This window comes from Corvus cornix, chromosome 11, assembly GCF_000738735.6.
Source record: "Corvus cornix cornix isolate S_Up_H32 chromosome 11, ASM73873v5, whole genome shotgun sequence".
NCBI classification, from domain to species: Eukaryota; Metazoa; Chordata; class Aves; order Passeriformes; family Corvidae; genus Corvus; species Corvus cornix.
Genome location: NC_046341.1, coordinates 13,452,927 through 13,560,985, shown reverse-complemented (window position 1 = coordinate 13,560,985; position 108,059 = coordinate 13,452,927). Strand labels below are relative to the sequence as shown.

At 39.2% G+C, this 108,059-nt stretch overlaps 2 protein-coding genes and 1 long non-coding RNA gene across 7 annotated transcripts; 1 reads left to right on the top strand and 2 right to left on the bottom strand.

Moving 5' to 3' along the window:
- Positions 1-538: 538 nt before the first annotated feature.
- Positions 539-21,995, bottom strand: SIAH1 (siah E3 ubiquitin protein ligase 1). Of its 4 annotated transcripts, none has more exons than XM_039558062.1 (2): positions 21,890-21,995; positions 539-4,209 (listed from the first exon to the last, which is right to left on the bottom strand). In XM_039558062.1, exon 2 carries the CDS (start codon positions 4,205-4,207, stop codon positions 3,359-3,361), a length of 849 nt encoding a protein of 282 aa, XP_039413996.1. In that variant the 5' UTR covers positions 4,208-4,209; positions 21,890-21,995; the 3' UTR covers positions 539-3,358. The 4 variants fall into 4 exon arrangements, with proteins under 4 accessions (XP_039413996.1, XP_039413998.1, XP_019139729.1 ...); XM_039558064.1 differs by lacking the exon at positions 21,890-21,995 and adding an exon at positions 21,495-21,691; XM_019284184.3 differs by lacking the exon at positions 21,890-21,995 and adding an exon at positions 8,902-8,987.
- On the top strand, positions 20,625-32,370 carry LOC109144231. The gene is made up of 4 exons (XR_002044843.3): positions 20,625-20,989; positions 24,426-24,508; positions 25,672-25,827; positions 31,520-32,370. It is a non-coding gene; the product is annotated as an uncharacterized LOC109144231 (long non-coding RNA).
- A 36,315-nt stretch (positions 32,371-68,685) lies between these two features.
- Positions 68,686-87,200, bottom strand: N4BP1 (NEDD4 binding protein 1). 2 transcript variants are annotated; one of them, XM_039558231.1, is made up of 7 exons: positions 86,790-87,198; positions 82,608-84,367; positions 78,021-78,151; positions 77,535-77,631; positions 76,185-76,292; positions 74,592-74,699; positions 68,686-72,518 (listed from the first exon to the last, which is right to left on the bottom strand). In XM_039558231.1, the coding sequence occupies exons 1-7, from the start codon at positions 87,030-87,032 to the stop codon at positions 72,218-72,220; spliced, it is 2,748 nt and encodes a 915-aa protein (XP_039414165.1). In that variant the 5' UTR covers positions 87,033-87,198; the 3' UTR covers positions 68,686-72,217. The 2 variants fall into 2 exon arrangements, with proteins under 2 accessions (XP_039414165.1, XP_039414166.1); XM_039558232.1 differs by lacking the exon at positions 68,686-72,518 and adding an exon at positions 72,525-74,434 and having other exon boundaries at positions 86,790-87,200.
- Between the last annotated feature and the right edge of the window lie 20,859 nt (positions 87,201-108,059).

The following is a 108,059-nucleotide window of genomic DNA, read 5'->3' as shown; positions in this document are numbered from 1 at the left end:
TGTCTGACACATCACTCCAATTCCTAAGCCTTGTCTCCATGGTCTCCACCTGAAAGTGAGGGGGTGTAATGCCATTCTGAAGATAATACCAGGCATTTACTGCCAGCCTTTCCTGTCCCTGCTGCCAGAGCTGAAGATGTTCTGTTACTGTGTTGAGATTTTTTTTGAAGAAAACATAAGCATTATCCATTACAGCAGACACTACAGCCACATGTTGGTGCCTTTTGTTTTGCTTTCACTGAGCAGACTAATCCTGTGCAGCAGTGAGCCAGAGCAGTACAGAACTTCTGAAGGGATGGCAATACACTGGGGATCATCTGCTTAGGAACATTCGAACAGTTACATGGACCTGAGGTTAAATTGTGTCCCTCAGAAAAATAACCCAAGATAGCCAAAGCTTATCAAAGGTAAAGCAGTGGTAGCTCCTTTCCATCAACACTCTAAACTGCTACAGAGAGTAACTATCCCACGTGTGCAATTCCTGCTTTAATCACAGCAGCTTGGAAAAGACTGGATAAAACAACAGGACAGGCAGCAATACAAAACCATTCACCTGCTTTAATTTTAAAGCACTACTGCAAACAAGAGCTAGCAGGAACTGTCACAACAGAACCAAAATATTTACATCCGCGTTTGTCAAACATTTTAAGGCTTTTTTTTTTTTTTTTTAAAGGGCAATGAAAAACCACAGAGGTAGTGCTAGCAGACAAATGCAAAATCTACTGCTTTTCATCTTTTCGAGACAAATTGAATACTCCTTTCCCAATACAGCAAAGTAAAACAACACTTTCTAAAATAAATAGCTAATGTTAAGACAATACCAGGCTTTAATACAGCGTTTATTTTAGATAAGGTAGTAAACTGTACAGATTTCTAGCATGGTTTCTTTTTTCACATATAACAGTGTAGTTGACTTACCAGATCCTCACACTCTTTAGAGGAGATCCACTGAATTAGGCTTCTAATACTTTTGAGGATCTGGGCCGAAGGGTAATTTCATCATTCCATCTGATGATGGATAGCAAAGGTTTTATACAATTATTTAACACCAAATGGAGCAATACTAATTTACATTACAGTAAGTCAGCATACAGTAGTTATGCTACAGATCTTGTCCTCTGTGAAACATGAACCAACCTGTCTGAGCACACCAGGCAACTTTCTACAGCTCACTGCAAAGGCCCTTCCTGAAGGCCCCTTCCAGAGCACAGCCCTGACCTTCAGCCCACTGTACCTCAGTCGAATCACTGCGGCTCAGCACAAGGGTTCAAGGGAGACGGTGCTCCTGGGGACATGGCCCAAGCTGAACCCTCCCAAACAGAAGCAGCAGCAGTGACCAGCCCCACACAGCCCCAGCCTCTCAGGGCAGGGTCAGAGGCTCCACACAGCTTCTCCACTATGTTCCCTAAACAAAACCAGAGCTGGAATAGCCCAGCCAGCCAGGCACCAGCGAGCAAGGGAGATGTGGGCTCCTCTAAAAAGGGTATTTAGCCAACTTTCTGTTAAAGACAAACTAGAGGTAAATGCAGACAAGCTTAATTAGGTGAGAATAATTACTGAATTTAGAAAACTGCAAACAGTTGGCTGTATATTCAAAAGGAAAAAAATGCTAGATTGCAACGAGTTTCGGAAGCATTTATCTACTGCCACAAGGTACCAGTACATCTTTTAAATTACATCTGTGCACAGTTCAAACAGCCTAAGTATCAAATTTTAAGAGTGAAACTTTTATTACATGAAGCTATTTCTGTAGTATAATAATCCAGCCCAATGGATTTTATGTTCCTTACCTGTAGAACTACTTACCTCATCATGCATCAAAAATAAGAACTAGAGTTGTCTTAACAGATCAACTTCTGATAAGAAGGTTAAGACAGTGCACAGGAAATAAACTGTATTTTAATGTGTTACAAAAGTAGTTAATTGCCAGACCAACTCCCCAGCACATCTGCTACCACTCGGTTTGACAAAGATTTCCTTCCAACAGCTCAGGATGGAACAGCTTTGCCCCTGCTCGTCTGTGTCTGTTTTGTAACACAAATCCCGTTTACATTCGTGGTTCAGGTTTGCACATACAGCCCAGTATCCTTCCAAAGCCTTTAGGGCTGGTCAGTCACACCTGGAAGAGATTTATTTATCTGCATTGTCATGTGGATCATGTCACCAAAATGATATACAAAAGTCAGTTCCAGACAGTTACTTTAGTAACAACCAAAAGACATGAAGACAAGAAACTGAGCAAGAGCATCAATGTGTCAAACTTTGAGCTAAAGCAAAAAGCAGAAGTTGGCTGTTTTTTTTCATTTGCCAGGTAATCTTTTAATGACAAATATAAAAAGACTGAAAACATCTCACTCTGACTGCCTTTTTTTTTTTAAACAAATGGTCTGCTTTTATAATTACAAATACTGTGTAATACAAGACTTTCTTTGTACTGCAAACCAACAAATACAAGGATGCAATCAAATTTCTAAGCATCTCTAAATTTGAAATGTGAATTTTTTTTTAATTCGGAAAGTTCTTAATAATTGTTCACTTTTGTTAGAAGATAACTCAAAGTACAACAACATCTAGACCTGTTTTTAAAGGAGCTGTCTTTCCTGACATCTTTGAACATAAGCACTCCTTTCGAGTTCAGTACATTCACAAATAGCTCAATTAAGAACAGTATCACCAATGAATTGACTACTGGAAAGAGACAAAATTTACCAAACATACAGAAATATAAGTTTTACCATAGCAATTATGCATATCAAAAGATGACACCTGTAATTAATTTTAAAAAGATACAAAAAAGAGAAAAACCTGAATTACAGAAAAGAAAGTCATATTTATTTAATGAAAAACTAGAAGTTAATAAAAATTAGCAAATACACAAAAAATATACACAAACAGCAGCAATACTATGTAGTGACTTACAAAGGGGGCGTGGGGAGGAAGAAGGGAAGCAGCGGCCAGAGACCAGACCGCTCAACATGGCTTGTCAGTCAAAAGGGGAGGGAAAAAAACACAAACAAAAACACGAAACAGTATCCTTTTCAACAGTACAATCAATCTACAAACAAGTTTTTAGAATTATTTTACAACATTTCCTGTAGAATCAATTCTTAATACAAAAGATGCCCATTTTGGGTGTATATATATATTCAGTGGTTTACTGTTGACTTATTTTAAATATATTAGTTACTACATGCAACTGCTTCCTGTAATTTAACAGCCTTTCCTTTTATTTACCTTCATTTATGTCTACCCTCCATCTACCAAATAATTTGTCTGACAGTCAAAGATGGTTACCCTATTTCTGCTAAATTAAATGCAACGGTTTTAAACACTGGCCTGAAGAGGTTTGATTGCCATTTCAACACATGGATATAGTTACGTTGATGCCTAAATTGCCATTTTCTGCAAAGAGCTGTGCAATGCTGGTGTCAAAGACTAGACAGTCACTATTCATAATGGCTGTTGCAATTCCCTCATGAATGGATCGAGGAGTTGCTTCCCAAGTCAATCGCCGCCTATGCCCATTTAGCTCGAGTCGATAAGCAAAGTTTTCTGCTTGCTTGCGTGTTCCTATCAGCTGTACAATTGCAAAGAACTGCTGGTGACCATCATATTTTTCCTGTTTCTCCAACACTAGCATGAAATGAAAGCCAAAACAAGACTGCATCATAACCCAGTCAACAGCACCAGGAAGATTAATGTCCGTGGCCAGGAACACTATATCTTCTCCCTGCAGCGTTGTAATTGACTTATGCTGATGCATCAGGTGTGGCATTACAGCATCCAGAGAGCCTTGCCATTTACATGAAGCACCGGGACAGGGACAGGAGTAAGGCCTAAACTCACACAGCTCCTCATGGTCTGCTTTTTCTGTGTGTGGCAAAGTTATCTCGCAGCCAGAAGAGGCATATTTACATGGGAAGAGTACGGAATTGGCAACTTTCTCCATAGCCAGGTTACGGATGGAGCCCAGCGGGCCTCGGCAAGTGGGGCAGCACGTGAGTTTGGGGCGACAGTTGCTACAGACCAGATGGCCACTCTGACATTGCAGAATCGGTGGCAGCACATAGTCAAAGCACACAGGACACTCAAAGAGACTGGCCAAGTCATTGTTGGAAGCTGTGGTGCCCGTCAGCGCAGGCACCCTCTGTGATGGCGTGCACTTGGAAGTACCCGTGGGTAGTGCTGTAGCGGTCTGACGGCTCATTTCTGCAACAGAACAGAGGAAAAACAATTCAGATCTAACCATGTTTCATTGCCTCTGCACACAGGATTTCTTGACTTACAAAGAAGCTTCAAGAGAAAATAAGATACAAATGAAAGCAAAAAAAACCCCCATGTAATACAAACTGCATATATCTTATGAGTAGATCAGCTGTATGCATATGTACACTTGCACGACATGGAAACTGAACAAGTGAAGAAGTTCTACTCATTGTTCTGAAGTGGAATTTACCTACTGGAAGCTGCAAGGGAGAGGAGTAAAGAAAGACTAAAAATAGTAAGTTTTTTATTGCTGGTTTGTTTTTTTGAAATTGCAGTTATGAAATGCTTCATGCAGATCACTTCTGTGTATCAACTCTGTGTATAGAACAATTCTAAGCTGCTGTGTATGAGAAACGAGGCATTTTTGATGAAAAAAACTATCTTCTGGATAATGACCTTCTCAGTAATCATGTTTACAGTATAATTTTTTTTTTAAAAGCTGAAAAACACAGACAATTACTATACCCTGCTTTTTTCCCAGGATAGGACAGTGACTCTTCATTTTCATTACTCTGCTACTGAGGCCCACAGCTCGTAAAGCACATCCACTACTTCAGCTTTCTGAACCAAAACCGTTTGTGAGGTTACCAGAAAAAAACCCCAAAGCAATTATTTTATTTAATTTCCCAAATAAGACTAAAAATTCAAACTTCACTTGTTGAATTTGAGAATTCATTTTACCACGGAAATACTGAGGCATTTACAGTCTCTTGGAAAGGCTCTCTTGATGAAGTTCTATGTTCAGTGGAGCTCCCACTGAAGTTCTGTCCTTTCCAATGTCCCCAGACAAAGGTGACAGCTGTCCGACCAAACAGCTTACTCAAAGCATTCCACAGATGTGGTACAAGTACCATATTTCTTAACATGTTATGTTTTCCTGCACTCCTAACTGTCCTCCTTCTTGTGCAGAAGGAATTACGAGCACTATCTGAAAAAATAAACACAGTTTTGAAAAAATAAACCATACCTTTGTAGGTAAAGGGCAGTTAAATAAAATGCTATCCAAAATTGGCTTCTGTTACACAGTACAATTCTCAGCCACCCTAAGTGCCTCTCTGCAAGTACAACCAGCTCTGGAACTGTCACGTACGTATAAAGCTCTCAAAATAAACCTCATCTTTAATCTCCTTGCTATTTGACATGGGAATATTAGGCAATAGGCAAGCTTCCCATATTTAGCATCATTTCACCCACAAACTTACTCATACTTGGACCAGACAGCTCAGAGCAGCATACTGTGCATGCTTTTGCAAGACATGCACTGTTCAGGGCACAAAGCAGAGGAACTACGAGATTCCAACTTCCAAAATGACTTAGTCCTTGACATTCAAAAAGTAATGACAGACACGTCCAAATTCCTCTACAGAGGTACCTCTCCCCAGAGCTAGAAAAGCATGAGTGTCTAAGATTCGATATTCAGTCACTGATTTTATGAATCTCACAAGCCCACTGACAGCATTTTCTCAGCCCACCAAACGGTCTTACTCCATCACAGGCTTGGTGGTCTAGAAATACCCAATTCCCATCCTTGGGAAAAAGCCCCACGCAGCGGTTTTCAGTGCTGGGCCATAACTGATACCGTAGAGATATGACAAGAATGTTTGTGTCTTTTGGCTGCATCTTCCCACTGTGAGGCATTCCAGCTTAGATGAGAAGTTTAGGGTGTCTGTGACAAATCAAGCATGTGTCCTGGGGAAGTGATGCTGCACCACTGAGGGGATTCGAGCAGCAAGGCCTCTGCCAACTGCACTGCTCTGTGTCTCCAGCACCTGCACATGGGGGGGCACCCTCCAGTTCTGTGCTCCAGAACAAACCATCGGACAGGAGAACCAATGCTGATCACACTGTTCACTTGGGAAAAGCTTGGCAATCACAAGTATATTCATATGTAAAATTCTGAAAGTGTTTCCCTTTAAATATTGCAAACACACACGTTTCAAAAAAGTCTGTGTGTGCTTCCTCTTGCCTGACCCTATGCATCCTGATCCAGGGATCCCCCGTAACCTGCAGATAACGCTGGTGAAAACCACTGCGTCAGACCAGTTCCCTGGGCAGCCTGACGAGCTGGGTGAGCTCTGCTGTCTTTAATTACACCTCACTGAGCCCGTGCAACAGTTAAATGAAGCAACCTACAAACTCTGTGAAAGACCTTGCACACAGATGCCACTTCCCACTTGAGCTTTCTAAGCTATGGAAGCACTGGAGAACAGAACTGTGTTACCAGCACTCCTGTGTGCGCAGCCTTCACACACACCTTCCACAACACTCACAGGAGCAGGGAATGAAAACGAGCAGGAATCTCTGAACCAGACCACTGAGATCAGCATGCAAGAAAGAAACTGGATAAGGCTACAAACTGTAATTTACCAAGCCTAAACTTGCCCAAAGCCTACATTTTCATCACTCTTGTTAACACAAAGATGAATAATACATCTTTCGTGGCTATCACAAAAGTTACAAGTTAATCACAAGTAAAGGTTTTAACAGTGGAATACATGTAAACCACCAAACTATAAAAACTATACAATTACAAACCCAGGAAAACCAACTACAGAACTGGAAATAAAGTTTAAAGATATTTTTAGTTACAAACCCCTTACTACAGGTAAAACCCCCTATATGCAATATTTGCTATTACATTGTCTTTATTTGCACACACTAGGAACAAGTCTCTAAGCAACAGCGACAAACTAAGGAACACTAAGGTGTCATTTTCAAGTTCCTTTAACTCCAATTATCAAAAAGACGGTACGTATTTGAAAAAATTTAACCAACAGGAACAGTGAAAAGAGGAAAACGCATCTTAAGACTTCCTAGTTCTAAATCAAGGAAAACTGTTCTTGGTAACATCAGAACGCAGCGACCTGTTGCTAAAAGCATTCTCGACACTGTTCTGGGGAAGGTGACACGCACAGGCTACCGAGACCTCTCGCGGGACACGACTTAACAGCTCCTACAAGCCCAGCTTTAACTACTGTGCATAAAGCAATTTAAACGGCGCTACCTTTCCCCTTGCAGGTTTTACTCCCCGGCAAGCACGCAGACCAGACGCCCTTCCAGGAATACGGCCCGCTGGAGGCAGATCTGCCCGTCATGGGGCGCGGAGGAGCTCATGGCGTGTCCGCGCAGCACAGACGAGCTCTGGGTGCGAGGGGCGCAGGCCGGGCAGTGACCGCGCTGGAAGCCCCCGCGACCCACGGCGGGCCCCGCGCCGCGCCCGGATGTCACCGCCTCGGGCGGGGCCCACCGCCCCCATGTGCGGCCGCGCTCCGGCCCCGCGCCCCAAAATGGTACCCCGAGCTTCCCCCGCCACTGTCGGTCCGGGACGGCCCCGCCCCGCCCGCCTCCGGGGAGGGGCCGGCGCGGCCCCGCCCGTGGAACCGGGAACCGGCCCTGCCCTTCCCGCGGAACCGGGGATGCGGCCCCGCCCCACCATGGAACCGGGATCCGGCCCCTCCCGCCCGGCAGCGCCCCGGCCCGGCACGGCCGGCCCCCGCACACGCAGCTCCCGCCGCATGCCCGCAATCCGGAGGAGCAGCCGGCCGTGCCTCACACGTGCGCACGGGGAAAGCGCCCCGCTTCCCCCGAAATAACTGCTTTTAAAAAGCTATAGATTCCATTCAAAACTCTCCTGATACATGAAAATCACTTCCTCCTATTTCAAGGATATTCCTCAGATGAGCATTTTTCACTGTGGATCTATAAAGTCCTATTCAACGGGAATTTTCTCCATTTGTATAAAGATTATTCAATTAAGCAAAAGCATAATCTCAAGGAAAAGAAATGAACAACAGAACTAGAACAATGTGGCATATTTGATTACCTACTTGGACTATTAAAAAAGAATTAGGACAGTTAAAAGATAAAGCAGTTGGAAGCCAAGTCAACACATTTAGCTCAGAAAAGCTTAGACATTAAGGAAAGCTGATGTAATGACGATCATGGAAGTAAGTACAAGTTTCAGTGGAGGCAAAAGAACACCACACTGAGATAAACTGTTGTGGTAACATAAAAAGTAAGGCTACAGCATCTGTAAAGAAAATTATTTTAAAAAAATGCTTTCCTACTATTTGAAACCCAAGTCCTTTTCAAGGAAGACTTGTATCAGCACTGTAACACGTGCAAATAATGCCCGATCACTATGAACAAAAACTGCCCATTCGATACAAGCCTTCCTTCAGTCTCACCCCCAAACGTGCAAATATACAGCATCCCACCAGGTAAGAGTCAAGAAAACTTTCAAGCAGAACAGAAAAGCTGAAGAAAAACTGCACAGAAACAGCTTCTGAGAAACTAAGAGTGTGTTCTGAGGTGTGTGAAACATGCCCTAGGCTGCCCCTCCCGTGGCAGTGTCCCCAAAGCACACCCACGGGCCCTTGGACAGGTTACCGCTACTACTGCACGTGTGCTTTGCTGCGCTGAGGAGACCTCAGGGACAAAGCCTTTGGGACCCGGACACAGAACCAAAATACTGTGAGAATGGGAAGGCACAACCAATCCACTGTTTAAAAAGCTCTGCTGAGGCACGGGCATATGGAAAGCAGTTTCCAGAAGTTGAAAAAGATGGTGTACCTCATGTGCCAGAGAATTAACAACAGTAAGTAGGACTAGACTGATACTGTTTCAGATTCTCACCTTACCGAGGTGTTAGCTCCAGACACATTCTAGAAATCACATTTGCGCTTCACTGGAATACAGGGAACCTTTGACAAATTCAACCTAGCACCATCCACTTTTCTCGTATCAAATATCACATCTTCTCTCACATCTTCACCTATATCAAATAGATTAGACTTGAGTTTAACATTTTAGTTAGCTTTTGAAAGGGTAACTGAATATTAGTTTGGGGGAAAAAACCCACATAAAAGTTCTGTACAGTCATCTTAATGGCTGGAAGGGAAAAAGTCTCATAAGAGAGCAAGAAAAGGACAGAAAAAAATTTATTTATCCCCATTGTCTGTATGTGATGCAATAAAGTGTTTTTTCTATAACATTTCAAAACTAACTGAGTTCAGGGACTTCCATTCAAAATGCACTCTTGATGTATAACAGACACCAACAAAGAATAGAAAATCTTTCAATTTTTTTCAACTGTACAATCGTATTTGAGAATAAGGCTTTTTTACACACAGGACTGTTAGAGAACACTGGAAATGAGAACAGGATGAAGTTGTGAAAAACACTGACAAGTTAACTTTTTTCAAGGTGTGATGCAAGCCAAAGAATGTCAAAACCCAAAAGCTAAATGAAAGGTTGAAAATACTCATTAAACATAAAATATATCAGAAAAAATTACCCATATTTTTAAAGAAACTAGTATTTTTTATTTCTATTTCATTTAAAAGGCATTTTAGGGCCCAAGGTTTTGCCTTTTGCAGTCTTTCAGTTCCTCTTTCCCAGTTCTTGGGCGATGTTGCATCCCAAGGGCCTGGCATGGTTAGGATCAAATGCAGGCCTGGACAGACATGAGCACCCCTGCTCAGACACAGCCTCTGGACCTGTTGGCCTACTTCAGAAGTTTCAGAAAATAGTTCATGACATAAATTATTAATCAACTATATAATACAACTTAGTCTCTATACACTCTGTTTTTGACTAATGAATTACGATTTTTTCCAACCCTTCCAGACACTGTTTTCTTTGGTGCCCTTAACTATGCTATGTTATTTCAGACACCTCAAGGCTTCTCTTTTCCTGCATAACAAGCAAAAGCTAGATCAATCCAATGTAATAAAATATTATAAAATGAGACCAAAATAAATACACAAAATTGAGGCAAGACACATGATGATTTCCTTTGCAAAAATGTGATCTGTCCAGTTCATCTCTTTTTCATACACAATTAGAGCATTTCCCACTACCTTGCAGTGACCCACTCTTTCTGAAACTGCAGGTAACTTTTTTCTTGCACCTCAAGACATTCCCTACCAACCCCACTTCCCAATCATGAGTGAAATCTCAATGTACTTATATAACCAACCACAGAACTGTCTTTGTGGCCACCACTGCAGTGAGACCCCAGTCCTTGATGCCCCATGTTTCTGATGCGTCTCACATGTGGTTCCCTCATACCCCACACAATCACCAATGGAGCCATGGCAGTGCCCATCCAGACCTTCTCCGAGTTCAGCACACAATGTGTGGCACATGCACGCACAAACACAACCATGTAAACACCATCAATACTGTTACACCCACCAAACTAGAGTGACCTATTTCTAACTGATCGCAAAACTTTGAGTCTGGCCAGTGCTGTTTGACTTCTGCCTCATCACTACCACTCACCATTTCTCCTGTCAAGATATGCTGGAATACTCAACATCAACCCAGGAGAGGTTTGTTTCCTAGCTATTCAAGATTTTCTTTCCAACAACTTTATGATATAAAATTAAGAAGACTAAAACTATAGAAGACATACAATGACCACATCAAAATCACATTAGTAACCAACTACTGTGACTGAAGCGTTCAATTTTAAATGCAACAAAGAACTTCATCAATTCCAACAAGTGAATAACCTGTACTCCAGTCAGTGATTCAACATCCAACTTTGCACAGAATACTGGAGACCATGTGCTATGGTACGCCAACCTTGCGAAGAAAGACACACTGAGGAGCAAAGCTCTAAGAAAATACCTGATAAACCCCCAAATTCTGTTCCAAAGGAAAACTAAAAATGTCTGATCAATAGCCAAAACATGAGTTTGGACCACTTACTCTGTACTCTATAGTTGGAGAACATGCCAGCTTTCACATCTTATATGCAGAATTAAATTAGAAAGCAGGTTTCCTTGTAAATTTAGACCACGTACAAATTATAAACCAAAACAGGACATTTATCTCTCCCTGTCTTTTGAGCTTGGAAGGAAAAGGAAGGAGGACAGAAAGCAAAAGCTACAGGAACTATCAAGGAAATTCCTGAAAATGTAAGCTATATTAAAACCAACTAATCAAATGCCACTGTGAAAAAAGAAAATGTAGTAATACATTAAATAAATTGGTATAAGCAACAAAATAAAAATTATTGGTATTTGGTAATCTAATGTAATAAAAGGGAATAAAGCCACAAACTAGCTAGTGAAACTATACACAGCTAAACAAAAATACAGAGAAAAATCACTCTTTAAATACAAATCAAAACCAAACACTTGCATTAAAAAGATCATGGACCACTTCCAAATTGGACGTGACCATTTTTTTCCTTTTTAAAAACAAGCAAGTAACTTATCTTGCTGTGACACTGCCAAATCCCACCTAGCAGAAAGGTGTGAAGATGGTGACAGAGAAACACTGCTCCAGGTTGTATCCTTCACACTCCTGCACTGCACCTGGTGGTGCTGTCTGACAAGAGCCTTCTCTTCCCTTCGTTCCCCAGCTCTGTATCCCCAGTGGCAGGATCAGCAGGCAGCCAATTGCCAGAGCCCTCCTTACCACAGGACACCCAGACCTGCCCTCACCCTGCAGCACCATAAACCATGGGATGGACCCAAACCAGCACCTATACCCCAGGAGCCTTCTGAGGTACCAAATGGAGCGTGCCTGTCTGCAGCCTGCTGTGGTCTGGGCACAAGTCTCGAAATTACAATGGCAGAAACCACAGAATCTAAGAAAATAAAAAAAACCTTCATATGAAAATACAGATAACTCTATGCAAACTAAGTAACAGGGAAAATATTTTTATTTTTAGTAATAGCTAGTTTCTGTACACTGCGCACAGTGCACACTGAATTGAGCTGCATCAGAATCATCCTCCAACAATTCAACCCAGTAATATCTACAGACACAGGGAGACAACTACGTTTTTTAAAGTTCTAGACATACAAAACTGCAACAAAAAGTAAAGCAGGCATACAGAAGGATCAGCTACAGAGTGAATTAGTAACAGCAGCAGCAGAAAAGAGAAAAGCAAGTTATTTTTCATGTTCTAACACATACTGCCATTCAGAAGTATCTAAACAGGAAACACTCAATTGTTCTGCAAGGCATCATAGATGGGCTCTGTATACAGTTACACTCCATTAGTATTTAAAAAAAAAAAAGAAAAAGGAAAAAAAATAACCAATCCCCTCTGTAAACATTAACAGCAAATCCTACCACGTGAGACAATTTGGGGGCTGTGTCTTTCCTCAGTCTGATTTTGCAAACCCTATACTCTTCAGTGCATGCTGTAATTGCCACGCAATATTGCATCACCATTCCTGTGTCTGTGGCAGACACAGGGAGGAGGGTGTGGCATGGAAGCACCTACCTTAATTCAGTCAGGCTTAACCAAAAGAAGTACCTGTACTTTGATGTGTCTTCACTTACAAAGTCTTTCTGTGATACCTATTCCAATTCAAATTCAAGACCTATTTTATGTTAAATATTTTCCTGCATAACTTAACAGTAGTAGGGAGCAGACCATCAAAATAACCAGACCTAATCAAGGAGACCTACAAATAAAGACTGCCCTACAGGAGACGACTGTGACACAGAAAGCCCCTCTGTAGGAAGTCAGGACAGGATGACATCCATTGACTACTTTTATAAAGATATTTGCATCTTGTTCATTGCTTAGGTTCATATGTATTTCCATTTTAAATAATCATTTGTTCTTGGGATTCTTCATTTGTTCTGTATTCCTGTACACAGTCTTGATGACAGTAGAGCCTCTGTAAAGTATGGCAATCTAAACTCAGGAGAGCAAATATGTAGGGGAGGGCTTGGAGAATCAAGATACTTATTCCAGAGTACAGACCTTGGTGCCACAAAGTATGTCAGGTATGGATCCTACACATAAATACCTCCAGCATCACATAACACATGTTAGTGGCACTGGAAGCCTAACTCTTAACTCCTCAGAAATTATTAATTTTTCAGAACTTCTAGTACTAAACTACACAGAATCTCTAATCAATCTGAGTGAGTTTTTACAAATCCGGAGGTTTTTTAAAAATTATTTTAATCTTCAAAAACAAGAACATTTAGAAGAATGTCTGGTAAAGAGAATGTCTTTATCACAGACACACACCACAAGGAGAATAAAACACACAACATTTAAAAGTAAAAGATCGAGTCTGCATTTTTAAAATGGAAATTTCTGCATTTTGGAAGTAAATTTTTCCTACTATGCATACTAATTCAAAAGGAAAGCTGTGGAAATCTAAGGTGGGCCACAGGTTTTTGTATTTTGTTGATATACCACAGATAGAAATCAGAAAGCACTAAACTTAGACTCTAAGCAGTGTAAGACCTTAGTAAAAGAAGTACAAAATTACAATGGGATTTGCATTTCTGATGGTTTCACACTTTTCAGTACTTCAATTCTTTAAACTCACATTTTCTGCATACCTTTTGTTTCTAGAACCTATTCTTTGAAGCCCGTGTGCCTTCATTAAAACCTATTCTGTTTTATTTCAGTGACTTAACTTTTCCCCACTCATCAATTCTGAATCAACTACTTCTGTAATACTGTTGCCTGAGGATTCAATTGCCACAATAATAAATATTTTTAAATCATTATTAAAATGTTAATCAAATTCTCAAATGCCTCTGCTGAAAACTCTGCTGCCAAGCCTGGTTACACTGCTGCAGAGAGCAACAGCTCCACAGCTTCTCATCAAACCCTCAGGTTTAAAATGTAGCTTTAGCTCACAAACAAGAGCAGTCTCCAAGAAAGTGTTCAACCTGAGCAGACACCAGAAATGGGTGGAGCTGCTGACATCACAGACCACCATGTTGCATGAAAAGACTGAGCATTCCTTGAAACCTTAAAAAAAAAAAAACACCCAAACCCACGATTAGTGGTGCTAGAGCAAAAGTCTGGGGCAGGGGAGACCTGGGGTTAGTTCCTGTTTTGTCATGAGCTTCTGAGTCATAAAAGGCAAGTACTTCCCTGCCTTTTACAGGTTTTAAACTACCACAAGTAGCTGTGAGTCTCACACATTAATGCAAAATGGAATGAAATGACTTGATAAGGATACGAAGTTAACCCTGTTAGGCCCTATTCAAATTTACTTCAGGTTAGTAATAACTAAGTATCATTAAACACTAAAAGACACTGTTAAATTATTTAACATCTCAGTTTTTATAGTCAGCAATCATCAGACTTCAATCACAGTTTACATTAAAACTCCTGCTCACATATGGATAACTGCCCTTTACTCGTCCCAGTATTTTGTACACAGGAGACAAATTATGGAGACATTGGCAACAACCTTCTCACTACTTCTATTGTATCTAATCTGAAGGTCCTCCCAACTTTATGAAAAGTCAAGTCACCTTTCTTTAGAGGGATCCTTGTATTACCAAAAAAAAATCCCTCAGCCTTCTTTGTGAAGCTCCAAGTACCCAGATTTTCAAGCAAGTGATTTAAGTTCAGCAGAAAAAGAAAGCTCTTGGGCAAGAGGACTACATGTTCTTTTATTGCCATTAAATTCTGATCAGGTACATCTCAAATGCCAAGTAAAATGCACGCACTATTTCACTTATTTGTATTGCTTGGGAATTGCTTCATGGCATACAAAATTAAAATTCTACCATAATCACTCTGAAGACAGACCTGAGTCTGCAGCAGAAATTAAAACACAAGATACTATAAATGGTTTGGAAATGACAGGAGTAGACATATCTTTCTGCTACTTCATGTTCTCTTTATCTGCACTTTCTAAATTCAAGACCTATCACTTTCTCTGCAAAATATTGTCCTCTCTTCTGTTATGTATTCAAAATCAAAACTTGAGTCTCTTGCAGTGCTGAATCTCAAACATCAAATCTTAGCCATGAATCACTGTCTAAAGCACAGTTGTAAAATTCAGTACTTTTTAACCTTTTTCTTTTACATGAGTATTACAAAAATAGAATAGGTTGGAGAATCAAGCATTCAAAAAACAGGAAATAAAAAATTTAATGTTTCATAGGCAACCTTAAGCCTACTTCTTCATATGCACATTAAAGAACAGCCTCCAATGACATCATCTTTTTCCCTACACTCAACTCCATTAGTAGATGAGCACGTGTACGTCCATGGAAGAACTATTATTGTAGAAGGAAGAACAACTTTTGCTTAAACAGAACACCTTATTTTAAAACAAAACTGTTATAGGTTAGCAGCTGGTTTTAATAGACACAAAAGCGCTCTTAAAATTACTGCTTTACAGGTGCTGTTTTGGAAGAATGTCCATCTCAGCTTCTATTATGGAATGCTTATTTTTTATCTGTAAAATTTCCTTTCTAATAATTAGACGTGACCCCGCACAAAGCCACACTAAAATTCCACAGTACACCATCAACATCTGCCAGCCAAATGATTCCCCAGTCACACCTGTGCAACTAGTCTCCAAATTACATCCTTAATGCACTTGTGCAATCACACAGATATCAGCCACAGAGAGATGAACCCTACACTGACTCCCAACTGTGTTGATGCCTCCATGACAAAAAGGGGGAAAATTCCTGTGAATGAAAGTCATTTTGTGACTCTAAAGACTTTTATATAAATACATGTGCATATACATTTAAAAATAAACATTCAGAAACAAAAATATTCGTTGAGCAGAGCATTTTCACAACTTTTACAAGACAACTGCACATGCACCTTGTGAAACAGAAAGGAGCAACACTTAAGGCTCAAATATAGGCCAAGATCCACTTTAGAGGAATTTATAAACTAGCTTTAGTTAAACACGAGAAGTTTCTGTTTTATACCTTAAAGTGGAGTCATATATGTATCAACACAAAAATGCATATCAAAGCATGTTTAACACATGATTCCCAAAACAACATTAGGTAATTTAGGAAGATTAAAATATAAAACTGTAGCAGACCCATGCTGATTTAAAAAAAAAAAAAAAAGACAGAAGGTAATGAGGTTTCAAAAAAAAAAAAAAATCAGAGTCCATTTTTACAGAAACGAGTTAAGGTCATTACCTTTAAAAGTACTAACATGCCATGTTTTAAAGGTTCTTAAATATTTTAATAGCATTTCTAAGAAAACTGCTCAGTTACAGTATTTCTTAAGAGCTTTCACATACCACTACAAGAAAATGGTTTATCTATAGCACGAAGAATGACCCACCAGATACAGGCTCCATGACACCAGGCATACACACAGAGGATGCTGGAGTGTGATTCCACCATTTCTGCAACAAACAAAAGCAGGCTGCCACCAAAATGAGTGGTTGTGCTGTCTGCTTTTTACCCACTGGTTTTCTCTTTCAGGTAATGTATTCAACAAGACCAGTCTTGCACAAGTACCTAGCACTTCCCCTGGCACCCCAGGAAGCCACCAAACCCAAGAGGCAATGGAGGGCCTTGGCCATCCTTTTTTAGCTCTAAGCCTGCCCTAACATCACCCACAGTGATGGAGGTGACACCTCCTGCAGCAGTGCTGAACCTCCCGGTTCCATGCTGCAAGCTGCCCTGGGAAGGGAACCGGGGAAGTTACCCTCTCCTCACAGGTGGGGAGTTTTCAACTGAACGTGGGACTGAAACTGCTCCGTTTCACATTCACGCTGGTGGCAACAACACTGCAACACTGGCAGCCCAACAGACACTGTACCTTGGATGTGCCACAGCCTGTGCAGTGCTACATCTTCTATTATTTCTCCTTTCCTAACACTGACGTGTTAACAACAACTAACCACATATTTTCAGAATAACGCTGACTTTTAAAAGAATCATAGGAAAAAAATAACTTTTAAACCCCACTTCAAATTAATACCTACATCACATTTCAGCATGAAGCAACTTGTACTAAGATTTACAAAATAACTTAGGAACCTTGTATTGCAGTTGTCCCCCCCTTGTAAAATATAGAAGACATGTAACTTTCCCTTATGAAAGATCTGTAACACAGAGCAAACAGAAACAACAAGGATAAACCTTTCAACTCATGTACATTTCTAAGCTAGACACCACATCTAGACATTTTTAAGCAATTTATTTTCAAGCTTTCCTTCCTGCTGTTTAACACCAAATTGTTTTAAAATACTCCTACTCCAGTTAAAACCTTTGGACAATCCACATATCAGCCAACTTTAACAAACAATTTTACTTTGACATACTTCATCTGAACATGTATTTGAAAGTAACTCTTAAAAGTGTGGCATTTTAAATGCTCCTCCTTGACTAAAAAAAAAAACCTTGAAAAGTGACTGTGGTCTTTCATTAAAGACTAAATTACTTTTTGCTCTGTTCAGTACCCTGTGCAAGAATTCTAGAAAAGAACCTTAAAATACTTAAAGACTTCATGCCACTGTGCTGGTTTTGCTTTGGGTAGAGTTCATTTTCTTTGCAGTGGCTGGGACAGGGCTGTGTTTTGGGCTTGTGCTGGAAGCAGTGTTGATAAATACAGATGGTTTTGCTATTGCTGAGCAGCACTTGCACAGAGTCATGGCCTTTCCTGCTTCTCACACCACGCCAGCAGTGGGGAGGCTGGGGGTAAATAACACACTGGGAGGGGACACAGCCGGGACAGGTGCCCCCAGCTGACCAAAGGGATATTCTAGACCATCTGGCATCATGCTCAGCATGTAAAGCTGGGGGGATGTTTGGAGTGATGGCATTTGTCTCCCCAAGTAACCACCAAGCAGGATGGAGGCCTGCTTTGCTGGGGATGGCTGAACACCCATGGGAAGTGGTGAAAGAATTCCTTGGTTTGCTTTGCTTGTGCGTCCAGCTCCTCGTTTACCTATTACACTGTCTTTATCTCAATCCACAAGTTTTTTTCACTTTTACTCTTGCAATTCTATCCTTGATCCCGCAGGTGGGGAAGTGAGAGAGATGCTGCATGGTACTGAGCTGCCAGCTGGGCTTAAACCGCCCCAGCCACACAAACCACACTTCAAAGAACTTCTCTTTCACTTTTAAGGAGTGGATGAGTAATTTTTTAAGCAGCCAAAGTTATCATTACGCTCTCCTTGTTTTTCTTCATGTCCAGCAAAGTCATCAATTGTTACAAAAAAAGATCAAAATGTGTTTCTGGATAAGGCAAACCAAAAAGGAAAAGGTCAGCAACTGTCTGTAGAGCAATTTACTGCTCTTCTTATATCAACTGCCCTAGAATATATCCATTGTAATTTTATAATTCGTTTCCAGGTGCAAGAGAACAAATACAGATTTTATCATTTAGGTAACATTTTACTTCCTCCCTGAAAACACAGCCAACCTCACTTTTCATATTCAGCTTCTATAAAGAAAAACAAGTCAAAATCAGAAATGGACCATTTGGTTAGCTGTAATTATCTAGCACTTTATCTGATTAAAGTACTGTGGAATTAGTAACCAAATCTCTCATTATTCCTATGATAACACAAAGAATCACCATTTTATACAGTCACTCAGGCATATATTTTTAATAGTTGTCCTGGGCATTACAGAAACATGGAATGCAGTTTGGATCAGAATTAGAATCTCTCTCTCTAGTGCCATAAAACTTAAAGACTATTAAATGGGGCATTAATGCTGGGGTTTGTCTTCCTTTACTCCCTTGTACAATTAACAGCTGAACGTACCCTGGCATGATATCAAACAACCCCAAGTCACTAACTTAGGAAGATCTTTGCTTACATGCATTTAAGTGCTAACAGCGAAATCTCAGGTAAACCTGAAGTAACAGCTCATGGTAACAACACAGTATCTACGTGTATCTCCCAATTTCTAGTCCACAATGTGATACTGTACACAGAAAACACACATCAAAATTGCATTTTTATCATGACATGGAACGTTTAGGAAGGGAACAGTACGTACACTTTGAAAAAGAGTAATCCACTTACAACAAATTTTTCTTATTAATGAAACGTTCTTGTTACTGAAAACATTTTATTAAGGCAACAATACGTCTCTGTTGTGTATTTTGTCAAAGTAAAAAAAAAACCAACCAAACAAAAACCTCTTACTATTTTTTCAATCACAATTAGTTTTCACTTTTAAAGCTGATTTCCCTTCAAAAATCAAAGCAACAGAAAAGCAAAAAAATCCAGAAAAAAAAAATCTGCATCTACAATGTTCATGACGTTTAAGACTGTAAACTTTGGAGCTGAGATCCTAAGCTTCAGACACCACGTGATGGTGGAGATGAACTAGAGCCTGGCAGCATCCTCATTTCACTGCTGCTGCTTTCTGCAGTAGGTAGCACCAACAGCACTGACCAGGACTTCAGGTAACCAGTCAGCAGCTGCAAACACAGTGCACACTTTGGCTTTCTGCAGACTGGCTACATGCGCTACAACTGCAGAACTGAGTTCTTGATATGTCAAGAGTTCAAAATATAATTGATTTACCTTGACTACTCTGCTTTAGTTTAGCTCCTAAAAATAAGATAATCGCTAAAGCAAAAAAGACACTAATAATCCATTTGGCAAAACTCAGTCCAGCTTTTAAAGATGACAATTGCAAGACTACAAGCACTATTACAGAAGAAAAATAAAGCAAAGTGATTCTAACTTAAAGTTAAGAACATCATATTTCTAATAGCACTTGCACACACAGTCTTCCAGAAAGTTTCCTCTGAAGACCATCGTTCATAAACCTGTCCTACTTGATTTCTTTGAATTTTCAGACCAAAGAGTTGCTTTTCACATGAACATGCTCATGCTCCCCTTTTTCACATTAGAGGCAGGTGTCTGACACTTAAGTAGGATTTCTTTCTCAATTCACACTAAGCAAAGAGCAGCAACTCTACTCAAACCTAACTATGAAAAGTACTCATGTTATTTAAAGTATTTACTTTCCTTAGTTCACACCTACTTAGCTGGAGCCACTGAATTTCTGAGCTAGCTCCTCTACTACAGTCTAATTAGACGACAGCATTAAAACCTTATCAATAGAAATGACATAGTAACAGTTAAGCTACTTCATCTGGACATGCATTTTCAGGTCAAAAATGCCCTTTGTTCCATCAGGTTCAGAATTCTTGGGTCACAACAGATTTCTAAAACTGTATCACTGATGGAGAGGTCTTATCATTGTGCTTTTCTCTATGATTTTTCACTGCAGTGAAAAGGGCTAAGGCTATTTAAGAACATCAGTTTCCACCGAAATTACCATAATTTTTAGCACTCAATTTTTACTTTAGTTATATTCCCCAAAGTTATTTTCTGCAACTAATTACTAGTCCAGAGAGCCATGCTTTATCCTAAAACCCTCTGTATTAGTGTACCTATACTCCAATACCTCAAGTCATCATGCAGACCAGCTTGATTAAATGAGGGTTGAGAAGAGTCCCTTCCATTTTCCCTCCCCCTCTGGAATGCACCGTGTTAGTCTCAGTTTAGAAAGGAGATAAACAGACAACTGAAACTATGTCCCGAGCGTGGAATATCCCACGTCCTTCATGACCTAGTCCAATTAGCTATGAGCTTCCTAAAAGACACTCGTCTGCCACGTTAAACAAATTAAATCACTTTATCTATTTATTTGCACTATGAGTAGACTGCTCATTACAGAGACAAGGCAATATTCACCCACGCTGGTTGAAAAAGAGGGTGCAAAGAGAATATTGGAGAAATATTGTATTAATATGAGCATAAAAGTGCCACCAGCTCGCCACCGGAAAAGAAACTTGGTTCTTCTCCTGAAGAAATACTTAGGATGCTTTGCCTTTCACTACAAACGCTGTTGTCTCCCGTCCTTTTAAACCGTGGAGAAGGGGAAAGCATGATGGTCTTCAGCCTTTCAATTTTTACGGGGAAGCCGTAGCAGGAGCAAGAATCTCCCTCCCTCTTTGCTCTCACGGGATTAGGTAAGAGACAGCAGCCCTCCCGGGAACGTCAGCGAGGGGCACCCAGCGGCCCATTTACCCCGGCAGCCCGTTCCTGCAGCGGCCGGGCCCACCGGGAGCTCGCAGGGGCCAGGCCGCCTCCTCGGGCCGCGCCGAGCCCGCGGCGCTCCCCGAGCACAAAGCGCGGCGGGGCCGAGGCCGAGGCCGAGACCACAAAGGGGCAGCCCCGGGCCGGGCGGCGCAGACCCGGGCCGGGCCACCGCCTCCGCCTGCACACAATAGCCCGGCGGAAGGGCTCGGGGCCGCCGCTCCCCGCAGGCCCCGCCGCGCCCCGCTCCCCCGAGCCGCGGCCGCCACACAACACCGCCTGCCCGGGCCGCGCTTAGGCCGCGTAGGGGCCTTGTCCCGAGGCCGCCCCGCGGCCGCGCCGGGGCCTCCCGCGGGCGGCGGCGGGGCCCGGGCGGGGGCTGAGGGCCGCGCCGGACGAGCCGCTCCCGCTGCCCCTCGCGCTCCCCACAGCACTCACCTGTGGGCGCCGGGCAGGGCGGGACCCGCTGAGGCGGCCTTGGCTCCCCCGATGGCGGCTCCGTGCGGGCCGACTGCGCTGCACCGCTCCGGCCGAGACGCTCCGTGCGCGGCCCGAGCCCACCGCGCGCTCCCTCCCTCGCTCGCTCGCTCGCTCCCTGAGCCGCGGGCACGCGCCGGCTGCTCCCGAGCGATCCTGCCGCCGCCTCCGCGCGCGCGCGCTCCACGGGCGCGCTCCCGCCAGCGCCCCCTCCCGCGCACGCGTACCCGCGGGCCGCGCTCTGCCCCGCGCCCGGCCGGGAACAAAGGCCGCGCTTCCCTTCCGCGGCTCCCCCGGGATCGCTCCCGTGCCCCGGCCCCGCTCCCGTGCCCCGGCCCGGCAGAGCCGCCTCTCACCTGAGCCGCCGCAGGGCCGCACGGGCCCCTCTAAGCTGGAGAGCCCCGGGCGCTGCCGCGGCCCCGCGGTCGTGGCGGCCCCTCCGTGCCCGGGCAGCGGGAGCGCCCCTGCGCTGGCAGCGAGGATCGGGCACCGCGGCATCCGCAGGCTCCGCGCCGGCGGGGCCACGCGGGGGCTGTCACAAGGGCTCGGAATTGTGTTTTAAAAAATGAAGGAGCCCGCAAAGTGGCCTCTCGCAGAGAGGCCGGGAACGTCCAGCACGGGGGCATTCTGGTGGTTTTAATGGACTGCTAAAAACAAACCCCTCCTCCAGTCTCTGCTCAAAGACTTTGCATAATTCAGGTTAGGTCCCCATCCAGCAATGCCCTAAATACAAATGTAACTTTCAGCACATAAACTGGATGAAATAAATGTAATTACCATTGTGCTTACATATGCTTTGTTGGATTAGGACCATGCTCATCTACTGAAGTTATTCAGAGGTTTGCCAGAGGAGAGATACTGTTTATTTTATTTCCAGTAAAATATTTAAAAATATGTATTTGTGATCTTATTTCCATTTTTTGAATGACTGAAGCATTTTCTTGGCCAGTTTAATTGATTATCCAGATGGTTCTCAATATCCTCCTCATTCTTTTTGATGACCAGTAAAGCACTTCTTTTTGTATAACATTCCTACGTTCAATCTGCCAAGTCTGCTCCTATTCAGAGAACTTTGTGATTAATTTTAAGGCAGATTCTCAGAAATACATCACTGTAGTGATACAGTGCAATATGTACAAAATGCACTCTTTAAGAATCCTCCCAAGTATAGATAATATCAATTATTTGTTGTCAAAGGATGACCAGCTACAGGAGTTTAACTTCTTTGCACATAATTTCTCCCTGCACCGTGTAGCTATGCAGTGGTTATTAAGCCTTTTGCTTTAAGTATTCATGAGGAGTGATACACATGGCAGCGACTGCCAACTCATAGTTGGGCTGACTTACTGCATACTTAAAGAGATATGATAAAGTATTATTTTTATCCTGGATAGAAATGACACGATCCTGAAACAACATATTTCCAATAATACATTTTTTTCCCTACCTTCGATTTTAGTTCAGAGTAGGGCTAATCATTTGATGTATTTTTAAACATGTGGAGGTCTATTCAGCAGTGGTAACTTCTGAAAAAGGTGCTATCCTATAGAGAACAAGGAAAAAAGCAGCTGTAATAGTAGTAGCAGTTAGTATTTTTAGAGATGAGAACCACAGTGCTTATCAGTTCCGGTAATCTGTGTGGTTTTGTACAAAGTATCTCTGTGGTTAACACTTTGATCCTGGAAACACACACTTTTGCTAAAAAAAGACAAGTTGACAGTCTCACAGTCCTGTACCAGATCGATGCATTGCTGGGTAGTCAGTATCAAACAACTGAGTGTAAACAAGCCCTTGCTTTTCCCTGAGTGAAACTAGTTTTTTGAGTAGTGAAAGTAATTAACCTACGGGCTTTTCTTCTCTGACCTTGGCACAGGAACCTCCCAATTCATTCCCATGGTCCTGCTACCGTAGCCCTGCAATGCCTCCAGCTTGCCCACCTGCCTTAACCCCAGTGGCATCACAGCTCACTCATGCCTGTGACTGGAGGTGCTCCAGGTGGAACATCCCATGCAGCTGCTGTGCTTATACCACTGCTCCCTCACGCAGCTCCCACCTTCCTGCTCTTCCAACACGCCAGTCACCATCAGCACCACCACTTAGCTCAGTTTTCCTCCACTGTTCATCAGTACAATTTGCAAGGAGTCACAGGAACTTCAGAGTCTTTGAGTCTTGTTCCTACCTCAAACTGGGGTGTCACTAGCCCACAGGGTGAAGAGTTAGTAGTGAGGGCTGGCTGGAACAGACCCCATGGCAGTGTGGCACAGGCTTCATCACTGTAGGAAAAGAGGGCTAAAAGGGCTCAAAGATGCATCATCTACTCCATGCTCCTGCTCCAAGGTAGGATCAGCTATGCCTTTGTTGTTCCTACCAGATGTTTGTTTAAACAGCTCATAAAAGTCCTCCTACGGCAGAAATGTTTAAACCTCTTTTGATGTTTGCCTGTCCTTACCATTACATTGGTTCTCCACATGATATTTATTTAATCTAAATCTCCCATTATAATTTCAGCTCATTCTTAAAACACTTCTGTGAACACTGAAATATTTTTTTTTCACTCTCCTGGTTTTGAATGCTTTCCTCTTCAGTACGTTGCATAAATTCCTTTCCATCTATAGATCAACACTGCAAGGCCTCTGATTATTCTTGGTTTTGCTGTCTGCATACTCTGTAACTGCTTCTTTCATTGTTTTTGACTATAGCTCTGGCAACTGGGCACAACACTCCATCTGAGGCCCTTTTAAATGTTGAGTAATAAAGGCTGATTCTATGGAAAACCATTAATTTAGCAGTATCTGTTAATATAATAATTTCAAACTGAATTCAGTAGTTTTAACATCAAGTTTTACTAATTATTTATTAATTGACATTACTTTTGTATGCATTTTTTACTAGAAAAAGTACCTACTGTCAGTGTGGAAATGTGTGATACCTCCTGTCCTTGAAGTTATATGGGTATGAAGGCCTTTAGTTTAATGGTATGTTTCCTTGCTTGACAATAACATCTGTAAGCCTTTAGTTTCATTTTATGTAATAAAATTCTATTTTTCTCCTTTAAATTTTAGACAGTATCCTCATTCTTAAAAGTCCTATTATTTCACATTCATTTAGTAAAAGGGATAAACTGGTTCACACTACTTATACAAGTTACTGTAGCATTTTACTAAGTTCATACATTATTATAGTATACATTAATTTTTATGTGAAAAGTCATTGGTGATTATTTTATGCTTCTGTAAAACCCATTTTTGTTTCATGAATGAAGAAAGTATGAGCAACACATAGCAGCATTCTCTTGAGATGAAAAATGATTATCAGTGAATAAATTGGCTGCTCAAATTTTGTATCTGGATTTGATTTCTTAGACAGAAACACTGCTTCTGATCAGTCAGAGTAACACTCAATCCTGGGAGCTAAATGCCTATGCCCTAAGCAAAGCACCCAAACAAACTCATTTCTAAGCTTGTCTGTAACACTGAAGTGAGGAAAAATACACATGCTTAAGTGATTTTTCTACTACAGCTTTTCAAAGTCTCTTAGAGTAATGAACTCATTTTTACCCAGTATCCTATTCTAACTATTTTTTTATTATATATCAAAATGAGAACATTGAAGCCATTAAGAAAACTGAGTACAGTGTGTCCAACAAAACACACTTATTTTTGAGACTTGCCTAATTGAAGTACCCAAAGGTAACAGTACACTAATTAAAAATTAGTTATTACACATATTACAAAAGGACATCTAAGATCTCTACTGATCTCTTCATTCTGCGGTGGGATGACTTTGGGGTTTTTAATTTATATTATTCACTGCCCTGGCTGCAAAGCATCACTATTCCCAAACAGTTTATTTAGGGACCTTCTGACAGCAAGAAAGTGAAAGAATAGCATGACTACTTAAAGGAATTCATTAAAAAAGAAACTTATTTTTTCAGAAAAACATTGATAGCTCTTTCATATGTGTGCTTGAACTGCATATTTTGCATAGTAATAAAATTCTGAGCTAACAAGAACTCCACAAAAAAGCAATTTTGGATATTCTGAATACATTCTTGTATAAACTGTTGAACTAAACCTAGTTTGTAAGAAGGTAATGTAATGAACTTCTATGAAACATGTGCGGTATCCCACTCTCACAGGATTGTTGTCTCCATTGATTTTATTGATAAATACTTCACGTGACAAAAGTCTTGAGGATTTTTTCCTGCAATGCTGCCTCTAACATCTGCAGTATTCAAGCAATTCCCTCAAATTTGGTTTCCACTAAAATCAGTGAACAAGCAAAACTTTCAAAGGTAAGAGCTAAAGTTTCAGAAGGCAAATAGAATCCCAGTCTTAGTATTTTAAATAATAAATGTTTCATTTTGAAGCTCATGTTTTGTTAGACTGGTTGGGTTTGATGGTCCTGATGTATCAGCTGAGGTTATTGAGCTCCACCGAAATATTTGTGATCAACTTATTTCTAGGCAATTATTACCTTGGAGTTTTAGGAGGGAAGCAAGTGACTGTGTGCCAGTATGGGTGACATAATTAATATAAATTCTGTTTTAAAACACGCTCTGATTTTTCAAGGCAGCAGGAGTACGCTCTTAGCCACAGAAAGAGCCAGCCACAGTATTGTCCTCCTGAGGATCAGTATGAATCCAAGGAGAGGCTTAGGACCATCAAGTTATTTTGCAAAAAATCTATAACTAGTCACTAGACAAAATAAAATTTCAATCAGCCCTGATCTATTTTTTAGATTCCAGATAACTAAGTTTAAAAGCCTTTAAAACCAATTGAAATCTCCCAAATCATCTGGGTCTTACTATGTAAATATGCAGTCTTCATGTAAATTCTTCTGAGTGAAAAATGAGATGTGTAATTACATAGCATTATATAGTGTTGGAGAAATTCTGTGGTCACGTAGCACATGATAATGTGTAGAAATTGGTTCATAACTACATGTCAATTCATTAAGCCAACTACGGGATGGAAAACTGATTTTAAAATAGTGTGAAACATGTATAATAACTTTTCCAGTTTTGAAATTTTAATGTCTGTAAGGTTGAACAAGGGTTTTTGAGGATTTTCTTTTGGTAAGCTTCTTGGGAGGTTATGGCTGGGTGGAAGAAATTAGTCTTGCACCATGCCATGAAGAACAATACTGGCAAGTCATATGTAATTAGAAACAATAGAAAGTAGTAAGTCATCCATTAAACAGGTTGGTTTTTTGGTGGATTTTTTTTGTTGTTGTTTTAAGTCTGGGACTGTTACCAGATGTGAATTACTTTGACAGATGATATCTATATACAAATAATCAGGTGCCAGCTAAAGCCTAAACATTATATAAAAAGTCCTGTACCAGACTCAGTACATCTTTCATTTAATACAGAAACAAACAGCAAACAGTGTATGGAAACACCTGTAGCTGGCACAAATAAGTTAGTTTGCTGAGGTATAGTCCTATACCAAGCACATTGAAGGTAGTTTTTCTCTAAATTCTTACACGTTGTTTCATTATACTGTTACTCATTGTTCAGGCAAAGAGCCAACATTTTGAGCCTTCCTAAAATGAGAGACCCATATAGGATTTAGGTATGTCTTTGTCATAAGCCTATTTATGAAATATGCCATGAACATACTGGAGAGAAAAAGGAAGTGTCATGGCTTTCCTTGCTTACAAATCCCATTTTTGCTTTTGTGAAATACCTCTGACAGAGGCCAATGGCTCCTCTTCAAGTTTTCTGATGAGAAAACATGCACTAATCCCCCTTTTCTGTACTTGCAACGAATCTCCCAAGGCACATGATTAACACCTTGCTCAGATCCTGCCACGTCTACCAGCTCCTACTGGTTCTAGTTCTCTCAGTACACATAAATGTTTCATTGTTCTCCTGTTCAGCCTTTACTTACTGACTGTACTCAGGCCCGTGACTGAGCACAGGCACAAACATTTGCCAGAAAAGGAGCATTTTGAGAACACCTCCAAAGAAAATGGTCATGCTTCCACTCTTTCTCCTCTTTTCTTCCTCTCTCCCTACAAACAGGGACAAAAAGTCTCCTGGTTTTCATTTTCTGTATGAATCAGTAAGAATGGGAGCACTACCATGGGGAGGCCTGGACAAAGAAGAAAGGTTTGCATTCAGCTTTCATTGAAGGGTGATTGGAGAGTTTTGAATTTTCCTGTTAGTAATTTTTCAGCAAAGTTCTCATGGTCACCAAGATACAAATGCAGCAAGATCATACAGTACAGTAAGGGTCAACTTTATTCCCATTCCTATTTCTGTTTAAAATAGGTCTTAAAAGCATTATCAATGTCAAAGACTTGTCACCAGAAATATATCAGCAAATTATGTACTGGATAAATATAACACCTTACATTAGGTGTTTTGGGAACAGTGCAAAATAAGGATATTTATTGTCAGGTATCCTTTGCCATTCAACATTCCTGTTAATTTTACTGGGAGATAGTCCCAGCAGACACCACAGAGCATAATGAGGATTATAAAATCAGAGTGGGTGAAGCACTGAAGAAGCTGTCAGCCTCAAAGAAATCTGATTACATGCATTATCCCTGACACTTCTGATTTACCAGAGAAGGGGGAAAATTACAAGAGATAACATTCTGGTTTTCACACCTGAGTACAGAGAAAGCTCGAGGCATTATAATGTTCTTTGATATAAATGCCTAATTCATTCTGCACGCATATTTTTTCCTTCCTACTGTCATATCATTTACCATTGTGGCACCTCTGTTTCCAGCCTCCCTATAGATTGCTGGTGCTACACAGGAAAGCTTTTGAGGTACAGGCTTCTTTTTATTCAGTAAGGATGTTTTAACAGTGTTGTAAGAAAAAGGGAAAAAATAATTAAAACAGTCTGGTTTGCAACAGCATGATTAAAAAAAATGTAATATGACAAGAAAAGGTTCACCATCCTAATTAGAATGGTGACACTAACCATCAATAATGTCACCATAGTTTTCCCTACTGAAAATACTGGGGTTTTAACTCCTGTTATTTCTTGTTGGTTTGGGTTTTGGGGATGGGTTTTTTTTCTCTCAGTTGTCTGGAGAGGACAGCTCCCTGGCCAAGGTGAAAGGCTTTTGTAACATTATTAGACTTGATTCATTAAAGATTAGTCATTTACACCAAAGTAAGCCCAAAACTGAATGTAAAATCTCTGAGGTAGTTATAAATAAATCCATACTTCTTTTGATTATTTTGCACATTTGCTTAAAATGAAAAGCTCTTGGGAAGATCACACATTTGCAGAGCTGCCTGAGAGAAAATTTATAGCTTGTCAGCTGCATAAAGATATCATCTTCCAAAGTATTTTTGGGTGACATGGTAACAACATTCAATAAGATATTAAACAGAAATCCTTTGCAAGCTGTGCCTGTGTTCACTGTGATACTGCTAAAAAGTTTATTTCTCTCTAAATGGAAGAAAGCAAGTACATCATTTGAACATCTGCACAGTGAAACACACGTCCTTTTTCATAATTATGGAGCAGATTCTGTCCTGGCTGGCCCAGCAGGGATAAGGTGAAGCACTGCACAGTGCGTTTGTTACCACAGGGATCCTGCAGACAGGATTGGATTCCAACAGGCACACCCCAGGGAGGCACTTTAAGACATGATAAAATACTACAGCCCTGTCTGCCTGTTTGGCCTTATATACAGTGCCAGGGAAACCTGCAGTAATGCCATCTTCTTTCTTTGACTAATGTGCCACTGAAGCTATCATATCAAGTGGAGATCTGCAGTCTCAATCTTCCTATTTCTTAATATATTGTTTTAACACATGCTTCCTTAAAAATTCTGAAAAGAGTGCTAATGCAAAAATCCCTGGTTTGTTTAGACGAGCTTAAGCTCCAGGACATGGGAATTTCTTGCTGCAGAGCTATTCTTGCTGTTGGCCATCCTACACATTCAGAAAGTTTGAATGGGTGGCAGGGAAATCTACTGCCATGGCAATAAAATCAATCCTCTCCGTATGTATTCTAAACTACACTATTCAGGGACAATTCTCAAACAAAGTGACTCCAATAGTTTCAACAAACACGTCCCTTTAGTCATCACATCATAGATAATAATTTTCACAATCAATAAATTTCATCCATGAGCTTCCAATAAATGGTCCTTAGAAGAGTATTACAATGGGGAGGTCTGGAATGTGACTATCCTGGTAACTAACCAAAGCAGAATCTTCCCCAGCTGCACATCGAAGCAGCTGTAAAACTGCTTTTAGCAAGGAATTAGAGTTAATTCAGAAAATACAACTATGACCCTATCAATTTTCTCCTCATTGTTGACTGTACAGTTCCTACAGGGCTGCATCCAAAATTTTGGGGTTTTGTTGTGGAGGGTTTTTTTTTGAGGCAGAGATAAATTTTAGCATATTCCTGGAAAACAGGAATTAACTTCTTGATTCCTATTACTAAATCTGCCACCTCTCCTCCTTTCCAATTTCATTTTGACAACAATGGCTGCTCTCTTTTCAACTGTTTTATTCCACTATTCAGGTTCAGATTTTTGAATTGGGCATTGTGCTTTTCACAGTTGCAAATCTTCCTTTTTCTTTTTAGTTGTGAAGTCCATTAAGAAACTACTTTAAGCCATGTCCACTCTTCACCTTTTTCCTCCTTTTTTAACCGGTGTTTACCATAAGCTCTCAGTTTTATTGTCACCTTCCTGATTGCCGTCTACCAATTAGACATTGAAAAGCAAAAGGGTGTCTGGAGTTTCCATCAAGGAGAAGGTACCCCCTGGGAATGAAAAACAACCCCTGGCTGCTGCATCTGCTGAATTCTAATGGAAATGAATTTAATCTGGTTAGAGGATAGACACTGGGGCTTATTAGTGCCAGAGGCCCTCTGAACTGTGTATATGCTTATCATAAATCCTCACGAACTATTTTAAATTTCATTTATCTTTGGAGCTTTCTAGTTCTATAACTTTGTTATAACGTGGTGCTTAATGAAACCATAACCCTTCTTACTATGCAAAACCTCTTTCAACATGATTTTATTAGAGTATAAACTAAAACCAACACAAGTAGGAACAGGGTGGTGGGGAGGTACCTGTTTATGTCAGTACCACTAAATACATGGTCCCAGCAGCCTAAGCTTGTATCTGACAAGCCCATAACCATGTTTAAAATACTGTTCCCAAAACCCACTTATCCCAAAGAGGGTGGTGACAGGACTGTATCCTAGGAAGGAGATAAATCTCTACACATTAACAATACAAATTAAGCAGGGAGGTTATCAATCACATCTCTTGTGCTGATGGAGGAAAAAGCAACCAATTCTTGGTGTGAGACCCTTTTCTAAGCCATTCCCAATTTTTCACATTTTTACTTTGAGTTTTGAACTGCAGTTGCAGTGATGTCAAGATGTAAAGATGTGATCTGACTTAACACACTTAAAACACTAAGCAACTAACTAATTTCAGCCAGTAGGCAAAGAAATTCTGGTTTCTCTGTCTTTCAAATTAGTTGCTGTATGATGGGGTTTTTTTGGTTCACCCGCAGACACTAGCTTAGACCAAGTGCTGTAATACATATTATTACTTGTATAGACAAGTTACAAGGCTAATCTAAAAAAAATATCATTTGCTGTTTTGGAGATCTGACATGTTATTTCCTAGATCAAAAAGATTATGTTATCTACAACAAACTATGAGTTATGTATGCATTACACTCTTTTAGCAGTCTACCAAGTTTCAACTAGACAAGTGTAACCTGGGAATGCTCTGATACATCTCCTTTTGCACATATTTAATAAAACATTACCTGTCTTCCATATTCTAGGATACCCCAAATTCAGACAATTAACAAGAAAAGCAAAATAGGGCCTGAGATCCTATGTCTCTATTTCCATTAGCAGATTCCGTGTGGCCTGGAGGAAGTTGGAATAGCCACTGCAGTTCCCAATTGTAATTTTTGTCTCCGTGTGTGTGTTAAAATAAAGACTGATATGTTTGATTTGCTCTCCTTGCAGTACCTACAAAAGGACTATGAAAAATCTAACTCTTCATGACCATAATTCATGGAATAACCCTTCTGAACAGCCAGGACATTAGAATATTGATGGACACTTATCCTTCTGATGTCACAGAAGTTACCTGCAAAAAAACCCCCTGACTAAGATGTACATACTCAGCCCACACAGCCCTCAGCTTTTGTGATGGAAGACTGAATTTAGTTCTTTCTACTATACAGACTGCTACTGGCTACTTCTTCAAATTACAAAACCCTAAAATGTATTAGGTAAAAATATGTGGTTGGATTTTCAGATGCCTTTGATCATAGACACCTTTAGGTAGCATTAACAGTATCAATTCCAGTTTTGCACCAGCCTAAATTAGATAGGCAATGCTTTGTTTATTAAATGCACCACGCCTATGGATCCTAATCACGTGCCTGGGCTTCAGTGTGCCAGTTGTTCAATGAATATAAAGTTAGGAGGACACTTCATGTCCTACATATACTTTCATATAAGATGGGAGAGTGAAAAGAGAATACAGAAGAAAGTGGCAGGACCAAAAAAGCAAGCAATATAGGAAGTAGTACAGTATATGACATCCTGATATTTATCTTTTGTTTTCTAGGCATGACAAAAAAAAAAACAAACCAAACAAAAAAGGACAAAAGGTTTGCTGGGATGTGAATGAAACCAACAGTTTTGCAGGTTTGCAAACCCTCATTCGAAGCATGAGGAGGTGCATAAGAAAAACATAAACATTTGAATTGAGTAACTAAAAAGGCATCGATCCTACTGTGTTGAGGTTATTGGAAAAAGGATTTAACCATTCAGTACCACTGAGAGTTGACAGACATTAACGGAGGGGCTGTGAATGGATCTAAGAAGGAGCATGGTTTGTTTGCTTGGTGCAATATGCAGAACAGAAGCATATGATCTCAGAAAGGGACTATGTTCTCAAAGTCACTGTCTGGGAAGAAAATCCCAACTTTAGCAAGACAGGCGTCAGCAGAGAGAAGTATCAGAATGTTCATATATAAACATTTACTATGTTCATTCATGTTAATTTACTATGAAGCACAGATATAGAATCTTAGAAATACAGCGGGTTTTTTTTTCTTCCTGACCTACCGTATTTGTTGAGAAGTCCTGAATTACAGTACTAAGAATCAATCCTCAGTGCAGTTTTGGAAAACATTTCACATTTGACAGCTACAAGTTCAAACAGAGGAATCCCCTGGCATCACCACTGGCTTACACACTCTCCATTTTTCATGAGGTACCCACATCAGCCACATAACATCAGTTACAGAGAAACCTTACTGGGTCTTCTCCACTGTTTTTCACTAAGATAAGGCTTCTGTTTCCTCTGGGTTCTACCATTTCCTCTTCGTTACTTTCTATTCAGAGACACACAAGAATATCTGCTGCCTTCATTGCATTCCTGGGCTGGCTGGAAGGAGTAATTTTCATGCTTGGTGTATGAAAGACCTTCCTTAAGAGAGACCCATTTTAGCAGGAAGATCTCTCTCTGTTTTGGGAAAAGATTAGGATATTTCTTCTGGTGTATCTCTGGCCTCATGAAGAAACTGTGAGACCTTGCCCATTTCCTGAAAGTCTTAGCCCGAGTTTTGTCTTTTAGGAAGCAGACCTTCATATGCCTCATGCTTCTGTATAAACAGAATTACATACATGAAGAATGTATGTAACTTATAAAAGCTTGTAAAACTTGTAATAGGCCCCCAAATTCCCATGCTATTAGAATTATGTGAATGGCAGGAAAGATTTGCACTGTTTGTGCTGTGGGAGCACAAGACAGCCCTTTACTGTCTACACACCAGACAAGCAGAAAGATTTGGGGATTGAACATGAAGAGCTGAGCTATAGCCAGCTGGATCTCCCAGGCTAATTCATTCAATGCATTTAAAATTAATGGTTATGTCCCTCTGATAGGAGTGCCTTGGTAGAGAAAAAGCTGCATGGATACTCTGCATGAATTTACAATTTCATGGAGGGAGTGGAAACTATTGCCATAATTCTTTTGTACATATCTTCCAGCATTCTGAGCTATAATTCATGAAAAATCTCCCATAGGTTTCAATAGTTGGTAGAGGAGGGCTGAAAGTGTTAAGCTATTTTACAATTTTTCTCAGTAGTTTTGGGCATTGACCCTGTTTGTCCTCCATCAACACAGGTGCAATTTGTCAGGCATCAGATCTTCAAGGAACTCCCCTGGTACTTGTTGACAGTTCTCAGGAAAAACTGTATTGTATTATATTCCTTTAGTGAAACATGGGCAAGGTGACTGCTTCAAACCTTTTCCATTTTCTGAAAAATTTCTAACAAAGCCTGTGTTAGAATCTCCACAGCTTTAGTGATTTGAGCCTAACTGGCAGACTAATTGCTCAAGCCTTTGAATTTCTCAACTGGAAAGAGATTGCTACCTGTAATTTAATTGATTAACTGTGCACATACCCTTAATTCTCTACAGGAATGAAATAAATGATAAGAAATGGAATAATATAATTTAAAGCCATACATTTAAGTGGCTATGAATTAATTTGCTCAGTTACTGCATAATCCATCATATTTTTCTTCTCTTCCTCAGCATTTTACTGATGAGCCTGACTAAATAAAAGTGAAACAAGGAGAACTTGTGAAGAAATAGAAAGGACAATTGACACATATAGCTGGATATCACAGCAGGAACTGAACATCATCAAGAACATCCAGGCATTCACTTTATCTGACTAATCTTATATGGCAAGTTCCAGTTTGGAGACTTGTGAATGAGAATCTACACAGTCAGAAGGGACTTTCTAAACTGAAGCAGGACATGCTACAGGACAGAATGGAGAGAGTGCCTGGTCTAAGACCTCTGTTCAAGGTGATGCAAATCTGCATTAGGTTCATCTCTTGAGGAACGGAGAGCAGTGAGAGCATCTGCACCTCTTGCCTAGAGCATAACTTAAATGGGAAAGTAATACCTTTAAAAACACAATTGAAGAACTTACAAATGATTAAATAATAAGGTTTTGGACTTCATATAACCTGAATGTGGTCTCCTTTCCAGTGACCCCAATCTAATTTCATCCACAATAAGATCTGAAATAATGTCATTATTAGAGATGTAAATTACATTGCACATCTGCAAATTAATCATGGGGGACGGAGGGAATGTTTTATATAGCTCACACAGGAAGATGAGATTATGGTAAATGTAATCACTTCCCACTCTAGTGAACAGATTCGCCATTTTAACTGATCCAGGGCTTTCTGATTCCACTGTGGAACAATGGGACAGCTCACAATACAAACAAGTAACTTCTTGGATAACAACTCAGTGATGTTTCAAAGAACATGTCTGTCATACCAACAAATTCATCCTGTACACTACAGCCATAACATAAATCTTCAAATATAAGTCAGAGATTTCCCATACAGGAACAAAAGACATCCTCTCTTAAGCCTTCAAGGGAGCATGGGGGCAGCATCTATCCTGACAAAGACTTTGTGAGCATTATATTCCTTGCTATCCTCTTTGTCCGCATCGATTTGTTATAATCAACATCCTTCTCTCTCCCTCAGTAGTCAAGTGATATGTGAACATCTCATATCCTGTGATTAATATATCGCTCTATAGTAGAAATTTGTAAGATTGCCAACGTTTTTATTACAATCCAGAGTACAAAAAATGCCTACAAGTCAACTTGCTCTGCCCACTTCTCATCAAAATCTCTGAATCACTTCTCATAGTTCTGATTTTCCCCCAAAATACAACTTGTACGTCTCCTGTATTTTTCCAGCATTCTTTTCTCAAGGGGCAGGGAGTGTCAAGGGTTCAAACTGTAAGCCAGGATAGATCCAAGTCTGCCATGCAGGAACACCTAATCTCACATCATCGTACAAAGCAGAAATATTCAGCTGTGTTATGATACAGATAACCTTTCCCATTGTTTCCCACAGAAAGTAAAAGTGTTTGTTTAACCCAAATATTAAAATATCAGAAGCTTTTTTCTATGCTTTACATGTTAGACTGAAGAATATCAAAATAATAACAATAAAAATGTTCAAGGTAAAAGGTAATTGAATTTTAAAATGTATTTCATGTACTTTGACATGATCTAGGAAATTAACCATAATAAAAGAACTAAATAGGTTTATTTACACAGCGATACGCTGCCAACAAGTATTGGATATGAAGGCCAGAAGTCAAGTTCCAATCTTCTGAGTCAAATCCACAATGGAAAACAATGTCACCACTTCACATTTTCTGGAAACATTGTCTGTCATTTTTGCAACCCATTTGTCAGCACTCCATCAAGCTCCTGCCACACCATAATGAACTACTAGCTACCTTGGATTATTCGCTATTATTTTTGTAAGATCTTGCACTATTCAGCTAGGTATTTTTGAAGCCTCATTAGCAAAGATTACATCATTAGTGAAGATTTAGCCCTGGAAAGGCTAGGTCCATTAAGAAAGAAGGGCTGAGCTGTTACACTGTGTAGTAACTTGCAAGTTATATTAGCTATACTTCTACACTTAGTACAAATAAGATTGGATATTTCAGTGGTATGACAAGAAAATTGATTACCAACAAACATGCACTCTATGAGCAGTGAAACCAATCAAGTCCAGCCTCTGGACTGGATTGGAATTTAAGCATTTGTGCCATCTGATCACTTACTGCCACAAATACAATAAGAAAAAATCCTACCTTCACCACTTCACTAGAAACTGGACAGTGTGAGAAAGCTGACAACTTGAGCAGCAGGTGAAAGAGGGCAGGATCTTATAAAACTCATTTAACTGGAAAGAGAAGCAGAGTAAATACCAAGTCCTAATGTAGGTTATTACACCATCAGGATATTGTATTGTGAATCAGGATTTAAGAAGAGCAATGATATTTATCAACCTGGATATTAAATACTTTCTAGCAAGTATGAAAACAATAGAAGCTAAAAGTTGATGAGATTGAACATGTTAACATAAAATGCTTCATAAGTAAATATATTCAATACATTCTGCTTGTATCACCAACTGCAGACAGCTGTATAATGTGATACACACAGGATAAAAATGAGAACGATGAGAATGCCTGCTATCTTTAACACCCTCTGCTTCTACAGACTACTGCAGAGGAAGCTTAAAACCTAGAGTTTAATTAGATTTATTTTTCAGAGATTTTAGGATTTCCAGATGTTGCCAGAGCACCTTTAATTTCTCTTGAAATATGTATGCCAACTGTGCGTCCGTTGCTGCGTTATGGTTTCCACCATTCTTCCCCTGCTGGCATTGCACTCCCCCCTCAGAGAACCTGAGCTTAGCATGCTGCAGCCATTAAACTTATTTTGACCCATGGCATGGGCCAGAAAAACTGAATACACAGGCTACTTTAATTTCTTTATGCTCAGCTTGTGTAAAAGGTCAGTATGCAGAGTATGGGTGGGTCAAAGCCCACTGGCATGGACAGAAATGTTATGCAGGTGCACAGGGATGGGAGTTTGCACAGGAAGTTGCAATTCCAGTTTATGTATCAGGGAAAGGTCACACACAGCAGAAGTCCCTACCATTGATTTGGTTGACCCTAAGGGATAGATTGGTTAAAAGATGGTAGAACCACACCTACTTTCTTCCTCCACTTTGCTTTCAAGAGCAACATGGTGTAGGAACAGAGACAACCTGGGCATTGGGATCACCTGTCAGCATGGCCACACACACCATGCTGCATTTTGCTTTAAGCTAAATTCCATCCCAAATCACAGCAAAGCTCTGTCCATCCCACTCACCATCTTGTCTGAGTAGATCCTACTCTATATGTACATCCTACTCTATACATTTTACCTTCAGAAGTTTAAAATTTATTTCAGCCACATTCCTTCTCCTCGGCATTTGGTCCAGGGAACATCAGTACTGTTTGCTTAAAAGAAGGGTTATTTATATGGTGCCTAATAAATGGTATATAACATTAGGGTTCTTCCCAATACATTCCTTCTCAGGAACTGATAGATCTCCCTTTATTTCTCATTTTGAAGAACTGCAGAATAGGTCCTGCCCTCTCTAGTATATGCATTTATTAATATTTCCTTTTGAACTCACATACTCAGGAGGGAGTTTCCCAAAAGAAGGCCTTTCAAATAGTGTTCCATGTCAACTTATGACCCTGAAGCAAACCAGTTGACATGACAGTATCTTCCAAGGGTGACATATCTATTCCCCTGATATATGAGCACCTTGAACTCAATGTCATGTAGTCCAAATTGCAGAGGTAACTAGATCATGATGCAGTTCTGCTGATTTACTGGGATTGCATAGAAGGGTATTTGGTTTATGGAACTCAGTGATGTTTTAATCTCTATTTTGAAAGTGGATTGAAGAAAGACAACACCCCAAAGACTGTCTGATTAGTTCCATGTCTTTTTTCCCCACTGCCAGTACTCTGAGAGATGTTAGATTTAAAAACAAAAACATGCAGCATGTCATGTAGATACTACCCCTTCAAAGGGATATGTTTCTTAAACTCTCGTTTGTAATACTACTGCTATCTTCTAAATACCTGCTTTACTCTGAAATGATAACCCTTTCCTCCTCCTCCTGATTTTACCTCAAACTGACTTCCTAAGTTACATAGATAAGGACAGAATACAATTACAGTACAGGTGTTACAATCTAGCCTTTTATATATACAGCACTAATGGATAACATCAATATTCAGTAATATCATCTCCTGAGGAATTCAGTAGCACACTTGCAGACCCACCAAAGTCAGTGAACATGTAGGAAAACAGCATTTGTCCCATAGCAGAAATGTCCCCACTATGCATAATCATTCTTCCAAGAGCCACTCAGCTTTCTTCAAATAAACTTTAGTAGGATTTACTGGTTCTCCAGAAGACTTACAGGTACTGTACAAAACTTTCCCTACTGCCAAGTGGTAGAAAAGGTAAAGAAAATTCTTATATCAGAGAAGAATTAAAAGGAGTGCTTTATAGGAAGGAAGGAGGAGCCATTAATGTTTCATTTCAGAAAGCAAAAGATATAATGGTATAGACTTGCAAAAATTTTTCCCCACTAGCATGAATTGTAAACATAAAGCAGTCAGTGGGGAAGGACCATCAGTATCCCAGCTTTGCTGTCACAGCAGTAGAGGAAATAACTGATTTTGACTGGTGAGTGATAAAACTAAGAGCACGAGGATCAGAATGTAGAATTTAATTTCCTCTGTATTCACTTGAATTTTTTGAATTAAGTCTCTGCTGCAGCAACAGTTAAAAACTTGGTTGAGATTAAATTTAGGAAGAGAAGTGTGTATGTGCATATTTATATTTCTGAGCAATTTTCATGGGGTAATATAAAACAGCTGAAAGTGGGAATTTCTGTGTGAGGCACACATTCCTATCATTGGTGGTTAAAAACCCAAATCTCATTGGGGCTTTCCTCTGCTGAATTCAAAACACTGTCACTGATGACCCCACTGTTCCTCACCATGGACCAAAAGTCACACACAAATAGGGTTTTAACACGCTCTGCTGGCCAGGTCAAACCCTTTGCAAAAGCATTATGGTATTAGTCTGTCAATTGTTCCTGTATTATTTGTCCAATTTCTGTTAATGCTGCATGAGTACAGAGAAGGGAGAGGACAAGGAAGTGTGACCAGAGCTGGTGCATCTGGAGCCCCCCATTTTCACAGAAACTCTGAAAATATTTAAGCTTTTGTATGAAAGACATGCTGCCTTATTCTTGTGATAAAACCAGCACCAAATGCAGCAGCTTTGCTGAGTCACAGAAACAGAAGAACTTGGGTCCAATCCCCTGCTCAGTTTGATCTGGTGGAACTGGTCTTTACCCGGTCCAGTTTTCCAAGGACAAAGACCCCATGACTTCTCAAGTAATCTGTTCCAGTGTTTGAGCACCCTCACAGTGAAAACATTTCCTATGTAACTATACTTTCCTATTAAACAGATGAAGAGAGCAATAAGACTTCCCCTTTCCCAGGCTCAAATAACCAAGTTCTCTCAGCCTCTCCTTGTGTACGGTGTACTTCAATCCCCTGGTTATCTTAGTGGTCTTTTGCTGAATTAACTCCAATATGAAAATGTCTTTCTGGTGCTAGAGAGCCACTAAGAACTGCTCATGAACCAGACAGATGCATCCCAGTTAAACGATTGTAAAGGTTTGAAACTCTTTCAAAAGTAACCATAAAATGTTTTACAAGTGGATCATAAACTGTCATTCTTTTGCATTTCATCTCCTCCATACTGCACAAAGCTTTTACACGCTACAATATACATGATTTAATATATATCAATACCAGAAGCTGTCAAACTTCTGTTTTCTAAAGTTTTTCTGCTGGAATTAGGAATTGGAAACTAGGACACTTCCTGCGTAAGCTTTACCTTCACTCGGAGCACAAAGAAATATTAACAAGGACATTGGGACTTTGAAGAGTGTCACAGCTTCACTGTCCTAGATTTGAAAAGGAAATAGCAATGCAGTGTCTGCTACATCGAGACTGACTCCTGGGAGCCAGAGGGAAAGCAGATGAAAAGCAACTTTTTTTTTTTTTTTTTTTTTTTAATGACAGCACAGGTTTCTAAATTTAAACCTCCAAACAGCGAGATCTTGCAAAGATCTTAAAGTGATACCTTAACCCACTTTTAGAAACGATTTTTTTCAAAGTGCTGCTCTTATATAGAAAAACAACAGCATTAGGGATTACATCACCTCAAAAATACTTAAGAGGATAGAGGATAATCAAGGATTCTGTGCTTCAAAAAGAAAGTTGGTGCAAAGATGGGCCTTCTCTGGGTTAATATTGACAAAAGCCAAATGAACGAACTTTCTCCTGCTCCCAGCAAACCTGGCAAAGCACAATTCCAAAGGGGCACCTGCCAAAAGAGGGAGAGAGGCTTCACCAGCCTCACGTGAGCCAGTGGCTGGAGCAAACACTGCTTCATCCCAAGAAAACACTGCACAGATCCCTGTGTAGTCCTGCATCTGCCTGAAACTAGCAGAATGCCTGACATTTTCTCCAGCTGATTTCCTGCAGCACTCAGAGTATCTCCATAGCTCCAGCAGCCAGCCAGGTCACACACAGTAAGTAAATCAGGAGTCTGCTAAAATGTGCACTCAGCCAGAAATAGAGCTTTCAAACAGTTTTGTGGGTTTCTTTGTTTTGGTTTTTTTTAAAACCAATGGATACCTGGAGGCAACTTGGGGACTGAAGACCTCTCCTAAATCCCTTATCAAATTGATGACTAGATTCCTCAGATGTATTAGCCTGCATTGTACACAAGCCACATAGTCTTTGACCTCATTTAAGCTACTGAAAAAGCAGACACACAAAAATGGCAGTGAAAAACGTATTTAAAATTAGACACTGAGCTACTCAGACATCATGTACTAAATACTGTTTTATTCACTGTCAGGGAGGGAGTGCTGGAATCAGGAAGTTCCATAAGACCTGAAAATGACAGTGGCTTGTGTAGTGAGAAGGAAGCGAGAACTAATCCAGTGAGCTCCTCAGTTTGTCTATGGGCAACAAAATTCTTTATGTTTGGTTTTTTGCAAGATTCTGCTCAGAGTTTGAGCTCACATGTAAGATTCCCAGCCCCTGGCAGAGCACCAAGGCTACAAGTTTACAGTGACAAGACTCACAGAACTCCAGCAAACTCCTTGTATGAAAAAGCTACAGCTTGGGTAGAAGCATCTGACCTTTGTTGAAAGTCAAAGCAATGTAAACAGAAGTGTTGTCTTTCCATAACAAGTACTTGCATGACTCGGGCAATCCCCTGAACTGAGGAATTCAAGTACCTTTGCAAAATACAGGGAAGCAAGACTATAGCTGGAAATGACTTGACTTGCAAAGAATCTCTGGCCGTTGGTTCTTTTTCCATTTGTACTTAAGGAAACAATCAGAAAGGCTGTAATTTACACCATTTTGTGCAGTGGTTCAAAAACAACCAGCTCTCCTGATTTTCTTTGTTACCAATAATGTTGTAGAGTTTTCTGCCGTGGTATTGCCAGGCAGCTGTCACATTCAAATCTCACTATTGTAGCAGTTGGTGTTGGTTTTTTTAGCTTATATTTAGTTCTTGTTTGCATTTTCTTTTTCTACCCTTAACTTTTGGGAAATAATATGTTAGTAGCATATGTAGTATTCCAGACTTTTGCTATGCTGATCAATATGATTGGTGGAGCTTCTATACCATATAATGGGAAAATTAGTGAAAAAAGGGGTACACTACTTTGGAAACTTAGCCCATTATACCTCTGAATAACCTGAAAAAGGCTTAGAAATAAAAATACTGAAATGAATTCATAGGAGGAAATGGGCAGGGAAGAATCTGTTCCTTTTCAATACAACATTTAGGAAGAGACAAAATAAATACAGCACAATCTCAGTCATTTAGATGCCAAGAAAAAGGACCAACTATGTTTAAAATAAGTGATTTATTATGGTTTATATAGGGCATGTATGCACCCACATGCCCCCCCAGGACCGGGATACCAAAGTTTCATGGACCTTCACCTACTACAAACTGGGAAGCAGGCCAAGAACAACCTTTCTTGCTTGCTTTGATGGCTGTTTTTTCTATCAAGCCATGGAAAATTGCAGAGGAAAAGTCAAAAAGTGAATGTATTTCTATGCTTCAAAAATCTGGACTGATTATTTTTGTAAACAAAATCTCAAGGAAAACCCCTCATAAGATCCATGGCAAGGGATATTCATACAGTTGGTGCACATGGAATGGGTATCGTATCCATGTTCTGCACACCCATATTGCTGTACCATAAAATCTTTAAAGATATTGTAAAAAAACCCAATATGAAGCTCTTTGGATTAATATTTAGTGTTTGATTTCTGAGCATTTTTATATTTTCTCTTTCTTGCCAGTTAGAAAATGTTCTACAATTCCCCCTAATGCTGGAACTTTTGAAGTGAAAGTGAGACAGCACACCTGAGCAAGAGTGTTAGAGGTTGGCCTGATCTACCAGCTGGCTCTGAAGGATCCCTCTGGCCTTCTGAGATAGTTCAGGCATAGGGTCTTAGGACCACACCTATAGCATTTAGTATTTAGAAAGATTTTGAAACATATACTGCTTCAGATTATTATAAATTTTATGTAGATTTAACAGAGAACACGGAGTATCTGTGCCTGATGAATGGGAAGCCAGAGTAGAAGTGAAATATCTTAAATCATCACAATGACAACGGGCATTTATGTTTTGACAACTGACTAATGCCAAATATGCAGTTCCAAACCCCAGGGGAAGTAGGTGAGAGCATGCAGGATTTGAGCCCCAAGCCTAAGCAGCTGCACTGTACGAACTGCACACCTTCCAAGGATGTAACTGTGCTTAATCAAACCTGCAGTAACCCTTTCTGCAACTGGAAAATTTACAGAGTTAATCTTTATAACCTGTAAGATATTGGCATGTGGTAATTTTACAAATTGAAATGCAAAATTGCAAGGAATCAGGATAGAAAATTTATGCTCAAAGCCAGAGAAGGTGAATGCAGGCTGGAGTGCATGTGCTCAGTTAGAGCTCTCCCCACCCACCTCCTTGCTCCCCCAAAGGCTTTTATTACACATGGGAACAGTTTCCCATGTTGTTTATAAATTGCAAAATAAATCTGACTTGACCATGTAACTTAAATTCAATCAAGAAGGCCCATCACTTTGAAGTTACACCTATATCTCAGGAATTAAATTTGTTCACTAACTTATCAACAATATTGATGTCCTTCAGGGTTACTAATGCTTATAGACAGAACCATAAATATTTTAATTATCAAGGGATTTTTTTTTTCATGGATTCATGACTGTGTTGCTGTTTGATGTAGAATTTGGTACCTCAAAAGGAGATGCTTGGTACTTCTTTGGTTTGGTTGTAAAGGTCCAAATTAATTTACTCTTGAAGAAAATAAATCAGACATTTTTGAAAGGCTAGCAAAGCAGCTTAACGTATTTCTGTTATTATATCAAATGGCAAAACCCAAAAATCAATTCAGAGTGAAAACTTCCACTACTCTGAATTAAAAATTATTTTACTGCCATATCTTTGCAAAGTGATTCCTGAAAAGGTTTTGTACACCTCTCTTGCAAATCCTATGATTATTACACTGCAGCAGCATTCTGCACGTGAACTTGAATTTAATTTTCGATTTTTTTAATGATTCTTAGCATTAAAGGGCACTTACTGGGTCTCAATTAGTTGGATTGATGCTAATTTTTATCTCATAAGAGTAATGCAAACGAAGTATTCAAACCTCCAGACACCTATTGCAGTGCATTGGAGAGAGGCCAGCTTTCACTCACAGGGTTCTTTGACTAAATTGAATCCATATGTTTACGTGGAATAAAATATTACAAATGTCTCCCAGGGGCAGCCAATCATTATTGAGTGCTTTAATAACCTAAACCAAAAATTCTTTAAGGTGACAACTAACCTTTAGCCAGAAAGATACTTTTGTTTATTTTACTTTTTAAAATTTTTTTTTAAATAATGCAGGGTGTATTATCCTAATTTAATTCCAACTTGTCATCAACAAAATACTTATCTGGGATAATTCTGAGAAAGCTGTACAACAAACCATTTGTGAAAGCAGTAATAATTTAGTTCTAAACATATGGTTCCAATTTTGTTTTTCCTTTCCCCCCCCCATAAATGTAACTTGGTTGTTGTAGTTTTACTTTTGCAACACATAAATCTAATATCTTTGAGAGAGAGATCTAGACATAAAAGAAAAGCTATGTTTACATTTTAAAACAGCTTTAGTTGCCCACCATTTTGTCCCCATAACAATATAGCCCTATTCAACAGGGTACCAGCTCTTGAAGTTTAAATTCATAGAGAGGCTACTATTTAACAGGAAATTCCTGGAAAGACATTTCATCTTTACATTTCTTGGGAAAATTACTTGACACTGTCTAAACAGAGTTTGCTTGTGTCTGCAGCTCGTACACATACAAATCTAAATTCTAGATTTCATAGAAGTCAGTGTGAAGTTCACCTGTGAGAACTCAACAGCGGGTCAAGAAACTAATATTAATTTTCAATATATTCAAACATACAGCAATGTAGTGTGAGATTCCCACTTGGATTTCAGCTTCCTTCTTGATTTACTTTCTTAGGAACTTGCAGCATGCAGGAAGTAAACATTGTTCATTTTGGTACTAGAAAGTATTTTGATGATTAAAAATGTATGTTAAATATTCTTACAGATTTTATTTTTATTTCCATTTCTTAAATGCACTTACCAACTTGTATCTACCCTGGTCCAAATACAGGCCAGGTTCCTGTCCTTGAAGGCTGAGAATGCCCATTCCTCTCCTATGCAGAAGTCTATCCTGAAGTGCCACTGGGTGTTTAGTCAGGAAAACTCCTTTATTACTAAGATTCTATGCACGAATTTCTTTCTTCCTCAAAACTTCTCTCTGACAAAGCTCATCCCCCTTCTCCGTCTCAGCCTTTGCAACCATTTTGCATGCAAGGAATCTCCTGCCTCCCAGTTTACCAGGCATATTTACCACATAAAAGTGATGAAATGTGGCTTTATCTTAGAGTAGAAGCATATCCCAGAGACTTCAAGAGAAAGTAGTTTTGTAACCAGGAAAACTGTTTACATTACATGTCTGTTAAAATGCAACATATAGATAGAAAAGCTGAAATTCTACGTAAGGCACAGACATTTCTGGAGCATCTTTGTCCAAAAATGCTGTGAGGAGCTATGTTCAAAGAATGCTCAATGACATCAGATAGACTGGAGAGTTTTACCATCCTGTTTTATACTTCCCTAAAACAAGAGATGGAAATATCTGGGACTTGTTAAAGGCTTTCAGTGCAGTTGTTATGTGAAGAGACAATGGAACATACAAAAATGCCCCAGCTAAGGCTCTTAAAAACTATCCAGAGAGAAATACTTGTGAGACTAACCCACCAGACATGCGACGAGCAAGCCAACACAAACACAGATGGTGAAGCCCTTTTCAGACCCTATCTGGTGTCAAAGGCAGGAGAAGGTATCAAATTAATTTTGCAACCTAAAAGTACGTGAGGAATCCAAATTCCCCGATCTCCTCTGCAGCAGCATTTAAGCACACTAAAACAGACAATGATGAAAGAGGCAGACTTTCTAGTCTCACTTTTGGGTTTGCTAGCAAGGACTTCCCTCAGAACCCTCCCAGGGTAAGAGGCTGACAAACCTGCTGGCCCACAGTCACACACATGGCTGTGCTCCCTCCTCTTCTACTTGAATTTCATATCAGTTACTGAAATGAGATACTGAGCATGTCAACACAAAAATGTCCAGTGTTATACTAACATATGGAAGAGATGTCGCAGAGAGGATTCTTCCCTCCTCTACGCTGACGGGTGGTGTCACCCAAAGTATTCCACGTTTATACCATTTGGAGACAAGATGTAGGCCTACATTTTATTTTGAAGCCAGACTTGTGACTCTTACTGGCTGACGGAAAAGCAGCAGGAAGGTATTCTGGCACTACAGAGAGACCTGCAGTACACAAATCTATAAAAACTGGATTACAGTTCACTCCTTCCAGGCCCCTCGCCTCCCTTGAGGATCCTAGCCCATTAGTTTAAGGGGGTTATGCACTCAGGTTCCCAATGTATTTCCACGGAAGCTTCTAGTTATTTTAGACCTGTTGCAAAACTGTAGTCAGAGAGAGATAGTACCACTCCTTTTAAATTGCAGCTATTGCTTGCTTCCAAATTATCTAATCTGGTTTCAAATGCCATATCTTTTAAATAAAGTAACTGTCCTATCATTTTTTTCCCCAATAGTTTCACATTGTAAAGCAATCACAGGAAGGGTGCTTAAAGCATGAGGCATCCATGCCAAACCTTGGTGTTTAATTAATTTTCATTCATATTTAGTTCCAGAGACTAGTTTATAGCATCTTTGAAGTATTTCACTTTGGGACTTAGATAATGGACAGTTGCAAAGGAATAAGGTACTGACTATACTTAGGGTCTGCAAGTGCTACAGAATAAAAGTAACAGGATTGTAGCACACACATACCTGCACTTCTACACGTGAAAAATTTTTACAGCTACTCACAACTGAACTGAAAATATGTAATAAATTGTAAAAAGGGAAAAGCAGACAATTTCTGACTTTGCTAGTAATGACATTCCTCTATATGACAGACAAAAAGTAGTTGGAATTAAAATATTCACCTACGATCTGACATCTGTGCTTTTGCTGATTCACATCATATAACACTTATATTTTCTGTTTATTCTGGATTTGTCTATATCTATGCAGGTGCTTTAGTAGGAAAAAGAGCTTAATCTTTTTAGACCAAAATATCTTATCCTGACCATTAATTCTTGATACCTTTAATCCTGAGGGAGACAAGAAAAGAGAGCTTAGTTTAGCTTTTCAATATAGATAAGCACTTGCAGCCTGTAAAAAAAACAAGAACAGTAAATGACCCAATAATTTAAAAGTAATCTTTAAGGAACAGACATTAAACAAAATTCCTGATAACTTCAGAGGTTCTTGGTCTGTCCAAGTAGGAAAAGAGGAATTCCCAGCCATCCCTTCACTGTGGGCTCAGGCCACAACAATTAACCAGCAAGGATGACCAAGGGCCAGTCCCTGAATCTGTGGCCTGGTCTGCCTTAGTTTGCTTGGACGGACCAAAACCCAGTCTATTTTCTTTCCCCCTATAGCCTATATTTTCTTTTACATATTTTAGGACATTTTCAGTCAGCTCAGACATCCTCCTCCTGCCATGGAAATTTACTTCACAAAAAAAGCAACAGTTGGTAGCCTCCTCCTTAGATTTTACTTGAAAACATTCTTGTAGCTGTAAACTTCTGCATTCCTTTTAGCTGGAGCTCTTTTGGGGTTATTGTTATGCCTAGTACTTCTTGGAGAGCATATTTTCCAGCTGTCACTAAGGAAAAAATATCTAGAGGTTAGACCAGCTAGCAGTGTTTTCATTACCACACTGAAACTAGGGGGAAAAAGCAAAGAATTTATTTAAAAAAAAAAAAAGAAGATGGCAGATTTGGGCACACACTTGCATGCAAATTAAATATGAAAATGCTGATACCACCAGAAAATCAGCTTTACCACTAGGACCCTTAGGCTTAGATAAAATTTAAGAATATCAGATTGATTTGGCTGTAAAACCCAAAGTTCTGATTTCCAGAATGGTTTGCAATCTTTGCAGGGTCAGATCCTGAAACAGCCGAACAGCTGTGATTTTCTTAGGACCTCTGAGCATATTTGCTCTGCGTTTATCTACCATGAAAGTGTCTGAATCTTTTCTATGTTAGAATTAGTAAAGACCAAAGCATATCCCATACAAATCTTTGCCATGTCTCTGTCTTGAGAAACCAAATGTTTGAGACACCTTTACTTTAAAAATATAATTTTTTTCCCCTCAAAATAATTATTTGGTGCTGTCTGGGTTTTCTTGGGCTGAAGCTGGTATCCAGAAGTAATTACAAGAGTAAGAGGAGTTTTTCCATGAAGATAATTTGCAGAAGTTCCCAAAGATGTTCAGTGCCTGGGTTTAATCTGCCCTGGAAGCATGTTTCTAAGCCAGAACCAGTTAAATGAAAACATTTTATCCAGGACTTTGTGATCTACATTGTCCCATGGGATTGCAGCTGTTGTCTTAGCATTTCAGAGACTGAAATTCCATCCTCAGTGTAGCTGTGGTTTGATCTATTAACTACTGTGCCTTGTCACCAAATTAATGAAAAAACCTTGGAAGACAGTATGTTATGTAAATTTAATCCATGTGAGAGCAACACTATTTAGCCAAGCATTACCACTGGAGAAATCCATATTTCACTAAGTGTGGCTGCCACAATATATGGAGTTCTGAACTTGGCTCAGAAACAATCCGAGCAGCCCCATCAGTTATATAAGACACGATAAAGAACAATTCAAGCACAGGACTGATGACAGAAAACACATCTAGAGAATATGTTTAGTGTGTACAGTCCTCTTGAGAAGGAACTCATGCTGGTGAATAACAACCACACAAGAGGCAAACTTCCTGTTGGTAAAGAGCAGAGATGCCACAAGGGAGGAATCAATGTCACAGTCAGTTTGAACTTAAAATAACAAAGTGTGTTAAAAAGAAGAGGAAACAAGTTCAGATGCAAATACTCCTACTCAGTGAGTGCTTCACGGCCTTAACAAAGAACACGGCTTTAAGGTCCCTACAAGTCTCTAATCAAATCACTGGAACTTATCTTCAAAGTTCTCCCAGATGGGAGATGGGCTTGGCAGCCCAGTAGCTGCCTCAGTGACAGGAGCGATAAGGCTCAGTCACTGTTAAGATAACTGGGCAGCTAAGGGAGCATGTCACCGGTTGGGAATTCCCTGCAGGATTTCCGTGAGCCAGTTAAACGTCAGATACTATCAGTGTACAAAAGGGGCCAGATGTGCTGGGATGGGCGTAGGGGCTTCCTGGGAGACACAGGAAATGGAAGTCCTCCCAGAACCCCAAACAAAGGAGAAGCAGGTAGTTACAGAAAAAGAATTTTCAGAATATGCATATTTATTAGTGGTCCTTTATATAAAGCCTCATGAACAGAAACAGAGACTCATTCAGTGTGAGAATAGCTCAAGGAAAATACACTCTACATCCACTCCGTTCAGAGAGGAAGCAAAAAATCCCCCTAAACTCAGGCCAATAATTTACACCCTATTTCCCTAAGCTAAGCACTTGAAATGGCTATTAAAAGTTTCTATGCACCATTTTTTAGTGAGGAAAGACCTCTGACTTTCCTCAAAACCTCCTCTTCTGCCTGTTACCACTTCTCACAGCATTGATTTTGTGTTAACTCACAGGCTCCTTTAAGGCATGTTCTGTTCCTATCACACACTGTTTAGCTCCCAGTAGGCTGCTATGGATAAACGTTGGCACACTCCTGAAACACCCCAAAATCTGATTCCCATAGTGATCACATGAGGATTTCCTGAGCATGAACAGACTGTTATAAACTTTATCCAACCATTTGATAAGAATCTGAGAGTAAAATTCAAATGAATATTGGCTTTTACAGAATTTCATGGAGACGGAATTATGCAATTTTAAAGTTTCATTCTAATGAGGTAGTGATTACTCAAATGAGGAAATGGTGTAAACGCATATTGAGGGAAAAGTAGTTTCTAATACCAAGATTGTGTGGTAGAAAGAAAATCTCCAGAACTTTCATCTATCAAAATCAAAATATTTAGAAATACCATAATTAACATCTTGTATTTCCTACTACCACATCATTTAATATGTTGTATTTTGAATTTCAAAATTTAGAGCTAAACTGAAGCTACTCCATCATTAAAACCAAAACTGAATTTACCCAAGTCAAAGTTTTAGAATTTAACCCACGAAGAATCATCTTTATGTATGAAAATTCTGTGAAGACTTACTTGCTTGGTAGCATAAGGGGAAAAAAATTCCCAGTAAATTTAATACATTTTGGAAAATTTCTTTCGAAGGCTTCCTAATTGAATTTGCTTTGGCTCACAAGTATTTTTTTTAATGGCATGCAAACATTTGAAAGCCAATAGGAACAAGGTGTCTCTGTACATTTTACTTCTTCAGCATCAGCAACAATACCTATTGAAAAGACAGTTTTGTTTCTGATTTAGAAGTAGCGCCTTTTAAAATAGTACTCTTACAAAAGCAAACCAAAACACAACTTGATTTCTTGTTCAACCACTTTCAGAAAGCCTGCAGAGCCCACATAGAAAAGGTTCTAAGTCTTAGAGAAGGTGTTTTTAATCCTTTTAATGAGGCAGCAGTAATTGCCTTCGGGGTTCTCTTCAAATCAGCAATATGCTAACACGCTTGCTGCTCTGCTGGGAAGCTGTGAAGTGTATCCTTCCTTCTTCCAGGGCCTTAATTATTGCTTCCTCTGGTGGCCACAGCCCATTCTGATTTTCATTAGAGAGCGTTACAGGGTGGGATCCTCTTCCACACACAGTGCCCTGTGCAGCTGAAGTGCCAACACTGTGTTGGGAGAGGTCTTTGGAGCCTACAGTGGGCGCTTGAAACGGCGAGATAGCGACTGCTGCTGCCCACAAAAGCTTAATCACCTGTAAATTCAGCAACGGTTTTACACATCCAAAGCTAAACAATGAGTAACTATTCAGAGAACACAAAGGCTGTAAATCCATGCTAGAACTGTAAATTCCCTGATGTCTTCCCTGCCCTGGCTCCACAAGCCCAGAATTAGAAAGACAGGAGGTCAGTTTTGAGTGAGTCAACGCAGCTTTTTCTCACTCAAAACTAGGCCATCTACTTGCGCTGGATGAAAATTTTTTAAATAAGCCCACTCCTGTGCAACTTACTCTAGACACTTCTGTTAAGTCCCAGACGTTTCTAAGCAGTAAGAACTGCATACCAAATCCTGTTTCAAAATAAATCAGATCAGCCCTGTACTGACAATGCTGTGCACAGTGTTAACTAGATCTGAACTTTCCTAGAACAGAGAGATCTTTGAAATCACTTTTGGCATTTGTCTCAGAAATGAGAATATTTGCACGAACAATCATTTTGGAGCTGCCACTGCAATGTATTAACTGGAGAAACTACTCTTACCATATCCAACTCTGCAACCCTACACACTGACCTTTCCAGCAAAGAAATAATACAGAAAGTATAAAACCAGACTGAGCTGGCCAAGAATTGCACAGAAGTGTTTTCAGAAACTCACAGCTTTTGTCATCTCTGACAACCAAGTACTGTGCAAGTTAGCTGAGCAGATTCAAAACCTAGTGGACTTGTGCAGTCCAGCCCTCTCAGGGAGTTTTCTCCTTCCTCAGGCTAGGAATGTGACTTTAAACAAAACTACATAGCTGAGTTGTGCTCCCGCATCACCATTTAAAAATAAACTTATAACTGACTTCTGGTAAACTGGTTTTCAAAACTTTTCTGTTGATTTGTATGTATTAATCCCTCAGATAAATACTGTTCTCAGATTATAACCATTTACATAATTATTCATAATTAGCAGGGCTATCTGTGTACTACTTGTTATCTAGGACTTTCTGTTGATTACATGTACGCTACAAAGTGGATCTCAAAAATAGAAGCTTCCATTTAATCTCCTCTGCATTACACAGAAATATTTGGCACTTGTTCATAATACATTAGCTTCTAAGTAACATAATAATAGAGCTAGCTGTCTGACTCAGGGCTATTTCTGAAGCTGCTAATTTGATTTTTTTCCAATAAACAGAAAATTTTCCCCATTATGTTGCTTTTCTGCTTGCAATGAATTATCCCAGATTGCTACATAAGTAGATAACCTGATCAGACAAATTTTGTTTGTTTCACATAATCTTCATTCAAAGCATCCAATACATACCACGATGAATGTAAAGTGATTTTTTAATAAACATACTTTATACTTTTGACTGATTTATACAGCAGTAATACATCTTAGGTAGCAAAGGAGGAGGTGTGTATGTGCAGGGGGCTGCACTAACACAAATCTACAGCCAGGGCATGCTGGCAGCTGGGCAGCTGAACGCTCAGGGACATGTTCATGTGAGCTCATTGTACGGCTGTAGCTGTTCTAGATTAATATTACTTTTACAGATATATTTACTCAGTCTACAGAAAGACTTTTACCCCATAGCTAAGGAAAAAAAATTCCAATTTCGTAGTCATCAATATTGGTGTCCATAAAAAAATGCTGGTACAGCATATAAATATTCTAATATAAATTATGTGTTTCTAGCTTAATTCACAGCTGTAAGATAATTCTAGAGCTACACACATTCTGTTCCCTTCTGGCCTTGCTCCTGAGCTCAATGGAACAGTTTCATGGAGAGATGAACGGAAATTTTTTTGGTTTATGCTTAAAGAGCCAGACAAACAGAAATGAAGGCTTTTAAAGGAGTAAAACTGAAAGTTCTCTTGTTCAGTAAGTCTTGTCCATGGAAACTTATTTGACATTTCACAATTTCAAATATAGGTTTTGGTTTCATCATTAGCCTTTCCAGAGTCTTTCAGAACATGAAAGGCTGATTTTAGAATTGAATTCATATAACTTTACTTATTTTTACTGTAAGAACTGGACTAGCAATCATACACAATTTAGTGAATGTGTTGCTATACAACAGACTTGACCCCACACTTCTCTCAGTTAAAAACTCTGAAATTAATGTGGATTTTGCCAGTAAGAATGCAACTTTACCTCCCATCCCCACCCCTAAACTGTCAAAGATCAAATAACTCTAGAGTCAGTAGTTCATTAAATAACATAGATTGCATAAACAGAATGTTTGATTGGTTCCAGTTTCTCACAGATGAAACTCCAGGGCTGCTTAGTGGAGACCAGCCAGATTGTGTGCAGAGACTCATATTTTGCCTTTTAGGTGGCCCCAAATTATAAATGTGCAGTTCCTCATAAAATATTTAATTGTTATTAATAATCTCGAAACATACTTCCTGATTTATATTCAGCTGATATTATGAATGCATTTCAATAATAAAATCAAAAATAATCTGAGAATTTACTTCAATTTGCCTATCCCACATCTCAGGGGTTTTTTTGCTACAATGAAACTGACTTTCAAAATATGAACGTGAACAATTCCTGCTGGAGGTTTAATGTTATTTTTGTCAGCCCCTTAGGGAGTTGAGAGAAGAGGATTCTGAAGATAGTTTTCCTGCCATTCACATCCAAACTGAACATACTTAGTGAATCCAAGAGACGTAAATTAAAATATTCTAGTACTGTGACTGATCCAATAATCATCTCTTTGGGTGTCAGAGAATCCACTAGGCAAAAACAGCAGCCTGTCTGATTACCACCTCATTGGGCACAATCCAGATATTGGGAAAGGAGTAAAAAAATGTTCCGTGGTTTGTGTAATAAAACAGCAGAATAATTGTGACAACGGTAGTGGCAGCAGAGAAACAATGGAGAGAATAGGACTTGAAAAAGAGTTTTCCTGCCATGAACACTTTCCAATAAAAGCCTCTCCCTGTTAATATTGCTGGCAGAGTCCAGTTCCTGAGGACAGTGGGTTAAAAATGCATAAATATATGGCAGCTCATATTTGTGAAACAGTTACAAAGCTTTCAGTTCTGCTGTCCATACTGCTCCTTTTGTGAATGAACTTCAGCAATCAGATTTAGAATTCTTAGTAATTTACTCCAAAAACTTAAACTAGCAGTATTTAAATAAACACCTTTCTTAGTTTTACCTTTCATATCTGATTTCTTAGAAGGAAAGCAAGTAATGACTGCTACAGACGTCTTAGCAGCAGATTTCATGTGATTTTACGTAAGTCATTCTGATTGCTGTTGTCTGAAATAGTAGTATCACATCTTCATCCCCAAAGTTATTTTCAGAAAGACCAATCATCTGCAATTACAACTGACAATGATGTGAGATGCATATGTAACTTCAGCTCTTTCCAAGTCACCAGTTCATAACTGATGAGTACCCAGAGAACCTCCACGTTTGTAACAAGCTGAGAACATTTTTCTTGCTGGGCATGAGGATTCAGTGGGGCACTTCAGTGACAGGAGGGAAAGAGTATTAGATTGCCCACTTCCAGTTCCCAAAGACTTCATTTACACATTTTTTTCCTAAATTTCTGATTTTTGTCCTAGAAATCGCAAGATAAGGTAGTAATATAGACATTTATGTCAGCTTATGCTGCATGAGTCCTCATCCTGACCCTGAGGACCCTACATATAAATTTCCCCAGACAGGCCACAAAGCAGGGGAGGACCCAGATTGCAACACACAAATACCACCCATCAGCTGCCCCGGAATTCTCACCAGGCTGACAGGGAGATCCATACATTTCTGTGAGGACAGAAACATGCACACAGCAATCAAGCATCTGGATACTGGTAGCATATGTAATGAAGGGAGGAGAAGAATAATAGATGGAAGTTTCTTGTTAGAGCAAGAAGAATGTGTGCCCCTAGGCTGCAATAAAGGACAAGACATCCCAATTCCCATTGTCCTTAAGTAACCACTGCAGCCATCTCCACAGACAACATCTTTGTGGCATTAATGTCATGCTACGCAGACCTCCCTCTCCCAGCTACACAGGCTAAACCTTCTAGCTGCAGGTTTGGTCACCTATGATTTCATATATAGGTCATGTAAGAAAAATGAAGCTCTCAGAAACCAGCCTATTTGTGCTCAGACCTCCAAGAAATGCTTAGTTGGCATAATTAAATTTCTTCAGTGTTGTATCAACAAGAATTCTGCTAATAAAATACAAAGTAGCCTTCATGGTATTAAAAAAAGGGAACTTATAAGTGATTCATTATTTTTCTCAAAGTGCCTATATACAGAAAGGTCAGGTCCAAAAAAATCTCTTGTAGAATGTTGGGGTTTTGTTTTTTTTTTGTTTTTTTTTTTTTTTTAAGAGTCAGGGTACCATTATTTCAGCAGTTGTGTAGAAATCTGGAAGCAGTTTTTTGTTGTAGAAAATGCCTTATAAAAAAAGTCTTTTCAGGCTGGGAAGGGAGTGCTGGATTACAAGCCATGTTATGCAAGCCTGCTGCTCCAGAAGCCAAAACCCTGCCCCATTAATTGCATAACCAGCTCCAAGGGAGATCTTTACGGAGGAGCTTCGATGGAAATTCAGCAAGTTACCAGCCTTCCACAGGCAATAAACAAGGCATCTACTGTCTCTTGGCATTTACTGGAACCAGTTGTGCACAATTTGATTTTTTTCCCCCTTCTCATTTCACAGCGTAAACAAAGAAACAACTCACAAAAAACCTGACACTGGGCAGACTGTCTCCTGTTGACACCATTCTGATCTGGGAATCATATTGCCCCTTTGAAATGCTGAACAAGCCTGTAGGCTGCTGGTACAATTCTGAAAGGAAGTGGGAGAGGCAAAAGCAAAACAAGATGCTCTGCAATGGAATGCACTAAAGAAAACCAAATATTCCAACCAATATTTAAATTCCTCAAATGTGGGATAAAACCAACTGATCTCACTCTTAGCAACTGAAGCCACTACAAAAAAACCCCCACTAGGGCTGATCTATGTAGACATGAAAAAAATGTCGTGCTCCCCTACAGATCAAGGGACACCTCACACATTCAGTTACCATGTTTCTGCTGTACTATGGTATTCTCCTTAGATTGTAGCTCTCAGCCCTGTTACCAGGCATGCCATGCTTTTGCCAGGTTTATACAGAGTAATAGAGCTGAAAAAACAGCACAACTTCCATTTCCCACATAAACCTGCTCTGTCTTGGGTATTTTATTTTTCTTCCTCATTTGTCAGTACTGCACTCCCAGAGCCTTCTGCACATGTACTGTTCTCATCTTTACTGGTCTGTGCACTGCTTTAACATGCAGGATGCTTCACTGTTGCTTTTCCTTATAGTAAAAGGCAAAAGGAGAAAGAAAGATCCAAAGTCTAAGTCTTGAGAGCCCATTGGGCAAGTCTGGTCAAGGGATTGCATTTCCCATAGCCAAAACCACAAAAAGGACACGTATGAATATTGTAGTTTCTAAACACTTCCCCTTCTTCCTTATTTCTTTTGCATTTGTCCTTTTAGTATCATTCAGCTTGGAAGGATGACTGGAGGTTTCACTCAGACCTCAGGCTGTGGTTATTCTTAAGAAATACAGTTTTGTCAATAATTTTCCTGCAAATCGTTCAGCAGAGCCGAAACACCTGAAAAAAGACACGAGTTACACTTCCTTTACAAAAACACTAAGGTATAGGAAAACTCATACCCATGTCTGAAGAAAGCAGCTGCAGTCATCCAAAAGAAAGATTTACTCACCATTCTCACACCATTACGTGTCACATTTGATATGACAAAATCAGCCACCATGCAAAAGACCCTACCCAAATACTTCCAAGTCTCTGTAAGCAATTAACTGCGAAATGCAAAGCAATGTTGCAGTTTGTAGTACAGAACTCAGAAATCAAAGACCTTTGCTCTAACAGGAAAAGCTCAAAAAAGGGCCTTTATGTTTTTGGTTTCTAGGATTCCCTATATTCATAACATTAAAACTGATGAAGTTCACAATCAGCACAAATTCCCCTTTCTCCCTTCAATCGGATTGCACAACACAAATTATCGAGCAACCTGTCCTAGACACCTTTAAGATTCCTTCAATTATCCTGGTCATGGCTCAATGTATACTTTATTATAAACAACAAGATAACCAAATACAAATATAAAAAATATGAGATTAATGATGAATTAAAAGAAGCAGTATTACACGTGGTACACAAGGCACAAGCCAACTACAAGAACTGTCATGTCTGAGTATCTACGATGCAAATAAACTCAGAACTTTTTCCCCTTCACAATTAATTTTCCTATTAAATTAATAAACATTAGTCAGAGCATCATGATCTTACCTTGGGCACACATAGACCTCCCTTTACTTCGCAATTTTGTTGACTACTCTCATTTCTTCCCAGTTGCTTAAAATCCAGCTGCTTTGTTTTGAGATGTTAAAATTCCCCCTGAAAGACCATTTTGACCATACATGTTCCCATAGCATTCACAAAGCCTGTTTAAACACTAACAAAATTAAGTAATGCATGGTGGACCTTAGCAAAGTAAGGCCAATTTAGCCATCACCTTGGCCCTCACATTGTTTTCTAATTAGTGACTGTTTGAACCTGTGCCAAACAACACACCCTTAGCTAAGCATCCGTTAAAGCAGTAAATTAGTCAAGTTGTGCAATCCCTTTTAACTCTGTCAAGCCAAATAAATACTGCCTTGACATTAAGGAGACACTTCGGGTAACCACACTGAAATGTGCTCATAATATACAACATGAACTGTTTTCAATTAATAACAAAAGCTTCTGGCAGAGGGGTGGTGGTCCACAAGCACTTGTTTTCCTTTGACATCAATAGGAAGGAGCCAATTAGGTACTTCTGAAAATTCCATTAGGTATGTATCTGAATATTCAGTTACCAGAAATGTATTTATAGCCAGAATTTTCAATGAACTTGAGTGGTCTGGATAAATTGCATATTTACAATCCACTGTGGTAGCTAATGCTGTGGATTACACTTTTAGGAAGAGACATGCATCTTCTGAAGCAAAGGATACCCAGATGTATTCTCTGTATGACTTTTAAAAAAGTCAGTAGAGATTGTCTTAGTGTAACATATAAATTACTCATGTTTTTGATAAAAAATATTGCATTCCCAGGAAAAAGAAGACATCAGGGCACATATATATACAGATAGAGCACAGTCAGGCTACACCATAAATAAGGAACCTGTGGATCTTATTTTTAATCTGAGATATGACTTTCCACCTAATTATCTCCACAAGCTCAACTACATCAGATGAGTTTATTTTCCATCCAGGAACTTCCAGTGAAACAAAATAAGTTACAGCTGCATCTACTTACAGACAGGATTTGCTTAATGGTTACAGCCCAAGTCAACTTCTCAAGATTTAGTTATTTATTATTAAATAGATATTAATGAATGATTGCAAATATAGGGTTTTTTTAAGCTTAAATATGTTTTTAATGAACTCTGGCAGTGATTAAGGAGCTGTTTGAATTAGATAGATTAATCATAGTTACAAGCTCCTAAGAGCAGATAGCAGGGAAAATTTGTGAGAGAACATTGTGTGCTTGTCACCAGCTACTACTTATTTTGATGCCAGTGCTGCTAGTCTTCACAAAACCCTGACAGTGTCAGTTTTCCATTCAGGTATAAAGATTAGACCATGAGAAATAAGTTTGTGTAATTTATAGGGGACAATAGCAGTGGTTAAGGCAACTGTATTTTACCCCACGTGTACAAGAGCATTTCATTTATTATATATACAAATACATATGTCATATATACAGTCTATATATATAACATACTCTGTTTGGAATAAGGGCACTACTGTTAAATACTAATAAAAGGACTGAAAGCAGGCCAACAATAGATTTTTAAACATAACTCCCAACACCTGCAGGTTACCAGGTGATCCATTCTTGGATCATGCCATTTATACTTGTGTAGGCAATCAAAACGGTTGTGCAAAATCTGTACTGTCAGTGACTTCGTGGGATGGCAAGTTACAATAATGATGTTAAACACAAGGTTCCATGATCATATTGAATATTCATAACACTGACTGCATTACAAGATATATAGGAAAGAAGAAGGAAGGACACAAAAATGTATGGTTAAAATGGAAGCCATCCTGAAAAGGAGCAATTCACAGGAAGACCTGAGGGTCATTGCAATTAACACAGTTCAGCTCTTTGTGCAGCCTTGTAATACAAAGGGTCTGCAGTACCCACATTAATAATTTTATTACTTCAGCAGTTCTTTACAATGGATTTTTGCATATTTGTAAACAAGAATATCAAGTAGAAACATAACACTCGATATCTGCAAATGTTTGGAAAGACAGCTACTCTCAACTACAAAAATATTTTGGAAAGCTTACGGCACAACAGTGACACGGCAGGAAGAAGGTTAACAAACCTCAGTTTCGTCAAAGAAAATGTTGATAGGTGACAATTTCTAGGCATAGGTATTTACACATTAGAAAAAGTGCTTTTCAGTTCTGCTGAAAAACAGAAACAGATGCAAGAAGAAATCAGTATTTCCTGCCAGTGAGGTTCCACTGGTTTTGATAACATTTTTATCAGCATGGTGGCAGAAGGGTCCCTCACCTAGCCACTTACTCATCATTAGATGGGTCACCATGGCATTCTCTCTCCTAATTCTCTATCTGTAGCATTTAATCTCCCAGCACGCAAAAAGCTGAACCCCAGGACAACCAACCACATCATTAGGTGAACTACAATTGCCTGCCATCCACATGTCAGGCTGTACGATCTACTGGCTGCTTGGCTATAAACTCTATGAAAGTGCAATATAATTCTATTTATTCACTACACAACAGCATGAGAACTAATTATGAACACAGCAGAATGCTCGTGGCTTCTGCAGAAGCAGACGCAGAGGTTCCTTGAATAGCAAACATTAAGTATTTAAAAAGGTATTACTTATTTACAATTAAGTGCACATAATGAAGAAGCCAGAGTCAAAAAAAGAAGTCAGAAATTTGCTTGGTATTCAGTAATAACAATTAACTTGTTATATCAAGGCATTATTTTGCCTCAGGATATATATGAAATAATAGTACTTATACACACAATAGCAATATACATCCTAAACCAACTTACAACATATGGACCCAATGAATATAAATATTACATCCTTTCCTTCTCCATATTCATTAGGCATGTAGTACTATGTCCATGACTTTGCCAAGAAAATCTTCTGTATTTAATGGTAAAGAATACACACTGAATAAGGTCTAACAAATGAATACCAATATCTCTACCAGGTTCAGACAGAATTGACCAAGAAGTTATGAAACTACTTATTTGCAGTTCTTGTTTCACTTGCAGTTTCAAAGCTGCAAAATTCAAGCCCATTCATGCTTTCAGTGGGTTTATTTACATTTCTTAACATGATCTACATAGAAAGGCTAGTGTGATCAAGATTGATCTGTTAAATTTAATATTTTGCATAAGGAAATGCATGGCATACCATTTCCTATAAATCCCAAATGTGGAGAACTATAGATATAATAGGTTAAGATTTGTTGACATCACCTGCAAAATAAGGATATTTCCAAGATGTATTTGTCTTAAATTCTCTTTGTTTAGACCAACAGTAGCACATTCAAGCACAATTTTTTAATAAAGCAACACATTATATTATTAAACTGCCAGACCAGACTTTCAGCAGATGGAGTTAATTAACAAATGTAGTGCACTTCGACAGGCAAAGAATGTCTAAAAAAGTCAGAGTTAAAAGCAAAATGGTAATACATGGAACATTGATCAATTCCACACCATTTGCTAATTCTGTTAGTGTTAAGCAGATCTTGTCTTCCCCAGATTTACCTTGATGACTAAACAAGCGTATAATCTGTGAAATTTATACTCACTGTGCTAAGAAACCCCAATGGCTTTCTGTTGGAAGCCTTTTCATGGGCTATTTCCTGTTGACTTGTTCTGCTTAGGTATCTAGCTAGTTTTCCTTGGCAGGATTTTCTGTTGCCAAAAGACTGGAATGCTGAGGCTTTTACACTGACATTCAGGTTTTCTATGTGTGTGATCTCCCCGTTTTACACATCCTGGCTGTTCTGAAAATGCCAAATGAAATTGAAATGCTGCAGAGGAAGATTATTTCCTTTCCACAAAATGTATGAGAGACGCTTTGTGTCTGCAACTGTGTGTACCAACTAATGTACCCACAGAAAAACAACATGCAAAGACGATCCTACCAAAACCTGCTGTGGTTTAATTGTTCCTTCACAGAAACATGTCACACTTCTCAACCCAAGTTTTGCTCCACTAACTTTAACTTCCTTAAAGAGTTTCAGAAAGCATTTCCACGATCACATCCAAACATGCAGTTCCATAGACTAAAATCATAATGAGAAAGCTCTTCAGTATTTTCAAATTTATTAGAAGCTTAGCTTAAAAAATTTTAACTTGACTTCCCCCCCTCCCCCCCAGATTTGCAGCTTAGTTGTGTGTCTAAACTGGGGGTAACCAGTCAAGAGACTTACATTCATCCAGAGGGACTTAAGACAGGCTGGTGGCTTGAGTCAGCAGGAAACTTCTGAAATTCAACAAGGATGAGAGCAGGGTCCTGCATGTGGGATGAAACAACCCTGTGGAAGAACACAAAGTGAGGAGCTGTGAGCAGCTGTGCTGGGAAGGAGCTGGATCCTGGTCCCCAACAAGCCAAACACAAACCCACAGTGTGCTCCAGCAGCCAGGATGGCCCCAGCACCCTTAGCTGTGCTGACAGGAACAGGCCTGTAGATCTGGGGAGGGGATTGTCCTCCCTGAACCTGGCACTAATTAAACCAGAGGAAAGAGCCCTGACACAGGTGGGAGAAGCAAGGCCTTTGGGAAGATTGGGTAGCAATTCCCCAGCACTTACAGGGAGCTTATCGAGGAGACAGGAACAGGCTTCTCACAGCAATGTGTGGTGCAAGGATGAGAGATAAAAGACAAATTGAATCAAGAGAGAGGCAGATTGATTCAAGGACAGAAATCTTTGGGTCATGAGCACAGCCAGGCAGTGGAACAAGGGACCTCATCTCAGTGCTTGGAGGTTTTCAAGAGCTGGCAGGGTAAGGCTCTGAGCAGGCTCATCACTTAGCTGACCCTGCTTTCAATAAGAGCCTGGACTAGGTGATGTCTTGAGGTACTTTCTGACTCAAATTAATCTGGGATTATATTGCCTTAGTAAGCAAAATTGGGCCCTATCTTGCACTAATTGTTAACCAAATGCAACAGCAGGGACAATAAAAGAAATTTAAGATCTTTCATTAAACATACTTAGAATTCACAAAAGGATTCGCTACAGAGCATGTAAGGAACACGAGTACTGATAAAGCCAAAGCAAATGAAAAAAACCCCCACTAATATTTCTTTTTTTTTTTTAAAGGAGGAATGAGCATAGTAGGTGCTGACTTTGCTACTTTGAAAAGAGGAGCATTTAGACATGATACTATGATACTCATGGAAACAAGAATTTTCATATCAGAATTCTTGTGTCTATACATGAGGAATTACTTTTCTCCTATCCCTCTTATCAAAAGAATATTCTGGAAAATTATCTTGGGGTCTGCAAGACAAGCTTGGAGTCCTGTTTTTGCTTCAATAACAGTAGATTTTCACAGTTACTGTGTCTATGGGGAATCCTGAATCTTAATTTTCACATATACAGCTACAAAATCTACCAATATAGAAGGATCTCTAAGGCCACGCTGCATTTTATTTACATAGATACATCACTATTCAAGGACTCTGCATAAGCATTTCAAGTTAAGAAATGTAAGTTACAGTAGATGGGGACAAGAAATATCTGAGTAATTTTTCTTTTATGCTTAGAACTTTACAAGCACTGCAAACCCATGGATCTTTAGATGGCTGCCTTGGTTCTACAAATGAAATTCTATTCTATTTTCTAATTCAAAACCTTATGTTTGCCATTGAGTAGGCAAACAGTGAGACAAACAGAACTAATGTACAGAATCACAGCAAACATCATCAGCCTCTTCAATAATACATTTAGTGGAAAAAGTTCAGCCACAGAGACAATTTTCTCCCAACTTTAAAAAACCAAACAAACATGTAGTCCTATTAAGGTCAGCTGAATAACATCTGTGGAACTGGAAAGATGGTCTATGATATTCAAGTATAATTTTAGAGTATTTAATAGACATTGTTAATGAAATTCATAAGTCTATAAGCTTCCTAAACAGCAATTTCACTGTCATATGTATTATTTCCAAAGACTTTCTTTGTGCCAGCATTTTTCTTTAATTCCTGAGCTATTTTTTGAGGGAAAACAGTTCCAGTAAATAGAATGCAATGGGAACTGAGCATCATGGCTCAAATAATGAAATTTGATACTAACTCCCCAGGTAACGTGCAGTTTTCCCCAATGAACCCTTCATTTTACGCCATAGACAAAGCACCTGGGAAGGTTCTGGGGCACTACAATGAATGACTTCTTCCAGACCATATGCTCCTTGCAAGACCATATGTCCTTTATGACAGTCCCAGATTAACCCAGTTTGTGGGAATTCAAACCCCACACATGGCACCTTTGTAGGCAATAGGAATAACAAAGAGTCCCCTTCTCTCTCAAAGAAAAAAAACCCCCATGATAACAAAACCCCCCCGCCAAAACCCCCAAACCTACCCGCTCCAAAATGCACCTGCCACCAAAAAATAAGACATACCCACCCAAAAAGTAACCTCACACAAAACTTTTATTTTTTTTTTAAGTATAACATACTTTCATTGCAAAGAGAAGGTAAGACATTTACTTTTTTTTTTGTCCAGGTGAAGCAGAGTCAAGAGTGGATTTTCTAGAAGGATTTGCTTTATTAAACTAGCTAAAACATAGACCCCCAGATTAGGACATTTACAAATTAAACCCAAACTATAGACCAGTTATGATGCCCATCTACAAGTCTTTTCATCTTCAGATCCACAAGCAGTTTTGTTCCATGAATGAAATAAGTGGTATGTTCAATATTCCATTTGTGAGTGCATTGGCTCTTGCAACTTTAATTAAATGCCTCACTAACTTCACACACCCAAACATTTCTGTATGGCTACCTCATATTAAACAACTCACAAGAAACAGAAAACATCACAAAACACTTCTGTAATCAGATATGGCATTGTACTATAAATTATTCTCATGTTATAGAATCTGTGCTAATAAATATAGAGGCAGCTGGTAGAGAAGCCTTTATGGTTAAATGGACCATCATCTCTTTATCACTGGTTAAGCAGAGGGGAATTCCTAAGGAGACAAACACTTGAAAGGAGCTTACTTCCCAACTGACAGGCCAAGCAGATTAACAGCATTGTCAGTCACACCAAATCACCATGACTGTTCCCTCACTTTTATGCAAGCATTCTGTTGCTTGCTACTTCTGTATTTTAAAACCACAACGGCTTATTCTAGTGGAAGGAGTTCCCATCCATGGCAGGGGGCTGGAGGTGGATGATCTTTGTGGCCCTTCCAACCCTAACCCTTCTATGATATATTTACAAAAAAAACAAACAAACAAAAAAAAGCCTCATCAAAAAACCCCCCAACAACAAAACCCCTCTCCAAAAAACCTGCTTGCATACAAATGTTTCAAGTAAGCAACATAAACATTTATTATGCTAACTTTTGTATTGAACAGCAGGTGCAAGAGTTATGGTGGAGGATGAACTATGAGCCTGGAAACCACCAGCAAAAGAAAAGCTCATGAGGGAGAGGGAGATAGAGCTTCTTGATGAGCTCCCTTTCAGGCCAAGAGGATTCTGACTTCACATTAATGTGTGATCAAAGCATCAATACATTTAATGTGCCAAAGACATTCGGAATGGCTCTGGCATACTTCAGATGGAAATGCTCTTTCTGCTTTGGAAAAGTATCATCCTGTGCCAGGTTTGGACAAAAACAGACACTTAGATGCACACTGAAGTTCCTATGAAAGCATTTCAAGGTCGGCCTCTGTAACAAGATCCTGAACCCACCACCTTTAATGCCAGCAAGTGACAACTACTGGTCCTGATGCTCGGTATCTCAGGACTCACAACTTTCTTAGAGGCTCATTTATTTAAGCACCAAACACATTGATGAACCCTCTAAACACAATCTCTGCCCGCACCAACAATTGTAATGAGACCAGTGCAGCCTTCCCCACATACTCCAAAATTCTGAGTGCTCGTTCCCATGCAGCTGCTTCAGTGCAACAGCTTCATGTTTATACCTCCAGCTTTGAGCTTCTCTCCTGAGACCTTTTCCATCTTCATGGAAGCAGTTTAACAGTGATCAGAACTGGAACTGCACCCAGCTTAGCAAGTCCACAGTTTCACGGTTTTCCCCACTCTCAGAGTTCCATAGATCTTGGAACAAACTGTAGCCACCTTTGGGGCAGTTTACGTGGAAATGCTGCACAGCACGTGGCTGCAGTTGTGCATTTCCTGTGGCATATGACACACTGCTCCAGATGGTGCTAATGGCATGGGACCTAAAATACCTTTACCTCCCACTGCAAATCTACATCTGATTTCCTTTCTGGCGGTATCACATTTTAGTGATATTCTATGAAGACAAAATATGGGCTTTTCAAAAATGTAAGTGCTTAAGTGCTGAAGCCACACTTTACCTGAAGCACTGTGGTCTTTCAGAAGTATTTATGTACCTATGCATTTCTGAAAATGCCACAGAGCTCCTTTCTGTATCTTTAGGCCCCTAAGTGCCTTGTAAAGCTCTGAGTATCTTCTTGAACAAAACCTGCCCTGTTAAACCAAGAAAAAAAGCCCAAAACATGACTCTCTTTCACTCTGGATTTGTAGATCATGTGGCATAGCAGAAGCTTAATTCAGGTGGGTCTGTCAGGTGTTTCCATAATATCAGTTACCCATCATTCCAGTATATATTCTGTTCACCTGGGAGCTAAATGACCTTGTCCTGCAGAGCCTTGCTTTGAGAGTCCAGGGGGAGTGGGGTATCACAGATGTCTTCAATATAGCAACCTGGTTGAAAGGGGAACACAGGAGAACACACTGCAGCCATGACAGTGTGTGCCATATACACACACACGTATATATACATATATCTTATTTCCTCCAAGATACACCTAACAGAAAATGTGCACCTATTTCCAAGACTGTTCAGTAGCCTAGAGTGTCAAATCACTTAGTAGAATACAGAACTCTCAGAAAGGCTCTTAATTCAGATCGAATGTTAGAAAGTGTAAAATTTTAAGTCTGTTGAACTTCTACTTTACAGTAGGATATGACTCAATACCCAGCCCTTTCCACAATTGGAGTCTGCACAGAGTGATGCAGTAACACTGCCTGTGGTACTTTAGTAAGTTGTTATAACTCACAGAGTCTTTTCTGAAATATAAACACAGTTTTCAAATAGACTGTCAGTTTTTTACTCATGATATTGAACTTGCTCCCTACACCCACCCAGTGTGTTTCAGAGGCTCTGAATGTTGCTGATCATATTCCCTACCCTTCTGCACACCGATATCTGATCAGCCCTCCTGCATTCACTAACCGTGAGATAGCCTGAAACAAGATTCTAATGGACAGATTTGTGCTTGTTTCACCCAGCAAGAAACTGGAAACCAATGTCCATAACTTCTATTTTTCATACTTAGAAAGAACCCCACTTTCATAGCAGGGTGCAGGACCATTGACTTTATTGTGTCAGAACAGCACGCAGCCTCTCCTGTTTGATACCAAACAAGGCTGCTTCTTGCCCACCAGCCTGCCCTCTTTAATTTAGGGAAATTCATCTTGCCTGTGTTTCTGTATGTTTACAGCATTAGGGGAGATCATGCTAATGAAACATTTTCAAAGTAAAGCTACTCCTTATTTTATAGGAGGAAGACAATATGTGCATGCAGCACTAGTATTTAATCCATAACCACCACAGCTAAACAGGAGTCCTATTAACAAGAAGGTGTCACATATACTTTAGATAGGGGAAAAAAGAACAGACTCTATTTCTGTCTCCACTCCTGCAGCACTGATTAACCAGTGGACAGATATTCACAATTTAAGGCAGACTCCCATTCAATCCTTTTCACTATGCATCACTCACCATTGGTGCATTATGAGACAAATAAAAGACAAGCAAGAGCCCATCAGTGAGGAAAGAAAGAAAAGGTTATAATATTTTTACAGAAACATTACAAAGTTATTTAAGCTGCTTTATTATTTGTATATAATTAAATATTATATTAAAAGAAATTATAAGCTCCCTTCTCAAATAGCTCCTCAAGCAGCAATTACATTCACCTCCTACCAGAAACATTTGAATAATGTCCCTGAAAGGCCCTGAGACTAAACCCACCAGATGGGATAGATGAGATATCCTGGGCTTTTGCATGAATTATTTCAATCCATCATCATTTGGAAGACTCATAGCTGCTGTAATATTGGAAAGCTTAATTTGATTTCCATTTACAAAGTAGGGCTTTGATGGATGCTATAAAACAAAGGATAACAATCCAGCTACTATATCTTTATCTTCTCTGCATTTTTGTTGACAGCAGAGAACTGAGGGCTCAGACTTGTGACCTACAAGAGTTTAAACCACTGTGCCAGCTGTGACAACAGAGAAACCAGCACAGAGCATCCAGCAAGGGCAGCTGCAATGAATCTCCTGCAATCACCCCCAATAACATTTTAGGCCACTACAACGTCTACTGCTTATGAATCAGAGCCCTAAATAATTTTTAGTCAAAATTAATGCATTGAATGGTTTAAACAAAAATAATCATGTGCACACAGTGAATTGATATAGACTCTGCAAATTAATTTCATGATCAGCCTAGCATTGTCTTAAACTGTTTCATTTCTAGTGCTACCTCCTTATTCATTTACCCAAAAGTCTGTTCCTGGTTCAAGTCTGGAAGGAAAACAAGTTTGAACATTGGGAAGCTGTGTGTTGATACTATATGTTTCACAATAAGTTACATTCAGCTCAGGAAATTTCTCTTTAGATTAGGTATGAGCAGCTGATAGACTTACAGGCCAAGAGCATAAAAATTTGGTTAAAAGTTAAAATATGGCAAGTTCTTTTTTTCCTAATGTAGAGAATCCTTGGATAGCTACAACTGTGACAGAAAACATTAATTTATTCCCAATGAATGCCAAATATTACTATTTTAATGCCCCTTCACTTCAGAATGTCAAGAATGCCCTTATCCATATTCTTGGTGTTCCGCCAGTAGATCTGGCAAAAGACTCTGATGTGCCTCTTTTAATTCAAGGCCCTCTGCTGTGAAGATCTCCCACACAAAGTATTTATAAACCACAATGTACCTCCTCCTTCTCCTCACAGAAAATATTCCCAGACATTCATGCTCTGCCTTTTAGATATTCCCAATTTCCTTCTCTGCAAAACACACCATTGAGCTGGGTGTGTTTGGATTCAGGTTGCAGAAATGCTCCTCACAGAAAAGGAGTCACCCTGCGAGTGGTTTCAGTATCGTTCAGTGCTGTGCGCTCCCAGGTCACTGCCCCAGTGAAAGGGCTGGTCCTGCCTCTGTCCTTGCATCCTGCTTTGCCCCTCACCAAGTGCTCGGCAGCCAGCTCTGCCCTCATGCGCTGATGGGAGGCTCTGTGATGCCTTCTCTGATTTTTAATAAAACCTCTGAACATCCGAATTTATCTTATTTATTTGTTTTTAGAATATAATTTCTCGTGCGCCGATATCTTAACTCCTGGAGATCAGAACTGTTCACTCCTGGAGATCAGAATTGTTCACACAGCAGACTTTCAGCCGCAGTTCTGAATTCAAGGAAGTCATATCAAGGGTAAATATATTACCACCAATTGCACTTGCCTATCAAACATAAACTGCCAGCAAACCAAAGGAAAGTCCCTGAGCCGGGAAGCAAACGGAACCTACCACACAGCAGTGAGGACACCAATAAAACACCGGGAGGAAAAACCCGAGCGAAGCTGTGCCCTCAGCCAGGGCCGGAGCACGCTCGGGCCGGGCCCATCGCGCAGCCGGGCGGGGCGCGGCCGGCGGCGCCACCTCCTGTCACCGCGGGGACCCTGCCCGGACCTGGACCATCCACACAATCCCAAAAAATTAGACAACCGAAGCGCAAACTGAGTTTGGATTCACCTTTAACGTTCTTTCTAAGAAGGGAGAGTGTGTGTGTTTGTATATCAAACACATGCAAGCCAGCCTTTTATTTTTGATGAATAGACTCTTAATATTTAGCTCAGCAAAGTTTTATCTTAAAATTAACAATACTAAGACTCAATATCTTGAATATCACATGCTCATTCAATAACCAGGGAGAAAAATTATACGACTTCGGATTTGAATCAAAATTATTCCTATATTTAGTGACAAATGATAATGAAATAAAAATTGATATATTTCAGCAGAACTCTGATGTCTTTGGACTGTTGTTTCCATTTAATTAAAAATATGTAATATTTTAGTTCTCTTATGTACACTTAAAATATAATTCCTGAAACAGTTAAAAATACTTAAGTGGAGACTGAAAAGAGGATCCAATGCATTCAAACCCAATTTCTTAAAAAATGCTTCCTTTGAATTAGCCATTTAAAATTATATAATGTAATCTGACAGAATTTAGCAAGCCACAAGGCAGACAGCAAAAACTTGGGATTGTCATACACAGTTCAGCGGAGTTTGAACAGTACAATGGAACCACATTCTAAACAAATGCATAAAATACACAGGTAAAAAATGTACAAATTTAAAATCCATCTGATTTTTAAAAGTCATCAATTGTCTACACCATCTTCTTGAGCACTGCAGTATTTCCACTGTATTCCCAGAGCTACAAACCAACATATACAAAATTGGTAGATTTATGTACAAAATTGAGCACAAACAGTAGCAGTCAGGGACACTCAGAATAGTCTGAACACCATGAATTACACTGTTGTAAGGCACTTGGGTTTCCATTCTGTGATAAAAAAGAGAAACTGAACACATCAGAGAAACACCTACTTATATAACCAGACTCCTCCAAATATCAGACAGCAGATTAGGTCTTGGAATCTGCAAAGTCATTATTATTCTAAACTGCATTTATGAAAATAACAGGTCTTATACATGAATTATAGCAGAGATACAACCTTCCCAATTAAACAGAGCCATCCCGAATATAAACCAGGCCCAGATCTAAAAATAGCATTTGATACAGCTACACAAAATTCTAGCAAGAAAGGCATTCATATCAAACACAGCCTGCAAGCTTGCAAAACAGAAGGAAACACTGCCAGCATTAGAAAGACGCTGTGTGAGTCATTGTTTGTCATGGAACTTTCACAGGCACTCTCTCTCTGGTTCAGAAATGCTCTTCCAAAACACAAGCTACCCTAATATGGCACTGAAACAGGAAGGAAAACAGCAGCACTAGCACCGACTACTGGGACTCATCTGAGCTTTGCTTGTTTACAACTGCAATAACACTGTTTACATTAAATGCCCTCAAAATGTAAGAGAAAAACTCCTTTCAACAGTTAACTGTTGCATTCGTCACAGATATCCTGCACTTGGCCTCACACCAGGAATCAGTCTCAGGACTTTACCCCTTTAAAGGGAAGGAGAGGGGAATGCCAAATCACTCACACATAGGGAAAGTCCCTGTTATTTTCCACTCAAAACACTGCTTCTAGGCCTGTTTTTCAGCAACCAAAGGTTGAATAGCACGAGACATGCTTCAGAAACAGACTCTGGAGAATGAAATAGAGAAAGAAGAAAGAGTACCAATCTCTTTGCTCTTGTGACAGGACTTGAGACTTGAAGCTGAGTTGGGGGGATTCAGGTTAGTTCAGGAAAAGGTTCTTCACCCAGAGGGTGGTTGGGCACCGAACAGCCTCCCCAGGGAAGTGGGCCCAGCCCCAAGCCTGACAGAGCTTGAGAAGTGTTTGGACAATACTCTCAGAGATGGGGTGGGATTGTTGAAGTGTTCTGTGCAGAGCCAGGAATTGGACTTGATGATCCTTGTGGATCCCTTCCGACTCAGCACTTTCTATGATCCTATGAAACAAAGATTACAATATATTTATACCCCACATAAGCACCTAAAAAGTGAAAACAACATATGCAACTAGGGATATACCTAAGGAAGACAAGTTCTTCAAGGCCCATGTTCACACATGCACACAGGCCCCAGGCAGTGCGAGGGAGCTGGTGATTTATTCTCTTACTATTTAATAAAATGATACCAACTGCAGTTGGGGATAACAGGCTTTAGGAGCCTGCCTAAGTTTTTATGGGGTTGGAACTTGGAGATTACATAACATTTCATAGGTAAGAACCACTTCTTGGCAAACATGTGCTGGTCAGAAGGACTCTGCCCCCCCACTAGCAAATTTCCCACACAGTTATACAGAATAAAAAATAATTAAGATTTGTCTGTTTGAATGTAGAAGCATATTAAAAGGCTTTTTGTTCTTGCTACAATTCTCTTTCAGGTTACTTGTGTTAAGGGAAGAGCAAGACTTTTCCTTCTGTTTCTGACTTCATAAAACATGTGAAAGGACCATGCAAAAAGACAGTCTTTCAAAAACCCCAGTTCCTCAGCATATTTCAGCTCTTTTGCATTTAAGCAAAGAGTGATTTCAGAGCCCATGGAACTGGAGAGAAAGCCATTCATGCTTTAGGGTAAGGCTCAGTATATTAGAAGTTGAACCCACATTTTTTTTACAGTCCAATTTGATTTCACTCATGTGAACACTTGGCACCAGAGACTGGTTAAAAAGGAAGGAATAACAGACTTAAGTATGTACAGAGATACAGACAAACAGCACTCTTAACTTTGCTCTGCTCTTGAAAGTGGTCCTATTGGTCAGCTTTCATAAATTATCTTCCTTTTCTCACCCCTCACTTTTGGGGTAGATCCCAGAACAGATCTAAAGGGGTAGAGCTGACTGCAGCTGTATCTCTGCACAAACCAGCCATTTCTATAGACAGCATCACATTCTGTTAACACCACACCATTCACACTTAGAACAGGTAAGGCAAAGACAAAACAGGTGTCAGTGCAATTGTTAAAGATATTAAAACTATTCTGAAGGAGTACTGATGGTCAAGATAATTTCCAATTTAAACACCAGTGTAGGTTTCAGATCTTTTAAAGCATTCAAAACACTTTCTCCCGATGAAAGCTGTGAATTTATACTTTCTCTTCTAACTACTCTGCACAGCATTTGCAGCCTAAAAGAGCAAATGGATTTTCACGCCCTTCCAGGGGATTCTCACGGGCCCATGGCCGCCACCTGCTGGCAGCTGCTCCCACACACGGGTCTCCAACTGACAGGAATTCTGCCTTCCAGGAAAAGGGTTTTGTAAACAGTACTAACACACTACTCAAAAGGGAGTACTGCTACTGCTTTAATAAGCAATTCAAGTTAAGCAGAAGATTTGGTTTTGTTTTTTTTCATAGAAAATATTACTACAAATCTTTAGTAGCAGTAGTTTTTAATTTACCAAAACCTGGCATCTATTAGCAACAGAATATACACAAAAATATCTTTGTTTATACAAATAAAATTGGGGTTTTAATATTCATAAAGTAACATAAAAGAGCAACATTTTTCTTCACATTGATAATCATTAGTCAGAGCAGTTGTGATATAAAAGCTGTGTATAGCATTCAGTCAAGCACCATGGCAGACAGTGCATTAAGATCTCTCATGAATGGATGATTAGCTAGTATTTGATCAATCTTCTGTCTTTGATCATAGTCAGGAAAAATTTTAATCAGGGCTTCTCTTAGCTGGACTGTTTCTGAGGCAGATCTCTGTGGTGGAATTGCTGGACGAGGCGCTGTGTTTTCTTCCCATGGAAGCCATGGGGATGAATCGTGCACTTTGCCTCCAGGCTGTTGACTGCTACTGGTCTCAGAAGAATATTGTTCACTGCTCTGTAAAGCCTTTTGTGTTGACCAAGAATCTCTGTGGAACAAAATAAAACTTTTTATTAAATTAAGCTAAAGGAGATGCTAGCTGTAGCTCTCTCTGTACAAGAGAGAGAGAAGAAAAATGTGTATAACTTAAACTTCCCTGGTGCTCAGCTGGTTACTGACTCGAATCAAATGATGAGCATTCTTTCAAAGTGAAACAAAACCAGAGGTGTAACAGTTCTCAGTCTGAATCTGGAATAACTAACAACATTAATATCATTCAGGAATAGTCTCAATATGCTGTGAGTACTTTACTTGGCAGATTACAGCCACAGTCAAAGCCTATTTTATGAAGGTATAGATAAAAAAATACATTGAACACATGTACACTGACATGGAACATGTGAAAATACTGACAGACCAAAGGGGCTTCCAAGATTGCTTCACAAGACTAGTCCTCATCTACTTTTGCTCTTGAGTGAGCTCTGCTCCTATTGAGACCAGGACCTTGTTTCCTTTGTATGATATCCTTAATAGGGCAATGAAGTTGTTTTAGCGGTCTCAGGATTCGAATACTCTTCCATAAATATTGAGATTTCATTTCAGACTTTAAAAAATTGTTGCTACTCTATACAGTGCTAGCACTACAAAATTTAAAGCTCAGTCTACTTCAGATGCCAGCAGATACCAGAGAAATGTGAAGTGGAACTCATGTTACAGTCTAGTTTCCTACCACCAAGGAAACAGTATCTAAATTACAGAGCTCTATTTTAAAAGCATTTGAGTTATGACACCTCCCATTACTCAGCGTGGAAAGGTTTTGTAATTGCTGAAGATCCTTCATGTTTCTGATCTTGCTCCTGGTGCCAATTATGCTTTCTGCATTATTTAACTCATGTAGAAAAGTCACAGTGAAGAAACAAAATAACTCTTTGCACTGGCAGTTTTTCTCTGTCTTACCACACCACCCCCCACCGCCAAAAAAACCCCCAAACCCAAACCAAACACCAAAGCCTAATTCCAGTTCCAAGTTTACAGATAAGAAACCAAACCCTTCTGTGGTCTTCTCGAAAGACTCTCTCCACTTCTACAATCACACTCACCTACCTCTCAGAACACTCTGTTTTCATTATATTTATCTCAGACACAGGCAGGTAAAACACAGTGTTCCAAATAACATCTCAAAGGTTTTGTACTAGAGCTTGAATACTTAGCATTTCCTTCTGGAGTTCTAGCACTGCACTTGCTTTTTTAATGTCAACACACTTATTTTCAAAGCATCTTGTAACCTATGGTATATAAATGTTCCACTTTCCTCAAATGTTTCCAATAGATGAGATTCTTGCTTAGTCTTTGTATTAATCCTTAAGTATAGCTTGCCTTTTCTATTGCAAATTTTTAAGTTACCTCACTTGTTTTTGAAAGCCCTCTGAATACTCCTCAGAATTATTAGCCTTTCTAATTCCTAAACTGGTGAAAGAACAGCAGATTGTGCAAAAGAGCAAACTAATTCTCAAATCTTGGCAATTCATGCAAAGCAAATTCATACTTTGAATATGTGCACATTTAAAAAGTACATTAATCTTAAATGAACAATATATGTATATTATTATTTACAACTATTACTCAAATACGAATGGATTTCATTACAATGCCTCAAAAATTGTTCTGACAACAGTAAGGTACCCTCAGCCATGAAGTGAAGTGTCTCCCCTTCAACAAAAAAACCTGAGTGCAGTGTTTGTAGCCCCTATTGTCCCACTATGATAAGTGACCAGCCAAGGTGTCTTAGACAACATCAGTGTAATTAACAACACATACCCACATCTCTGGCACCTCTGGGCGCTGTTAGCACACCCGTGCATGAAAGCCACCACAGTCAAATCTCAGAAGAAGCTTTTGTCTTACTTATCTTAGTTCTCAGAGATCTTGATTAGAGGCAGATGTTACCAGCAGTTTCTGAATGAACTGAAGTAACAGGAGAAACACGGTTTTTTGTTAAACTGCTTCATGCTACAGTGTTCCTACTTTACTGTGCTTTACAGGTGTATGAGTGGACCAGGAGAACAGTTTATTTCAAATGTGAAATAACTGCGTCAAACAAAAGGGAAAACAGTGTTTATACCTAGAACAGCCTTCACTTCGAAGGAAGTCATCTAATCTGGGTCCATTTCTTCCCAAAGGATCATCAGGAACCATAAATATGTCACCAGCAAAAGTGTACTGGAGCAACCTGCAAGAGAGTTCTTTTAAATAACAAGGTATTACACCCTTGCTGTCCTTCACCTTTGTAGCACAGGATGAATTTCCTTAGAGCAGACACCACATCAGGAGTCCCTGAAGATTAATTAGTAAACCCAACTGAGATACAACCAGCATTTCTTGTCAAAATAATTCAATAGGAGCTGTGAACTCTTCCTATTACACTGCAGAACAGGGAGCTTTGCTCTTTTTTTTTTTTTTTTTGACAGCAACTCTTTTACGACAGAAATTTTGCAACCAGACCACAGTGGAATTTTCTGGGTGATTAGAGATTTTTTTTGGTTGTTCTAACTCCCCCTCCTTGCAAGGATCTTCAGTCATGTAGCTCAAATGCCTGTTAGCAGAAAGCTACACAACTAGCAAATACAGCATTAAATGTTTACAGTTAAGACACAAAGCTTTTTTTCTGGAATTGTTTTGGGACAGGTAGAAATCTGCATTGAAAAAAAACCAGTTCAACTGAAATTTGTCTGCCAGGAATAGATTTGGTACAGAAGTAAAACTAATAGCAGATGTTAACACAAGCTCTTAAAAAAACCACAGACTAGGGATTACATGCCAAGTATTCTTGCTAAAATTCTGGAGAACAGAACCTCACTTGGGTAGAATTCATTCAAGAAATAATGTAAAGCCTACATGATTAGCCAGCATCAACTCCACGGTCTTCCAGCTATATTGTGAGAACCCAGGGCAAGTTCTTAGTTACTTATTTCATTAGACCTATACTGATCTTAGCCACTGTAACAGATGTATCCTCAGAAGACGTTAGGGAGATTGAGGGATTAGTGGGAAATTTCACTAACAGAAGATCACACCTTAACAGTAAAATAACCTGATTTACCTGAAAGAGAAAAAAAATCCCAACGAACTAACACAGAAACAAAAAGTAACAAGAAACAAATTCCACAAGATGAAGCAGAGATATCTGATAACTAAGTGAACTCATCTAAACCCAAAGAACAACCATTGCAGGGAAATGGCTACATGGATATGCTGCAAGTGTTCATTTTGTTTAGCTGTGCCAATCTGTCCCACTTGAGTAAGGAGTGATTGATTCTGAACAATTAAAAGTGACACTCTACATCCTCATCAGCTACCGTGTCTCCTTGAAAAAAATAGGCTTTCAAACAAGAGAGGCTGTGAAAGTGGACTGCTCTAACAAGATCCAACACCGACCTTCAGAAGTGACACAGGTGTGCTGTTACACCCAGCTCCTGTTTATGTGAGCAATTACAGACATACATGACAGAATATATGAATAGTAGGGATATTAGACTACTCAACACATGGCTGTAAGGACATAAATCACCACACTGAATCACAGAGTACTTTATTTGGATCTATCAGAATTGCATGACAGATTAAATAAAAACAGTGAAATCCCACATGTAGGTAGAGTACCTACAACTGCAGGGACAGACATCCTTTTATGATTTCACAGAAATTCAATAATTACCTCTTTTGAATAATTTCTCTCCAGGCAAATGATTCTGTCACAAATTCTCTGAAGTTATCATTAGTCACAATAACACCTCCAGTTTTAACAGCAAGGTGTAATAAAAACCTGTAAAATTAATTTCAAAGATCACTAAGATAATTTGTTTTGCTGGAAACAATCCAAAGATCTAGAAAACTAAACATTTCATCATTCAAAAGTAATCTATTTCCATGAAAACAAGCACCTTGATTACTAGGAAATTACTCTATTTTTATCCACCTTAAACTTAGAACAACATTTTCGGTAGCATGCATTTATTTCGTGCAGCAGAGTCGTCATGGGGTTTTCTTCCCCATTAAAAAAAACAACCAAACAAACCCACACAAGCAAACCCCCCCAAACCCATGATCTAAATATTTGCAGAGGTAAATAGCTTGGTTTATGGAACAGTACAGTATTTATTACACAATCCAACACAAACTCATTTCCATACACTTTTTTGCTTAGCATTAATGTCTGTGTTCTGCATGTTAGTTGTTTGCTCTGTCAACAATTCTTAAAAACCTTTTTGTTAAATAAATTATGACAAAACGTAACTACTGATTTATTAAGAAAAAAACATGCTTGCTTTCTTTTATAACCTCTCTAAAAACATGTTTTTTGCCATTTGAAACTATTTTAGCCATGAGATAATGGATGGTGTCCTTTTAAAGGAAGTGAACACTTTTAACAAAAGTGCAAACATGTTATTGTAACAATTATTTCCACAGTAATCTCAGCTGTGAATACTGCACTGACAGAGCATTTCTTATGAAAGACTGGGTGTATATAAAACATCAGCGAAGTATTCTGTGTCTTGCTCACTGAAAGATGATCCCCATATTTTGAAGTTGATCTTTGGTGCTCATATTAACTTGGAAGTTCACTGGCTTACACATTGTTACAAATACACTGCTCCAAACACACAGCAATGTCTGTGTGCCAACATGGCATCAAGAAGAAAATGGAGCTAAATAGTATCTGATCAGTAGCTGATCTATGGCCCAAGCATAAAAGGCAATTCAGGGATAGAGTGATGACCAGGAAAGCATAAAAACATTACTGGAAGATTAATTTCTTCAGACTGCTTTTTTTTTTTTTTAAATTGCCACGAAAATTTTTAATTCTCCATTCCTTTCTTGAGTACATAGGAGTGTTTCCTACAACAGTGAAATAATGTAACAGATGCAAAGCCCAGTCTTAAGTTGGATACATAGCTCTGTCTAGAGAGGTTGCAGAACTAGCAATTAAACCACTCATGAAATATTAAGCTTTTACAACCACTAGTCAGATGTTTAAAAAGACTTTAAAACTATGTATATTCTGTACCTGTCATCATGAGCAGCAATTCTTGCTCCTAAGACCATCCTTGCAGGGGTTAAAGACAATATTCCAACATCCTCGAGTTGTGTTAAGAAATTCTGCTCTGTTAAAACATGACTTGACAATTAGTCTGAGATATAATTAGCAAAGAAGATGGGCTATTTTTTGTACCAATTAAGCTATAGAAATGATATTGATACCTGAAGAATTGCTCATAGTGTAAAAATGGGGAAGAAGAGGTCAAAATGAGAAATTAAAGAGCAAACAAAAACTAACCTAAAAAGGCCTCCACTGATGGCACACCTGTTAGCCTAAATAGCATTTCAGGGTCTCACACTGTGTATGGAAACCCAATTACTCATGCTGAGCAGCCAGACTGCTCCTGCTTAACATTTGATGAAGCATTCCTTCTCCATTTATTCTTCACAGAAGTATCCAAAGAAATAGTTACAGTCTGGTTTAATTAAGACAACGTTAAGAAACATCCCTCACCTGTAATGGAAGGGTCACGTCTTGTTCTCCACTGTGGAACGAATACAGTAATATTTCTGTGGCCACGTTTCCAAAAGTAGTCAACAGCTATTGCAATTCCTCGACAGGAGAAGAATTTCCTTAGACCGTGACTGAGGGTGAAAGAAAAAGAAGGGAGATTAAATTCACTAGGGTTTACTACCATGAAAACAAAGAAAATGGAACAAAACCTTGCAAAGTGAAGCTGCAAGTCCCACATAGAGCCTCAGGAAAAGAAAAGGCAGACAGGTGCTCAAGATAAGGAATCTTATAAATGGAAAAGATCTTCAGTGAAAGAAGAGAACAGATACATCCCTTTGCAACTTTACAGCTCAGTCTCCTTTCAGTTTTCAGTTGTATTTAAATTTAATACAATTTAAATTTCAGAAAAATCAGAAGCGGGTTTAGCTTTAAAAAAGAGGCCAACAGTGATGACTTCTGAAGTCTATTGAGTACAGATTAAGACTATAATAATCCAATATTGTGGTAGTTTCAAATACAGTCCTACTACAAAACAGAACACCCTTGGTTCAACTGATTACCAAGGATTACATCTGAGCAGTTCTCTGATAATCTATCAGGGCCTCCTCTCCCTTAATTTCAACAGTCTGAGCTATTGTTCTGACACAAAATAATGAAATTTCTTGGAAGAAAGATTTTCAAAACTTTGTATTTTAGCATTAATCTTTCTTCTCCATTTAAAAATATAAGATGCTCACTATCTGTTTTTACAACTCCCTTAAGTGACTTTCCAGAAAAATCAGCAACTACCTAAAATGAGGGACACAAAGATTTGAGTTGATGGCCTTGTGAGGCCCTTCCCAACTGGAATTATCCCAATGAACCTATCTGCCTATTTAATTTAATTCCTTCCCAATTTGAATTATCTCAATGAACCTATCTGCCTATTAAATAAAAGGCATAATTAACTGTCTAAGCAGACTCCACCATTTTCATAGAGGCTACACTTAGACAAACAAAGATATGATTCCCTAGAAATGACACATTGATTGATCACTGACAGCATGAGCAGCCAAAGCATTTCCTGCAAAATAGTGTATAATCTATGTTTTGAATTGGATGTCAAATCACTAAAAGTACTTAAAACAATAAACGAGCAAGTGGTATTTCTTTCTTAAACCAATCTCCCAGTTAAAATGCAAGTGCATATTATAACCCTAATAGTAAGCCCTGTCAGTTTTGAACAGAATCTTATCTTTAAGCGCTAGTTTAACCTACCAAGAAATCTTCCCAACAGAAAGGTCTTTAATAGATTTCTATGGAAATATATTTTACAGTGAAACTCAGCCTTTAGTAGCATTCATTTATCCTTTTGCAGTTTTGTAAATTCTTTTAAAAATATGTTTATCAAAATTTAAATCTATTAAGGTTCTCCGAATCTGGAGAGAAATTCTATATGTAGAAAGGCAGAAAAATAAGTAAGCCACAACTGAAATATAAAAGGCAAAAAAATCTCACTTAACAGAATTTCCAGAGGAAAAAAAAGTACTATGCCACACTTGCCCTTAATAAAATTAAGAATTCTTGGTGTCAAGAACACTCAAATAAAGGAATAGAACAGTCAAATAAAGGAATGCAATTTTCAAAGAGTTACTCTTTGTAAACCTTCTGGGACATAAACTTAAAATGCAGTCATCATCCCACTAATTTAAGTTAGGTATCCTATTCATTAAATTAGAAAACTTTAAAATATTTTCAATGAATTAATGGTTTTCAACTGGACTTCAAGAAATGCAGAGGTCTTGACATTCATGTCAAAATTCATGCCTTCTCTGATTTTCCATTGCCCTGTTTTAGAGCTCTAAGCCGGCTGAACTACACAGTGCACTGTTTTTTAAGTTTTTTTAAGCTTTGAAAAGCAGCTCTTGATTTGTCCTGAATGATCACAAAATCCTGCTCTGCTACAAATTAAAAAAGCGTGCAAATAGAAGCAACTTAACTTTATCAAACATGTAGAATTAATGTAAACTATAATACGAATAAACTGCTAAAACTGTTAAACTAAAAGAAATATGAAATGCTTTAACTGAATTAGATAAACACCTGAAGGGACATCAAATCACCACAGCAATACGGTCTTTTCAAGATATCCATCTCAAAGACTGCATCTGTTCTCCAAATGCCATTGCAAATGCTGGCTTTGCCTGTCCCAGTTCTTTAAAATCCTGTGAAGGCCCTACAAAGGTATTACCTAAATTAAACAAAAGATGATCATAAGCAGCACAAAGCAGCAAAATAGCAGGTTGCCTTCTGGGACATGTAACATTTTCCCTTTGGTTTGTAACTAAAGTAAATACTGTTGCAATTTAGTGGTCTGGCTCCTTAAAGAAACACTGTCAAAGGTATTGCCAAAGGCAGGGTTTGACATGAATTTGTGAAAATATGGCTTCACAGAGTTCAGAGGCAACATTCACTCTTGTGAACCTGTGACGAATAAGTCCATTATTTACTGCACAGGTTAAAGCATACTAAGATCAAATTACAATCAATTTGGAATGATTTACACAGAAGCCAGGAATGCAGAAGGAGGTGAGGGTGCAAAGCATATGGATGCAAAGATAAGGGTGCAAAAGTGTTTAGCAGCACTTAATCATCAAGTACTTTAACAAAGCAATTCCACAGGGCTCACTATAGTTACAACAATGACTATAATATAACAATGACTATAAAATGCAGATTTGAGGCAGTAACATTCATACCATGATCAATTCAGACACATACAGGTACCCAGTGTAAACACCTAATTCTCTGTGCCTAAGGTACTCATCAACAAATTCCACTCAGCATCATTGAAATGCTCACACCAAGTCCCTTTGCATTTCCTAGCAGGCAAGGGTCACACCTCAGGAAGTGTGGAGAGGTGTGTGGGAACTTTGCCATCAGGAACAGTCCTTTGAGTATCACAAAGGTGAGGATTCGTGAGCTCTGAGCAGTGTCCCACTCGAGGGAGGTGCTGGCACAGCTGCTGAGGCCCAGGAGAGCCCAAAGGGCCTCATTCAGGACAGGTATTTATAAGGCCGCAGGATGACTGGCCAGCAGTAAGTTTCCCCCCCGGCCATAACCCAACTCGGTAACTCCTGGTCGTTCTTCCCCAAAGAGCAGGAACAATGGTGCCCATCCACTTGGGCTATGATTCAGGTAAATTCTTTACCAAGGCTTCAAAGGATTATTGCTTATCCTTCGTTTCCCACCTTGTTTGAGCAGCTGATGTTTCCGACTGGATGCACCAACACAAGTACATATCATTCACACACTATTCTACCAAGATAATTCCATTCAATTATTCTTTCATTCTGAATTCCTTCCACATTTTAATACAATTTAAATTACCCAGCAACTGGATATTGCAGTCTGCCTGCAAAGGCCTGTTTTCAGCATACAAAACCAGGTAATTTTTTAAAATACTTGTTAGAAGCTAGGGTAAACTCTGGGCTTTTTCTCATTCCACAAGCACCCTGAGACAATGTGGTAACAACAGATCAATGTGCTGCACATGTCAAAAGAAAAGATTCTACAGCTTTTGCAGTTTTCCAGACTTAAGACATTAGGCAAGCAATGATTCAGAAACCCATACAGCATTAGTCTAAGCATGTGGGTGAGGCATTAAGACCCACACTCCCATCAAAAAACCAAACCCCACAAAACTCAGGGGTCAAAAGAACCCTGAGCCAGCATAGGCATGGAAGCAGTTCTCAAGGTATTGAGAAGTAAAACTGAGTACAATTCAAAGCAATTTTGCAAACAAATCTTCCCTTTATAAAATGCAAGAAAATAATGAGGCTTTATTTATCCAGAGGGAAGCTCCAGGAAGCTGCATGATCAAACCAACAGGCCCCCAAGCATTGATCATTTAGTAGAACATTTGAATTTCTGGATGATTCTGCTATTTTGAGGCAGCTCTGTCCTTTACATTTCATAACCAGTTTTCATTTGGTTGACTAGAAGGCACCAGGTGTTATATAAACTTTCTTGGGAGTGTATGCCAATAGCACCCAGCTACTATGCCCTATTCCAACGTGGGGTGTGTGCAGCCCAGCTGGTGTGCAGGGCAATCCACTAGGGTGCATGAAGGAAATATCAGAACCTCAGTAATGCACATATATAGTTGGTAAATATACATACATACGCAAAAAATAACAGGATCCAAGCACTAATATGCAATGCTGTTAGAGGCGAAATATGTCACTATTAAATGAGAACCTCCACTTTAAAACTACAAGATGTTAAGAACACAAAAAAACCCCAAGCCCTGGAAACTGACAATAAGTTAACCTCTTTATTAGGCACTGGCAAAGCAAATTAAATTTCATGCGTAACACCAACTGCAACAGAGCAAAGCTTGCCCTGAGATTACTTCTGACTGAAGTGTTACATTGAGCTGAACATGGGTGATTCAAAACTGCCTCTGAAATGGCGTAACTGTGTGTATATGCACACCAAAAACCTAGCCAGCAAAACCTTTACACATGCCACTGCAACCTCTTAGCCCCTATTTCACCTGAAAGTTCATTGAACTCTTAAGAGACAACTGAAAAGAACAATACTTACGAAATTGCAACATTGCTTCCATCAATAATTATATGTTTTAAATATGGTTTTCCAGGTTCATTTATCAACTCCAGTCTGTATGGCTTCTTCAGAGAGTCCAAAAATCTTTGAACTCCAGTAACTGAATGATCTGGATGTGGTCCCACTGTATCTCTGTCTGGATTCGAAGGATGTTTTTGTGAAGACAGTAACTGGTCTGGGACAGGGTTGTCACAATGTGAGGTTTGGGAAAGGCGCTGGTGGAGAGGCCTCGCTTGAGCAGAGCTGCAGGGTCCCAGCTGCTGCTCAGAACTAGGGTGGCTGTTTTGTACAGTTGAGGGCCCTGCAGATTGTTGCTGAAATGCAGTTTTACTCTTACTTGAGATACACTGCACATCTGAGCTCCCTCTGGCTACAAAGTCAACATCTTTTAGAGCTCCAGCTTGCACAGCGCTGAAAGTTACCCCACCATCAGTTTCCATACTGCTTGACCTTGAGCTGTGATTCTTACCAGGACCGTAAACATCTCTCTGTTTATAGCATAGAACTGAATTTTTGCTGGGAGGGGAAGCAGATTTGTATACCAATCTATGCATTTTATCTTCTGCACCAACTTGCGTGTCTGGAGCACCTCTTACTTTGTGATACTCATTTTTTGTCTCCTTTGAAGTATGACCAGATTTAAGTGGACTTTTATTCCTAGAAATCCCTCTGTCTTCTAGCTTTTGTGAATTACTTACATTATTTCCTAGAGGAAGATTGATAGTTCTAGGCTTTTGAAATGACTGTTCATGTTCTTTTTTAAACTTTAAATTTTCCTTTTCAATTTCTTCTAGCAATATTAGTGGTTCTACAGATTGTCCCAGGATACCAATAACTTTTTCTACAATATTTTGGGAATATCCCATTGTTCTGAAAAAGTTCACAAGAATCTTATATTCCATTTCCTCAGTGAGAGCATCACCTTCTTTAAGACAGTAGGTAGAACCATCTGATTCATTGCAGCTATCCAAAACCAGATCAATAACTGCATCAGTATCTGAAGGATTCTTGTGTAAAGCAGATTTCACTTGCTGATCATTTTCCAAAGAGAAATGCTTTTTAGGGAGCCTTTCCTCCTCATCAGAAGACCTTCTTTTACATGAGTGCCTCTCTTTAAAGGCCACTGCCTCTAACAGAGGGTCCTTTACAGGAACAAACCTTGTTTCAGGAGTATCAGAGAACACAGTGTCCATTTGCTTTGTAAGCTCAGTGACAGGTGTGCCAGCATTGCTTCTTGCTTCCTCCCCATCTGCCCTTCCATCTCTGTTTGCAGCAACAACTTTGGAGGTGCTATTCTGTCCAAGCACTTGAGGGCTTTCAGAACCTGTGAGATCTATGATATCACTCTCCCCTTCAGAAGCATCAGCTTGGGTGAGAGCTAAGAGTTCTCTTTTTAGTGCACTAGGCAAAATCAGTAAATCCATTGTATACTTATCTGCATGTGCTTCCACAAATTGTCTGAACTGCTTTTTAATCTCTGATTCATTGTCATTTAATAAGCTTTCATTATTTTCAAAAAGCTTCACGAACTGCTGCACATGACTTTGAGCCATAACAACAGCTTCTGCACCCCCCTTAATACTGAGCAATCCCATTTCCAGCACTGTTACATCAGCACAGGTATCCTGAATAAGACTGTTGAGAAACAGGCTCTGTGCACCAACAAAGATGCAGTGCATGTCCTTTGGGTAGTACTCCTTTTCTTCTAGTTCAGGTTCACACAGTCCCTTGATGTACTCCTAAGTGGAGAAAGAGAGCAAAGTGAATAGTTGTGAAAACCTAAAGTATTCAGTTAGTTTTTATTAGGTCAGTAATGGACAGGTTAGAAAATAAAGCAAACTTAGCATAATGAATGTGAGAAAGTAAACATTGTCAGTAAACAAGACAAAAGAAATAAAACACCAATATCTAAAATTATTTTTAAATAGATCTCATAGAAGCCTCTCTTTTACCTCCTCTTGTTTATACCTGATAGCAACAGGTTACTTAATTTGTAGATCAAACCGTTTAAAAGATCAGACCATCAAAAGAGATTTATTTTCCCATCCCCATTCTTTGGTCAAAGAGAACTCTTCAGGAACAAATGCTTTTCACCAGAGTTCTACCAAGTCCATAAGCCTGAACTTCTAAAACAATTTCTGAAGTACATTTCCTAAGCTTTATCACACCAGCAGCTATCCTATATTTTTGCTACTGACTGAGAAAACTCCAAGCTCCAGATACTTCTAGTGTTCCTGAAGTTCAGGTTTTTCAAAGATTAAAAAAAAAAAAAATAAAAATCCACTTGCTATTTCTGCTACCTGTAAGTTACTACAGGTAAATTCACTATAGTACCTTGTTTTAAATGTGTCAAGAACACAAAACTCTGTCAATAGAGTATACTGTTTATTCTTTCAGATAGCATTATTTTTCCCAAACTGCCTCTTTCAGGTCCCTAAAATTCTTTAATATAGTGAAACCACCTTCTAAGCTGCAGTCATTGTATTTGCAGAATCCCAAGATTACCACATTTTATTATCTATATTTACTCTCAAACATTAAACTTCTTTTAAATGGAACTGAGAACCAACACAAGGTAATGAATAATGTAACACCACTTCCTATCACCTCTTGACTTACATCATCACGAATATCAAGGCAGGCTGCCTCAGGAGCATATCAGTATAAACTGCTTCCGCAGCAAAACCCACAGGGTTACTCTCCACGCCTTAGTCATCATATGACTGCTTTTGCAGAGCAACAAGATAACAACGTAACTGGTGAAGAGGATGCTCTAAATCTGGGAACTTTTTTTTTAAACTAAGCAGCACAGGAGAACGTACACATTACATCTGACTGATGAATTAAAACACAAATTATTATCACCAAACCTTTCAAAGGGAGATAAAGATGATTGTTCAATTGTTCACACTTTCTATTCAATAATTCCTCCAAACAGTGTCTGAAAAGTGCTCTATCTATAAGAGAAATCAAGTTTCTCATACCCTTTAAAGTATTAGAAAACATTTTTTATCTTGTTATGAAAAATAACGATTAGAAAACTGAAATCTTGTGCTATTTATTTCTTGTGCTTTAATTTCCTGGAAAAAAGTGAAGATGAACTGCAGATGCCTAGAGAAGAATAGCTACCTGTAACAGTTTCTGGATTCTCTAAGCCCAGGCAAATTGGTTCAGAGTAAATTTCAGAGTCAAGTAATTCAACCCCCTATATACTCATAGTATTTTCCTTACAACTCATTGTAAGGAAGTGCATTACACGTTAAGGAACAGGTGTTTTACACAGTTAAGGAATCAAGTTTTGAAAGCGTGCTGTCAAGTCTGAAATCAGTCACAAAACACATGCTCAAGATCCCCACTACCATCCAAGCGTAGTTAAACAAACAGACCGACCAACGCCCACATATCGAGATTCTGGGTTTGAAAAAGACCTTCAGCCTCGATACAGCTCACACCAAAATTCTCATCACATGATTCAAACAGCTGTACTTGCCAAGTTCACTATGACTAATATAAATTTCAGCACTACTGCTGAGGAACTCCCCCCCAAAGGTTAGTTGTGCAAGACATTTAACACGTGTGAAGATACTTCACAGCAAGTGTTGTCCCCTCTGAGACACAACCCGCATAGATGGTTTTCTTAACGCGTTAGAGCTGGGTTAAAAAGAGAACCATGTGCTCCAGACTGGCGAAGTTCAGATTCGACAATTTTTACATGAAGGAAATACTAGCTGCGTTAAGTTTTAGTGAGAGCTTTGCTAACGAGCTACTAAATGCCACCGAATAAACGAAATCTGTAAGGCAAAACATGGCAACGCCCAAACATCTCCGAGGAATTCTTGACTTTGGGAGGACGAACGAAAGCGAAACATTTTAATCTCGCTTGAAAACAAAACTCGGCCCATCCTCACCGGTGTTACCCCTCACCGGCGGGCTGGACTATTTCATAACGCGGTGCCCGTGAACTTTGCACTTCTCAGCTGAGTTGTTTCGCTTTATTCCCTACGCTTATGTCAACACGGCCGGAGACTCCCTGGCACCGGGCACACACCCACCTGCCAAGGCAGCGCCGCTTGTTTCCTCCTGGGGCACTGGGCTTTTCCCCACCCTTTCTTCCTCCAACCCGCGGCCCCGGCCGTACCCGGCCCCGCACCCGCCCCGTACCTTGGCGCTGCCCACGGCCTTCGTGCAGCCCGCCAGCTGCACCCAGATCCTGGCACTGGCGTTGGGCGGCGGCAGCGCCGGCCGCCAGTCAGCCTGCGCCCCCAGCACGGCCAGCCGCACCTCGAACAAACCCTCGATGCGGCCCCGGCTGCGCTCCAGGAGGCGGCTCTTCTCGGCGGGGACGGTGAACTCATCCACCCTGGGCCCCGGCGCGGAGCCGTGCGGTGTCCGGCGGGCCGCCATCAGCGCGGGGCGCGCAATCCCATCGCACCGGGAGCGACGACAGCGGGAACCGCGACACCGGGAACCGCCGCACCGACCACCCGCGTCATCAGCCCGCGACGGCGCCAGGCAGCGCCCGCCCGCAGCCGCGCTGCCGCGGTTAGCACCGGGAGCCTAGCCCCGCCCCCGGCCCAGGCCGCGCCCCCGCCCGGGCCTCGCCCCGCCCCTCGCGCCCCGCAGTGTGGGCGGTGCCGTCCCGCCCCCTCAGGGCGCCAGGCCGGGCGGGGACACCGCGGGTCAGCTGTGCCACCCGTGCCCAGGCAGGGCCGTCCCGGAGCACACGGCACAGCATTGCGCCCAGACAGTTCTGGAATATCTCCAGGGAGGGAGACTGCACAACGCCTCTGGGCAATCTGTTCCAGTGCGCAGTCACTGCCCAGGACAGAAATTCTTCCTCGTATTCAGGTGGAACTTCCTGTGCATCAGTTTCAGCCCCGAGCAGAGTCTGGTCCATCCTCTTGGCACCCCCTCTTTAGATATTTATACACATTAATGAGGTCCCCTCTCAGTCGTCTCTTCTCGAGGCTGAACAGGCCCAGCTCCGTCAGCCTTTCCTCGTAAGAGAGATGCTCCAGTCCCTTGATCACCTTTGTCACGCTCCGCAGCACCGGCTCCACGAGCTGCCTCCTCCAAGAGCTCCCCGTCTCTGGTGCTGAGGAGCCCGGAACTACACAGACCGCTCCGAACTCGGCCTCCCGGCCCCGCCTTCCGGCCCCCTGTCCCCGCCTCCCGGTCGTTCTGTCCCCGCCTGCCCGTCGTTCCCCGCCCCTCGGCTGCCCGCATCCCTGTCTGAGTGTCCCGGCAGGATCCGGGCACTCCTCGCAGCCCTTATCGCCCTTATCGCCTGGCACAGCCTCACTGAGCGGCCGCTCCCCGCCCCGGGGCCACAGGCAGAGGGTCCCGCCGCCCGCCTGGCGGGGAAACCTTGGTTTACGACACTCTTGGCACAGCCAGCTCTGGTATTGTCTTCTTGGATTTCATTTAAAAAGAAACGCAAGCTTTATCCCTTCTGATGGCAGGGGACAGAAGTGCAATCCCCAAATCTTTAGCTCTGATAGCTCGGAAAATATAGAGGGCAGATTTTTACTTAAAGCACCGCTCCCCCATCCCCAAACTGTTAAAGAGGCGTGAAGGGTATCTCTGGGACTGCTGTTGGCTTTTGAGTGCCTGGAGCTGACAGTACGGACCAGCTGTTGTACAAAGGAGTTAAATGCCTCCTTTCATACCGTCCCAGACACAGGTTAGAATCTTCCAAGTTCCCCTTGGAAGTATTTGATTCCAGTTTGTTTTGTCCATCTCTTTAGCATCGCTGTGAAGTTAAGATTTTAGCAGCTGTTAATTAAATACAGCCTCCAAAGGGAGGATAAATATTTTATTGTTGTGCATCTAAATGTACATATTTCATTTTAGTCTACTTGTATGTTACAGCTGGAAAGGCTTAATACAAAAATACGAAATATCATTTTTGTAATGCCACTTGTATCCCTGATTAGAACTTTTTAACCAAATGACAGTTTGCAATTCTTAGCCCATAGGAAAATCCCGCTAAAAGCTTACGTCCAGGTATTGCTATTTACACTTTCCTATCTGAATTTGAAGTCATTCTTTGAGCCAAATAAAATATTTGTCTGTGGCAGTAGTAAAATGGAAAAAAATTACGTCTGTGTACACAGGCTGCATTTACACACAAATACTCATTCTACACAGGGCAGGGAATGTCATATTCAAGAAAGATGCTTCCCTGAAGATACATTTTTTCCTGTTTTTGTTGTTTAGACACTTGCATTTTGCTTTACCAATTAATTATCCTACAAGGTTCACACATAAGAATGTAATCTAACATTTAGCGAGGCAATTTCTGAGGTGATTGGTGCCATCCACTGTTAAAATGCAGCCACTGCAGCCAATGTTTAAGGTACAATTAATTACAAAACGACGTTGTAAGCAAGGAACTTTATAATAAAAATGAAATTACCAGCATTTTGGGACACAAAGTAGCGTTAAAAACCTGAAAGAAAATTGACTTCTACCAGATCAACACAGCCTTTTGGAATATCTCATACAAAAAAAAGACTTACTGACTTCTAAATGATATGGGTAATGCTTGGTGCTGTGGATATTTTCTTGTCTGTTTTGCCATGCTGCAAGCTGTAAATTCAGTGCTGAATTTATTGTAATCGGTGTAGTTCTATGTATATTCTTGATAAATCTGTATTCAAACGCATTATAATGGTCTGAGGCTGCTCTCAGGGAGGTCATTGCGAGTGGGAGCAGTTGTGGTTCTGTGACCCACCCTGCTGAGATTGGGTAGCACTGTAACATTCGAAACAAACTAAAGCCCTTTTGAAGTGGAAAAAAGGATGCTATTGAAAAGGTTTACTAATGATTATAGACATGGGACAATTATTAAAAGAAGTTGCAATTTTCTCCCTTCATTGTTGTGATGCAGACTAGAAAAAATATAATATTTTTACTTTTTAAAAATTTGTTTTGGAATTGAAACCTGGACTTAATCTTCCTCATACTTAGGAGAAATTTCAAGCCTCTTGACATAAGCACAAATGCAGGTGTGCAAACCCCAAATGTGAGCTAGGTTGAGAACACCGGAAATTCTCTGACATCTTACAGAGTGGATTTGTCAGGGAAGAATGGTTTTGTTTTCCTCCTATGGGTGTTTGCAGTAATTCGAAGTGAGAGGCTCTGTTTAGTTGGAGGGGAATCTTACTTTCCTGGATCTTTGGTTAGATCTCCTAAGTTTATTTTAGAGATGGAAAAGTGCAGTGTTTTGCTGGCAGCAGTCAAAGGAATTTGACACACCCAGTGCCTGGTTCTGCTTTTCTACTTGGCGCACCAGTGGGATATATTAGAGATCTTCCTGAACGGGAGTTGTTGCCAAGTTCATTATTGGTATTACTGTTGGGGAAATACTGGTAATGTGTAAATAGGTGTTGGGATTTTTTCACGTTTCACAATAGCTTGCTTCAGCTGCCTTGTGCAACTTCTTGCTCCTTATTAGAATTTCTGCAATTGAAAATTGGTTGTGTGAACGATTTTATGAAACTGGGCCTTCCTGAATAGTTTGGACTTGAGCTGTGTACTTGAAACAGGAGCTGTACAGGTTGAAATGACATGGAAACCAAATTTTCAAACTGTCTTTCAGACCTGTGATGGGTAAATGAACTATGGAGTCTATGATAATGCACTTTACACATGGTACTCTGATCATCAGTATTATGGTCTTCAGTGGGGTTATTTGCATGCATAAATTTAAATATTTATTTGATTGTTTGCAGGATGCAGATTTAAAATACTACGGTATAGAAAGTATCCTGCATGACTATGAATAACAAAAACTTTAATTTGCAGTCATAACACGAATAGTAGCATATTCTAAGAGTGATACCTCAAATAAATTCTATGTATTTCAGAAGGAAATACGTAGAAATAATGTGACTAGAGCTCACAAGTCTTGTGTGTAATATAGTCCTAAAATTTAAGGCCACCTCAAATTCTCATTAGGAAATTTTGGTATATTTTTAAACTAAATTTATTTTGTTGTTGTTTACAGAACTACAGAGAAAAAAGCCAAAAATGATTTGAAATGAAATGATTTAAAATGCTTCATAGACACAAGCTTCTACATCTTGTTCAAGTCCCCAGTTATGCTGTGACAGACATGTACTTGAAGCCCTGGTGACTAAGAAGGTGATTAAGAAGGTTTCCCTTTTGGAGAATTTGTTGCAATGCTGACATCTTAATGAACCTATAGATCATCCACTTTAGTATCAAGAGGCAAACTTTTTGAAAATGATCCAAGGTATAGGTTCTGTAATTAGTAGTTTCTATAACTGAAACTTATTATGTCTCTTAATTTTAGAATTAATTACTTTTCTTAATTCCAATTTCCTTTCAAAATAACCTGTTGTAAATTGAGTCTTTATAAAAGGAAGAAAAGACAAAAGCACTGCAATTACACATGCATCAACTGTTGAGAGTGAGTAGTATTTTTTTTTCAAGTAATGGACTCTGCATTTGGGTTTTGAGGGTTTTTGAGTGTGTTGGCTCAAGTTTCTTAATTAGTTAAAAAAGCTGCAGGTGTATTGGCAAAGACTGTTATTTTGCCTGGGAAATGTTCCAGGAGACAGTTTTGTGGTTTTTTTTTTCTAATGTAAATATTTAGCTATATTATTACCAGTAATTTTAAGGGTTCCACACTGTGTGACTACTGTGTGTTTAAACATTGCAGCTTCACTTGGATGACTGACAAAACAAATGATAACCTAAGAGTATAATCTTTATTTTGAGAAGGGATGGAACACTACTGAATTACTTGCAGAAATGACAAGTGGTATCTGAAGGGGTGTCAGCACCATGCAGCTGGCTCTGAGGAATGCAGAAATGCTGCAAAAAGCGAGGCAGGCTCAAGTGCCACTCTAAGTTAGTTTAAAATAGAGTACTTCATCAAAGTTTCTGCAGCTGCAAAAATTAAAGCAGTATTCTTGCTAATCTTGATAAAATCTAGGGATTTCATAAAGCTCTTTCAAGTAATTTTTTATAGGTTATCAAAAGTTAGGCTCAGACTCTTGAACATCATTAAGGTTTTATGACTCTTGCATCCAAGTGTTTTTTTAAAGTTTTCATAATCATTTTGCTACTACTCTGACTACAGGAATTTAATTTACTTTTTCTGTAAAGCACTAGGTATAGTTAATTGTTGAACAGTGTTCTTGTATGTGTTGTACCTGTTAGGTACAGTCTACTACAAGACTGCTAATAGAATAGGACTTTACAGCTGATGTCTGTATGTTCCGGGAGGTTCAGTTCAGTTTCAGAGTGAGTGGGAAGTGGCACCAGTCGTTGAAAGGTACAAGGGGTGCAATGAGCTGTGAAGATGTGCTTACAATGGCTTTTTAATGCTTTTAAAAGATGCAGCCTGTAGTAAACCTTACTGTAGGTGATTTGCTTTTTGTTTTTCTCTTTATATTTGTGCAAAGCAGGATGAGAATAGGTGTAAAAATTTCTATGTCTGAATGATGTCAGTTTGCAGATAACTTGCTCAAAATCTGTTATAAGGTTAAGACCAAGATAAGTTAATATTCATCTGAATGTGTGGTCCTGTTGACTTCAGTTTGACTGCTGAGCAGACTAAATGCTGATCTACTTCAGTAAGGTTTTCCAGAATCTGGTCTTAAATTTTAGTATTATTTTAATGTCTGAAACAGTATGGTAATATTTAATTTGTATTTTCTTATACAGAATAATATTTTTTCTTCAATTAAAGCTCAGAGTTCCCTCTGAATACACCATATTTTTTAAACTTTTGTGTATGGACAGTAAGCTGGGCCAGACTTCCTGTACAATACAATGATTTCTACACAGTCAAAGTGTGTGAAGGTATTTCTGATATATTTACTCTGTTAGTGATCCTCTCTTGAGAGGTATATGAAAACATTGCAGTCAAAAATTGGACTCACAGATTTTCTGTGAGAATAAGGCTTGATATAATTTTACTAAAATGAGTGGAATTATTCATCAGCTGATATATATCAGAATATTTCCAACAATTTCAATAAAATTTTAGTTACGCCAACTGGCCATGCTAGTCTTGTGTAATGGTGGTGAAAAAAGCAAATTAAGCTGACTTTCTTTACATAAAGCACAAAGATGTATTTACATTTGATTCCAGTGTATTTTATTGCATGTCTCAGAGCAAAAGCAGTTCAGTTAAATATCAGTGGAGAGCTTTTTCCAGACAGAGACCTCTGGAAATTGCTTCAACCCTTTCACATTTAGAAAGTGTATTTAGAGAAATGGGGTACCTCCATTTATGTGCTTAGTTTCACAGTGCTAGAAAAACAGTAGAACGTTTTCCAGATGATACCATCCCATTTCAGCTTATTCCACTACGAGTAATAGAAATCAACTCCAAATTTTATTATAGAGTCCTACATCAATATCATAAGAAAAATCAGTTGCAGATAATTTCCTTTATATGACTGATAAAATTTTTCAAACTTCTGTCAGTCATGTTATCCACCGTTTCATACTGATGTTCTGTCAGTCTCCAGTCTTCTCCAGACTATTAAATCCTTAAGCAACACACTTCCATCATGCATGTAAAAATACGTGGAACTCACGACTATCCTCAGTTGCATTTGAGCTGTATTTGAACACAGTTAAATACAATTTTGCCTTGGAAATAAGATGTAATTATTCTCATTCCTTCCCTGGACAATGCCTGCTCTTGACTGGTTTAAAATCATCTCCTTTGACATAGAACATTATATGTTTATTTAAATCTACTTCTGAGTCCAGTTAATCCATAGAGATTTATATCAGGTGAGGATTAGAAGAGCATAGCTGTGTTGCAAACTAGAACCAGTGTTACTCAGGCAGTACTGTGGGGGCCAAACTTCCGTCTAGAAATCATCAACAGTAAAAAGGAAAAAAAAAATCTGGGATGGAACCTGATTTCTGAACTTAGTTGAAGATATGCTCTTGCGAAAACATGATACATATGTTTATGACATCCAATCTTACAAGTTTGAATAGAATTTATATTTTCTAAACCTCATCACTTAGCCCATTTTGGGTCCAGTTAATTTTGAAACAGTAAACCATCACGAACATTTTTTCCTCTTATTGATGAGTTGTAAAGTTACCATAAATGAGCAGAGATGGTTCTAATCAAATGTTTCCCAAAATACAGGTGCTGCAATTTCAATTCTGTGTGCTCTGACAATGAACGAGAAAATTTTTCATTTCTCACACTCTACTGCAGAGGCATCCTCATAAGAGTCAGATAAAAGTGTTCCTCTTGTATCAGTGTTTAATTGTGCTCTGAGCTGAAAATGACCAGTGCAAGGTCATTTTAGTATTGTCTAAATAACATCAGAACACATGGTAAGATTTGTGATAAAATATGACTTTGTAATAAAAAAGCAAGCCTGTTCATGTCAGCTCATTAACTTTGCTTACTGATTTAATTTCGGGTATTTTTGTGGCATAAGAACTTGTGAACTACAGCCATTTTACTCTGCAAGCCTTGAACAAAGGTAGGTGATAGCAGTTTTAAGATTAGGTAAGTTTGAGAATTGTCACAGGGTGCTGAAGGTCAGGTCAAAAGCAGCAATGTACCCAATACATATTTATGTCGTTTACTTTGAAATAGAGGAGTTCAGTGTGTCCAATATCTTTAAGAATTTGGGGGTTATTTTTCACTTACACTGGTGGAAATCAGGAGTTAGCAGTATTGATATCATTGGGTCTATTGTGGCTTAAAAGCAGAACAAATGAGACACCGGTAAAGGCTTTTCAGTATTTGAGATCTCTTTCCCTAAAAATATTTCAAACTATAACCTTGTTGCTTTATCTGCCCATCAAGAAATCCATTACAACAGTGTCAGTGATACCAGAACCATAAAACTGGGTTAGGAATTGAGCTGTGGTCTTCCACAACTCCAAGGCATGGCTTTGTTAGCTTTTAATGAATTGTGTCAAATTGCTACCAGCAAACACAATCGTATCAACTTTGCTGTTTGAAAAATATCACTGCTACATAGAAGTTATTATTTGAAGTTTTATGTAATCAGAAATGCATGAAGGAGAAAAAATTGAATCTTCATACTTTCTTCACCAAAATGTGTTAACTCCTGAGAAACTTAGATTGTATCTTCTCTCTAGCTGTTTGTGTTCCTGAGAGTCTCCTCTACCAGGAAAGGCCCTTCATATATTTTAATTAAAGTCCAAAGATGAAATAAATTGTCCTTAGCAGATGTCATGCTAATGAGCACTGGTTAGTTTGAAAATACATGTTCATTGGTTTTACATGATAATTCCCTTTGAACCAAAATATTGTGTTTATAGAGAAACATTTTCTGGGAGCAGTAGGGGGCATCATTTCCCTTTTGTAATTCTTCAGAGACATTAACCTCGTGTATTATGTGTGCAAACGGAATTTTCGTTTTGTTTATGGCATTAATCCTGGGGTTAAGGTTGGCCTATGGTGAGCAATAATAAGTTTAACCTTTGACTTTGTGCAATAAGATGTAATTTATTATTTTTAGACTCTTCGTGCCACTACCCTCACTTCTGCTTAAAATAAATTGAGACAAGCGAGCATTTGATATCAGTGATCCTTACATGCAAGACATAAATCTAATTTACTTATTGTCTGAGCTTAGTTATTTTGCCTCTGATTATGTCTTTTAAACAGTGCAAACATTTTTTGTTTGTTTGATTTATTAGTCAATTTTTGTAATTCATAGAACCTTTCACATAGATTTCAAACCTTCACATAGATTTCAAACCAGTAAACATAAATCCTGGACTGTCTAAATGCAAAGAAACTTTATGAAATGTGGAAAAGAAGCAAGCAAGCTATTCATATGCATAATATTTACTTGAAAAGTACCTGAGATCAGGAAAACATTTAAAATTTAATTTTCAAAGGCAATTTAAAGATGATGAAACAACTAGCAGCATGTAAATAAATTGTTTTTGTAGCCATTGCCTTCACTTATAATGTATATGTTATTTATAAATTTTTTTTAATGGTAAGAAACATTTTTAGCTTTTTCTTTTTTTTAAAAAAACACTGGTCTTTAATTTGCATTGAATGTTTGAGTTGCCTTTTGGTTTGTAAGTGAAGAACAAATTTATAGCAGGTTTACTACTCTCCATGCTCTTCAAGCAAGAAAAACAAATATACTTTTAAACTGTGTATACTGTGAGTACATCCGCTTTTTCTCCATGTTGAGAAATTGCTGACTCATCAAATATTTTTGGGTGGGGTGTGAGTGAGCTGATTTCATAAATGATTAAGTTTAGGATTATTCAGGTAGAGTGATTCAGGCTCATGATGCTTGGTAAGACCAGAACATTGAATCTCTCCCCCATCTCAGGCTTTATATTTTGATATTGAGACCTGTGTTTATCATATCAATGATCATATAAAATTATTTTTCAGTATATATGGAGCATGTACAAGTTAAAGGGCAGAAAAACTTGAAGAAAAATAAAAGTTACATAATGCTATTTTGGAAGAGTACTGATGTTTGTTAGGATTCTAAAATAGTTTTTTCAGTCTGAAATTAATATTTTTGAATGAAAAAGGGAAGTTAAACCACATAGTTGAAGAAGTTCAAACTATTTATACACCCTTCCCATGAAAGCTTATATAGAAAATATGTGTGTAATTGCATCATTTGTATGGCAGGACTTCCCATGATCACTTTATTTGGTCTTCATAGAATCAAGTTTGATGGTAGTTTCAGTCCTGCTCCTAAATTTAGATGTTTGACAACTGAAGAGGCTGCTAGTGTTTGTAATATGTGCTGGTATTTGAATTTTCACCAGTTTGTTTGAAATAAGTTGTCTTTTGGCTGAGCTTGCTCACCATAAAAGAGCACTCAGTGGATCAGCTCAGCTCTTGCTGGCTTGTTACAGGTAAGAGATGTGCAGAATGTTATGAATCCAACAGTAACAGCTCTATCTGATGACACACACAATAGACAGTGATGGATTGTCAGACTAATTCGATTCCTGACAATCTTAGAAGAGTAATTTTGAAAATCTTCCTGCATCATGACTTTCACACATATACTTTGTAATTTCCCTTAAGTTTTAATTATTTTAGATAATGAATGTGTAACAGTAAGAATTGAAGGCACCATCATTTATGCTAGTTTGATACACTGCAGCTCTGTTGAGTAGAATGTGCTTAATTGTGACTTGAGGAGGAAGAAATTATTCTAGTGACACAGAAAAAGGAAAGAAGAAAGGAAGTGCTTTTTTTTTCAAATGTCAGACATATGACATTTAAAAAAGGCAATTTATTTTTTAGTAGCTGGGCTGTTGTATTTGAGAACACAAAAGCTGTGTGAGAAGTGAAGGGTGTGCTCCTTGTTGGTGAACCAATAAAATGTATTGCACTAAGCTGTTATTCATACTGTAACACACCGTATCAAATATTTGCAATGGATACCAAATTCTAAGATTGTTAATGCTCCTCACAGGGTTAGAGCATCACGGGGTCGTAACTTCCACTTGCAACAAAAGTGTATTATTCTTCAGCTAATGATAATGAACTGTCACTTTGGATACTGATCAGTTGTTAGATTATAAAGAGGATCTCTTTTTGTGCAGCAACTATTTCCCCCTGAATTTTGAATATATAATGTTATCAGAACTGTTGTGCTTGGAAATTCCAATCTGGAAGTTGAAAATCTCCAATGAGGGATAGAAAATACAAGGATGCTACATGTCACTTAAATATGTTAGCCTGCCCCTGGAAGTGGTACAGATAGGAGGTATATACTGCAAAATGTCATAGTCTCCAGTTTGCAGCCATCCTCAGGATAAGAAGCCTTTTTCTCTGTCCTATTTGCAGTTATTAATATTTAATGTGCTGTTTTGATAAAACAATATAGGACAAAATCCTGGGACTCTTCCCAAGACAGATATTTCTTCTGACTGCCATGAGCAGATAATCTTGAGTGCCATCACCTGGCCTGTGTAGGACACCAGGGGATCATGCCCAGTCACCCTGGGTTTATGAAAGGCAGTTCCTGCTTGAGTAACTTGATCTCCTTCTGTGACAAGGTGACCCACTTAGATGACGAGGGAAAGGCTGTGGATTTTGTCTACCTGGACTTAAGCAAAGCATTTGACACAATTTCCCACAGCATTCTCCTGGAGAAACGGGCTGCTCATGGCTTGGGTGCCCTGTTTGCTGGGTAAAAATCTGACTGCAGTATTGGGACCAGTCCTGTTTAATACGCGTATCAATGATCTGGACAAGCGGTTCAAGTGCACCTTTGGTCCCTCTGCAGATGACACCAAGTCGGGCAGCAGTTTTGATCTGCTGGAGAGTAGTAAGGCTCTGCAGTGGGACAAGCTGGATCAATGGGCCAAGGCCAATGGTTGGAGATTCTACAAGGCCAAGTGCTGGGTTTTGCACTTGGGTCACAACAACCCCATCCAGGGATCCCGGCTGGGACAGTGGGGCTGGAAAGTACCTGGCAAGAAAGGTCCTGGAGGTGCTGGTTGACAGCAGCTGAACGTGAGCCAGGTGTGGCCAGGTGGCCAAGGAGGCGAAGGGCACCTGGCCGGTATCAGCAAGTGTGCTCAACAGGACCAGGGAAGTGATTCTTCCCCTGTATGAGGAAGAATCACTTCCCTGATCCTGCTGAGCAGGCGGAGGTGAGGCCACATGTCAAATCCTGTGTTCACTTTTGGGTCCCTCACTAAAGGAAGGACACTAAGGTGATGGAGCTTGTCCAGAGAAGGGCAACAAAGCTGGTGAAGGGTTTGAAGGGTCAGTCATATGAGGAGTGGCTGAGGGAGCCAGGGGGCTCAGCCTGGAGAAGAGGAGGCTCAGGGGAACCTTCTCGCACCCCACAGCTCCCTGATGGGAGGGTGCAGCCAGGTGGGGGTTGGTCTCTTCTCTCAATTGACAGGTGATGAGGCAAGAGGAGTCACCCTCATGTTATGCAAGGGGAGGTTTAGGCTGGATATTAAGAAAGTTTTCTTCACCAAAAGGGTTGTCAGGCATTGGAACAGGCTGCCCAGGGGCGTGGTGGAGTCACCATTCCCAGAGGTATCTAAAAGACATGGCACTTGGGGACATGGTTTAGTTACGGACATGCCAGTGCTGGATTAATGCTTTGACTCACTGGTCTTAGAGGTCTTTTCTAACCTAAACCATTATGATTCTATGATTTCATCTGCTTGAAATTGTCCCTGTGGATCCAACAGAAATGATTCTAACATGTTGCTACTTGTTTGCTGTCTGTGTATCTTTGCCAAGTTGGTTGAGAAAGTCATATTGGTAGTAGGAGGGAAGAGAATGGAAAGAGAAATCCCAATCCAAAGGTGTTAGTCCTACATTTGCATTGCTGGACTTTTGTCTTTCCTGTTCTTTCTCAGAATGGATTGTAACAAATGGTATGTACTATAGAAAACTTAGTTCAAAACCTCTTTCTTAATTCAAATTTTTTTCATTTGATCAAATGAAAAAAGTCTAGGCAGCTGCGAGCAAACTGCATGATATGTAATGTCTACTGTGCATGAGAGACATATATCTAATTCATACATACATATATGATATAAATACATTTAAATGTACAATATATCGATACATAGCATATATTAATATAATATTATATTATATAATATGTATGCACTATATATTACACAGTATATACACATAATATTAAATCTTTATATACAATATATATAGAATATAAAGCAAAAAATTAGCAAACTATCAGTAGCCACTTAAAGGCTAAGGTCAAGTGAAATGTAGCTCTGAGCTCTGAATATACAACCTAATTTTTCTTATGTGTTCCTTTGTGCCCTTTCATATAGAAGTTGTAATGACAGAATACTTAGAAATGTTTGCTACCAGCATGGGAAAAAAAAGCTTCCTTACTTGTCAGAGGGAGCAGGTATGAAGGTCTGTCATGAGTCTCCATTTTACTAAGTAGAAATCTCTTTCCACTGGATGGATAGTAATTCTGACAGCTCTTCAAGGTTCACATCAAGTAATGCAAGGTTTTTTCTTTTTGAAAATAAACCCAACAGTGCTCAACAGTACTGGGATCTTCATTCTATCTTCCTTTCCTGGTGAGTTTCTCCTTACTTGTAGAAGGGTTTTTAGGTCAGAAGAATGGTTAGCCTTTAAAAATCGTGGGTTAAAGCTTGGGGAGAGAGAAAGTGGTGGCTCATGTGGAGAAGAGAAGCACTGTGGTAGCTGAAGATGAATTAAAGTCTCACAGCAGGGAGCTGCTGCTGACCTGTTACCTCTAATCATTCCTGAGCTTTTCTGGGGTGGACATTTGCTCCAGCTGCAGCTGAGTCATTGGTGTACCTGAATTGATACAGCTTCTGGTACAGGTACTTTGCAGGAGTGAAATGATTCAAAAAAGAATAAATTCTGGTGCAATTAGAATATTTGCTTGTCCGCACTATGTGTTAGTGCAGCTGCTGTCAGTGGCTTTTCATTGGGGCATATTCCCTTTTAGAGACAAAGACTTAAATGATCAAGAAATTCAGTGGGAAACCATAAAATGAGTGAAAATTTCCTCTCATGCAAATAAAAGTGAAAGGCTGAGAATTGTTTTGCAATTATCTTGTGTGAGAGATGCTGTATAATTGTGGTGGTTTATTCTTCCCTCTAAATCTGCACTGCTTTGGCCAGTGGCCAGTAGAAGAATTGCATTCTGACAGTTCTGCCTTTTTATAATCCTATCAAATACTCTTAACTACCCAATTAAGGCAGTTTCTCTTCCACTAACATGCTTTTTTCCCTTGTATTTTCCATCAAGACTTTTTTCCCCTGAGTTTAAATACCTGAATTACTGCTTCAAAACGACAGTAGAACATTTTTAGATATGCTGAGATCACTTCAGGTGATTTTTTTCTGATAGGTTGTTATGACTTAAGGGCTCTAAAGATCCTAAGCAGTGGCATCTGAATGAAGTTTCAGTGCATGTGGAGTCTGGCCGTGGATTTCAATGTGTTGTCTTTTCTCTCTATTCTTTTTGTAACACAAAAAAATATTTCTGGAAATTTCCAAGGAGTACAGTACACTTCATTTTTAGTTGTCAAGATAGCTGACAGTTTATTATGGTACCATGAATAAATTATTTCAGGGTTCACACTAAAAACAAAGGCAAAAAGACTTTCTTTTTCTTTTTTTTTTTTTTTTAAGCTGACATTTTGAATTTATACTAAGCATATTATCACCTGGATCCACACTGCATGAAAATGTAGACTATTCATAATGAATTATTAACCCAAAGCTCTTACCCTTTCTTAGATGCACTGGAGATGCTCCACAGGATACTACAGGGATATGAATGTGGGAGAGAATAGGGGGTTTCTAGTAAGATGTATAGCAGGCTACAGTATCAGTGGATGTCATTGTTCAGCAGCTATTTTCCATAAGAGAAGGTTTTTTATTACTGAGTGTTGTGCAGAGACCTCTGAATATATCATTAGGAGAACAGAAGCACAGTAATTTATGGATTTACTTTAGGTAACCTCCTCATATCTAGGTTGACTACATAGTCAGGATTGTAGCTAAAATGTAGTCAGTGAAACTCTAATCCAATTAGCAGCTGAATTTATAAACATTTTTAATAATGATATTTAAAATGTCTAGGTTTAATCTTGTCTCAGTTCTGTTTGAAGAGTTGACAGTCTCCATGTACCTCTGCAAGACTTTTTGGAACGGTCAGCTGTTTTTTCAAAATGAAAGAATCAGTTGCATATAGGGTTCTTTAGCTTAAGGTTTGGTGAACATGGTGGTAGGTGCCTTGAAAATAGCAAGAGTGTACAGGCAGCACGTTTCTAAATAAAGATTTCAAAGTTTGTCTTGTGTTCTTTGATTCATTTGTATTGGATGAATAAGTGAAGAGCATCAAGACAAATGTTACAACTGGAGGAAGGCTGCTGTTGACTTCTGTGGACTTGAATCATATTCTCAGGGTCATAGTACTGATTGTCAGAAAGTGCAGGACATTATGGGTTTGAGCCTTTTTTCCACTGTAGTCCTAGAATATGAAAATATATGGAGTTATATAATCAGCAAGCTCTATAAAAGGACCATGACCTGAATATTTTGAGAAGACTTTTGTCTCCTTTCTACTCCTTTAATGTTTTTGCTTTAATTAAAAAAAAAAAAAGAAAAAAAAAGGTCAAAATTACCCAAGTAACAGGAAAAAGGAGTTAATTCTCAGTTAATATACAAGTCTCTCCCCCCACCCCCCCAGTTAGTTGGCATACAGGGTTGAAGCAAATGAAGTTAAGAGAGGGCTAAAGCATGTAAAAAAGAAAAAGCCACTGACTTTTGCTCTACTTGTGATCATTTTCAGAATTGCTTTAGACTTCCAAAGCACCTTGCCTGTTTGCTGCCCAGTAGATTTCTTAGCCAGTGGAGAGCTGGAGTCTTCTCAATATTTACCTACATGATAATCATTTTATTTGAAAAAAAAAATGTAATACGTGAAATGATGCTGTCTCTCTGCCTTTCACCATCTCTGGGGAGATTCTACTTTGAATTTTTAAATAATCACTCCAATATTTCTTCCTTTATCTTCTTTCATTTCTGGCTGACATTTATAACCTTGGATTAGTTAGTTTTCTCTCTTTAATTTTTATTAAACTGTAGTACTTAGGAGTAGCAATTTCTGAGTGGCAATGCTATCTGACCTGTAATTCCCTTAAGATCAGGCCTAAGTCTAGCATACAGCATTACAAATAGGGAGAGAAACATAGTGCTAATGCTGCATAGCAGTATCAAGACATGCAAAGAGGGCAGATATTTCTTAAAAAAACCTGCCACAAAAAACTAAAAAATTTCCTCTTTCAAACAAAATTTTTCCTGTTCTAAAAAAGGAAGTTTGAAGGTTCAGGTAAACTGCTATTTGTTTAACACTGAGCACTAAATTAAGCACAGAAAAATCTGTTTTGGTCTTCTCTAGTCCAGAATGTTTGAAGAGTGACCAGCAGAATCACTCTCTCAACATTCTCGATGTTATCATGCTTTATAGCAAACAGCACTGTTTAAAGGGTTCTGGACTTCACAGATTCTTGTAATCCTTCTTCTGTACCTTCATGACATTATGAATGCCTGTTTTGTCTATCTAGCTGCAAGATCTTGTGACTGATATTTAGGAATTATTTTACTTGTTGAGATAGCTGGGATGAATTTGACCTCTAGTTTGACAGGCTTCATTTGGCTAAAGTATGGGATATGCTTATGGTTCTTCAGTTGGAGTCAAAAAAGTCATAGGAATGTCCATAGCTGCATTGAAGAATTTCAATAAATATGAAAATGAGTTTGAAAATAAAACATGAAAGAATTAGAACAGTACTCATTTTCAGCTTTTACCTGTAGTCCTCTGCACAGAAGCTTGAATTTCTGCGGACCAGAGGAATTAATAGCTCTTTTTATTTTGTAATAGTAATGTAACCAGCCAGGAGAGAGTTGAAAATCTGGGTGCATCTTGTGTTTACAGACCTATGATTCCTGATTTCCATGGATGTTCGTAAGAAAGCAGATATATATATATATATATATATATATATATATATATATATATACACACACATTAAAATATTAAAATATTATATATATATTTTTTTTTTTTTTTTTTTTGAGAATCAGCAGGAATTTCTCCCTTTGAAAGTCCAAAACTGACTTATCACTGATCCGAGTGAAGGGAAATTAATTTCCCTTTATTAACAGAACCACCATTACTGTTATGGTGCAGAAGACAGTAATTAAAATATAGTTAATATAAGCCACCCTCATTTTGAAGCTGCCTCAGTTTGCAGCCCGGGGGTAAGACAAGTAATTAAGTTCAATCAGGAACACTGAAGGGAAGATACATCTTACTAGCTAAAAACCCAAAATGGTTTGGACAGTACTGGCACAGCAGAAGGCTCCCACGAGTTCCCAGAGCACTGTTCGTGGCCCTTAGTGGATGCACTGCTCTAAGTGATGTTAATTTCTTAAACACTGGAGTTGAGTGTTTTACATGTCAAACCATGGTCATTGGTGTCCAGCCCATCCTACAGAAGCAACGTCTCTGCACTCAAGAACCGGGCAGTTGAGGTGCCTCTGATTGCAAAACACCCAGCTTGTTGCAAGATCAGGCAATAAAGAGGAGTCACTTCAGGTGAAATAAAAGCAGCAGTTTGAGTGATCTGTGGATGGACTGGGAATGGAAGACAGAGGAATATGAGCAGTTTGGGTAAAGCTGGCCTTGGAAATAACCACTTCTGTGGTAAAACAAGCACATGATCCTAATTCCACAGGAAGTTGCAGGAAGTACACATCTCTGAAGCTTAAGTTTTGTGGAACTTGATGTTTACAGGGAAGATAAAAACATTACCAAAACATTCACACTTCCAAAAATTTGTTGATATATTTTTCTCCTCAAGGACTGTGCAAGAGTTTGAATGAACATTTCCAGTGTGACTGGCAGTGTGGATCCCGTTATTTCAGTTCTGCCTGTTATGTTCCAGTGTTTCCTGTATGATAGCTATGATGTAGCATATGCTAGAAATATATGTATAGATACAAAAGTGTATTGATTGGCATAAATTCCTCATTTACTGACTGGTGTAAATTAAACTGAGTCTGCACTGAGAATTATCATCCCTGATAACATCGGCAGGGTTGTATATTGGAGATTTTTTCAGACTCCAGAACACATCATGGTATTGTTAGCAAAACAGTGTAGGTTATTCCATTTCTTCAGAATCCCTATATTTTAGTACTATTTTCACCACAATTTTCTTCAGCCTTCCATTTGCAATATTCTGTTAGGTGGTATGAAACTGTACATGAATAATCATGTACAGTTTCATTGATTCATGTACAGAAACATTGATGATTATTCATGTTCAGTTAGAAGACACAGGTCTTCTAACTGAACCCGGTTAACACATCTGATGTGAAGAATCTAAGAGGATGCTTGTCTTGTTGAAGAAAAACTTCTCAGGTCTTTTCCTCCTTTTGAAAAAGAACAGAAACAAACCCTGGCTTCCTGGGCAACAGGTCTTCTCAATAAAAAGGACTTCTATTGCCTCTGAATACATCTGAGGTTTTGCTGAGAGCATTCTGGCTGCCACATTTTTCTGTACTCAATGTACTGTCAATAAGATACTTTGTTATAAAGTTCTTTGGGACACTCTGTCCATAAAGAAGCATGATACAGAACCAAATTCTGTTTTATTTGTGTTATATAGAAAAGAAACATATCCATGTGTTCACCATGATTTTATATTTATTTATTTTTTAATCTATTTGCAGGACAATTAGCTGTAGCATGATTGATTAATTCAAAACTGAAAGAGTGGTTGCATGGAGCAGAGAAGGGACAGGCTTGTCTGCCAGGGTTTCACTGAAATATAGGCAGCTCTCAGACTGTTCTTACCAGAGAAAGAATTCAGCGTAAATTGTGGTGATAAAATGAATAGTATAAAGAAGAAAAATCATGTCTAATTATACTCTACAGTTTAAAATTAAGTGCAAATTTACTTTACTGGTCTGGAATTTAGCTCCATGCTAAATAATGGCCGCTGTCTCTATTGATTTGGGGAATGACGTAAAGAATTCCAAACCCAAGTCAGACTGTAACTGTATTCAGAGTGAAAGTGATAGGGTGATAGGATATGTCTGTTACAAACTTAGCACATCTGGTGTTTTTTTGAGCTCACAGACCAGTTATTTGTTATGTGGAACCACAGCAATTGCTGTGCGATTTCTCAGTTGGTTCCCCTCTCTCCCTCCCCATGTACTCTGTCATTCTACTCTGTCTCCCACACAGCTGATATTCTCCACCAGCTCAAAAGGGACAGTTCTGAATCTGTCTGGAACAAAACTTAGGGGCAACAGAAGAAATACTGAGGACGATTTTCCAGCATGAAGTTGAATGCAATTATTAGATCAGAAATGAATAAGAATAATGAAAGCAAACATAAGAGTGTGCCATAGAACCAACATAAAATTTAAACTGCAAGAAATACAGAAAACTCCGAAAGGAAATGCATAATTTAATTAGAATGCAAGTAGCTCTTGTTTGCATTTTTTGAGTCAAATTGCTTATATGAAGTACAAGCCTGGTAGTCACTAAGAAGCATTTGGCCAGTTTCTTGTCTTTCTCACACACTTTACACTGTTTGAAGTTGAATTATTTTAGCTGGATCAGTTTTACATCTGTGTAAGTCCACAGATTTTGTAAAGGGAGAGAGAGCATTAAAACTGATGGAAATAAAACTTAAAATGGTTTTTTACTACAAAGTTTGTGAGGAGATAATTTTTTCACAGATAAATCTCTCACTTTTATTATTCATCTTGGTTTACTTTGTGACTAGCATCTGACAGATAAATCTCTCACTTTTATTATTCATCTTGGTTTACTTTGTGACTAGCATCTGACTTTTTTATTTTAACAAGAAAAAAGTACATATTTTACATATAAGAAGAAGAAGAAGAAACAAAAGTGAAATTCAGGCAAAGTCTTCAACTAACCCTTTACCAGTTCACCAAGACTTGTTGAGAGGTTGACAACTGGAAATAGGTATTATGAGCTGAGAAATAAAATGTGAACTGCATTTATCAAATGTTCACCCTTAGTTTTAGATTTGATATTTTCAGCTATTTATCGTTCCTGTATTTTTCAAAATTCTTTCTTCCCTAAAGTAATTTAGTTCTTCATTATCTGTAAATCTGAAAATCTGGCAAACACTAAGCACTACTTAAATTTTGCTGCCAAGTTGTTGTTCCAAGCTCTGCTATATCCAGTATTATTCACTTTCAAATGGCAAAGCCCTTGAATGAGATTTAGCATAAAAGTGAGCAGAAGAAGGCACCTGAATTCCCTGCTGCAGTGAAGGTGTGTGTGAAGGATACACATGGGAGACACAAGAAGAGCTGAAGATGAACTATAGAGTTTTGATTGGGATGTGGAACAGCTGCTGTTTCTGGCTGCTTACAAAAGATCCTGTCTATTCTACTTTTCAAAGGAACTTGAACTCATGTTACTTTGTCCATTATACTTTGAAACTCCTAAAGTATAGATTGGGGAGTGTGTGTGCTTTCATAATATATACTTTTCTTGTGGCTGGCATTATTATTTTGCAAAACAATTCCCACCCCCAAAATTCTCCAGTAAATTCATGGAACTACAAGTTCACTGTTTTGTTCTTGGTATTTCTGTGCATCATCAGTGAAGGCTGAAGGGATGATCTGTGGTATGCAGAACACAGAGAACTGGCACTGCAAATGATTTTGCTCCTTGGGCACTCTGCAAAGCGGGAAGCCATGTAAGGAATACTCAATCAAGGCATAATGTTACCTAAAAATATTTTCTCAATAGCAGAGCTTTAACTTATGAAAAATGTTTAGAATATCCACAGGGAAAGTCTTTGGTACTGCAGTTTCGTATTTAGATTACTGTAGCTGGAAGTTAATTAGCCCTGCTAGCCTTTTTCTTTTGGGCTAATTAGTAAGAAAACTGGATATAAAAAGTCAAAGTCATTTTGAGAGAAAGAACTTCAACATTTTGTACAGAGCAGTCCCTTTGGAGGATATTATCTCCATAATGACCATAGGATACTCTCCATTCTGACAGAATGTAGTTCTACAGTCTCTGGACTCATTTAGACTACGTCTTAGTCATTAATGATTTCAGGCCTAGCTGCTGGCAATTGCCAGATGAAACCGCATGACATGTTGTTTAATTATGGAATGATCAGCAGCCTTTACATTTTAATTAGGGAGCCACTGTAATGAAGCCGTCCCACTTTACATACAACTTATTGGGCTGAAAGGTTGTCTTTACTAATTGGTTGTTTGGAAATGTAATTTTGACACAGCAATACAGGTAGACTTGTCTTCACTTCTAATGTGTTTTCTGATCTCTTTTTTTGATTTGGCTAATTAGTGCTAATAATTTAAAAGCTACATGGCATTCCAAAACTCCTGCTGTTTACTATATGTATGGTAGTTTTGTTAACAGATTTTAGTACTGTTATACATGGTGACATACTGCTAGTGCCTACTCACAATTTTCTTTGGTTTTGTAAGATCACAGGGACTTTAGCATCATGCTATTCTTTCAGTTAGCTGTGTGTGAAACAGATTCCTGATGCAAGGAGTTTAAAGAACAATAATTTAATAACCATTTTCAGTACTCTTTAGAGACTACTTGCATTGGAAAATGCATGATCTTTTGAGTTTAAGTTTTTCAATGATTAATTCATGAATATATCTGCAAGAATGCAAAGTCAGCAAAATGATGAAAGCTTATCCTTTTATTCCTGTTTGTTTTCATTTCAAATCAAAGCTGTCTTGTTTGTTTGTTTACTTTAAAAAATAATAGTCTGTTCTTTCCACTGGGTTTTGGATATAATTTTGACAAGTAAAAAAATTAGTTTACATTAAAGAATCAAATAGGTAAAGTTTCCATC

Excerpts from the sequence above, each read along its gene's own strand:
- N4BP1 (XM_039558231.1), bottom strand. The coding sequence starts at position 87,032 with ATGGCGGCCCGCCGGACACCGCACGGCTCCGCGCCGGGGCCCAGGGTG. Across the intron at positions 78,152-82,607 it reads GGAAGCAATGTTGCAATTTC|TCACGGTCTAAGGAAATTCT; the intron begins GTAAGTATTGTT and ends TTTCACCCTCAG. Across the intron at positions 72,519-74,591 it reads CGAAGTGAAGGCTGTTCTAG|AGATTCTTGGTCAACACAAA; the intron begins GTATAAACACTG and ends TTTGTTCCACAG.
- SIAH1 (XM_010396554.4), bottom strand. The coding sequence starts at position 7,361 with ATGACGGGCAGATCTGCCTCCAGCGGGCCGTATTCCTGGAAGGGCGTC. Across the intron at positions 4,210-7,270 it reads TAAAACCTGCAAGGGGAAAG|AAATGAGCCGTCAGACCGCT; the intron begins GTAGCGCCGTTT and ends GTTCTGTTGCAG.